The sequence below is a fragment of the Neofelis nebulosa genome, chromosome 11, assembly GCF_028018385.1.
Source record: "Neofelis nebulosa isolate mNeoNeb1 chromosome 11, mNeoNeb1.pri, whole genome shotgun sequence".
In the NCBI taxonomy this organism is placed as follows: domain Eukaryota; kingdom Metazoa; phylum Chordata; class Mammalia; order Carnivora; family Felidae; genus Neofelis; species Neofelis nebulosa.
Genome location: NC_080792.1, coordinates 62,584,423 through 62,688,790, shown reverse-complemented (window position 1 = coordinate 62,688,790; position 104,368 = coordinate 62,584,423). Strand labels below are relative to the sequence as shown.

General features: G+C 38.0%; 1 protein-coding gene across 5 annotated transcripts; it reads left to right on the top strand.

The window, feature by feature from the left end:
- The first annotated feature begins 17,049 nt into the window (after nt 1-17,049).
- Nucleotides 17,050-102,730, top strand: PTPN2 (protein tyrosine phosphatase non-receptor type 2). 5 transcript variants are annotated; one of them, XM_058692788.1, is made up of 11 exons: nt 17,050-17,245; nt 40,431-40,521; nt 63,889-63,989; nt 69,335-69,433; nt 73,508-73,645; nt 81,199-81,408; nt 83,201-83,353; nt 90,154-90,335; nt 94,717-94,818; nt 95,618-95,710; nt 102,361-102,730. In XM_058692788.1, the coding sequence occupies exons 1-10, from the start codon at nt 17,177-17,179 to the stop codon at nt 95,667-95,669; spliced, it is 1,197 nt and encodes a 398-aa protein (XP_058548771.1). In that variant the 5' UTR covers nt 17,050-17,176; the 3' UTR covers nt 95,670-95,710; nt 102,361-102,730. The 5 variants fall into 5 exon arrangements, with proteins under 5 accessions (XP_058548771.1, XP_058548770.1, XP_058548772.1 ...); XM_058692789.1 differs by lacking the exon at nt 95,618-95,710 and having other exon boundaries at nt 17,052-17,245; XM_058692787.1 differs by lacking the exons at nt 95,618-95,710; nt 102,361-102,730 and having other exon boundaries at nt 94,717-95,149.
- Nucleotides 102,731-104,368: the final 1,638 nt, after the last annotated feature.

The following is a 104,368-nucleotide window of genomic DNA, read 5'->3' as shown; positions in this document are numbered from 1 at the left end:
TTATTAAGGTTAGCATACATACAATAAAGTACAAAAATCTTAAATGTAAAGTTCAATAAATTTTTATACACAGATACACAAATATGTGTATATTATGTATAACCCAGATTAATATATAGAATATTTCCAGATCCCAGAAAGTACTCTCACGCTCCTTCACAATCAACATCCCCATCACACCATTGTTGCCCCATTGGTAAACACTATTCTGTTGTCTCTTCTCAAACTTTATATCATCTTAATTTAAATGTCTGCTGCCTATGTTTGAACTTCATATAAATGGAAACATATAGTATATACTTTTTTGGAACCAGCACCATTTGAAGACACCATCATTTCCCCCATTGTACCAGTGTCTGCCTCTATGAGGCGCGCACACACACACACACACAACTGTGTATGCGTGAGCCCGTTTTTGGACTTTGTATTTAGTTCTACTGGTCAGTTTGTCAACCCTTGCATTAATATCACACTGTCTTTATAATAGATATTGATATCTGGGGGGGATGAAGTTCTTCAGATCCATTCTTCTTCTTGTCTACTCTTGGAACCTACAGTTTGTTTCTGGATTCTATTCTGTTTCATTCTATTTGTCTATCTTTGCACTGTTTTAATTATTGTAGTTTTAGAGTATGTATTAATATCTGGCAGAGAAAAACCTCTAGTTTCCTCTTCCTTAAGATTATTTTGGCTATTTTTGGCCCCTGGCATTTTTATATAAATGTTAGATTCAGCTAGTCAATTTATGCTATGGAAGTGTCCAGCCTAGTCCTAAAATGGACTTGCTCCTGCTGAGCTCCACAGAACTCACCCAAGTTTCTCTCCTTGGCTCTCCCAGAATAGGAAGGCCTAGGTCAAGCAGTTAGTACTTGCCCACTCAGCGCAAGTTGTCTGATCCAGAGCCAAGACTTCTCTTTGCTCCATACAAGGAAAATAACTCCACTTTAACCAATCAGCAAATGCCCAGTATAATTTCCTTTTGCACCAGATTTTAAAAAATAATAAGTGTAAAAAAAAAAAGTATTTTGCTCACTTTTGTCTATACAAATCTTTCACCTTGTATGGCTCTTCAGAGCACCTCTCTATGTTCTAGAGTGGGTACTACCCATGTCATGAATTGCTGAAAAAAAGCCTACTAGATCAGTAAATCATCTGTAGAAAGTTTTCTTTTAACACCACCAAATAAGATCTGGCAGGATTTTAACTAAGATTACACTGAATCCATACTCACTTTGGGAAGCATTGGTAACTTTATAACACTAAAGTTTTCAAGCCATGAGCATCATATATCCTTCCATTTATGTAGTTCTTTTGTTTCTCTCAGTAGTAGTTTGTGGTTTTCGGCCTAGAAGTTTTGCTATTCTGTTAAATATTCTCCCAAATGATTTATATTATAAAAATTTTTATTTTCTATTTGTTTGTTATCAGATAAAATTACAATTTGATTTTTGTAAATATTGACTTTGTATTCAGTGACATTGCTAAATTCACTTATTAATCTAATAGTTTGGTTGTAGATTACTTTGGATTTTCTGTTTGTATAATATATTGGCCGTAGTAATATTAACTTCGTTCCATATTTTGCATTCATTGTACCATTTCTTAATTTTTCTCTGTTGTTGTTATGGCTATAAAACATTGAACATAAGTGATAATGGTGGGCACCATTGTCCCATGTCCAATCTGAGGGGAGCAAAACCACTCAGAAATCTGTTCTACAATATATAGTAAACTTGAACACGCACATACACTATGATCCATCACCCTACTCCTAGATATATGCCCAAGAGAAATGAGTGTATATATCCACCAAAAGATAAGTACAAGAATATTCATAACAGTAGTCTTCATGATAACCCCAAACTGAAAACAACCAAATTTAGAATAAATAAATACATTGTGGAATAATCAAACAATTAAATACTTTTTAGCAATGGGAATGAATGAACTATTTCTACATGCAACAATATGGAAGAATCTCACAAACAAATCTCACAAATGTTGAGCCAAAGAAATTAGACACCAAAAAGTATTCTCTGTATAATAAAGTACAAAAAGAGTTAAACTAACCAGCGTTGTTAAACGGCAGTGTGCTGGTTACCCAGGGTGAATGCGGTATCTAGGACGGGGTGAGAGGGAGTTTCTGGAGGACAGCTAGAGTTCCTGCTCCTAACCTGAGTGTCGGTATACAGCTGTGTTCACTGTGAAAAAACTCACAAGTTACACACTTATGACTTGTGTCTACTCCCATATATATATTTTGTTAAAAGATGAAATTCAACTGAGTAAATTTGAAGATCCAATTGGCTATATTCAACAACCCATGAATTGGGCAGTATCCCATCTAGCAAGGAGAAAGGAGCTCCGAGGAGCTGTACAGAATGTTAGACTTTTATAGGCAGAAGAAGACATGGCAAGGAAGTTATTCTAACAGAGTAGATTGTTTCAGACAAGCTCACCTTCCTATTGGGGAAGGGGTCTACCAAGTGAGTTACCTCACTAATGCTGACCAGGTGATTCCAGATTGGTTGGTTAGAGGTTACATTCCCGCAAGAAGCTGAAACTGTAAGTAGGTCAGGTGTGAGGTCTTGGTCTACTGACATAGAGCCTAGCACAAGTGACTCCATTTTGGACTTAAAAAATTTTTCTGATAAATGTTTTATTGTAAAAATATGTATGTAGGGGGCATCTGCGTGGCTCAGTTGGTTAAGTGTCTGACTTCAGCTCCGGTCTTCATCTCAAAGTTTGTGAGTTCGAGCCCCACATTGGACTCTCTGCTGTCAGTGCAGAGCCCACTTTGGATCTTCTGTCCCCTGTCTCTCTGCACCTCCCCCACTTGCGCTCTCTTTATCTCTCAAAAATAACTAAACATTTAAAAATATACGAATATATATACACACTAAATTGAAGTTCCATTCTCACTGGAAACTATGCAACACAACAAATGTCTGCCCAGTTCTGTAAATGTATATCTTCTGTACAGACAATAAATTTTTGAGTTATATTTTGATATGTTTGTCCCTACTAAAGGTAGTAGGCACATTTGCCCTGAAGGGGGTATAAATTTCTTATGTTAATTGGAGGAAGAGGAACTTCTTAGAGAGGAAACTGAAATTCAGAAGGTAGGCCTTAGTCCAGTAAAAGAAGGGACTCTAAATTCTTGTTATGCTTCATTTCTTTTGGTCTAGGCCAGTGGTTCCCAATCTGTGGCAGCAGAAGCTGAAGGGGGCAAGACATTACTATGGGTTCAAGTATACAATCCATCAAACATTATCTGTAAAATGAATAAATTGATAGATTTGAAAATACACGTGGCTGCTTTTTTAAATGAAAATTTATTTAAAAATTTTTTAATGTTTATTTATTTTTGAGAGAGAGAGAGCGCGCGAGCAGGGGAGGGGCAGAGAGAGAGGGAGACACAGACTCTGAAGCAGGCTCCAGGCTCTGAGCTGTCAGCCCACAGTCTGACACCGGGCTTGAACTCATGAATTGCAAGATCATGACCTGAGTGAAAGTTGGACGCTCAACCGACTGAACCACCCAGGTATCCCAATTGAAATTTATTTTAAAAAGAATTTTTAAATTAACAGATTTTGTTCACTGTGTATTTTCTTAAATATATAAAACTATGTACATAAAAGTATAGCTACTGTCAAGGAGACTTCAACAATTTAGAAGCTAAGGATACTTAGTTAACTTACTTAAAAATCTTGGAAACTTCTTTTTTTCTTAAAGAATGGCATTTTTAAAACATTTTATTTATTTATTTTGAGAGAGAGTACCTGCACAACAGCTGGGAGGGGCCGAGGGGGAGGGAGAGAAAAAGAATACCAAGCAGGCTCTGTACTCTGAGCTGAGACTTGGGGCTCAATCTCAGGATCCTGAGATCTTGACCTGAGCCAAAATCAAGAGTCAGATGCTCAACTGACTGAGCCATCCAGGTACCCCAAATCTTGAAAACTTCTGATCTCAACTTTAGACTGGGCAAAGATCTAGGTGCAGTCCCTGGAATTGGCAAGGTAAGACCTGGTTGACTTGGGCATTATATGCCAGAGAACAAGCCATACTCTGTACACAGAATATCTAGAAACAAGTTACTCTCTTGTTTTCTTTTCATCTCTGAGCTTTAGGAAAGCCTTGTACACCTATTCTTCTAGAGCAATAGTTTTCAAACTTCAACATGTGTAAGAGTCTCCTGGAGAGCTTGTTAAAACAACTTCCTGGACTCCATCACCAGATATTTTGATTCAGTAGGCTGGGCTGGCGCTTGAAATTTGCACTTCTAACAAGCTCACAGTTGATAATGCTGGTGAGATCTACTGCCTTAGAACGTTAGCTGCTCTCGGCAACATGGGCTGACTATCAGAGGAGCAAGCACTACTTCCCCAACTAGGGAGGTTGACAAGTGAGTTCCAAAAGGGTGGTAAAAATCTGGTGACAGAATTGTTGCTTTTAGATCAAGATGCTCTTCCTTTTGTAGAAATACCCCAATATTGCCAACCTTGAAGAAAATGAGTTGATTTAAGTGGGCAAATGTGTTTCCTTTCCTTATAGAACAGCATATATTTTCAGATTGGAAAGCAACCTGATGAGCTGGTTAATGGTGAAGAGGTTCAGAACAAGCCTCCCCAAAATGTGCCATTTTGGCTATGCACTATTTTCAGCTGAAGGCACTCAATACCCAGCAGACTCAAGAAAAACTTTTACCTCTCCCTTAAACTCCCTAAAATAATTTGGGTAGGGGGCATGGTCCAGAAAGAAAATTATCCCCAAGAGATAACTTTTTTATCTGTCTGGCAGGACAAACATTGAATTACCAAACGTCTGCTCTTTTTATCATCCTCTGAATCACCTCCTCCCCTTTGGAGCCCAGACCCCTATCCCATTCTTTAGCTCAAGATGGCATATAAACCTCAATTGCCAGGCTGGTCTGTGAGTTTCATATTGTGGATCTCCCAAAAGTATGTAATCAAATTTGGTTTTTTCCTGTCAATCTGTTTCATGTTAACTTGATTATTAGACCAGCCAAAGAACCTATAAGGGCGTAATAAAATTTTTTCCCTCCCCGACAGTTGGTACAGCTGGCAGGATATTTTGCTGGCTGGACACTGCCCACTGCCACAGCAGAGAGAGATCCTGGGGCCTCTGACAAGTGCCAGAGAGGATAAAAATTCCTACCACATTAGTCTCCTGGATCTCTACCTTCAGGGTCAGGTGGAAGTGAGAGTGGTGAGAATCTTTTTTATTTTTCTAAATTTAGATTAGCAAGAGAAAATATTTGTGGAACTATTTCCTTGGGTATAGCAACCCTGCTAAAGATTTGCTATGAGTACTCCTGGTTTTACTGATCCTTTCCCACCCAAAGATGGTTGCTGTTTTCCTTTGTCTCTGTCCATTGTGTTGTTTGTCTTAGGGAGGAAAAACCATAGGGCAGACCACAGGCATATGCCCTATAAACCTGCTGTTCAAGTCAGACTCATAGACTGGTGAGTTCACGGTTCTCACTAGACTAGACAAACTTTACTGTGGGTCCCCTAAGTAAAAACCAGATGAGCTTTTTCTTGTTGTCTTATTCTATGTCCTAAGAGCTTGACTTTTTGACCAGTGAGAATATTCTCTCTGGTCTCTGTCAGCTGGAAGGTGCACTTACAAGGGTACCACATCTTGGTGGCCAGTTGAATAGACTGGGTTTCCCAGACATGAAGTCACAAGCTATGCTCTCTTTGACTATGCCAGCTCTTAGGGGACATTGTTATAAAGGGTCCCAGCATGTAAGGTGGTCTTTTTTCTGTCTCAACCTTCATTATCTCATTAGTGCCATTCCAGTAGTACCTGCCTGGTGTCACAAATTGGCAGGGTGACTGGAGGTGTCTTACATTCTTGTGGAAAACTGGAGACACTGTTTTCACTACACTATCCTTACTACCTGTGCAATTAAGTCCTTTGCTTTCTCAGTCTAAGTCTGGGAGTGAATTTTCTAGATCTTGTGAAGGTTATGTCTTTTGTGGTGCCTCTTGCATCCTTGGTCAAGCCAAAAAAAGGCTTATTGGTTTGAGTTGCTATTGAGATTAATGAGATCCTGCTTGTCAGTGGCCAGACAATGGATCCTTTGAATTGGCTATATCTGAAAGACAAAAAAAAAATTAGAGAACTCTCATCCTAAACAACTGCCTTGGAGAGCTTGAGTGGCTCAGTCATTTAAGGGTCTGACACTTGGTTTCAGATCAGGTCATGATCTCACAGTTCATGGGATTGAGTCCCTCATCGGGCTCTGCTCTGACAGCTTGGAGCCCGCTTGGGACTCTCTCTCTCTGCCCTTTCCCCTCACTCACTCTCTCTCTCTCTCTCTCAAAATTAATTAATTAAAAAGAATTAAAAAAACAAAAACTAAACTGACACAACTGTCCTATTGGTACCTATAAAAGGGCCAAATTAAATAGGGGACACACAAAAATATAAAGATTAGCCTTGGGGACTCCCTTAACAAGATGAAAGAACAGAAGTTAGACTTACAACAAAAATTAAAACCAACATAAATGTCTTCTCACAATCCAGCCTCACTGCCTGTTTTAACTTCCTTTTCCCTACAAGATTTACAGAGAGCACTCTGGCCTGATCTCCAGGTCCAGGTATACAGGTTACTTGCGTACAAGCTGAAAGTCAGGAAGTGAATTTAGCAGAAGCACCTGGGACTGGCAGTAATGCTTGCTTTGTGGGGTTCTGTTATTAGCTTCTCCCAGCTTCAGGTCTTCCTATGCAATGATCTTAGCAGATATTTCCTAGACTCTCGCCCCCCAAAGAATTAATGTCCCCTGGACAGCAGCAGATTCTTTAAATTATAAAGCCCCTTTCTCCCCACTTTTAGAGGATCCCACTGAATTTAAAAGGAATTAAAAAGAATTAATGGCTATTTACAAACCCACTCAGAAGGATCTTGTTTGGCTTCTAAGGGGTAGTCTTCCCATCCATGATTATATTGTAGTTATCAGACTAGCCACGTAACCCTCTGGAACATACCCCTCCAGAGGAAATAGATGATCAGAATTTCTTCTAGGCCTTCCTACAAATGATTAGCTGAGGATCAATATTCAAGGACTGATAGACTTTTCCCCTAAGGTGAATCAATTCAAGGTTGAATTGCACACTCAGAAAGGCCTCTGTTAAAACATTTTATGTAGACTTCACAAAGGCACGTTGCATTAAACCCTGAAAATGCTATGTGTCCTGGCTGAAAACTGACAAGATATTTAAAATAAAAAAAAATTTTTAATGTAGCTCTGTAGTCAAAAGTTGGCCAGATTGGAAGCTGCTACTCAGAGCCTGATAGAAAAATTTAAAGACCTTCTCTCCTAAGCTAAAGTAAAACTATGTACCCAGGGGGAAAGTAGCAAATTCAAGATAATGTAGTTGGATGGGTAGATCAGTCTATGATGTCACTGATGTTGCAACCCAATTCCTTGGGGATTGAAAACAGCTGTCCTTATTTTACAAATCCTTGCAAAACTAGAAACATGACCCCAGAAACAATTCAATGTCAATCTTTCCCTTTTACCAATCCCCAAACCTCCCTTCTTTATCTCAAAAGGCTTATAAGTATTGTCCTCAGGAAACCAACATTTTTATTGGAGGATCTTGGGTACTTTCTCTGTACCTTTGTGATGAAGATTTTCTTTTCTTTTTTTCTTTAAAATTTTTTTTTAATGTTTATTTATTTTGGAGAGAGAGAGAGAGAGCACAGGGGAGGGGCAGAGAGAGAGGGAGACACAGAATCCAAAGCAGGCTCCAGGCTCTGAGCTGTGAGCACAGTTGGACACTTAACCAACTGAGCCACCCAGGAGCCCCTGTGGTGAAGATTTTCTACTCCCATTTTCTTTATAACCAAAGAGGCTTTCTTCAAAATGCAAACTTTAGGGAGAAGTTTCTCATCGCAAGGGGGAAAAAAAAGAGGAGAGAGGAAATATAGGAAATTGGGCATAGGAAAAATCTTCTCCACAAATGTTAGTAACTACAAAATCTCTGTGTCTATCCATACGTCTGTGTATTGCTATGTGTGTATATTTAGATGTGTGATATTTTTCTGCCTCTGAATGTATTGTTAAAATTAATTTATAAAAGAGCTCTATTTAATTGGCTTAAAATTAATCCTTTCTAAATTAAGCGTTTCTAAATCTCAGAAATATAATAGAAATTAACCCAAATGTTTTTTAGTTTTTGTGATCTAGGATAATTTTAAGTAAAATAGAAGCTAGTTTAAGTTTGTTGGTTTAAGTAATACAGACAGGTCTTTAGTATTAAATATAGTACTTTTATTCCACCTAAGTTTACTAAAGGTCAAATAAGCTCAAATTATCTCTGTTACAGAATTTTTCAGCAAGAAAAGATAACTTAAGATGATGGCTAGCTGTTTAACATTGCATGAAATTTTATGACTAATCTAAACATAGTTGTTAAGAAAAAGTGAATTAAATAAGATGAAGTAAGATAAAAATTTATGAATGAACTTGTCACAATATTTATGTTCTAAGGTATGTTTACTTAAATACTTACCTCAAATCATTTTGGTAACTTAAAACCTTAGAGTTTTGCTAAGCTGAATTAGATGATGGATAATCATTAAATATCTAGATAATTTACAAATAAGAAAAAATATTGAACATTTATTACTAGCTCTTCTGCCTATGAAAGCCTTCCATTTTGTTCAGCTCCACAGAACTCCTTTCCATTTGCTAGATGGGATTCTGCTTGATTCATGAATTTTGCCAATTACATATTCAAATTTACTCAGTTGAATTTTGTGGGTTTTAGAATTTTTTTATGTTTATTTATTCTGAGATAGAGCGATTGAGAGCAAGTGGGGGAGAGGCAGAGAGAGAGAAAGAGAGAGAGAGAATCCCAAGAAGGCTCCCTGATGTCACAGAGCCCAACACAGGGCTCGAACACACAAACTGTGAGATTATGACCCGAGCCGAAACCAAGAGTTGGATGCTCAACCCACTGAGCCACCAAGGCACCCCATGTGGGTTTTTTTTAAGTGTATTTATTTTTGAGAGAGACAGAGAGACAGAGAGAGAACAAGGGGGGAGGGGCAGAGAGAGAGGGGGCAGAAGATCTGAAGCTGGATCAGCGATGACAGCAGAGAGCCCTAAGATCATAACCTGAGCTGAAATTGAATGCTTAATGGACTGAGCCACCCAGGCGCCCCTGTGGGGTTAAAAAAAAAAATGTTTATTTATTTTTGAGAGAGAGAGAGAGACAGAGAGAGAGAGAGAGAGAGAATGAATGGGGGAGGGGCAGGGAGAGAGAGAGAGAGAGAGAAAATCCCAAGCAGGTTCTGCACTGCCAGTGCAGAGCCCAACTCACGACTCAATCCCACAGACCCTGAGTTCGCAACCTGAGCCAAAATCAAGAGTTAGATGCCTGATACACCCAGGTGCCCTGAATTTTGTGGGTTTTTAAAAACACCATTAAAGAAAATAAAGATATTTGGATCTGTTGGTAAATATGTGTCACATTGAACGATCATACTGTGAAGAAGCCTATGCTTCTAGAAATTATGAAATGGATTAATAAATTTGCCAATGTAAAGAGTGGTGGTATGACACATTTCACAATTGCTTACTTTTTAGTTTTTACTAGGAATTGAGGTTTCTAAAGGCTAGGAATTCTAATTAATATATGGGACTAATGATGTGGAAAATGTTGGGGTTTGGAGCCAACAGCCAAGAAAGAATTCTTGAGATGTCATTAGTGCAAAAAGGTGGTTTGTTGTTTTTTTTTTAATTTTTTTTTCAACGTTTTTTATTTATTTTTGGGACAGAGAGAGACATAGCATGAACGGGGGAGGGGCAGAGAGAGAGGGAGACACAGAATCGGAAACAGGCTCCAGGCTCTGAGCCATCAGCCCAGAGCCCGACGCGGGGCTCGAACTCACGGACCGTGAGATCGTGACCTGGCTGAAGTCGGACACTTAACCGACTGCGCCACCCAGGCGCCCCAAAAAGGTGGTTTTATTAAAGCACAGGGACAGAACCCATGGGCAGAAAGAGCTGCACTGGGCTTGTGAAGGGTGACTGATTATATACTTTCAAATTGGGAGGGGGTTAGGGACAGCATAAGTCTCTAAGGAATTTTGGCAGCAAAATTTTGCAGGATCCTGAGGGGGCTAGCTGTTGTTAGGAAAAGGTCACTTATAACTGTCTAGTAAAACCTCAGGCATGAGACCCTTCAGTTGCCTATCAGTGGGCCATATGCTTGGAGGATGATTGCTAACATATATTTGGGGGGTAGAGATAAAGGAAGTTTTCAAAGGAATTTTTATATGTTAAAGTAGACTTACAGGATCTTGGGGTAAGGGGTTGGGCTAAGATTGCCTTTTGCCCTTAGCAAAGTGTCGTCATGGAGGCAGCTGAGATCCTAGAGGAATGTCATTCTTCTTGTTTCAAGGACTTGTCAATGGGTTGTAAGTTGTAAGGAAATTTAATTTTTTCTTTTGCCTCTGTTTCCCATATTAATTAATGATGCTGGAAATAATAAGGGAAACATCTTAGTGTGCAAGGAATATTAAGTGTGTGTTGTAAAAGATTTGTAGAAAAGGAATCTTTGGAAAGGATTTTTTGTTTTGTTTTGTATAGTCAGGACTGTCTAGGATTGAATAAATTTAATTAAGTGGACAAGTTTTAATATCAAAAGTAAGCTGGTGCACAATTAAAATTTGGTTTTCTCTCTGTTAAAAGGACAAACATTTCTTGTACTATTGGTTTGCTTTTTTTTTTTTTAAGTTTATTTATTTGAGGAGAGAGAGGGAGCAGAAAATGGGCAGAGGGAGAAGGAGAGATAATCCCAAGCAGGCTCTGCACTGTCCGCGCAGAGCCCAGCTTGGGGCTTTTATCTCATGAACTGTGAGATCAAGACCTGAGCTAAAATCAAGAGTCAGATGCCTGACTGACTGAGCCACTTAGGTGCCCCTGCTCTTGATAATAAAAGATTGTGAAAGGATTTTCTTTGCTCTTAAAAAAAAACAAAAAAAACCACTTTTATTTTGAGAAAGAGTGTGTGAGCAGGAGAGGGACAGACAGAGAGAGGGAGAGAGAGAATCCCAAGCAGGATCCATGCTGTCAGCACAGAGCTAACACAGGGCTTGATCTGTCCAACCACGAGATCATGACCTGAACTGAAATCAAGAGTTGGCTGCCTAACCGACTGAGCCACCCGGGTGCAACAGGATTTTCTTTGCTCTTAAAGTAATCTACCTAGAGAACAAAATTTCTGTGTTTTATCAAAATGTCCTTTGTTTTGTCTTAATTAGCTCTCTGATTACTTAAGAAAACTCAATCTTCGCCATATTATAAGAGCTAGGTTTTGCTAACAACTATGTAATCTTCTGTATTTGCCTTTAAAATGTTTATTGTCACTTTGGTTAAATAGATAAGTATTATTTCATATTGGCCTATGATCCTATTTAATCAAATGTTCAAACCTTTTGATATTTTTGACAAATTTCTCATAATACAAATTCTAAACAAAGGCTTTTTCAGTCACCTGGTCGGCTCAGTCGGTTAAGTGTCCCACTTCTGCTCAGGTCATGATCTCACAGTCCATGAGTTCTAGCCCTGCATCAGGCTGTGTGCTGACAGCTCAGAGCTTGGAGCCTGCTTTGGATTCTGTGTCTCCCTCTCTCCCTGCCCCTTCCCCACTCACACTCTGTCTCTGTCTCTCAAAAATACATAAACATAAAAAACATTTTTTAAAAAATGGCTTTTTGACTTAGAACTAACTTTGAGATATAAGATATTCCAGAGGATCCCTGGAACATCTCAAAGGATTTACCTCTTTTCATAAAAGAGAGATATTAAACTAATTAAACTTATGTGGTATGTTAAATTACATGGGAAGCATTGTCAAATAAATGATGATAAACTTTCTTAAGTTATATTGTATGGGCAAATATTATGAATACAAGAGTTCTAGATATTGTATAAAATTCTTAAAATTCTATTATGTCCTAGTATAGTCATAGTTCTAGTTACTCTCTTAAGATGTATGTCATAAAAACAACCCAATTCCCTTGTCAATTACATTATAATGAACTCTCATCATATCTTTAACCGTGGCATTTTTAAGTTTTTTGGTATTTATAGACAGTTATTGTTTTACTCTGATGCTTTTGCAAATGTGTTTCATCTTCAAAGAGATTCGCGGAAAGGATTTTGACTAACACAGGTTTCTGGTAATTTTAAGGTCATAAAACTGAACTGGGTAAGAATTTCCAGAACTAATGGCAAAGAAAAAAACCTGCATTCAAATAAAATAATTATTAATTACATGGGACTACATGATCTAAGGAGGATAATTATAATTATTTATGAGTTTTTGTTTAAAATATTGCTAATTCTTGGGGTGCCTGTCTGGCTCAGTCAGAAGAGCATGAGATTCTTGATCTCAGGGTCAAGAGTTTGAACCCCATGTTGAATGTAGAGATTTCTTAAAAATAAACAGACAAACTTTAAGTGAAAAAAAAGGAAATCTTGCTGTTTTTTAAAATTTTTATTGTTCAGATATAAGAAATCTTTCCTGTCAAGCTAACTATGACTTACAGAAATTTGGTAAGTTGGATGGCTCAGTAGATTAAGCATCAGACTCTTGACTTTTGCTCAGGTCATGATCTCACAATTTGTGAGTTCGAGTCCCGCATCCAGACTCTGCACTGGAAGTGTGAAGCCTTCTGGGATTCTTTCTTTCCCCCTCTCTCTCTGCCCTCCCCTGCTCACTTTCTCTAAGTAAATAAATAAACAAACAAAAAAAGAAATTTGGTAAATTATCTCCTTGTAAGTAGAGCTGAAAATTTTCTATTTTTTCTCCCTACTGGATCCCTCCAGAATTCAGAAACTCTTAATGAGTATTCTTATTTTCATGGCAATATAGTTATTGACATAAGTTCAATAAGAATCTATTCTCCTTGTAACAGGACACAATTGCAAACATTGGTTAAAATACCAAGGGCTTAACTAAATATTGTATTTGAGAGAGCTATAAATAGACTTAGATGCAACCAGAAGCTTTTAAGGAGCTAACGTTGACCTTATGGAGCCAATAAAGCCTATTGTAAAAATTGGCCTGGTACCAGCTTACAGGGTTCCCAGAAGCCTTACTAGGTAAGGAAAGTCACTTCAGGGCAAGCACAGGAACTTCAGGATATTTTGGGGACCTTGACAAGAGGAGAATTTATCTAAATCTCTAGGTATTGCAGGCAAAGTCTTATGGCAAGTCCTTGGTGCGGCTTCTTAGCCTCAAGAGGCTTTTAAAAATTCAATCGTAGATTCTTTATGAAAAGGTCCAGCCAAGTAGATTTAAAAGAGCCTAGTGGTCAATTACTATCCTTGATGTACTTATGTAAATAATCAGGCCAACTTTATTGAAACTAGATTTGGTTTGCAGATGAATTAGTCTTGCTGTGATTATCTTTGATCAAAATGAGAGCAATTGTACAGGGAAAAACTGTTTCAGTAATATACTTTTGTGGATATAAATTCTAGTGCTGTTAATTGTCTTCGAGATTTTGTTTTCTACCTATAAACTGGACTAGACTGAATTCTTGTAATTTACTCCAAAATTCACCTAGAACTCTTCAAACTGACATTTCCAATTTTCTCTCACTCTTCTGACTTGGAATCATTGAGAATTAAAACTGTCCTATTCCTGAACCCATGCAAGCCAAAGCTAGACAACTTGATATAAACTTCAGATAAATCACCACAGCCAGTAATGTACAGATAATCTTCATGCCCACCGCTGTGCACGCCATTCAGAAAGACCACCAGAGACATTCAAACTGCAAATCAGAAAAATCTATCAGATTGTTACTGCCTGCCCTCACTCCATCCAAAGATGCTTCAAGCTGGACATCGAGAAGTCTTGTCTGGCTGCCTTCAGAATTCAGAAACTGGGATTATAATCTGCTCCAGTTATGAACATTTGTCCCCCCCCCCGGCCCCCCCCAAATGGCTCTTATTAAATACGTGATTGCTTGTACCATAGACCTAATATTTGGAGCCCACCTCAATCACTGTTTTTTGAAATGATACCCAACTGGGGTTTTGTTGTTGTTGTTTATTTATTTATTTTTTTGAGAGAGAGAGAGAGAGAGAGAGAGAGCGAGCATGAGCAGGGGAGGGGCAGAGAGAGACAGAGACACAGAATCCAAAGCAGACTCCAGGCTCTGAGCTGTGAGCACAGAGCCCGATACAAGGCTTGAACTCATGAACTGTGAGATCATAACCTGAGGCGAAGTTGAGGCTTAACTGACTAAGCCACCCAGGCACCCCTGAAATGAGACACAACTGTTTAACTGAACTGGCCTATTCTCAAGACTAAGAGCCTGGTTCACTGAGCTGGAGTAATCAACCAGCTTAACTTCTGGACTGTGAAACTTCTTGGGGAAGTTTCAAAGGTATGAGTGAAGGGGTTCAGAACAAGTCTCCCCAAGGGCACCTGGGTGGCTCAGTCAGTTACGTGTCCAACTCTTGATTTTGGCTTAGGTCATGATCTCATGGCTCATGAATTCAAGCCCTGAGTCAGGCTCTGTGCTGACAGTACAGAGCCTGCTTAGGATTTTCTCTCTCTGCCCCTCCCCTGCTTGTGCTTTCTCTCTCAAAATAAATAAATAAACTTAAAAACAAAAAAGGACAAGTTTCCCCAAAATGTGCCACTTTGGCACGTGGACTGTTTTCAGCTGAAGGCACTTAAAACCCAGCAGACTCAAGAAAAATTTTTACCTCTCCTTAAACTACCTAAAAGAATTTAGATAGGGGGCTTGGCTCAGAAAGAGAAGTTTACCAAGCGATAACTTTTTTCCCCGTACGGCAGGATAAACATCTAATTACCAAATATCTTCTCTGCTTTTCTAATTGTTCTGTGAATCACCCTCCTCCTCTCTGAAGCCCTTGACCTCTATCCCATTCCTTAGCTTAAGATGGCATATAAGCCTCAATTGCCAGGTTTGTCCTTGAGTTTCATGGCTTTATGGGGCTCCCATATGCAGGTAGCCAACTTGTTATTCTCTTGTTAATCTGTTTTATATTGATTATTAGAACCAGCCAAAGAAACTGGAAGGGTAGAAGGAAAACTTTTTCCCTCTTAACAATCTTGGGAGATACCATGTCTTTAACATAAATAATCGGTTTCAGTGACAGAACCTTAGAAACCAGGACCATTAGATTGTGGGATATTTCTGGAGGGAGGTTTCATGTATTTATTTGTAAATTACACTATGTAAGGAGAAAGGCTGGGTGTCTGCTTAATTTTCTGTTACTATGATTTCTTCTACTTCCCACAGCGTAGTCTTTACGGATAAAAATTTTCACTATGTATATAAGGACTCTTTTTTTTTTGCCCCATGTATTTTAATCCTTTCAGGCAGCTCTGTCTCATAGAACTTTGATGATATTCGTGCTCTGTGATACATTAGCTACTAGGTACCTATGGCTATTGAGCATTTGAAATGTGGCTAGTGCAACTGAGGAACTGAATTCTTAACTTCTGTGAAAGAAAAAAAAATATTCATGAGATTTGTTGAAAATGGTGAGGTAGAAAGACTTTATTCAAAGTGAGGGGGACTATTGCAATAGGTATAGGGACTACTGCAATGGGTTATGCAGTGGTGGAGAGATTGAAATCAACTTTGAATGGGACAGCATCCAATCCAGTAGATAAACTGAGGAGCTGTACAAATCGAAAAACTTTTAGAGGCAGAGGGGGCAGGAACAAATTACTAAGCAGAAAAGGAGATTGCTTACTGCAAAGTTACTTTCCTTCAGAGGATGGCAGCGGTCTATTAGGCAGATTACCTAACTAGTGCTGATCAGGTGACTCCTAATTGACTCATTTAAGATCCCATTTGTGAGAGAGCTAAAACAGTAATTAAGGGTAGGTTTGGTGACAGGGGGCTTAAGAAGCAACTCCATTGTAGGACTGTTGTCTTGTTTTTAACACAGAAAACAATCTACATTCTGACTAACTTAATAGGATTCTTGCTGAAGGCAGGCCAGGGTGATCAGACATCACCTGGGGGATAGTGGAAGATGAGGAACCTGATTAAATGTCCAGGGTGAACAGATATTCAGAATGGGGGATTCTGGATAAATCGGCTTAGTAAGATTCTTGCTAAAATTAGACAATGCAGAGAAACACAAAGTCCAAAAGTCAAGGCCTAGTTGAAAAAGTACTCAGAGGAACCTGTATAGAATTTGGTCAAGGTGTGAGTCTTTGTCATTTCATTTAATTTTAATTAAAATTTAAACTTCAATATTAGCATAGCTAAAATTTTTCTAACCCTTCACATTTTTTATGATGATATAACAAGATACTATAAGCATTTAGAATTTACCAACAATGAATTACCTTAACCTGAAAAGAGATGATTTCCATAACCAGCATGTTTGGGCTGTAATAGATGACTTGTCCTTTTTATAGGTAACATTAATTTTTAATCGTGTCACGTTTACTTAACCACCTGTATTCTTCCTAACCCCGGGAGAGGCTGCCTCTCCTTTTGCTATAGTGGCTTATTTGGCACAAACCCCTCAGGTATACAAGAGCTGGCATCAGGGCTGGTTTATACTCTCTTTGAGAGCTGAGAAATTTGTTTCAAAATTGGACACAGGCTGCTAAACTGACCTAGATGACGTTTAAAATAAAATGACAATATCGCATTAAAAAAAAATTAGGAGAAAGAGAAAAAGAGAAATGGGACAGCAATAAGTAAGGAGGTCTTCCCAAGGGATTTTGTTGGCCCGCTCCATTCCTGGGAAATTCGCGGTACTGCTTCTCCTCCCCTGGGCCGGTGAGCACAAGTCCTGAGAGCGGGTCACCTTCCGCCCAACTTCCCGACAACAGCCTCAGGGTGGTCCCCTTGGCCCCGCCCCCTCCACCTGGGCGCCCTATGGGCCACGCCTCCCCAGGGCGCCCCGCCCCGCCGCCGTCCGATTCCGGGAGGCGCGAGTCGGCGCGCTGACGTCCGACGCTCCAGGTACTTTCCCCGCGGCCGGCCGGGCCCGGCGTGGGGGCGGGGCGGGGTGCCGAGCGCGCATGCGCCGCAGCGCCAGCGTTCTCCCCGGATCGTGCGGGGCCTGAGCCTCTCCGCCGGCGCAGGCTCCGCTCGCGCCAGCTTGCTCCCGCCGCCATGTCTGCCACCGTCGAGCGGGAGTTTGAGGAGTTGGATGCTGAGAATCGCTGGCAGCAGCTGTACTTGGTGAGTCACGGGCTCGCGCAGCAGCCGCAGTCCTCCGCCGAGGACCCAGGCTCGCGCCCGCCGGCTCCCTCCCGCCTCCCCCGCCTTCTGCTCCGGGCGGAAGTGGCGGAGCGCGGGCCGCGTCAGGGGCGCGCGTGCGCCGACTGAGTCTCTGATCCCTTTGGCAAAAAATGACTTTAGATGGGGGGGGGGGGTGGTGTTCTTCGTGAGCGCAAGCGCAAAGTCGGTTCTCGAAGGCGGCTCCACAGCGGCACCTGGTGGCGGGCTAGGATGGGCTCCGCGGCCGGGGGAGGGGGGACCCCGGGAGGCTGGGGAGTACCGGTGAGACCCGTGGGCGATCCGAGAAGCTGCTGGGGGCCGTGAGGAGCCTGGCGAGGCTTGGGCGGGGGGCGCGGGCGGGCGGCGGGGAGCCGGCGGCTGCCGCGCGGTCGCTCGCACGCTCCGGTGCCAGGCTCTGCCCATGGACACCTTTTTCGCTGGCCAGGTGTTCTGTAGCCGCGCGGGCGGAGGCGGGCCGCGGCACCCATTTCCAAAGGCGCGGCCGGCTCTTGCCCCCGTTATTGTGGGTGACTCCGGGGCCTCTCGAAATGGCAGTGCCTAACCGTAGTGGTGGCGGAAGCTCCCGGCGAATCAGCAGTCATCGTGTTTTCAGAGAGCGCGGTGTCTTCAGCGCGTGGGTCTTCCTCCACAAACAGCTTCCAGACACGAGAATAGGGTTTGGTTGTGTTAGTTAAAAGAAAGAATAAGGATGTTCTCTTTTAAATTTTCTTTACTGAGGAATAGTTAACGTACAGTAAAATACACAGATTTTATACATGGAATTAAGCGAGTTTTCTAAATGTATATACCTGTGCAAGCCCCAAGTCAAAATAAAGAGCTTTTCCATTACCTCGAAGGTGCTGTCATGCCCTTCTTCCATCCCAAAGACTACTGTTCTGATTTCTTACCACCATACAGTAATCTTGCTTGTTGTTAAACTCATCTGAATGGAATCATGTAGTTGAATTCTTTTGTGACTAGCTAGATCAACTAGAGAACCCTTTAATTCAAATAGGATTTTATGCCTTTTAAAATGATTTAGATGCTTGTTCTGTACTGTTTAATTATTAGCATATTATTCCCAAGATTGAATTGAGTGGTTGGTGAGTTAAATGCTGCTGCTCCTGCTGCTCGGTTCACTCTTTTTACATTAAAAAAAAAAAAAAAAAAGTTTTCCTGTAAGTTTGGATGATCCTGGGTTTTTCCCCATTTCATTTAGTTAAATGACAGTAAAAAGTGTTTCCTTGGTCATTATGATTAGAATGTAACATTTTCTTCTTGAACACACTATCAGGAAGTGTAATAAATACCCTGATTCACAGGAGTACAGAGTATGTTAGAATAGAGTACTAACTTTTAAGAATGTTGGTAAGGGCTTTACCATTTATAGAACATTTTAAATGCAAATTCTAGTAGGAATCTTTATGTGAGAGCCTGCCAGCTGTCTCTTCTCCAGTTACATTTGTTTAAATAGAAGCTCCTGTTTCCAAGTTGCTAGCAGTATATCAGAATTCAGCTTTGAGAAGAGAAAGGTGAATGCTGCAGCTTAATTCAGCTTAACATTTTGGTTAGACAGTTTGATTTGGGGGGGGGATGGGGGGTATCATTAATATCTTTGAAAATTTAATGAAAACTGTAATCCCTCTCACCAGAAAAATGTACTTTCTTACATCCACTGAAAATTTCACATTTAGTTTCAAGGAGTTCAGGAAACCCTTCCATGGACTCATGCCAAGGAATCCTTTAGTGGGTTGTTCATTGCTTTTATTATTTTTTCCTAATGGAAGAAGAAGAGCACTCATTTGGTCAGTAGAAATCATGCAATATACCCTCTCTCCCCTGTTCATGCTCTGTCTGTGTCTCAAAAATAAATAAACATTAAAAAAAATTAAAAAAAAAGGGGGGGGGGCGCCTGGGTGGCTCAGTCGGTTAAGCGTCTGACTCTGACTCAGGTCGTGATCTCGTAGTCGGTGGGTTCGAGCCCCGCGTCAGGCTCCTGGGCTGACAGCTCGGAGCCTGGAGCCTGCTTCGGATTCTGTGTCTCCCTCTCTCTCTGACCCTCCCCCTGTTCATGCTCTGTCTGTCTCTGTCTCAAAAATAAATAAACATTTTTAAAAATTAAAAAAAAAAGAAATCATGCAATATACATGCTATTACAGTAAACGTAGGTCATGAACCAAGAAAGTTAGTAATGGAAAGCAAGTATAGGAAGAGATTTTCCTTTGACTCTAGAATATCCATTCAGCCACACTACAAATGTATTGAGCATCAGTGGTGTGCCAGTCCCTAGCTTTGGGCCTTGGAGATTCAACAGAGAATGCAGCAGAGTTTCTTCTCTTGAGGAGCTCACATTCTAGGACTTGTTCTTTTGAGGGCCTCATTGCAATTCCCCATTTTCACTCATTAGACTGAGTCCCAGCCTCAAGGATCCACCCTGCCATAGAGTAGTAAATAGGTAAGAAGATGAAAACATAAAAAAGTAAGAAATGCAAAAGCTAGTGTTAAGCACAGGCTGCTGCCTAGTCACCCAGAGGGGTGCACCTGGGAATTCTGGTGATGCTTCCTGGAGAAGGGATGACCTTACCAAAGTCTTGAAGGACAAGTTGGCCAGGTGTAGAGAATAAAGGAGGGGAAAAGAATTAGTGCTCCAGAGAAGGAAGGAATGTGTACAAAGGCACAGATCATAAAATCCCATGAGGACTACCAACAAATTAGTAAGATCATTCTACTAGTGTGATGGATGGGGCTAACTGTAGGCAAGTAGCACAGAGAGTTAGTCTCTTGAAATAAACCTGAAGAGAAATGTTGACCTCCTGAACTAAGGCAGTGGCAGGAGGAATGAAGGAAGGGGGGATACACATTTGAAGTGGGAAGGGGATAGATATATTTGGTCTTGAAATTGTTCAATTCAGTTTGAGATACCTGTGAGACATCAAAATGGAAGGAAATAGTTTAATATATCAATTTGGAGTTCAGGAGAGGCCTGAGCTGTAAATAGCATTTTGGAAATCATGAGCACATAGGTGGTCTTTGAGGTCCTAGATGTGGATGAGATCCTCCAGGGAAAATAGGGAGAGTTTGGAAATGCTGAAGGCCAACAACAGAAATCTTGACCACCAACAACAATTAACGGCATAGGTAAAGAAAGAGGAGCTTGCTAAAAAGAGTGGAGAGGAATAGCCATGGAAGTTGGGAGACAACCAATGGTGGGTGTGAAGGAAGTTGATGGTCAGGAGGGCCACATGCAGCAGATGGCACAAAGTCAAAACTTAAAGGGCCTTTTGACTTAAGGACTGGATGATCAATAGATACCTTTTCTTTTTTAATTAAAAAAGTTTTTTTTTTTAATGTTTATTCATATTTTAGAGACAGAGTGTGAGCAGGGGATGGACAGAGAGAGGGAGACACAGAATCTGAAGCAGGCTCCAGTCTCTGAGCTGTCAACACAGAGCCCGGCTCGAGGCTTGAATCCATGAACCGTGAGATCATGATCTGAGCCAAAGTGGGACGCTTAACTGACTGAGCCACCCAGGAGCCCCAACAGATACCTTTAAAGAGAGCAATTTCAGTGGAATACAGAAGTCAGATGCTGAGCATTGAGAAGAGAAGGTGGGAAGAAGTACAACCAAGCAAGTGTAGACTGTTTTTTAATTTTAAAAAAAAAATTTTTTTTATTATTTAAAAAAAAAATTTTTTTTTATGTTTATTTTTGAGACAGAGAGAGACAAAGCATGAACGGGGGAGGGTCAGAGAGAGGGAGACAGAGCTGTCAGCACAGAGCCCAACGCGGGGCTCAAACTCACGGACCGCGAGATCATGACCTGAGCCGAAGTCGGCCGCTTAACCAACTGAGCCACCCAGGCGCCCCTAGACTGTTTTTTTAAATAAGCTCAGCTTGACCAATGGAGTGGGGAAGGTAGCTAAAATGAAGCACATTTATGTCCCTTCTCTACTGAAAACCTTCAGTGGTTTCCCATTGCTCATAATGTAAAATTCAGATCCTTCTGTGGCTTGCAAGACCACGTGGCCTGCCTGCCCATATGACTCTCTTCCCTCTTTTCCCCTGGGTTCTGTTCCTTGAAAAGTGCATGACCATTCTCCCGAGGGCCTTCATAATTGTAGCTGTCTTTGCCTTAGCACAACTTCTCCCCTTTTTCCCCCGCACTTTTGCTTAACTGCCTCCTACTCATCCCTGAAGTCTCACTTCCTTAGGGGGTGCCTTCCTGACCCTCCCATGCAGGATATAATCCCCTGTTACATACTCCATAGCATCACATGACTTCCCCTTTCATAGCAATGTGTTGGATGCAATGCAGCAGCAGATTATTTAGGGAACACAGATTTGCATTAAGCAAACCACTGTTAACTTGAGTAGGGAAAAGTGTTTAAGTGGGCTCTCTGCTTTGATTGTCACAAGACTGGGTGATATTTGTGTTAGGTTTTTTGTTGTTTTTGTGTGTGTGGTGTTTTTTGTTTTTTGTTTTGGCAGTGCTAACTGGATTAGGAAAAGAAAAGCTTTGCTGTTTTTTTTTTGTTTGTTTGTTTTTGACTTTTTAAATGTTTATTTGTTTTGAGAGAGATGGAGAGCATAAGCAGGGGAGAGGCAGAGAGAAGGAGAGAAAGAATCCCAAGCAGGCTCTGCACCATCAGCACAGAGCCTGGTGTGGAGCTTGAACTCATGAACTGCAAGATCATGAACTGAGCCGAGATCAAGTCAGCTGCTTAACCAACCAAGCCATGCAGGTGCCCCAAGAAAAGCTTTGCTCTTGAGCAAAAAGTAGATGTAACTAGAAATTGGACTTGCTTAGTGGTATGAGAATTTTTACTTTACACCTTCTTGAAAGTCTTGCAGGAACAGTGAATTTATTATTTGAGTCTGAAACTCTTCAGCCCCTTACTTTTTTTCACCCAGTTTGAAAAGTTGGTTTTATAACACAGCTTTTGATAATAGGAGATTTTGTGTCAGAGCCAAACAGACTATGAATTTATCTTTTTCACTACCTCATCAGAGCTTCATGCAGGCAGTGCCAGTGTCAGGCACCTAGTAGGTACATGGTAAATATTGTTGAATAATGACTTCTTACCAGAGAAGGGTGACTTGATGTTTACATGTTGGGACGGGGGTGGGGGGAAGGATAAGCCTAAAGAGAGAGGTTGGAGGTTGAAAAATAGAAGGAATTACTGTTGGAGCCAGAAACCTTGGAAAGCAGGTGCTGATGGGAGTAAGAGCACACAGGTTGAAGAACTGGCCTTGAAAGGGCACAACTAGCAGTAGTGAGATTGCTAGAAAAATCTAATTTGGTCTGACTGACAAACTAATGACATTAATGTAGTCTGAGGTTAACTCTCGCTTTTTGAGAAATGTTCATGATTGCTTTTTTGCTTTTAGTCACTGCTGATTGCTGTCTGAATGAGGCTGGGGCATGAGAGGGGCAGAGAAAGAATGGAGTTTTGTGAGCTTTCAGGGAAGGGAGTGCAACTGTAGGGAAATAGCAAAAAAACAAAAAATGTAAGCCATGGAATAATGTTTCTAGTAAATGGTAGCTCAGAAAGAATTTGGTTGACTAATCAGAGTTTTAGGAACCATGGAACTCTTAACTGGTCATTTTTCTTTATTAGGAATTTATAGTTCAGGATGCCTGGGTGGCTCAGTTAAGCGTCCAACTTCAGTTCAGGTCATGATCTCAACGGTTGGTGAGTTCGAGGCCTGCATCTGGCTTTCAGCTGTTTAGCGCACAACCTGCTTTGGATCCTCTGTCTCCCTCTTTCTGCCTCTTCCCCGCTTGCGCTTGCATGTGTGCACATACACTCTCTCCCCACCCCCACCCCTGCCCTAATAAATAAACATTAAAAAAAAGAAATTTGTATTTCAAATATTGTCAGTAAGAGCAGGTTGTGGGGTTTTTTTTTGTTTTTGTTTTTAATGTATTTATTGTTTGAGAGAGAGAGAGAGCGTGCGCGCTAGCAAGTGGGGAAGGGGCGGAGAGAGGGTCAACAGAAGATCCAAAGCAGGCTCTGCACTGACAGCGGCTAGCTCTATGCGGAGCTCAAACCCCATGACCTGAGCCTAATGCTCAGTCTGCTGAACCACCCAGGCGCCCCAAGAGCAGTTTTTTACTACTTGGGCGTCAACTACGTTTTGGAAGTAAGGTATCAAGGGAAGTCTTCTAGTATTTATAGTAGGTAGTCATAGGGTAAAAAACAAAGCCTGCTTACTCTAAAACACTTCCCTTTGCATTGTGTACTACACATTGCCCTGCAGTTGTTTAATCTTAGGGTTTGGGGTTTCACATCATTGCATGTGCTCTTGCTGTATCAGATTCCTTGAATTTCCTTGAAAATAGCCTGTTTTCTCACACCTTGGAGTCTGCACATGTTGGATATGTTCTGTGCCTACCTTATCTATCTAGGAAACCTCTTTAAGACTAGACTGTGGTCTCTTTAGGCAAAGCTATATGTTCCTTCTCTGATTCCTGAACCCTCTATGTTCTTTTATGGGAGTATAAATCACATTGTTTTAGAATTGTCTGTTAGCTCCTTAAGGAATGCTTTGTTTTTGTTTCCCCACCATTAGCCTGTAGTTCTGAGATGTTAGATGCCCAGTAGTCACTAAACAAAATAATACTGTTTCCTTTTAAAATGTCAGCACCTTGGGGCACTAGGCTGGCTTAGTCAGTGGAGCATATGACTCTTGATCTCAGGGCTGTGAGTTGGAGCCCCACATTGTGTGTAGAGATTACTTAAAAATAAAATCTTAAAAAAAAAAAGTCAGCACCTTGGTTTATTCCAGCTCCCTCATTCACAGCTGAGGAGACACCCGTCCAACATGAGGTTATGATTTATGTAAGGTTACCATATCCAGTGGTGATACAGATGGGATCCAAATCCTGTCCTTATTTTTTTTTTGTTTTGTTTATTTAAAAAAATTTCTTTTTTTACATTTATTTATTTTTGATAGAGACAGAGCATAAGTGGGTGAAGGGCACAGAGAGAAGGAGACAGAATCCAAAGCAGGCTTCAGGCTCCGAGCTGTCAGCACAGAGACTGACGTGGGGCTTGAACCCACAAACCGTGAGATCATGACCTGAGCCGAAGTCAGATGCTCAACTGACTGAGCCACCCAGGCAACCCTGAATCCTGTCCTTATGATTCTCATTTCTGTGTTACCCCAATTTGTCAGTGTGACTGCTTACATTGCTTTCTCCTTAAGATCTACTTGAGATTAATGGAACAGAGGGAGTCATTTAAATTTTTCATAGCAAGGAGGGAGTGGAATGTGTTATAATAGGTGGGGTCATTTTGGGGATTGGAGGCCTTTAACACAGTATCTAGGATCCATGGATTAGACTGGAAAGTGATCTCCAAGTCCCCTGAAACTGTATGTGTGAGTGTACCTGAGTATTTCATTTCTAGGTGATTCCATAGCTTTTGTCACATTCTCACATGGATCTCTATGACAATAGGTAAGGACCACTGCTTTAAGGGAGAGCACTCTTGGGAATGGTGCCCCAATAGAGAATATATAACTGGAAGTTATAACTAGGTTTGCCTCTGATATATGTTCTGTAGTACTGATGCCTGTCTGCAATTGTGGAAATTCAGACAGTCACAGTTGTCCACTAGCCTTTCTAGCTTGCCTCTTTTTCAGTTTTTTGATTTAAAATTTTTTTTTTCAACGTTTTTAATTTATTTTTGGGACAGAGAGAGACATAGCATGAACGGGGGAGGGGCAGAGAGAGAGGGAGACACAGAATCGGAAACAGGCTCCAGGCTCTGAGCCATCAGCCCAGAGCCTGACGCGGGGCTCGAACTCACGGACTGCGAGATCGTGACCTGGCTGAAGTCGGATGCTTAACCGACTGCGCCACCCAGGCGCCCCTCAGTTTTTTGATTTTAATGTTTATTCATTTTTGAGAGACAGAGACAGAGCACAGGTAGGGGAGGGGCAGAGAGAGAGGGAGACAGAATCCACAAAGCAGGCTCCGGGCTGTCAACACAGAACCCAATGTGGGGCTTGAAATCATGAACCATGAGATCATGATCTGAGCCAAAGTTAGACGCTTAACCAACCAACTGAGACACCCAGGCGCCCCTAAAAAATTTTTTTTTAATGTTTATTTATTTTTGAGAGAGTGTGAGCAGAGGGGCAGAAAGAGAAGGAGACACAGAATCTGAAGCAGGCTCCAGGCTCTGAGCTGTCAGCACAGGGCCCAATGCAGGGCTTGAACTCACAAGCTGTGAGACAGATCATGAGTTGAGCTGAATGAAGTTGGATGCTTAACTGACTGAGCCACCCAGGTGCCCCACTTTTCTTTCTTTCTTTCTTTCTCTCTTTCTTTCTTTCTTTCTTTCTTTCTTTCTTTCTTTCTTTCTTTCTTTCTTTCTTTTTAAGCCACTTGTATTTCCTTTCTTTTTTTGATATGTTGGAGATCTTTACACATTGAGGAAGTTAAGCTTTTGTCATATATTGCAAATATTTTTCAACCTATCAGTTACCTTTGACTTTGTTTATGGTATTTTTCCATGTAGAAAACTTACATGTTTGCCAAATCAGATTTATGAGCCTTTCTAGGTTTTTGTGCCATGACTTAGAAAGACCTTGTCTATCTAAGGTAGCCATCCAATTAAATTTTTTTTTGTGTGGGAAAATATATAATAAAATGTGCCATTTTAGCCATTTTTAAGTGTACAATTCAGTGTCATCGATTCCATTTATATTGTTGTGCAACCATCACCGCTGTTTCCAAAACCCTTTCAGCACCCCAAATAGAAACTCTGTACCCATTAAGCAATAACTCCCTATTTCCCCCTCCTCCTGTTAACTTCTGCTCTACTTTCTATCTGTGAATTTGCCTATTCTAGAGACCTCATGCAAGTGAAATCACACAATGTTTTTCCTTTGTGTCTGGCATTTCACTTAGCATAATATTGTCAAGGTGAACTATGCTGTATCCTGTTACCAACTTCATTCCTTTTTATGGCTGACTAATATTTTTTTGTATGTATATACCACATTTTGTTTCTCCGTTCATCTGTTAATGGACATTTAGGGTGTTTCCACCTTTTGACTGTGAATAATGCTGCTGTGAACATGGCTGTGCAGATATCCATTGGAGTCCTTATTTTTAATTGTTTTGGATTTGGACCTAGAAGTGGAGTTGCTGGATAATATGGTAAATCTGTGCTTAGCTTTTTGAGTAACTGTGAACTGTTTTCCTTAGTGGCTGCAACATTTTACATTCCCTCTAGCAGTGTTTGAGGATTCTGATTTCTTCATATCCTCACAAACACTTGTTATTTTCCATTTTTAAAATTATAGTCATGCTAGTAGGTATGAAATGGTTTAGATTGCATTTCCGTAATGACTAAGCATGTTGACTATCTTTTAAATGTGTTTATTGACTGATTGTAAAACTTTGGAAAAATGTCTATTCAAGTCCTTCACTTTTTTTTCCCCCTAAGACTTCATTTTTTAAGAGCAGTTCTAGGTTCACAGGAAAATTGAGGGGAAGATACAGAAATGTCTCACATACTTCCTGCCCCCACACATGTATATCCTTCCCTTTATCAAAATCCCTCGCCAGAGTGGTATGTTTATTATAATTGATGAGCCTACATTGATGTATCATAATCATCCAAAGTCCATAATTTACCTTGGGGTTCATTTTTGATGGTGTACATTCTGTGGGTTTAAACAAATGTATTTGAATCCAGCATTATGGCATCATACATAAAAAGCCTGTGCTCTCCCTATTAATTCCTACCTCCCTTTCCCAACCCCAGCAACCACATTGATTTCTTTTACTGTCTGCATAGTTTTGCCTTTTCCAAAATGTCATATGGTTGGAATCCTGTAGTAAGTAGCTTTTTCAGATTGGCTTCTTTCACTTAGTAATATGCGTTTAAGGTTCCTATGTGTCTTCATGGCTTGATAGTTCATTTCTTTTTTTTTTTTAATTTTTAAAAAATGTTTGTTTATTTTTGAGAGAGAAAGCATAAGCAGGGGAGGCACAGAGAGAGAGGGAGACACAGAATCCAAAACAGGCTCCAGGCTCTGAGCTGTCAGCACAGAGCCTGACGCAGGGCTCGAACTCACAAACTGTGAGATCATGACCTGAGCCGAAGTTGGACGCTTAACCAGTTGAGCCACCCAGGCGCCCCGATAGTTCATTTCTTTTGAACACTGAATAATATTCATTTGTCTGGATGTACCATAGTTTGTTTATTCCTCACCTGCTGAGGGGCATCTTGGTTGCTTCCAAGTTTTGGCAGTTATGAATAAAGCTGCTATAAACATCAGGTTTTTGTGTATATGTAAATTTTTTACTTCTTTGGGTAAATACCAAGGAGTGCAGTTGCTGGATCATATGGTAAGAGTCTGTTTAGTTTTGTAGTCCAAAACAGCCAAACTTTTTTAGGACTGTACCCTATTGGTGGGAATGCAAACTGGTGTAGCCACTCTGGAAAACAGTGTGGAGGTTCCTCAAAAAGTTAAAAACAGAACTACCCTATGGCCCAGCAATTGCACTAATAGGTATTAATTCAAAGTATAAAAAAATACTGATTTTAAGGGGCACATGTACCCCAGTGTTTATAGCAGCACTATCAACAATAGCCAAATTATGGAAAGAGCCCAAATGTCCATTGACTCATGAATGGATAAAGAAGGTGTGTGTGTGTGTGTGTGTGTGTACACACACATACGCAATGGAATATTACTCAGCCATCAAAAGAATGAAATTTTGCCATTTGTAATGACGTGGTTGGAACTAGAGTGTATTATGCTAAGTGAAATAAGTCTGAGAAAAATACCATATGATTTCACTCATAATGTGGTATTTAAGAAACAAAACATGAACATAAGGGAAAGGAAGGAAAAGTAAGATAAAAACAGAGGGAAATAAGTCATAAGAGACTCTTAACTATAGAGAACAAACTGAGGGTCACTGGAGGGGAGGTAGATGGGGGTGGAAGGATGAGCTAGATGGGTGATGGGTGTTAAAGAGGGTGCTTGTTGTGATGAGCACTGGGTGTTATATGTAAGTGATGTATTAATGAATTCTGTCCCTGAAGCCAATACTGCACTATATGTTAACTAACTTGAATTTAAATGAAATCTTGGAAGAAGAAAAAAAAAAAAAATGGCTGTATCATTTTGTATTATCACCAACAGTGAATGAGTTACTGTGTTTTATGTCCTTGTCAGCATTTGGTGGTGTCAGTGTTCCAGATTTTGGCGATTCTAATAAGTGTCTGCCTATTTTTATGTTGTTTGTCCTCTTGTTCAATGGTAGGAGTTCTTTGTATATTGTGGTTATTAATCCCTTATCAGATATATGATATGCAAATATTTTCTCCCAATATGTGTTTCCTTTTAAGTGTATATTGTTACTTGATGTTCAAAAGCCTTTAATTTTGATGAAGTCCTATGTATTTTTTTGTCACCGTGTGCTTTTGGTATCACGATTTAAGAAACTATTACCATATCCATGATTATGAAGATTTTCAATCCCTGTGTTTTCTTCTAAGAGTTTTGTAGAGTTAGCTCTTACATTAGGTCTTTGATCTGTTTTAGTTAACTTTTGCATATGGTAATGGTCCAGTTTCATTGTTTTGCTTGTGGATATCCATTTTTCCCAGAACCATTTGTTGAGAGATTTTCCTTTCCACACTGAATGATTTTGGCTTGCTTGTTGAAAATCAAGATCTGAGGGTTTATTTCTGAATTCTGTATCCTGTTCCATTGATCTCTGTGACTGACTTTATGTTATACCACATTGATTTGATTACTATAGCTTTGCAGTAAGTTTTGTAATTGGGAAATGTGTGTCCTCCAACTTTGTTACTCTTTTTCAAGATTGTTTCGACTCTTCAGGGTCCTGTGAAATTCCATATGAATATTGGGATGACGTTTTTCTTTTTTTTTTTTTAATTTTTTTTTTTTCAACGTTTTTTATTTATTTTTGGGACAGAGAGAGACAGAGCATGAACGGGGGAGGGGCAGAGAGAGAGGGAGACACAGAATCGGAAACAGGCTCCAGGCTCCGAGCCATCGGCCCAGAGCCTGACGCGGGGCTCGAACTCACGGACCGCGAGATCGTGACCTGGCTGAAGTCGGACGCTTAACCGACTGCGCCACCCAGGCGCCCCAGGATGACGTTTTTCATTTGTGCAAAAATTGTTGCTGGTATTTTGATAGCGATTACATTAAATTAGTGTATCACTTTGGGTCATTTTGTCATCTTAGTATTTAAATCTTCCAATCCATGAATATAGGATGTTTTTGTATTTATTTAGGTTGCCTTTAATTTCAGCTGTGTTTTGTATTTTTTAGTATACAAGTCTTTCATCTTTCTGGTTACATTTATTGCTAAGTATTTTATTTTGATTCTATTGTAAATGGGATTATTTTCTTAATTTCCTCTTTGAATTCATTGCTACTGTATAGAAATACAACTGATTTTTGTGTGTTGATTTTGTGTTTTGCAGCTTTGCTGAATTTGTTTATTAGCTCTAACAGGCTTTTTTGTGTGGGCTCTTTAGGATTTTCTACATAAAACATCATGTCATTTGTGAATAAAGATAGTTTAACAGTTTTCTTTCCAATTTGGATGCCTATTTATTTTATTTTATTATTGCCCAGTTGCTCTGGCTAGAACTTCAGTACTGTGTTGAATAGAAGTGGTGAAAATGGGGGCGTGGGGTGGGAGGGCACCTGGCTGGCTCAGTTGATAGAGTATGCAACTCTTGATCTGGGGGTTTATTAGTTTGAGCCCCGTGTTGGGTGTCAAAGATTACTTAAAAATAAAATATTTGAAAAATAAATTAAATTAAAAAAAAAAAGTAATGAAAGCGGGAATCCGTGTCTTGTTTCTGACCATTTTTCCTCCTAAATAACTGCCTGCTTTTATGATACTGTTTGTTGAGTATCCTATACCTCTCTCCTTCCTCTTCCCCCCATTTGCCATCTTTATAATTTGCGAAATTCCTATATGTGTGTATTGGGTGAATGAAGCATGAGCAAATGCCTGTATAATCTGATCTCTCTGCACTTGTTCATCCCCATTTCTTGTATTTTCCTCTCTTAAGCACCACAGGTTTTGTGTTGCTTATACTTCTTGTAAGATACCAGTTATTCATGCTTTCATTTATGTTTTATGTACCTTCACATCTTTGTGACTTTGCACAAGCTGTTTTTTCTACTTAGACATGTCATTCCCTACTTGTTTACGTGGCATACTCCTGGTCATTGTTCAGGTTTACTCATGCACTGTGATCTTCACTCCCCCAGGTGAAAATAAATCCGCTTTCTGTGTTTATTTATTTGTGTATTCTTTTTTTAGTTTATTTTTGAGAGAGACAGAATGCAAGCGGGGGAGGGGCAGAGAGAGAGGGAGATACAGAATCTGACACGGGGCTTGAACTCATGAACCAGGAGATCATGACCTGAGCCGAAGTTGGATGCTTAATCGACTGAGCCACCCAGACAACCCTCTGTTTATTTTAAATGTGAGCATACTTTTCTTATGGTACTTATTAGACTGGCTCCTTGATAGTCTCATGAAAATTCTCAAGTTTGATTATAAAAAAAGAGAAAGTCATTAGATACAGTTGTACAAATAGCAGTAAACATTGACGGTAAGAATAGTGATAGATAATGATAAGTGGGCATAATTTTCCAGGTTCTTAATCTCATTCAGTAGAGGCTTTTTGTTGTTGTTCTTATTTATCATTGAAATGACCAAAATACAGTGATAAGAAAAAAATCTACATTATTATTTGACATGAGAGAAGGGTCCTACCCATATATTTGAGACGTAGACCATTTTTTTTTCATTTTTATTGAGAAATCACTATACATTTAAGGTGTACAGCATGATGGTTTGATTTACATGTATTGCAAAATGATTACAGTAGGTTCAACTAACATCCATCTTCTTGTATAAATCCAATCAAAAGAAAAGAAAGGAAGGAGAAAATTTTCTTGTGATGAGAACTTTTAGGATTTACTGTCAACATTTCTCTGTATCACACAGCCGTGTTAGCAATAGTTACCATGTTGTATTACCTCCCTGGTACTTATTTATCTTGTTAACTGGAAGTTTGTATCTTTTGACCACCTTCCTCCAATTCCGAAACTGAGGGGTTTTGATAGTAAACAATGTAAGCATCCACAAAAACTTGGGTAAGAGCTGATGCCTACGTTTTCTTTGAAGATGAACAAATGTTAGGCATATGAAAAATTCAGCTCCTCAGAGACTCAACGGGGTGCCTGTGTGGCCCTGACTGGTTCGTGGACTCTTAGTCAGAGGTCATGATCTCAGTTTGTGAGACTGAGCCCTGTGTCAGGCTCTGCACTGAGAAGCCTGCTTGGGATTCTCTCTCCATCTCTCTCTCTCTCTCTCTCTGCCCCTCCCCTGCTTATGTGCACGAGCTCTCTTTCTCAAAATAAATTAATAGACTTAAAAAATTTAAGACTCACTAGCAAAATAGTGCAAAATACCAAGTTAGCTTGACAAAAATCTCTGCATTTGGGAAAAAGATTTTTAAACTGAATATTCTGAGAAAGCATTTAAAACACATAACAGTCTCAAATCTTTGTGATAGGCAGTTCTGAAAGAAAGACCCTGAGGTGATACAATGACCAAAGAAATAATGGAAGAATACCTCTGAGCTGAAGAAAGCCTTGAATTTCAAGATCAAAGGGGACCAGAAAGTCTTCACCAGGAATATATTTAAAAAGCAGGAAAACCTGCATGAATTTCTGCATGCATCCTGATGACTTTTCTAAGTATTCAGGATAAAGAAAAAGCCTTGCAAGGTAGAAAAACAATCTTTAGAGAAGAACCAATGACATTTGCATCAGACAAATGCACTCTGACATTGGATGCCAGAAGATAATGAAGAAATGTCACCCAAGAGCTGAGAGAAATGGAATAGGTGTAGAAAGTAGGTTTGGGCAGTGAAGCCAAATACAATCTAGAGTTAACGCTAAATAGTTATAATTATAGTTGTAAACCTTACTTAAATGATAAATATTTGTGAAATAACTGCACATGTTTAAAAAATATGGATCCAAAGTTCTAGCTTATTTCAAGAAGATTTGGGGGATTGAGCTGTAGGAAGAGAGAAGTGAAACCTATAGTAATTGTACTATGTACTTACCAGTAAGGATTTATTAATAGATATTTTCACATTAGTAGAAATATATAAGTCCAAACATGCTTTTGCAAAATTTTAAGACTAATTCCTGGTAAAATAGGAATGGTGCTTTTACTTCTAAATTACTGGAAGTAAAGAGGAACAAAGAAAACGTGATTAATACAGAAAAAAACGGGGAAAAGGAAATAAGGAAGCATAACATAGAAAACAGCTAATCGTTTCTGGGTGAAAGAATAAATCAAGACTGCCATTAAAGACTCTAGAAAATAATGAGATGACACTATTCTAAACTTAGAGGATTTGAAGTTTAGAAGTTTGGACAGTCTTTAAAGTAAGAAAAACAAAAAAGTATTAATGAGCTAAGTATTTTATTCAAGCTAGAAGAATGATAAAATGAAACAAAGCTTTAGAAGAGCAGATTGAATACACAGGAAAGGTAGAAATGAATGAGTAAGCATTTCCTCTCCCCTTCCAAATAGTTCAATTTTACCTATGATTATAGCCCTAAAACTAATGTGTCATCGACAGATATTATGTAGAGATAAAGCATAAAACACCATTCCCAAATTTATTCTGGGGATATAAAGAATTAGTAACACTATATATAGTGTTATATAGTGTTACATAGTTATATAGTGTTACTATAGTAACACTATATAGTAACACTATAGAATTCATCCTCATTGATTAAAGGACAAAAAAAAAGTGTAGTCATATTGAGATCAGTTAAAATTAAGCAACAAAAATTTTTTGAATACTTAAGAATATACTTAGGAAATGTGTTGGGTTTTACAGTTGCACCAAAAACCTTAAAATACCTAGGAATAAACCTAACCAAAGAGGTGAAGATCTATACACTGAAAACTATAGAAAGCTTATAAAAGAAATTGAAGAAGACACACACACAAAAAAGAAAAGTATTCCATGCTCTTGGATTGGAGGAACATACACTGGTAAAATGTCAATACTACCTGAAGCAATCTACGTATTCAGTGCAATCCCTATCAAAATAACACCAGCATTCTTCACAGAGCTAGAACAAACAATCCTAAAATTTGTATGGAACCAGAAAAGACCCCTAATAGCCAAAGCAATCCTGAAAAAGAAAACCAAAGCTGGAGGCATCATAATCCCGGACTTCAAGTTGTATTACAAAACTGTAATCATCAAGATAATATGGTACTGGCACAAAAACAGACACTCAGATCAATGGAACAGAATAGAGAACCCAGAAATGGGCCTGCAAACGTATGGCCAACTAATCTTTGACAAAGCAGGAAAGAATACCCAATGGAATAAAGACAGTCACTTCAGCAAGTGGTGCTCAGAAAACTGGACAGCGACATGCAGAAGAATGAACCTGTACCACTTTCTTACACCATACACAAAAATAAACTCAAAATGGATGAAAGACCTAAACATAAGACAGGATGCATCAAAATCCTTGAGGAGAAAGCAGACAAAAACCTCTTTGTCCTCAGCTGCAGCAACTTCTTACTCAACACATCTCTGGAGGCAAGGGAAACAAAAGCAAAAATGAACTATGAAAAGCTGCACAGTGAAGGAAACAGTCAGCGAAACTAAAAGGCACCCGACATAATGGGAGAAGATATTTGCAAATGACATATCAGATAAAGGGTTAGTACCCAAAATCTGTAAAGAACTTATCAAACTCAACACCCAAAAAACAAATAATCCAGTGAAGAAATGGGCAAAAGACATGAATAGATACTTCTCCAAAGAAGACATCCAGATGGCCAACGGACACATGAAAAAATGCTCAACATCATTCATCACCAGGGAAATACAAATCAAAACCACAATGACACCACCTTACACCTGTCAGAATGGCTTACATTAACAACTCAGGCAACAACAAATGTTGGCAAGGATGTGGAGAAAGAGGATCTCTTTTGCACTGCTGGTGGGAATGCAAACTGGTGCAGCCACTCTGGAAAACATTATGGAGGTTCTCCAAAAGATTAAAAATAGAACTACCCTATGACCCAGCAATTGTACTACTAGGTATTTATCCAAGGGATACAGGTGTGCTGTTTCGAAGGGACATATGCACCCTGTTTATAGTAGCACTGTCAACAATAGCCAAAGTATGGAAAGAGCCTAAATGTCCATCGATGGATGAATGGATAAAGAAGATGTGGGATATATATATATATATACAATGAAGTATTACTCAGAATCAGAAAGAATGAAATCTTGCCATTTGCAACTGCGTGGATGGAACCGGAGGGTATTATGCTAAGCGAAATAAGTCGGTCAGAGAAAGACAAATATCATATGAGTTCACACATATGAGGATTTTAAGACAGAGAACAGATCAACATAAGGGAAGGGAAACAAAAACAGGGAGGGGGACAAAACATAAGAGACTCTTAAATATGGAGAACAGAGGGTTACTAGAGGGGTTGTGGGTGGGGGGATGGGCTAAATGGGTAAGGGGCATTAAGGAATCTACTCCTGAAATCATTGTTGTACTATATGCTAACTAATTTGGATGTAAATTAAAAAAAAAAAAAAAAGTAAAATTTAAAAAATTGTATTAAAGAAAAAAAAATGGATTCTACCAGAGCAGTAGGTAGTGTTCGCATTTAAGCTGCTGAACAGTTATTTAGTGCTATAAATAGTCCCAAATACTATGCTAAAGATTTTTCTCTTAAAAGAATAAAGTTATTATAAGAATTGAAAAAAAAAAAAAAAAGAATGTGCTTTTTACCTTGTTGGCGCAGGATATCTCCTGCCCATTTCCACCCCTGACCCCTAGTGGCAAAACCAGTACCCAGGGCAGGCAGACGTGAGAAGGACACAGGTCAGCAGAGCCCTTTTTATCTGCAACCCAGCCCAGCGATTTCTGCTTGTTCTCTGGCTGGAACTGTGTCGCATGACTATTCTTACCTGTATTGGAGACTGGGAAATACAGGTTTTTAGTTGGGCTAACTGTAAGTTGGAAAGTAAAATTAGGAACTTTGAGTAAAAAAGAATGGGTATTGGGATAGGCGACTAGTATGTACCTCTGGAGCTGCTTTTTTAAGTATTGGATAGGTTCTGTGTTGAGTCGACTCTAGTCTGGCATGGTGAAAAAAAAGAAGTATTAGGGGTTCTAGTCTTCCTAAATGCACTGAAATTAAAGAAAGGTAAAGAAGAACAAATAATAACATTGGAAATGAGAGAATGGACCCTGTAAGAGTTATGTGGTTTTTTATTTTAATTAACTGAGAAAATAGAATGTATTTGTTATGAATATATTTCTTAGCCCAAGAACTTGGCTGTTTTATGGTGTTTTGTAAATTAAAATTTCTTCCCTACCTCTATACTTGGGGCTCCATCTATTTAGTTGTTTTTTTTTTTTTTTTTTTTTTTGTAACATCAGTAATGATTTGTCACAATGTACACAAATAAGTGTGTTTCTTTAGGCTAAAAATTGGAATCAGAAACTGACAGATAAACTTAATTGAATTGTGGAAAATAGGTTTAAAAATTTTTTAATGTTTTATTTTTGAGAGAGAGCGCGAGTGGGAGCAAGTAGGGGAGGGGCAGAGAGAGAGCGAGACACAGAATCTGAAGCAGGCTCCAGGCTCTGAGCTGTCATCACAGAGCCCAACATGGGACTTGAGCCCACGAAGCTAAAGATCATGACCTGAGCAAGATCATAACCGACTGAGCCACCCAGGTGCCCCCGGAAAATAGGTTTATATGTATAACACAAGCATTGAAGAAGGGCTCATGTAATGGAGGGACCTCTGTGCCCAATAAAAAATTTTTTTTTCTTAATTGAAGAAGTTCTTGATATAATCCGGATAGCAATCCCTTATCAGATACATGATTTGCAATGATTTTTCTCCCATTCTGTGGATTGCAACAACTTTTCAATCTGATTTTAAAACTATATAGCATTAGAACTGATATTATACTAGTATTTATTAGAATTTTAGTTTATTTTAAAGTAATATATGAACTCAAGAATATATAAATATATGGTTTAAAACCCAAATGGCACAAAAAGTGCCCAATAAAAAGGAGTTAAAAGGACAGGTTACTTTGGAAAGAAAGAGGGTCAGGGTAGGGGTAAAGCCTTTAGCTATATCTGATTTATGGGGTTTTCTTTAATTATGTAAGTTTCAGGTGTACAACTTTACTGTTTGACATCTGCGTACATGACAAAGTGATTACCACCACAAGACTAGTTACCATCCATCACCATGCAGTTGGCCTCCTTCATCCATTTCACCCACCCTTAAACCCCCTTCCACATAGGTAACCTCTAGTTTGCTCTCTGTATCTGTGAGGTTTTTATTTTGTTTTGTTTTGTTTTTAGATTTTACATGTGAGTGACTCATACAGTATTTGTCTTTCTCCTGTGACTTATTTCATTTAGCATACCTCAAGGTCTATCTATGCTGTAACAAATGGCAAGGTTTCATTCTTGTTTATGGCTGAGTAGTAGTCCATTGTTTTATTTACATATATTTCGCATCTTCTTTATCCTTTCATCTATCAATGGACGTTTAAGTTCTTTCCACATCTTGGCTATTGTAAATAATGCTGCAATGATGTGTTTTATTCCTTTTCTAAAAAGATTTGAATGAGATACTCAAAAGTGGCAATAAATGTTTAATTTCACTGATGGTAACATGAATGTGATATATATTTTTGTTTGATAGCTTTCATTATTAAAACAACTCTTTAGTTACATAAATCTGTACCCTTCCCTAGATGTTCACTTTTCCTCCCTGGAAGTTACTAATTTCTCATCTTCTTCTAGAAGTATTCAGTGTATTCTCAGGCATATATATGTTTGAGTGGAGTGCTGCCTCCCCCCATGAGAGCCTATTCTTTTGTACTTTCTTTCACTACACAGTGTATCTTTGAAATCCTGTCATATCACTGTAGCACTTGGTGTCCTTTTTCCTGATTCCCATGTATTCTGCTGCATTGGTGCATTGTGATTTATCTCCCCAGTTCACTCCTGAAGGACACTTAACATTCTTGCTAATTTTTCACTGTTATGTACAGTGCACATCCTTGAGTGTACATCTTCACACATACCTGTGTGGCTGTGTGATATAAAACCCTCCTAGAGGGTAAGGAGGGTGAATCAAATTTATGATCTTATTAAATCATTCTCAAACATTGTATCTGTGTACGTTCTGTCAGTCATGTATGAGAATGCTTCTTCACTCTTATCTGCATAGTGTTTCGGAATTTTTTATTCTCACCAATTTGTGTCTCTACAGTTGATACAGAAGAGCTATTAACAGAAAACCATATGTTTTAGTATTATTTCATATTAATATTTTTTATCTTACTAACTTGCAATATGAAATTATTTGTACTTTGTAGTGTTTCAACTCTATAAAGTGTTTCAGATTATGCAAATAAATATAAGCTGAGACCTGACTGTTTAATTTTACATATAAAATTTATTACTTAATGTTTAAGAATGTTTATAATTAATGTGTGGAAATAGTTGACACTTTTTCATCTTTTCAGCTAATTACAATTATTTGTTAATGCGTTCATGGAAAAGTATTTGAAACTGAAAGGTAGTATTTCTTTTTATTTTTTTTTGAAAGGTAGTATTTCTAGCCAACTTTTTTTTTTTTTTTAATGTTTATTTTTTAGAGAGAGAGTGCAAGTGGGGAGGGGTAGATAGAGAGGGAGACACAGAATCCTAAGCAGGCTCCAGGCTCCAAGCTGTCAGCACAGAGCCTGATGCAGGGCCTGGACCCACAGACTGCAAGATCATGACTGAAGTCAGATGCTCAACCAGCTGAGCCACCCAGGCACACCTCTATCCAACTTCTTATATGAGATTGTGTAATTTTGGTACTAAAACTGAATAAATAACATGCAAATAGAAAATTAGAGGTCAGTTTAACTTAAAAACATAGGTGCTTACATTTTAAATTAAATAATGATGGTACATCCAGACAGTGGAATATTATTCTGCACTAAAGAGAAGTGAGCTATCAAGCCATGAAAAGACATAGAGGAAACTTGAGGTCATATTACTAAGTGAAAATCTGTTAATTGTAATTTAGCACATTACCAGAGTAAAGGAGAAAAGCTATATGATCACTTCCATAAATGTAGGGAACACATTGAATACAATTCAACACCCATTCATGATAAAAAAATGTTTAGTTGACTAGAAGTTGAAGAGAACCATCTTAATTTGAAAAGGGTATATCGATCAGAAACCCAAAGCAAATGTTATGTTTAGTGGTTAAACCTTAGAGGCAGTTGTTTACAAATCAGGGGAAAAAGTATGTCTATTTGATATTGATTAGGCAGTCCTAGCCAATGAAATTAGATAAGTAAGGGAAATAAGAGGTGTGAATAAATAAGAAATATGAAATATAGGGAAGAGACAGAATGATCACTATTTGGTTATATTGAGAAATTCAGAGTCACTACAAAATAATAGAGAGCTCAGCAAGATTGCTGGATGAGAGAGAAGCATTAAAAGCCCGTAGAAACAATTGTGTGGGGTGTGTGTGTGTGTGTGTGTGTGTGTGTGGCAGATTGCATTTTCCAAAGTAGCCAAACCAACATACATTCTCTGCACACACAGTGTGACTGAGATTTCCTCCCACTGAAAGGTGGCCTGTGTTTCACTACTCTTTGCATCTTAGAAGGCTCAGTGGGTGAAAATGCGAACTATAAAGTTACCTGTTCTGAGGCTGGTGGCATATAAGAGGGTGTGGAACCCACAGTAAGGTCATTTGCTAAGTGACTTCAATAATTTATTTATGTTTAATTTATAAAATTATCTGGTGCCTAACTTAAAATGCTTTTTCTCACATGTAATAGTGTGACCAAAGACCCAATTAATTTTTGCTGTTAATGCACACTTTAAAACAATTTTTTAATGTTTATTTTTGAGAGAGAGAGAGAGACAGAGTGTGAGTGGGAGAGGGACAGAGAGGGAGGCACAGAATCTGAGGCAGGATCCAGGCTCTGAGCTGTCAGCATACTTAACCGACTGAACCACCCAGCTGCCCCTCACTTTTTACCAGAATTCTCAGAAAAACGTATTCTATTTGGGTGAAAAAACAAATTGGGTGATACACCAAATAGCTGAGTGCCTAGTGCAGCTGTGTCCTCACAGAATTTCTTCCATTGTAGAACACAGAAAACTGTAAGGGTCCTAAAATGAGCTTCTGGCCTAGTGGTGGTTGCTAAGCACTTATGGCTCTAGAAATAAAATTTGAGGATATTTCTGGACTCAAAGTAACAGTAAAGTGGCATAAAGATGAAGAAATAGATTAAAGGTTTTTTGTTTTTTTTTTAATTTTTAATGTTTATTTATTTTTGAGAGATAGAGTGTGAGCAGGGGAGGGGCAAGACCGAGGGAGACACAAAATCTGAAGCAGGGTCCAGGCTCTGAACTGTCAGCAGAGCCTGACACGGGGCTCAAACCCACAAACCATAAGATCATGACCTGAGCCAAAGTCAGCTGCTTAACTGAGCCACCCAGGTGCCCAAGATGAAGAAACAGATTAAAGTTTTAAGGTAGAAACTCCAAAATAGAGATGGGTATTATTGAGAGTTTAGTCAGAAATCTTGAGTGTGATGTGTTTAGCCTAGATACCTCCATTGCATTAGTTCTGTATTACATAACGTGTTTAAGGTTACTTGTAGGGGTTGAATATTGCATGGCAATATATAAATTCATCAAGAGCAGAGACTTTGGTGCCTGAACGACATTTGTTGTCCAGCCACTTACTGGTTTTGTGACCTTTGACAGATTGTTTTATCTCTCAGAGTCTGTCATCCCTCACAGGGATAACTGTTCCTACCAGTGTTGTCAGAATTGAAATAGATAACGTAGGCAACGTGCTTTGTGTTGTACTTGGCATATCATAAGTGTTCAATAAATGTTACTTTATACTGGCTGGGAAGGTATCTGTTTTGCTATATACAATTTAAGAGGAATATTAAAATATATTTTTGTTATTTTAAGGAAATTCGCAGTGAGTCCCATGACTATCCTCATAGAGTGGCCAAGTTTCCAGAAAACAGAAATCGAAACAGATACAGAGATGTAAGCCCATGTAAGTATTTGTGGTTTTGTGTGCACGTGTATGTTGGTTTGTTTTAGGCAGGTTGCGGTGAAAAAGTTTGGGATAGGGTTGATAAATACAGTGGTTTTTTTTGCATATTAACATAATAAACGTTCTTTAAGGAAAAATTTCAAGGTCTAGAATAGAAGGAAGGAAAACTGCTCATAACTCATCCTTCAAACACAGCCACCGTTACTTTGGTGTACTTTCTATTAATCTGTTTTTCTTATGCATAATTTCCATTCTTTAAAATAATTGTCATATATGTGTGTATGTGTATTCATAAACATACTTCCTTTTCCTATTATTCCATAGGCTTTATAAGTTTTACTTAAAATATTTATCCGTATAGTTTGCTTTTTTCCCCAAATTATAAAAGTTGTATGTACTCATTGCAGAAAACTTTTAAAACAGAAATATGTAAAGGAAAAAACCCCTAATTTAAAAACAAATAAAAACTTTTGGGTTTATATTCTTTTTGTATTTTTTCTGAACAAACATATATACACATTCTTTTAAATTTAAAATTAGAATCCTTCACATATTGATTGTAGCTCTTTTCCCACATAGCAATACATTATAAACATTTTCCTATATTAAGTCTTTTAGTGGCTTTAATAGTGGCTTTGGATGTGCCATTCTTTTGTGTAACGGTTCCCTTGTGGTTGACCATTTGGATTCTGATGTACCCACTCATGTACATGCAAATGATGGTTCGGTGTTAGTGTGCTGAGTCCTCCTGTATAGACTGAATAATCTCACTCTATTCAAGGTCGCAGATTATATACCCTTATGTATGTTGTATTCCTTGTTAGAAGGGTATGGACATTCCATTGAAAATCTAATTACTGGGGGGAAAGTCCATACTTTATTTCTTCCATGAACAATGTTTTTCCTTCTGTCAACCAAGTACATTTCCATGAAAAGTATGTTAGCTAATTTTGGACAAATCAGATGGACTAATCTGTTAAAATATTTCATGTCTGTTATCAATTACTTATTAAATACTAGGTTTCTCTTTCCATATGGTGTGGGTGTGTGTGCAGGGAATGGGGTTGTGGGCAGTGGTTGTAACATTTAGGTGCTCCTTCACCCTCTTCAAATTTCTGGTTGAATATCCTTGAGCTAGAGACACTAATCTCCAGTGTTTACCATGACTTTGAAGACCCTGTGTTCCAGGTGTACACTTTGCTTTGTTGCCTTTAATTTAAAAAAAGAAAAAAACAAAAAACCAAACTTCTTGTTTTGATAATTGTAGATTTGCATGCAGTTGTGAGAAATAGCACAAGGGTATCTTCGCCTGGTTTTCCCCAGTGGTAACCTCTTACATAACTACAACCAGGAAATCCACGTGGATGCAACCCATTCAGATCTCCCCAGTTTTACCTGCACTTATTTGTGGCTGTGTTCAGTTCTCTGTGGCTCTGTTACACGATAGAGTGTGGGATCACAGTCTGGGCACAGACCAGTGGACCAGCCCCACCACAAGATCCCTCCCTTTTGTGGCCCCAGCCACCTTGCTCCCTTCCTCCTATTCCAAGTCCCTAGTTGCCCTTGTTTTTTTACATAAATCTGTTGTAATTGCAGTCACTGGATATGATAATTGATGTTTGAATTCCCTGATTAGTTTGATCAAATTGATCTAAATAGAGGAATTGGTAAAAATTGGGACTGAGATGCTTAAAAGTAAGACATTTGTAACTTAAATTCCTCTCAAGTATACAAGTCAATGAAATGGTTGTGATTTGTCTCTTAAATGTTAGACTTATTTACCCAACTACCTGTTGGACAGGTCAAGTTGAAGGCTGCAAGGAGAGCTTGGTTTTTACCAAGTGTACTTAGTAACCCTGCCTCCATCCTCACTGGCTTGGGCTCTTTTTTCTGTATGTCTTCTCAGGAAGAGAGCCATTCGCCTTGTATGGGTACCTAGTATTAGGGACAGGTGTTTCTTCCTCAGAGGAGGTGTGGCCCCATGCCCCCTGCTGTCTTTCTGGCCACTCTATATATATAGTGGTCTCCAAAGCTGCGCTCTGCTATGGGCATGCCAGTCAGTGAACCCTGTCCCTGCATCTTCTCCTTGTAGAAGCCTGGCTTTCCCTTGAGTAAACTACCTTTCTGTCTTTCTTAGGTAGAGGCTATTTGTTCTTGCTTCCCCTGTAACCACAGAACTTCCTAGTCCAAGCCATTACTCTCCAACTTGCATATTAAAATGATCTGCTCTGAGACTCATGCCATCCAGACACATCACACTGCTGCCCTTGGATCTGTCCCGACTTCACAGTCCCCATGTCGCAGCCTCCTCTCACATGTTTGCCAAAGCCTTGAATGCTGAGGACGCCGTTCACTGTCTTCCTCTTTGCCCTCTCCTCTCAGTACCTCTTTCTTTGTGCCTGGATGGCATCGTGTCTCTGGGAAGGAACCATGTAATGCCGTAGACTTACAGTTCTGGACCTCTCAGCTCACAACCTGAAATCTTAAACGCCGCTATCTTGACGGCTACTTTCTGTCTTCTTAGCCCTTGACTTCACCAGGATCTTTAGTTCCTTGATTTTTTCACCTATTGTAGTACATTACTTCCTTCCCCACCTTACTTATTACTTAATGACTTTCTTATTGTTCTCATATGTTGGAAAAATAATCTCTGTGGGTCTATAATTCTCTCTAACCCCGTGAAACTTTGCCTCAAGTAGTTTGTCATTCAGCTTCTGTAAGCTATCGTTGGGTTCATGTGTGCACTTGGGTAAGCTTGGGCACTGATTGGACCTGGGGTGCCTCACTGTCCTCCTACACACCGTTGTCATTCCCACTGCTCCTCCGCTCTGGCTTGTCCCAGAGGAAGCCGGCTCTCAACCCACCTTCATGCCCACTACTCTCAGAATGTGATCTGCCTTCAGTCCTGCAGAGAAACATTTTAAAAATCAGGAAATAACTCTTCAGCTTCCACCACCTGGAAAGTTAACATCTCTCTGCACTCATCTTAAGTCCCAGGAGAAGAACCTCCCTGCTCTGATCCTAGGTTTGTATCCCAATGCCTCATTCCTCCTCGGGGACCTCATTCTCTGTCATTACCACTCTTAATTGTGTCTTCAACCTTTTTCTCACAGCTCCTCTTCCTTATTCTATAAATGTGCTTCAGCCTCTTCTCATTTCAACCCTCTTCTCTCATCTCGATCCCATTTGTCCTATTACCTGTGTGGACATAAGCACGTGCACGCCTGTGTGCACAGAGTCTCAAAAGAAGACACCATACTATTTGCCTCTCCATCCTCATCACCTATGCATTCTTCAGCCCATGGTTCTGCCCCAACCTCCCCACTGAAACCTTTATTCTGAAGTACCATTTTCAAGCTTTCTAGTTTTGAAATGCAGTGAGGGACTTTCCAATGGTTTCTTTTCTTATCCCTCTGTGACTTTTGATAATGTTGACTCTGCCTTCCTTCCCTAAAACCATATTTTTTCTAATTTTGCTGTTACTTCTCTGGCTAGTCACCCATTTCAGAGCTTACCTTCCTCGGTTGACTTTGTCTTCTTCAGAGTTCTGTCTCTGTCTCTCCCTCCTTCTCACTCTTAACACTTATATGTATGAGTGGTCTCATTCTGTGGGTTTGTTACCATCTTTCTGCTTATCACCCTAAATCTCATCTTCAGCCTAGGTCTCTCCTCTCAGCCCTAAACCCATTTATGCAAGGCACTCATCTCTGTGTGGATGTCCTGTAGCTGCCTCAGACTCAATATGTCCAGATACTGAGCTAGCATTCCTCCCACACAGTCCATTGGTCCCAGCCCTGAGACCTGCTTTTTTCCCCATCCATAAATGGTGCCACTGTTGGCACATTTACTGCAGCTAGAAACTCAGACTCCTTTCCCATTCAGGTCCCATATCTACTTGATAACTAAATAATTATAATTCCATTTTCACAATGTGTGGGTTTTTTGGTTTTTGGTTTTTTTTTTTTAGATTTTTTTTTAATTTATTTTTTTTTAATGTTTATTTATTTTTGAGACAGAGAGAGACAGAGCATGAATAGGGGAGGGTCAGAGAGAGAGGGAGACACAGAATCTGAAGCAGGCTCCAGGCTCTGAGCCGTCAGCACAGAGCCCGATGCGGGGCTCGAACTCACGGACCGTGAGGTCATGACCTGAGCCGAAGTCGGACGCTTAACCGACTGAGCCACCCAGGCGCCCCTTTAGATTTTATTTTTAAGTAATCTGTATACCCATTGTGGAGCTTGAACTCACAACCCCTGGATCAGGCATCACATTCTCCACCAACTGAGCCAGCCAGGCATCCCCCAGTGTGACCAGTTTCTGGTATCATTACTTTTTTGGAACATCCTCCTCTTTCTAACCCACAACAGTCAAAATCTTCTTCTAATTATCTACAACCACTTCCCCCTGGATGTTATTCTCACACAGTGGAGGAGGTCATGAAGGTGGTGACTCTCACTAAATCTAGACAGGCCCAGGAATGTGTATTTTTTAAACACTCTCAAGATGATGTGGATGTACCTTACCTGATTGATAGTCACTGTATCATTTAAAAATATATTTCCATACATAATACTTGACAGTTGTTGATTTGGTTCAGAAAACATGTATTGAAAACCAGCTACTGACAATATGCTTGCGCTGAGAATACCATGAATATGTGTACCATGCCCTCTGATAATTCATAGTCTAGTGGGAGATAAAGACCTGTTGTGTTTTATGTATCATGAGCTAGTACTGTGTATTGGTGGAGCTGTGCCTGAGGAGTTAGGGATGGCTTTTAAGAGAATACATGGTGGAGTGCCTGGGTGGTTTAGTTGGCTAAGCGTCCGACTTCAGCTCAGGTCAGTGATCTCATGGTTTGTGAGTTTGAGCCCCTCATCGGGCTCTGTGCTAACAGCTCACAGCCTGGAGCCTGCTTCAGATTTTGTGTTTCCCTCTCTCTCTGCCCTTCCCCCACTTGCACTGTCTTTCTCTTTCTCTCTCTCTCAAAAATAAACATTAAAAACATTTTTTAAAAAATACATAGTAACCAGCTAAATAAAGGGGAACTGAACATAAATTATTTTTTTATGAGTCCCAGATTTTTCTAGGTTTTGATTCAGTAGGTCTGGAAATCTGTGTTTTTAAACAGTCTCCTCCTTATGTGATTCTTATATACCCAGCTTGGCGCCAGTCCTCAGACTGACATATAGAAACTACATTTGGAGGTGTGAATATGAGAACTGTATTCAAACAGGGATATTTTGAAATAGAATTTGAAGAAGTCCACAATCTTCCTATAATTGCCACAACCAAAAGATGCCTCTATTGTCTCCATTAACTGTGAGACAGTTGTGAAAGAGGCAAGAACTTGGTTGGTTTAGAAGAGAGTAAAAGATTGTAATAATCACTTGAAGAATTATATTTATACTTTTAGAGACTACTGCTAAATTTTAAAAGTTTCTTACTCTCTGCTTTACAGGTAGAAATTCTGTAAATCCTGTATTTGGTCTAACTGTCACCTGTTTTCACTGGCTCTGAAGCAGTTTTTTTTTTTTTTTTTTTTTTTTTAATTGTGGTAAAAAAGAACATATAACATAAATTGACCCTCTTAACAATTTTTAGGTGTATGCTGCAGTACTGTTAACCATATGCACATTGTACAACCCATCTTTTCATCTTGCATGACTGAAACTCTGTACCCGTTGAACAACATCAATTTTCTCTCCCTTCAGCCCCTGGCAACCATCATTCTACTTTTTGTTTATAACAGTTTGATTACTTTAAATTCCTCATATAAATAGAATCATGTAATATTTGTCTTTTTGTGACCAGCTTATTTCACTTAGCATAATATCCTCAAGGTTCATCCATGTGAAACTGTCAGTTTTTAAAGGAAAGTAACACAAAGACTTATGATTCTGATAGTGTGGCAGGTGAGATAGTCCATAGTCCCTTACTGCTACAAAACAAGAAGATTCTCAATAAATTTACTTTTTAAAAAGTTACTAGGTGGGGAGGAAGTAAGGAAAACTTGCAGAATTCCTGTGCCCCCCACCTCCAAAACAAAACAAAACAAAACAAAACAACTCACCAAATGGCATAGCTACTCTGAATGCAAATGCCAGTATTAGCTATGAGATTTGTATTCACTTAATAAAATAACCTCAAGATCGGTTAAGCAAAAAAGAATAGAATTATAGGAAGAAACTGACAAGTCCATATTCATGGGCTTCTTAATAAGATGAAATATAAGTAAAGAAATAGAAGATTTAACCACGCAATTAAGCTTAATTTAATAAGAAAAATATGTAAAACCTTATGTCCATTTTCTTCTAGGACTTTGGAATATTTATAAAAAATGGACCATTGACTAGGCTGTAAAGTAAATCTTAACAATTTAAAAATTGCTGTCTTACAGGCCATGTTCTTTGACCAGAATGCAATTAAATTATAAATTATTAATAAAAGGATAAAAAATCATATAAATTTGGAGATTTAAAGATTTCCAAGTAATTCATGTGTCAAGGAGAAATCATAATGGAAACTTTAAAATGCTTAAAAGTGAATAATGTGTAAAATATGTAAATAAAAAGTGAACAATATATACAATGTTTATATAAAACTATATAAAATATAAAACTTTAATAAAGCAGCAAAATAGTAATACAAAGAAAATATGTTGTCTTAAATGTATTACAACAGAAGGATAAAAATTAATGTGCAAAGAATGTGCCCCAGTTCTTTCTGTGAGCTCATTATAGAACTTTGATATCCAAATCAGAAAAGTTAGTAAGAAGACTAAAAGTTACAGGCATATCTCCCTCATGAATATAGATGTAAAGATTAGCAAACTGAATACAGCAGAGTCTGTAAGTTTATTTTAGGAAGATACGGGTGGCTTAACATTAGAAAATCTTTAAAATATTGGTTCACCACAGTAACTAGGTAAGGGAGAAAAAGTCATATGAACATTTCAGTAGGTGCAGAAAGATTTTTTAAAGTCAGTTCTTGCTCATGATTAAAAACAAAACACATAGCAAATTAGACCGGGAGGGGGAACTTCTGTAACTTAATATAACCTAAGTCTAAATGATAACACATTAGAAACATTTTTTAAAAAATGAAGAACAAGACAAGGATGCCCACTATTACCGCTTCTGCTTAACATTGTGCTTTAGTCCTAGTCACTACAGAAAGAAGAATAAGAAAGGAAAGGCATGCAGATTGGAGGAAAAAAAAATTAAGACAGAAACAAAGCTGTCATTTTATCTGGTGCCATAACAAACCACCCCAAAACAGTGGCTTAAAACAATAGCAATCAGTTATCATATATACAAATATATGGACTCAGGAGATTCTTGCTCAGCGTCTTTCATGCTGATGGTAGCTGGGGCTGGAGTCCCCTTGAGGCCTTCCTCGCTCAGTTGTGGGCTGTTAGCCGGCACACCTACAGGTGGCATGTCCATATGACCTGGACTTCCTCGCAAACAGTAGCCAAGTTTCAGGAGTGAGTGTTCAGAGGGAGCCAGCTAGAAACTGCATTGCCTTGTGCCACCTAGACTTAGAAGTCACTCCACTTCCATCACATTGTGTTCATTAGTGGCCATTCAGATTCAAGGGGAGAGGACTGAAACTCCGCCATTAGGTGGAAGAATTAACCAAAGAATTGTGGACATGTTTCAAAACCATCAAAATTATAGATGATACTGTTTTCTTGGTAATCCAAAAGCACAGATATATCAAAGAATTACAAGGAACCATTTTGATAGTCTCAGAATTATAAGACAGCAGATATTTGAGTTATTAAAATAGGTCTTTATATCTGACAGGGATATGCTTATCATCTTCCTTAGCAGATTTAAATAAAAGCTGTTGTATAATAGTAATCAGAGCAAGTATAGATATACTTAAGTTTTATAGTAACTCTTATGTAAATATTTGTCAGTATTCTTCCTTATCCCATCTGAAGTTCAAAAATAAAGATGTAATGCGCTTCGTGTTCTCAAAATCCATTCTGTTGTCAGCTTTTCTTCATTCTTTTCTCATTCTTTGTTAGGACTTTGGCCTTTGGTTCTGTCTTTAATTTTGTTCGGTTGTTGTTGTTTTTAATCTTTGATCTTACGGCAAAATCAAAGCTATTTTGGACTTTTAATAATTTATTTCTACAGGTCACTGCACTGGAGGGGACCCAAGGTATAAGAATTAGAACTCTTGGTGAAGAAGCTAGAATTGATTAGGTGGGGAAAGAAAACTTTAATGAACAACATGATAGCTGACTTCAGATACTTGAACTTCAAATGACAAAAGGAATTCATTATCCTGTATTAAGCTCAAACAAGAGAACTGAGGTTCACAAGTGAATAGCACAGTTAGTGAATTTCAGGTCAGAATATGCAGGATCTTTTTGCCCTGTAAAGCTACTATTTAAACATAAAAATGAACCATATGAACTAGTGCACTCTCATTATTGTAGGTATTTATTCAGAGTGTGGACTTCTCATTAGAGACATTCTAAAGAGCATTTGTGAATAAATTGTAGAGGGTTGGTTAGATAATTTTGAAACATCTCTTGTATGCTTCACTTTTTGCCCCATTCCTCATCCCTTCCTCACTTTCTTCCCCCATTTGCCATTCTCTCCTCTTACACTGTTGATTCCTTAACAGGTGCAGCCTTTTTTTTTTTTTTTTTTTAAATTGGACTACCTATCCCCCAGTAAAGTTTTGTTCAGTCTTCAAGACATAGGTATCACTCCTCTGAGAGGTACCTACTGAAAGTTACTAGTTTGCTTCTATAGCACTTTATTTCTGTATTCTGGCTCTAATCTTACTGCCTTATAATTTTATTTATTGCGTTTACTCTGTAGAGCAGTGACATTTAACAAGGATGCTTGCCATCTCCTAGGAGACATTATGGAAATTTGTGGGGGCTTTTTTCTTCTGGTGTATTTCTATTCAACTATCTACATATATTAACATATAAATTACTTTGCATTTATTTTTATTTCAATTAGGGCATTATTGATATTTAAAAAATTATAGTTTCTGTTATCTTTAGGGAAGATACAAAAGGTATTAAAGACATCATTAAGCCTCCCCTCTCTCCTGTGAATAATTCAGTCTAAAAGCCCTTGGGGTTGGGGACCCACATGTGGAAGGCATGTAGGTAAGGGAGGGCATCTTTGGAGGGGCATATTTGAAGAGTTGAGGGAAGGTGAAGTGAGCCCTATGATGTTAGATTAGAATTAGTGTTTCAGTGGCGTGGCTCAGTCAGTTAAGCTCCCGATTCTTGATGTTGGCTCAGGTCATTATCTCGTGGTTTGGGAGATCAAGCCTTGTGATGAGGCTGTGCTTTTGGCACAGAGCCGGCTTGGGATTCTCTCTCTCTCCCTCTCTTTCTGCCTCTCCCCCACTTATGCTCGTACACTCTCTTGTTCTCTCAAAATAAATAAATAAACATTAAAAAAAAAAGTAGCCTGGAATGTCTTATAGTCGCAGAAGGTTAAGGATGCTCAAGAAATGATGAGGCTGTGTCAAACGGATATTGAAGCCAGCTTGAAGCCCATGGGCCAAACTTGGGAGTGATTTGAGCATTGAAATAAATAATGATTATAACCTACTGAATAAAATAGGAATTCATGAGTTTGTACTTCTATCAGTAATATGAATAAATGGGGAGAAAGGAAAGATCTACCTTAGTGTAGGATGTCAAGTAATGTTGAAATAAATGCTAAACTTGGTGGGTAAAACTTTGATGAGGAACAAAATATTTACATAGTCTTAAAGTGCCCTTATACAAAATACTTATTAATACAGGAGGAGGATAGTAAGTGTGCGGTGGAGAAATCTGGCAGACACCAACCTTAAACAGGTGATCATGACCAATTATGGTACACATCACATTGAAATCCTGAACTTCCCCTATGGAATGCAGTGAGTACAGAACATCACTCTGCTGAACTTGCCAAATGTGTATTATCTAAACTCATCCATGGGAAAACACCAGACTACTCCAATGGATTGACACTCTGTAGTCTTCAAAGGGTTATAAAATAAAACCCTTCCCAGGGAAGACTGAGGAATGGTTCCAGTTTAGAGACTAAAGAAATATGACATCTAAATGTAACATGTGATCATGTATTGGATCCTTTTGTTTAACAGGTATTATGGGAGAGTGGGAAACGGTGCCTGGGTGGCTCAGTCAGTTAAGTGTCCAACTCTTGATTTTGGCTTAGGTCATGATCTCAAGATTGTGGGATTGAGCCCTGCCTTGGGCTCTGTGCTGGGCGAAGAGCCTGCTTACGATTCTCGCCCCTCCCTACCCTTCAGCCCCTTCCCTGCTTGCATGTGTGCGTGCACACACGTGCTCTCTCTCTCAAAATGTATATTCCCTTAAGTACCACATGATTATTGAAAGATTCCAATAAAGAAGTTTAAAAAAAGAAAAGATATTAGGACATTTGGTGAAACTTGAATGGGGTCTGAGTTAGTAAAGTATCATTGTTAATTTTATGATTTTGATGGTTGTACTGTGGTTAAGTAGAATTGAGTCCTTTGCAGAAAATACACACAGAAATGTTCAGGGATAATCAGGTATCATGCTTGCACTTGCTGTCATGATTTAGGGAAAAAAATTCTTTGTATTTTTCTTGGCATTTTTCTGTAAGTTTTGAAATTATTTCAACTGAAAAATTTTTTAAAGATTATTTAAAGGGGAGGATACTGAATCCAAGTCAACATGTGAAGGCAAGAAAAGGAAATAAAAGGCATACACATTTGAAAGAAAGAAATAAAACTGCCTCTATTTGCAGATAGTCTAGACATGATAGTCTACATAGAAAATCCCAAGAACCTCCTAGAACTAATAAGTGAGTTAAACTAGGTTGCTATGTATAAGAGCAGCATATAAAAATTATCTTTCTGGGGCACCCGGGTGGCTCAGTCAGTTAAGCGTCTGACTCGCGTGATCTCGTGTCATGATCTCGTGGTTGTGTTGTGTCCACACGACTCCTGAAACAGAATGCTACGGGCACCAGTGACAGTCACAGCAAAGTTTATTGCAATGAGAGGCAAGGCCGACCGATCGCACCGACACTCTTCATCAGAGTGCAGCCTCGAACAGCCAGGGTACAGAGTTTTTATAGCCGACCACTTTGTCTTATCATCACCTGGGAACAGAACAAAGAAATAGTTCCCAGATGGGGGTGGAAACAGTTCAGACCTTCTGCCGTTAAGCCACAACCAGTTGACATCCTTGACCCTGTCTCTGGCACCACTTTTTCAAAGTTCTCAATATGCCCTTGCCCCAATCCAATCAATCACCAATCCAGTTGATTTTCCTTGAACTTTTTTGTTCCCTTGATTGATAGGACAAGGCTGTTATCTCTTAACCTACAGTGTCAAAACAAAGCTGTTACTTCTCAAGGCTACAGGTTAGCCCTACACTAACCCTTACAGTTGGTGGGTTCGAGCCCTGCATTGGGCTCTGTGCTGACAGCTCAGAGCCTGGAGCCTGCTTCAGATTCTGTGTCTCCCTGTCTCTCTGCCCCTCCCCCACTTGTGCTCTGTCTCTCTCTAAAAAATAAGTAAACATTAAATTTTTTTTAAAATTATCTTTCTACATACTAACAGTGGACACAAGGAAAACAGGATTAAAAATATAAGGTCATTTGCATTTGCTCTTAAAAAATGAAATATTTTGGAATAAATCTAACAAAACATGTATAGGGCCTGTCTATTGAAAACAACAAAACACTGATAAAAGAAATCAAAGATGATCTAAATAGAGAAACCTACCATGTTCACGGATTGGAACTCTCAATGTAGTAAAGATGTCAGTTCTCCCCAGATTTTTTTGTAGGTTTGACACAATTCCTATCAAAGTCTCAGAAAGATTTCTTGTAGATACAAACAAGCTTACTCTTAATGTATGTGAAAAGGCAAAGGAACTAAAATAACTAAAACAATTTCAGAAAGGGAGAAGAAGGTGAGGAAGAATCATTCTGCCTGATTTTAAGACTTACTGTATTAACTGTGGTATCAAGATGATGTAATATTGGCAGAGGAATAGAAACATAGACTGGAAAACAGAACAGGGAACCTAGAAATGGACTCGTGCAAGTATAGTGAATTGATTTTTGACAGAGGTGCAAAGAAATTTAATGGAAGAAGGATGATCTTTTCTACAGTCAGTACTAGAGCAATTGTGGGCATCCACAGCAGCCCCCCGCCATCTCAACCTAATATTCCTTATACAAAAATTAAAGTGGATCATAGACTTCAATGTAAAGTATAAAACTTTTAGAAGAAACAGGAGAGAATTCAGTACCTAAGGCTAGAGGAAGAGTTCTTAATGTGACACCAAAAGCACTGTCCATGAAAGAAAAAAATCAGGAAATTGGACTAAACCAGAATTAAAAGCTTTTGCTCTGCTAAAGACCCTGTTAGGGAATTGAGGTTGAAAAGACAAGGACAGACTGGGAGAAAATACTTATAAGCCACAAAGAACTCAGACCTAGAAAATAAAAAGATCTCTCAAAATTCAACAGTAAAAGACTAACGAGTAAAACAAAAAAAGTCCAATTAGGAAATGGCCAAAAGATTATGAACACAGATGTCAGGTAAGCGTATAAGCATATTAAAAACATCATTAACCATTAGGGAAATGAAAATTAAAACAATGGTGGTGAGAGTGAGAGATCACTACACACCCACTGAACAGATAAAATAATGAAGCCACAATACTCTAAGAAAATTAAAACAATGGTGGTGAGAGTGAGAGATCACTACACACCCACTGAACAGATAAAATAATGAAGCCACAATACTCTAAGAATGTAGAGAAACTGGATCTCATATAAAGCTAGTGAGAATGTAAAATGTGTAGCCACTTTGGAAAATAGCTTGGCAGTTTCTTAAACTAAACATACCTTATACAACCCAGCCATTGCACTCCTGGGCATTTATCCTAGAGAATTGCAACATTATGTCCATACAGAAATGTGTGTGTGAAGGTGCATAGCAGTTTTATTTGTAATAGCTCCAAATTGGAAACAGCCAAAATGTCCTTCAACAGGTGAGTGGTTAACAAACTAGTATATTCATACCATGGCATACTACTCAGCAATAAAAAGAAATGACCTATTGATAACATGCAACAAGTTGGATAGATCTCAGAAGACTCATGCTGAGTCAAAAAATCCAATCTCAAAGGTTACATATTATATGATTCCATTTTTGCAGCATTCTTGAAATGATAAAATTATAAAGAACAGACTAATGCGTTAGGGATGGGGTTGGTGGGGAGTTATGACTGTGAAGGGATTGCACAGAGGATCTTTGTGGTAATGGAACAGGACTGTCTGTATCTTGATTGTGGTAGTGGTTACAGTCTCCACGTGTGATAAAATAGCATAGAACTGTACACACCCACACAAATCTGTGCCCATAAAACGAGAAATTGGATTACAGTCTGGATTATACCAGCATCTTTCCAGGTTTCTGAATTTGATGGCTTCTTGATTTGGGTACTGGGTAAGGGTACTGTGCTAGGCAGTGGGAATACATAATGAACATGACAGGGTCTCTGGCTACACAGAGGTTAACCCTAACAGAAGGCCACAGATGGCTGGAGGTCTGGGCACTGCTGCTGCCCCAATTTCTGAGTGGATCAAAATCTTATCATAATGGTAGCCTTCTAGGAGAGAACCCCCACTGTAGTCATGGCTCATCACTTGGACAGTTCACCTATAGAGTACTTACACTGGGGACTGGAAGAAGGAGCAAAAATGTACAGGGAGGGAACTTAATGTCCTGGGGAAATGTGGCACATCTTCTAGGACCATCGGTTATACTTGGAACGTGGGGAGGGAAGGTGTGATTGCTTATATATTAAAATACAGATGCATAATGAAGTAGAAATTTTAAGTTCCTATAAATTTTTAAAATAGGACTTTCCAAGGAGTTTTGTAATGGATACTTGGAATATATTAGGGTCAGTCGGTAAAAATAATCAAGAAGGATTTGTCTAGTCAGCCATTTCATCTTACAAGAAAACTGAGACTAGTGATGTGGTTGTTATCACAGGGTGTAGTAACTAAGTTGGATGCTGATAATGTTTCTGAAGTAGCAGGTTATTCTTTTCACAACTGTGAAATCACAGCTGTGTCTGTGGTCATGTAGGTTGGTAGACCCCGGACACACATCAGAATCTACATCTTTAGGCCCCGTAGATGGTCTTTCATCTGCGCCACAGAGTTCCAGATGCCTATGCTGGAAAGTTCTGGAGGTGTCTGAGCTCTAACCTTTTTACTGAATTAGGTTACTCTCCAAGTCAATTAACATAACCTCATCTCCCGCATAGCTTTCACAATGGTTTAATAGTGATTTGTCATTCTAACAAAATTCTACCGTAGTTTAACAATTTAAATATGAAAAATTTCTGGAATTCAGTGTATAAACAATGCTTGAACACTTGCCAACCTAAATTGTTATGGCGCTGTACTGGGTAGACACTAAGAAGATGGAAGTAGAAACTTTTTCTCTGAGTTGAATTTAGGAGGTGTGACTAATAAATCAGTACAGATTTTCTTAACTTTCTGAACCTAACTTGCAGGCTGTTTCTCTACCCTTTGTTCATTGGGCTCAAGCTCCATTATTTGTGTCCCTCAGACATGTTGGGCACATACCCACCTTAAGGCATTAACTCTGCTCTGTGCTTGGAACACTCTTAACCAAAATATCCATATGATTGACCTCCTCCAAGTCTTTGCTAAAATGTCACTGTCTTAATGAGGCCAACCTTCCCCCCTATTTAGAATTGTAACCTATCCTGCTCCTACTCCCCAGCATGATGTTCCCCTTCACTTTGTATTTTCCCCCCATAGCATTTGTGCTGTATAACATATCATTTACTTAGTTGTTTTGGCTGCTATTTCCTTTTCTGAGAAGGTGAGCTCCACAAGAGTATGGATGGGTCCTGAGTGCCGAGAGCTGTGCCTGGAATGCGGAAGGATTTACTAAATATTTGGTCTGTATTGTTTCTGTGGTGTCCCATGGACTTTTGGATGTAAGGAAAGTACTTTCTGCCAACTCCCTCTACTCTCCATGCTCTCTCTTCTTGAAGAGGCAATTACGAGTTTCAAGGAGACGGTTGAGGTGTTGACTGATAATATTAAACTAAAGTTTCGTATGTCTTATTTTATACACACTATTAAAGAGGAAGGATATCCGTGTTCCAGAGTATATTAATGTATTTTACACATTTTTAAAGGATACTTCTCAGGCATTCTTTCCATTGCAGAGACGTTTAGGGGTAGATTAAAGACCTGTTTTTAGATTTGGAGATGTGTGGAAGTCAAATTTAATCAATGACCTTGCCCTATCGAGCGTAGAAACTTGAAATCTTGATAGTTTGAATGACTTGGAAGTCTCAGACAGTTACCCTGTTGTTTCAAAAAGATGGGACCTACTGGAACAACATGTATTTATTTACTTGGTTGGCAAGTTGGTGGTGGTGTGCACTGGGATGTGTTTCATTGTAACTCTCTTTGCTCCTGCTGCTGTTTGGCTCTGTACTCATCATCTCTTGATTAAATTGTTAGTGCATCAGTGTGTTAACTTGTCTTCTTGTTCCAGTCTATCCTCTAGAGTGCTCGTCGTTATTTTCTTGAAATCAAATGTGCTTGTGTCAGTCCTTTAAAGAGCTTTATTAAGGTAACCTGTGCCTGGAGTGCAGCACACAAGACCCTTCAGAGTCTGGCCTTAACATGTTTTGGGATCTCTTTTGGCTACCCAGTTCTTCAGCCTTTTTGAATTTGCCAGTCCATGATACACCATACCTTTTTATTCCTTTTGTGTGTGTGTGCTCCTTCTTCCTCTATGTAGCAAAGCCTGCTCATCTCACTTGGCTTCCTTAGGCATCAGTTGGTCAGCTTTCTTCACACAACACAGTGCAATTAAGATAGTGGTAGGAATTACTACTTAATAGAATTTTTTTCTTTTAAAAAGCTTTAAACAAATTATTGTTATCTTTATGTCGCTGTTGCCTGGCTCCTAAAATATATTTGTTGAATGAAAATTGCATAAAAGTTGTTGAGGGTATTAAATGTGAAGAACAGAACTTCATGGTGAGGGTTCCCTTAAACGGGCTATTTAGAGAAGGTCATTCATAGGCTGGATCTTCACGGAAGTGAGATTTGTGTGACAGAGATGAGACAGAAATCGTACCTGATGTGAAGAACAGTGAAAGGCGATGGAGGAAGAACTTAGGGTGTGTGAAAAGGGTGGTAAAGGAGCCAACTTGGACGTATCAGAGATAATGTAGTGTGGGAATTATGTAGTCCCTCAAGTTACAGACCTAGTTTGAGTCTCCTCTTGTGCTCCTCTAGTGTGTGTAGTTATGACTTGACTCCCTGAGTGTCAGTAAAATGAGCATGATAATGTCAACTTCATAGGGTTGTGAGGACTGAGAGAAGTAATGCGGTAAGATGTGTCATACAATAACTGACTCATATAGGCACTAAATCCTATATAGCGGTCCTAGTTGGTTATGTTGTCAGTAAAGGAACTATTCATCAAATTGAGTTTTATTTTCAGAGGAAACAATTGAAATGTTAAACTCTTGTATGTGTTTCTTCATTAGCGCTTATGATGACTTGGATTTTAGTTCTAGCTTTTTTTTGGCTCATTGCTTGATTCATGAGAGAAAATTATATTTTTGTCTCAGGTATTTAACTTATAGAGTCGAAGATGGTTGACATGTCTATAAAATGTTTATTAATTTTTGAGAGAGAGAGAGAGAGAGTGCAAGCAGGGGAGGGACAGAGAGAGAGGGAGACAGAATCCAAAGAAGCTCAAGGCTCTGAGCTGTCAGCGCAGAGCCCAATTCAGCACTCGAACATACAGATGGCGAGATCATGACCTGAGCCAAAGTCAGACACTTAACGGCTCAGCCACCCAGGTGCCCTGAAGTGCTTTGCATTCTTGCAGGGAGGTAACATATGAATATAGACATCAGTATTTGAAAACTTAACAGTTTCCTCCTGGTTGAGAACAGGAGAATCAATGGGGAACATCTTTCAATGCTGTACCTACTAATGGAGACATGGTCTTCTTGCCCAGTTGATGATAGTGATTGTTTATCTCTACCTTGGTGTAACCTAGGGAGGATAGTTATGATGGATGTAAATCCATTTTCCTGTTTGACCTGGAAGACTTTCCAACTTTCCAACTTTCCAAAAGAAGATCTTTTTACAATTATGATAAAAGGTGAACCAGTGAAGCGGTGTTAAAAAAAAAAAAAAAAAAAAAAAGGCTTATTATGACATTAGCGAAAGAGGAAGCTAATCTGTATTGTCAGCTCAGGCCACAGCTAGAGCGTCATTTCTTGACAGATGAAACCATTTCTCGGAAAACATACTGTTTGAGGGTGGGAGGTGAAGGGAATCTTCATCAGATGTTTGCTTAATTTTTATCCAGTTTACAAGCTGCAATTCTATTGGATATTGCATTTCTTTATTCTCTTGGTGACAAGAATTAAGAGCAGATGATGCCCCCATTAAAAAAAAAAAAAAAGGATATGTTCTTGATAGTTCGGCTTTTGGTGTTATTAGATGTTGAGAAATAAGATTTCCTATGAAGCATGGTTTGATTGCTTGTTGGTATCTCTTGCAATGTACTTTGAACTGTCTTCATTTTTCTCCCTTTGCTGAATTTTTTAAAAAATAAGAAAGAGGGAGATAACCATATACTTACCTAGAATGATGATAATAATACTGTGGGCTTTAGGGCCTATTACTTAGTGCCCAGGTGTTAGAGGACTCCGTCTATTTGATAATCGCATTTCAGAGGTTTCTGGGCAGAATAAACTCTAGGAGAGGAGAAAGCACTTAACTTTCTGGTGTTTTTGTTTTTGCATTTTTGTACTAATTCAGAAGTCCGAAGTTTGGTTTGGAATGAACACTTGACAGATTTGGGGCTGACTGATAATAACAGGGCAGAGAAAGGGGACATTTGACTCCCAGGTTGTGAGGGGACCTGTGTCCACTCTCACAGATATTTTAAACCATACATGAAGTGATTCTGAGTTGGGGAAGAGGCATTGCCTGTTATAATTGTTACAGAAATCATAAAGTCACAATTTCTCATAAAAAGGCTGTGATAGTTTCACTTCCTGAAATGTTCTGTATAGTTACTATCTTTGTAGATAGTTTTAACATGATGTTTTATTTAACACTAGAAACTGTCTTGCTTTTGTTTCCTTTGAAATCAAAAAGTTAAATACACTTTAAAGTTTTATTAATCTCCTTAATAGAAAAGAAGAATTAAAATAAATTTCTATGGCACAAAAACAGACACATAGACCAATGGAATAGAATAGAAACCCCAGAACTAGACCCACAAACGTATGGCCAACTAACCTTTGACAAAGCAGGAAAGAACATCCAATGGAAAAAAGACAGTCTCTTTAACAAATGGTGCTGGGAGAACTGGACAGCAACATGCAGAAGATTGAAACTAGACCACTTTCTCACACCATTCACAAAAATAAACTCAAAATGGATAAAGGACCTGAATGTGAGACAGGAAACCATCAAAACCCTAGAGGAGAAAGCAGGAAAAGACCTCTCTGACCTCAGCCGTAGCAATTTCTTACTTGACACATCCCCAAAGGCAAGGGAAATTGGAAGCAAAAATGAACTACTGGGACCTTATGAAGATAAAAAGCTTCTGCACAGCAAAGAAAACAACCAACAAAACTAAAAGGCAACCAACGGAATGGGAAAAGATATTTGCAAATGACATATCAGACAAAGGGCTAGTATCCAAAATCTATAAAGAGCTCACCAAACTCCACACCCGAAAAACAAATAATCCAGAGAAGAAATGGGCAGAAAACATGAATAGACACTTCTCTAAAGAAGACATCCGGATGGCCAACAGGCACATGAAAAGATGCTCAACGTCGCTCCTCATCAGGGAAATACAAATCAAAAAACCACACTCAGATATCACCTCACGCCAGTCAGAGTGGCCAAAATGAAGAAATCAGGAGACTATAGATGCTGGAGAGGATGTGGAGAAACGGGAACCCTCCTGCACTATTGGTGGGAATGCAAATTGGTGCAACCACTCTGGAAAACAGTGTGGAGGTTCCTCAAAAAATTAAAAATAGACCTACCCTATGACCCAGCAGTAGCACTGCTAGGAATTTACCCAAGGGATACAGGAGTACTGATGCATAGGGGCACTTGTACCCCAATGTTTATAGCAGCACTCTCAACAATAGCCAAATTATGGAAAGAGCCTAAATGTCCATCAACTGATGAATGGATAAAGAAATTGTGGTTTATATACACAATGGAGTACTACGTGGCAATGAGAAAGAATGAAATATGGCCCTTTGTAGCAACGTGGATGGAACTGGAGAGTGTGATGCTAAGTGAAATAAGCCATACAGAGAAAGACAGATACCATATGGTTTCACTCTTAGGTGGATCCTGAGAAACTTAACAGAAACCCATGGGGGAGGGGAAGGAAAAGAAAAAAAAAAAAAAAAAAAAAGAGGTTAGAGTGGAAGAGAGCCGAAGCATAAGAGACTGTTAAAAACTGAGAACAAACTGAGGGTTGATGGGGGGTGGGAGGGAGGGGAGGGTGGGTGATGGGTATTGAGGAGGGCACCTTTTGGGATGAGCACTGGGTGTTGTATGGAAACCAATTTGACAATAAACTTCATATACATACATACATACATACATACATAAATAAATTTCTAATAATGTAGGTGAATTTGAGAGTTTTGTTTGTAATTAGTCCTGAGGAGAAAATATAGGTTCAGGGAACATTTGTAGCCACTTCTAAATAGCTATAGAGTTTTCCTTAAGGATTACCTTTCTTTTTTAGTCTTAATCTAGAAAAATTAAAAACTTTTTTTCCTGAGAAAATTCAGTGTTCTTTTGCTTTTGTTGATTATATAAATAAATGTTAGAGGGAAGTAGGGCCACTGTTTGGGGCCAGATTGTGCAGGACACTGGGTGTCCTTCAGGTAACACCTATTAGTTAGACCCCAGGGCTCCCGGGAATGTATCTGTGCTTTTACCCTTGTGTGATTCAGTGTTTTCCATGTATTGGAATGACAGCTGGTATAGATTTTGAAGCTGAAGGGAAAATAACTGAATTCTAGTTCAAGGTTCTGAGGGGAGGATGGCAGAACTCTTAAAAACAATCTGCCAGAGGTCTTTCTCTGGGCTTATTTCCTCCATAACTGTGGAAGGGTCCCAGAAGGCAACCTGCAAGATAACTGAATTCCTGGAGGTTCCTGGGAAGGAATCTTCCCAGTTTTTATGGATTCTTGCTTCTGTTGGCCAAATTGCTTTTTTCACTTGTGCAATAGATATGATTAACCTTTGGGATTTGTGTTTTCTGTGATTACAACATGAGGAAATACATTCCTTTGGTATTATATTTTAGTGGAATGTGAATTTTAGGGATTGTGTAGCATTCTAAAAGCATACATCTCCTGATACATGTTATACAGGAGATGTATGGTCTTTATTTTGCTAGTTAGGTAGCTGACCTTTTTACCATCTCACATAATTTAACAGTTAAAGGGTGATTAAGCTGTTAAAAAAAAGTGTTTTTAAAAAAAAAAGTGCTTGCTGACATCATCTTTCCGAGAACACTAGTATAAGTGATTTACTATAACAAGATCTTAGTTTTTCCTGTTGGCAAATGACATGTAATATTTACAGAGGTCTTGGGTTCAGTCCAGGAGAAACAGTTCAGATAAATTGATGTGTGAAACTGTAGCTATTTAACATTTTCTTTCGTATGGAGATCATGTGAACAGTTTTTTTAGTTTAAAAGTGGGGAGAAAAAGGACATTTAGTATAGATTTCCTTCAGGGGAGCAGCTTAAATTGAATGTATTCTCCAGAGTTAAACATCAAACATCTGTTCAGTTTATAATTCAGTTATATTCTTCTAACAGTTGTATGTTTAGTATACTAAGCCAGTGTTAATTCTGTTGTATGTACATGCCTTCTGTCCCTGAGAAACCTTCTCCGTTTCCATCAAAATGCTACAAGGTTGGGGTGCCTGGGTGGCTCTGTCCATGAAGCGTCCAACGTTTAATGTTAAGCGTCCGACTTCATTGGCTCAGGTCATGATCTCACTGTTGGTGATTTCAAGCCCCGCTTTGGGCTCTCTGCTGTCAGCACAGAGCCCTCTTAGGATCTTTGTCTCCCTCTCTCTCTGCCCCATTCTGCCTCCTCTCAAAAATAAATAAACATTAAAGAAATGATACAAGGTAAAGTTTTGTAGTCCACATTTTAAAATCAGCATAATTTCTAAATCTGTGAGATTTTTACTCCCCCCCCCACCAAAGCATGATTTTTAAGGGCTCCATTAAAGTAGTGCATCTTTCACATATACTGTAATTTACCTGTTATTAGGCATTTTGGAAATTTGTTATTTCCCCTTTTGTGTGTGTGTGTGTTACTGTTAGACTGTGTTTATCTCTGGGTATATCCATTGGTTTCATTCACAGAAACGGAAACCTTGGATTTGTAAGAGTTTATGCCTATAAACCAGACATCTGAAAGTTCTTGTATAGTCTCATCTAGTGCTTACTAAGGGGCTAGCCATGGCCTGGACAGCACTTCAAAAAGGTTTTGGAAAAATAAACTTTACAAAAATTTTTAATTAAAAAAGAAATTATCTCTTCAATTTAATTTTTATATTTTGATTAATAGTGAGATTAATTTTTTTTTCAGATTTATTAGTCTCTTGTGTATTGTCCTTGTTCATCTTTTAAAATGGGGTCTCTGTCATTTTCTTATTGATTTGTAAGTACTCTTCATATCTTAATCCTTCTTTGGTTGTATATGTTGTAAATACATTTCCTTAATTTTGAGGCCTGCTTTTTCTTTTTTTAATTGAAGTATATTGGACGTACGATATACTAGCTTCAGGTGTACAATATAGTGATTCAGCATTTATATGTTTGTATATAAATTTTATATGCATTATAAAATGCTCACCACAATCAGTGTAATTACCATTTGTCACCAGAGAAAGTTTTTACAATATTATTGGCTGTATTCCCTATGCTGTACCTTTGACTTACTTACTTTATAACTGGAAGTTTGTAACTCTTAATCCCCGTCATCTGTTTCACTCATCTTCCCACCCTCCTTTCTCTGACAACCACCAGTTTGTTCTCAATATTTATTCATTTTATTTATTTTATTATTTTGAATTTTTGAATTTTGAATTTTTTGAATTTTTTTTTTCTTCTTTTTAGAGAGGGAGGAGAAAAGGGGGAGAGGGAAGGAGAAAATCTTAAGCAGGCTCCATACGCAGGGTGGAGCCCGACACAGGGCTTGATCCCATGACTTGAGCTGAAATCAAGAGTCAGATGATCAACCAACTGAGCCACCTGTGTGCCCCTGTTCTCTGTATTTATGAGTCTGTTTCTATTTTTTTAAATTTGTTAATTTTTTAGATTCCATGTATAAGTGATGTCATACAGTCTTCCTTTTTTTTTTTTTTTTTTTTTGCCTGACTTATTTCAATTAGTGTAATACCCTCTAGGTCGTCCATATTGTTGTAGATGGTGAAATTTTTACTTTTAAAAGCTAGAAATATGTCTAAACTAGATATGTTTATTGAGCTATAACACAGTCTAAGTAATGAGGCATCTTTAGTTGTCTTGTAAAGAATTAGAATATTCTGGAGCGCCTGACTGGCTCAGTCAGTACAGCATGTGTCTCAATCTCAGGGTCATGAGTTTGAGCCCCATGTTGGGCATGGGGCCTACTGAAAAAAAATTAGAATATTCTCTCTGTATTTAAATATTTTTAGCACTTAATTTAAATATAGTTAAATACTAAAAATTATTTAAATATAGTTGAATGCAGATCTATTGAGGAATGAAGCAAATGTAGTTACCATGGAAATCAAGTCTCCTCTATTTGAGGCCAGTTGCGGTTTTTTTGGCATTTTTGTTTTTTTTGTTTTTGTTTTTTTTGTAGGTAGACCTATCAGTTCTTAGACCCCAAGACTCTAAATGATTCTTTTACTTTTAGGAAGGTAGGTGCTTTATTCCTTTCACCGTATTTTACTCTTTGGTCAGTTTTTCTAGTTACAATAGCTAATCAAGTACAAACAAAAGCATTTCCAATACCACAGTAACAAACAAAAAGATTTCATTATTATACTTCCTTCCAAAAAAAGGAATAATTTAGGACTTGATTCAACTCTTTTGTGGTGCTGTTATTTTTCTTTGCTTTGTTTCTTCTATCGTTTTATTAATAATACCTAGAACATTAATATCAATAAAAATGAGAAGTTTGAAATGACAATTATGGTTTGTCATTCTCTATTTCAGATGATCACAGTCGTGTTAAACTGCAAAATGCTGAAAATGATTATATTAATGCCAGTTTAGTTGACATAGAAGAGGCGAAAAGGAGTTACATCTTAACACAGGCAAGTGATGTGGTGTCGAGCAGATGCCTGGCAATGCAGTTATTGTGGTTGGTATGCTTTGAAACATAGCTAAAAGTATGTCTTTACTTCTTTTGGAAATGAGATGCTGTTTGTTTTTTCTGTTGTTACATAGTAGAGTGTAGACATTTTAATGTTTTGCAGGTTTGTATGTGAACATGAAAGTAATTTTTAATGTTGCACATTCCAAGAAGGAAAATGTTTTAATGAAATGGTTTAGGCCAATTCTTTTCAGGCAAATTATCTTCCTTGCTTTATATTGATACAAAGCGTTTGTTAATGCTTTGTTAAGTTCTCTTCACATAACTTGTATCATAACCAGAGGCCCTTTGAAAGCCCTTCTTGACCCACTTCTCTGACATACAGTTTCAGAGAGTTTGAACATGCCTTTGATGGGTATCTGCCCTTTGTTTGGAGTGAGGGTGGTAAGACCAGGTGCCCAGAACACTGGCTAGGAAGCCAGAGAACGTAACGGTTCCCTTTGGCATTCTGCCTGATTGCTTCTTGGCACATTGGCCACACCCATATTCTAGCACTACTACTCTTCCATTCTTAGATAATAAAAATTATTTTGGTTTATCTACACCAGCTTCCCTTTATCAAAGGACAGAGACTTAATGAACAATACTGCTATATCCCCCAGTTACTGATTTTTAAATTTTAAGTATAAGCTGTATGTTCATAATATTTGAGGTTTTTAAAAATGTAGATCAGAATAACCTATTATTGAAAGAGAAAATGGGTGGCTTGGTGGCTCATTCAGTTAAGTGTCTGACTTTTGATTTCGGCTCAGGTCATGATCTCATGGTTTATGAGAGCAAGCCCTGCATTGGGCTCTGTCCTGACAGTGCAGAGCCTGCTTGGGATTCTCTCGTCTTTTCTCTCTGTCACTCCTCTGCTTACCCCTCCTAAAAGTAAATAAACATTAAAAACAAAACAGAGAAAACAGTTTCATATAGTAAAAAGATTAGACTATTTCTAGTTGGCAGGAAATGAAAATAATTTTACTTAAAGTAAAATGCTCCTGTATGTCAAAAAAGAAAAAGAGAAACAATCTAAGTTAAAAAAAAAAAAAAAACTGGCAAAGAACATAAATTCATAGTTCAAAGAAAAATATAAAGGTAGACAATATACATATGAAAAGATACTCAATTTTTCTAGTAATGAGGGAATATACATTTAATAACCACTTTTCACCAGTCAGAACAGCAGAGATTTAAAAGTTTATAATACTCAGTGGTTACATATGTATAGACATAAAGATACATGTGAGGGTGTTTATTGAAACTTAATTTTAATAGTACCGGACCAGAAAGAACAGGACAGAAATAATTTGTGAGGGACTGGCTAAATAAATTATACATATACCATTAATATTGGTTATTTCTAAGAATTAGGAATACATAGAGTTTAATTTGTCATTTCCTGCCTTTTTGTAATATTTGGCATTTTTTATGAGCATTCGTGACATTTTTAATTAATTTTTTTTAACATTTATTATTGACAGACAGAGAGACACAGAGCGTGAGCAGGGGAGGGGCAGAAAGAGGGGGAGACACAGAATCTGAAGCAGGCTCCAGGCTCTGAGCTGTCAGCACAGAACCTGAAATGGGGCTTGAACTCACAAACCACAAGATCATGACCGGAGCCGAAGTTGGATGCCCAACCGACTGAGCCACCCAGGCACACCCCGCATTCATGACATTTTTGATAAACTCATTTTTAGAATTTGTTTATTTTCTATTTGAAAAAGCTATAATGTTCAGAAATAGAAAAGAATAATTACTCTAGATCCCTTATCACAACCCTCCCTTTCTCTTTCTCCCTTTCTCCCTTTCTCCCATTTTCCCAGTGTCATTTATTGGTTCTTCTTATTGTAGTCCAAATTCTGTAGGTGTTTCTCAGGATTCTGATTTAGGAGTTTTTTCCCCTTTTCAGTTTACACTCAAGGCTTCAGACTCTCTGGAACCATATGTTCAACCTTCGTATCTTAAGAGAATGTAGACTCTGGATTCATAGTATCTATGCCCAAATCCTGGTCCCACTGCTTCACTGGGTATTCATCCATCTAACAAAGATTTATTGAGTACCTACTGTGTGGTAGGCATTAAATAAAATAGACATTAAGTAAAAATGCCATTATGAACTTTACATTGTAGTGGGAGATAAGATTAATAAGAGCTAGGAATTTTGTAACATTGTTCTGTACTTTATGTTTTGTATGATTTAAGGCTCAGGCTAACTCTCTCTGGTAAATACTGTCATCACCCTGATTTTATGCATGAGGAATCATCTAAAGAGACCAGGAACATTAAACAACTTTACCAAGGTCATACAGGAAGTGAGCTGAAGCCAGAATTTGAAGCCCCATTGACACTATGGGTCATGCTCTTAATCATTCAGCTCTACTAGCATAATAAAATTGCTGTGTGACCTTGGACAAGCTACCTAACTCTCCAAGCTTGTATATGTATCTATATTATTGATATATAAATATATCTATATTATCTATGGAACGATGTTGAGCAAAATTCTTAGTGCCTGGTACTATGGTAAGCCCTCCAGTGATTATTTGTTGTGGCATTTGTTATTACTTTTTTATTTGTAGCAGTAATAATGATAATAATTATAAAATATTAGACTATAAGTATATTTATTAAAATATTAGAATATAAACATTTATATAAATATAAAATAATATAAAGTCCATAACAATAAAGAAAATACCTGATTGTGTTTAAGCATCCTGTCCCTGTTGGACTGCTCTGCATGTCCTGACAGAATCAGAAGGCTGTTTTCAGTTTTTTATTCTTTTCTGAATTTCCACCCTATATTTTCTAGGTCTTTACTGGATATTTTTTTAAGTTTATTTATTTTTGAGAGAGAGAGAGACAGAGCATGAGTTGGGGAGGGGCAGAGAGAGAGGAAGACATAGAATCTGAAGCAGACTCCAGGCTCTGAGCTGTCAGCACAGAGCCTGATGTGGGGCTCAAACTCAAACACAGCAAGATCATGATCTGAGTCGAAGTCGGATGCTCAGCTGACTGAGCCACCCAGGTGCCCCTCTCTTTTTTAATTAAGCCATCTCCCTTCCTGTTTTTCTCACCTGGGCTAAAGCTGTCCTCATCATGTACTGAATCCTAATGCTTTTTAACTTGTTTCCTTGCCACCAGTCCCTCCCATCCTAATCCATCTTTAACAATGCCACCAGAATTATTTTTGTAACATACTAATCTGATCATACCACTTCTTAAAAACTTTGGTGACTGTTTCCTGTATTCACTCTGGTTTCGTACACACTTCCATACTTCCACTTCATCCTCATTGATTGCTTTGTCTGTCCCACATTTGCCCTGAACTTGCATGTGCCTTGCCTTCTGCTTGGAATGCACCCTTACTCCCCATCCTTCCATGATGCCTCCCTGTATCAGTGCCCTCGTCATTTTTAAGGCCCTGCTGTAGCATCCTTCCTACTCCTGAAGATCTGATGGTTTACCCCTTACTCTTATGGCACTTGATATTTTTCAGTTAGTAGGACAAGGACTTCTTGCCTTTTTACTTAGTAAGCTCTTTGAAGGCTGGGAATATTTTAAAGGACAGAGAAAACTAGAGATGCTATATGTTTAATAAAACCTCAGCTGTTCTGATTGTCCTTTGTAGCTTATTATTTTTATCATCTTTTTCCTCTGAGTTTTTGCAATTAAAATATATATATATATATCAGTCCTTGGTTTAAATCTCCATTTTGCAGGAAAAAATTGATAGTATTGGGGCACCTGGGTGGCTCAGTTTCTTAAGTCTCTGACTCTTGGTTTTGGCTCAGGTCATGATCTCATGGTTTTGTGAGTTCAGGCCCTGCAGACGCTGTCTCTGTCTCTCAAATAAATAAACTTTAAAAAAAAAAAAAAAGACTTTAAAAAAATTGATAGTATTGCTTGTAGGTGGGAAAACTGAGCGATAAACCCACCCCCCTCCCTTTTGAGCCACCAGTGGAGTGTGTTTTGTTTTTTTGTGTGTGTATACACTAAGGAGTGACTTCTCTGGTGAACTGATAGGTCCATTTCTTTAGATGAAAGAAAGGGCATTAATTTTAGTGGGGATTTTCTCATTGCTCTTGTTTATTTTTACACTTTGTTTTAGAAGTAGATCAAGTAATAGATAATGTACATTGAGGACAACAGTATCTTCAAACATTTGGTTGCAGTTTCTCAGTATTCTGAGATTTCCAACCTTTTTATAATTTAGAAGCTTAGAGTTTATTAATTCAAATAATATTTCAGAGCATCTGCTATATACTAGGGAATACAACTGCCTAAAAGATGCTTTCAGCCTTGAACCACTTGAATCGTCTTGTTTGACATGGGAAGCTGATGTTCCAGAACACCTGGCCTCCAGCCCCTGATGCTGCCTGTCACTCTGCCCTGTGAAAGGGACGCATGCTGACTTATTAGCTGCAGTAGAACCTCATTCACTTTCACCTTTAAAATTAGTTCCAATTTGGCCATGGCCTTTTCATCTCTTATTTGCCCTTTCTTCTGCCCTATGCTACCATTAAGCAAAATGTGAAGATAATTGGAAGTGATTTGATTTTTTTCCCCCATGACAATATTGTAATATGAACCATTGCCCCTTTTAAGTCTGCTATTGAGGTTGTACATGCTGTGGTTTTTGTAGATTAGCAGCTTTGTAGTGGTTCAGGTACTTTGAGATTTCTGCTTTTTCTGGAAATCTTTTGCCAGTTAACTTGGGGTGGTTGGTTGGCTAGTGATGGCATAGATTTCTTCTTTTGTAAGACTGCCATGATCCATGACAGTCAGGGCCTCTTTTCCTAATATGAAAGCTGAAGGGGACAGAAATTTCCTTTGCAGCTAGAACTGGACTAGTCAGATACTCCTGCCTGTGATTTTGACTTTGGTTTATTTATAGGTTATGCGTAAATGCTACAGCCACCTTAGTATGGCGATGCCAGCAAAGCAAGGTGATAAGGGGAGTGCCAGTGTCAGGAGCACTGTACCAAGCTGACTGCTTTGAGCAGAATCTTGCCTGGACGTTGGTTCCCACCAAAGCCTGGCTCTCCAGCCCTCAACACCGAAAGTCATCTGATAGCCTAAAAAATTCCTTTTCTGCCTAAGTAAATAAAAGTCAGTTTTGATCACTTACAAACAACTAGTACAGACCTGTTTTTTAAATCAAGTGGATTTAAAGTTATGATTTACTTATTATGATCCAATAAACTGTTTCAAACCAGAAACATACTTGAAGGAATTTTCTTTGAGCCTTGTTCCATCTCCTTTCTCTTACCTACTTTTTCTTGCCTGTTCTTACAGGGTCCACTTCCTAATACAGGTTGCCATTTCTGGCTCATGGTTTGGCAGCAAAAGACCAAGGCAGTTGTCATGCTAAACCGAGTTGTGGAGAAGGAATCGGTAAGTAATACTTAATATTTACAACTTGGCTTACTCCCTGTATCATTAGCTTATAAATGTTTTCATATTTGTTTTGGGATATTGATTCATTCATTAGTTTGGCTTTGAATTGCTGAAGCCTAGAGGTCAGTCTGTTTCTGACCAGAAGAACTCTAGTATAACCTTTTCCTTTCTTGCTGTAAGCATTTAGGTAGCAATTGCACACCACTACCCTCCAAGATGTAAATGTCATGAAACAAATATTGACCAGTAGTGATACATAGATCTTTGGAATCCCTAGGCTTTATTAGAATTTTTATAATTTATTGGGGCTCCTGGGTAGCTCATTCAGTTAAGTGTCTGACTCTTAATTTCAGCTCAGGTCATGATCTTAGTTTGTGGGTTCAGGCTCCACAGCCTGCTTGGAATATTCTCTCTCTGTCTCTGTCTCTGTCTCTGTCTCTCTCTCTCTCTCTCTCCCTCTCTCTCCCTCTCCCTCCCTCTTCCTCCCTCTCCCTCCCTCTCCCTCCTTCTCTCTCTGCCCCTCACTCCCCTGCTCACACACTTTCTCAAAATAAATAAATTTTTAAAAGTTTATAATTTAGTATTATCAAAATCGTGAAAATTTTATAAAAGATTAAAGTCACAGGGTTGGTTTTTTTTTAATCTTGATAAATTTTAATTGGCTCTTAGGCCACGAGACATGTAAATTTACATGTATCAGTATGGAAGTGTATAAATTTATTAAAACTTTAGGTGCAGTCTAAACAAGTATTAATAATTAGTTAAGTCTTTAACTTTTGTAGCTTTAGGTTCCTTTTCTGTCAAAGAAGCAAATTGGAAAGTATTGTCTATAAGATCTCTTCCAGCCTTAAGATCTTGGACTGTTCTACTTCTTCAGATGCCTGATTCTTACTTTTCTTCTAAATTCATAGTTGGTGGCTTTTAATGGTGATACAAATTATTCTACTCTCTTTCTAATCTGAAATGGCACTGACATACCAGAATGTCCAGCAATGTCAGCATAGTTTTTTATGGTGGCTTTTTCATGGTTTTCAGTGTGACTTAAAAATTAAGTGATGATGACATTGTTTGAACAGTTTGAGCAGCATTGCAAACTAGATGATTTATAAGTCTCATCTCTCTTTTTGGAGTATAATTACTAAATAATAAAAGAAAAATGCCCATGGAAATTAGAAATCATATCTATAGTGCTTGGATCTAGATAATAAGATTCAGATTTAATTATTTTGGGGAAGATTATTTCATGGGTGGTATTACTTTGTGAAGAGTCCCATAATGTCTTTTTATGGTGTTAGCGGTCATTGCTGGTCAGGGCTTACTTAGTTCCTTAATTAATTAGGGGTTATGAAATAGTGGTATTTCAATTTTGTCATTCCTTCTTGAATTTTTGTTGGAATACTTCTATAAAGAGAAACTTCCATTTCCTAGTGTCCTCAACAGGTAACCAGGTAGGTTTTTTTTGGTGTGGGGCAGGCACTGGAGGGGATCAATTATTATGAACTCGTAGATTCAAACATACTTGATTCATTTCACTCCATTGCAGTTATTATCCTTATTAGTATTCTAATTATCCCTCCACTGATTGGCAGAAATCTCTTCAAGTTGGGCTCTGAGTCAGAAACCTAAGAGTCAAAACCAAAGAATCTTTAATAATTTTCTTAATATCTGGAATGACTACTTGTTGAAGCTTATGTTAACCTCTTCTTCATAGAGTCAACCATGTCTCTAAGGAGCCTTGGTTTCCTTTTAATGGGCAATGGTATTTCAAGGTGGCAGTAAAAATAGGGATGTTTGATGTTGGACTGGTCATTGTTTTTAGAGCTTTTCAGTGAAGAGAGCTAGAAAAAAATATGTTTGTGTGTTAGATAACATACTTCAAGGGTTCATACTGATACTTCTGATTCAAATTTAGAACTCTAGGGGTTGGCTTAACCCTTTCTACCTTGTATCTGTTATCTCCTTTTTCCATACTATGAACCCTGTTCCTCAAAGACACTACGGATAAAGAATATCTTATAATGACTCTTTACCTTTGTTCCATATTACACACCAAAAATACTCATAATTAGGGTATCAACTCCAATACCAGAGTAATTACTAAAAAAGTTTAAAATTTTTTCCATCTTCTTCTGTTTTTTAAGTTGTATTTTACCTACGTTTTCAGAGTATATAACATACTATAGTCTCTTTCATATCCCTTTTAAGCTCTTAGTTCTACGTGTAAATATATATTTGATATTCATTGCCAGTGTTGTTGATGTCTCTCCAGTTGTCCTGTCGATAGCTCATTCTCTAGTGGATCCTAAGGAAGGACTCATGGGCATTAGAGTTCCTGATTTCTTACCTGTCAATGACAGTTTATCTGCTGTCTCAATGCTTAAAAGTCACTTTGGCAGGATATAAAATCTTGGCTCACATTTGCTTTTCTTTGAGCAACTTAAATACATTATTACTCCATTTCCTCCTGGCATAGCAAATTACTGCCAAAGTAAATTGAACATCGTATTTTATTTCCTTTATAAGTCACATGGTTTTTTTTGTTTTTGTTTTTTTTATCTAGGTTACTCAAAGTAATTTTTTTTCTTCAAACTCCATTAATTTTACCAAAATATGTCTTTGTGTTGGTCATTCTGGTTCAGATTTTTCCAAGTGTGTAGTGTGGTCTTTCAGTATATGATTTTTAAAGAAAAATGTATTGATTATACCTGTAAGTATTTTCTGTTTGCTTGTTTTGATGTTCTTCTTTGGGTCCTCCAATTACGCATGTTAGGTTTTCTTTGCTTATTTTCATATTTGTCACTTTCTCTCAAATCCTATGTCTCTTTCTTCATTTCTTTTTTATTTCAGAAATGTCCTCCTTTCCTCATCCTTTTTTTTTTTTTTTTTTTAACATTTATTTATTTTTGAGACAGAGAGAGACAGAGCATGAACAGGGGAGGGGCAGAGAGAGAGGGAGACACAGAATCGGAGGCAGGCTCCAGGCTCTGAGCCATCAGCCCAGAGCCCGATGCGGGGCTCGAACTCACGGACTCACGGACCGCGAGATCTTGACCTGAGCTGAAGTCGGACGCTTAACCGACTGAGCCACCCAGGTGCCCCCTTTCCTCATCTTTTTCTCCAAAGACAATATCTGCAGCATTTATTCACACCTCTTTGCCTTTCAATTTAGTCTTCATTTCAGAATTGATATGTTCTTTGATTCCTAATTTTTTTTTTATGTCTCCTGTCACATCATTTCTGAGTTGTTCTCATTCTCATTTACTCTATTTTCACTTCTTGTATCATATTTAAAATGTCTTTTAGCACCTTTGGAAGTATCAGCTCATAGTATTCATTTGTTTGGAGGTATTGTTACTGTTTGTGATTTGTAGTCGTTTGTGATCTGGACAGGGAGAAGTGGCCCTACTTTATAAGGTTGTTTTTCTGGTGCATTCTTCCTGATGAAGTGGCTCTTTATCTCACCTTGCCTCAGTCTGGTGCCCTCATAATTTGGCTTTGGGGGAGATGCTTTTATTGTCACAAATAGGAATTCCATATCAGTAGTTCTGCCACAATGTAACAACTCTAGGTAGAGGGAGCTTATCTTCTGATTTGCTTCTCTGACTTAATTTTAGTAAGTAAATATACAATGTTATTTCCAGAATAAGTAGTATTTAGTAGCAGATTCATGGGTATTTTTAGAAAATACTTGTAAAATAAAGCCTTTTCAATACTGTTTGAAAAAAGATTCTTACAAGAGGTTGATACTTTTAGAAATGTGAAGTGAATACCAATATGATGTTAAACTGTAGATTACCATGCTTTAGAAGTGATGGATTCATTTTTATTTTATGAACATACCTACCCGTTTATGGCTTTTTTAGTATAAGTTACAGGAACATTGTGCAAACCTGCTTTTATAAAAATGTCAGTCTTCTTAAAATACATTAAGCATCAAACATAGTGTAATTGTTCATAGATTTGGGTTCTTGAAAAAAATATAGCATGAATGTGTGTGGTTTGTCTTCCTTTCCCAGCTTTTTATGATTTCATCATGTCTATGAACTAATATATACATATTCTTAAATTTAGGTTAAATGTGCACAGTACTGGCCAACAAAAGATGACCGAGAGATGCTATTTAAAGAAACAGGATTCAGTGTGAAGTTCTTGTCAGAAGATGTGAAGTCATATTATACAGTACATCTACTACAGTTAGAAAATATCAATGTAAGACTTTTCATCCCAAAAGATTGGACCTTATGTGTTGATTTTCTGAATTATTCTTTGTCATTAGATTTGAAGCTTGGGGCTGCACATACATTTCGATATTGTCTATAATACTATATAATCATAATCGTTATGTTTCATATTTATGGTAGCTCTCTGAGGACTCTTGAGAAAACCTAGAAGTTAAGAATTTTAAAGTTCAGCTTGATATATGAGGATTGAAGATAATTTATTAAAATTTCTTGGGGATTGAGAGGGAAAGAGCTTTAGAATGAGGCCATCCTGGATTCACATCCCAGCTCTGCTGTTGAGTTTAAATGTCCTTGGGACCTGTTTCTCAACTTCCCTCATCTGTAAAGTGGAGATTGTAATAGCTCCCTTTCAGGGCTGTTTTGGCAATCAAATGAAGCGGTGTATGCAGAATAGGTGCCCAGTAAACACCGTGGCACTTGGTACTTACAAGAGTAGCAGGCTATTCAAGAAAATAACTTACTGGAATGTTGTTCATTCGAATGATTCACCACAGAGAAATTTGAGGGAAATGGTGAAATAAGTTTAGCATATGGTCTCAAGAACATTTATTTGGATCTTTTCCAGAAATATAAGAATTGTTCCTTATTTTTTGGTTGAGATATGTGTACATGGTGGATTGTGAACCTGCTGCTGTTAAGCTGGGGATCAGGACGTTTCTCCCCCCTTTTACCATCTACCTGTCTTGTGTTGTAATTGGGATAACTGGAAAATATGAAATGAGAGTGATTCTGAGATGCTCTTAGGAGCTAGGGAAACTAGAAAATAGGAAAATGCTGCCAAAAAATAATTTCAGGAATACATCTGTTTCAGTTAACCATTAACTGAATTAAGTGATTAATATGTGATCATTGTCCAAAAAAAGCTTTATAGAGAAGGGATATATAAAGTGCACACGTGCATGCACACACGCGCGTGCACACACACACCACAAATACACGCACTTTTAGTTATGTAGAAATACTTTGTATAGTTGATCTCTTGGAACCCCTCTGTTTTTTGCTGCCCACTCTAAGCACAGGTGCACACAGTGTGCTTAGGGCCCACTCCCAACTGCCCATGACATCCATAACTAAGCTTTTCATGTGATCTCTTAGGTTATCTAAGAAGTCTCAGGGTTGGGAATTACAAGGCTTAGATTTATTTATAAATTTCCCTTACTGTAGTTATTTTGCACCAGCTATTCCATTTACGTATGTCTTAAGTTGCCCTGAGATACATCAATAACTGTTTGTGCAGTGCTTATTCCCAGAAACAGAACTGCTTTTCCATAAACTTCTCATAGTTCTCTGAATCATCTTCTCTTGGTATTTATCCCAAGTACCTCATCTGCTTTGGCATTAAAATTAATTTGGATGGAGAGGGTCATAGATATTTTTCCCTGTTTCTGAAACCTATCCTAATTAAGAGTTGAATAACATGATAAAATAGAATGACTTTTGTATTTTATCATTTTGCAAAGCACTTTTACATATATATCACTTGACCCATATTCTTCCTATGATTTGATAGAGTAAATATTCTTAATATCTCTGTATTTCATGTATTTTTTAAAAACGTAAAATCCATTAGGTTATAGGATTTTTTTCCATAAATAGATTACTCAGCTAATAAGTGACAGGCTCTAGAACTCAAATCCAAATCTCCTGACTTGTAATGATATGGGGCTAAGTCTTTTGAAAAAAGTGTGAATTGTCAAAGTAAAGGAAAACCCTTGGTTTTGAAGCATCTTTCTGGATTTGAGGCCCGCATGTGAACTGGCCAACCATTGGCCAAAACTGTGTTTTAGTTGCTAGCAACTGTGAGGTTTCTTTTTTTTTTTTTTTTTTAAACATTTATTTATTTTTGAGACAGAGAGAGATAGAGCATGAATGGGGGAGGGTCAGAGAGAGGGAGACACAGAATCTGAAACAGGCTCCAGGCTCTGAGCTGTCAGCACAGAGCCCGACGCGGGGCTTGAACTCGCGGACCGCGAGATCATGACCTGAGCCGAAGTCGGCCGCTTAACTGACTGAGCCACCCAGGCGCCCCGCAACTGTGAGATTTCTTATTGGCCTGGTTCAGAGTCCACCATAATTAATAGCAATATTATGTTTATATTCTACTTTACAATCTTTAGTAAGAGCTAGGAATGTTAGAAGAATAAAGTAGCATTTCAGTGAGAAGCAGAATTGCATTTAACTGGGTATTTCAGTTCTGGAACCAGATGGTCTGAGTTTAAATTCCAACTCTGCCAATCCTGGCTGTATGATTGGTCCCACTATTTACCCTCTATGCCTCAGTTTCTCATCTACAGAATGAGGATAAGGACGCACGTACCTCAGGGTTACTGTAAGGGTCAAGTGAATTAATGCTGTTAATAGGCCTAAGACTCCATGCAAGAGTCATAATTATTAGCTTTAGTTGTGTGTATCTGTTTCCTTTGTAATATTATTGAGTTGGGAAGGACTGCAGGAGCAAGGGCAGTTGACCAGAACAAGTTGAGGGAGACAAATACCAAAAGAGAGAGAAAGGTGATAGTGCAGTAGGTGAGTGGTCACCCACCTTACCCTGAGCTGCAGAGAACCAGTTTGCTTCTAAAGGAGTCTGACTTGTATGTATTAACAGGTCTGAGGCCAGGGCTATTGTCTGTGCAGACCCTGCTTTTTTAGAGGCCTCTGGTCTAAGAGAGCAGTAAAGCTGCACGCCAGTGACACTTCCCAGTGTCTTCATCAGAGCTGAGTCTGAACTTTTGCCCCTGAATGAAGAGATTCCATCTTTGCTTTTAAAGTGGCCCCGTGGCTTAAGCTACGGAGGAGCTTTTGCAGGGCTTTTAAAATATAAGGTCATCTAGAGTGCTTATTTGTCTTTCAGGATTTTCTTTTCAGTAGCCCTTCACTATTTTCCATAATATTTTTGGCCAGCTTTATGTTTATCAAGTTCCAGGAATACTATTGTAATGCTGGCTGCCTTCTATTTCTCTGTCCCTGTAGAGTTGCCCAAAACAGGATGAGTGCCTAATTATTGTGATGCTCAGCTGGGATTTGATTCAGAATAGTTTAAACAATTTATCCCACCTGGAATGTTATCTTCTCTTCTCTGCCTATTTATATCCTGCACATCCTTCAGTACCACCTTGTGGCCCATTCCTTACTTAGGTCTTTCTCAACTTATCTCTGACACATTCATTCCTGACAGCTATGATCTTCTTACACTTCTCTCCATAATTTAAATTTTACCATCTTATAGTATAGGTATTTACTTTGACTCCATAACAAGGTTCTCAGCTCCCTATGGATAGTCCTTACCTGTTAACTTTGTACTCCCCTCTGCCATTGCACTGAGTATGTGGTATTCTAAAACACAGTCATGATCCTTCCACCTTGCTCTTAAAAAATCCTTCTGTTGCAGGGGCGCGTAGGTGGCTTAATCAGTTATGCGTCTGACTTCGTCTCAGGTCAGGATCTCCTAGTTCGTGGGTTCAAGCCCCGCATTGGGCTCTGTGCTGATAATTCAGAGCCTGGAGCCTGCTTCATATTCTGTGTCTCCCTCCCTCTCTCTGCTCCTCCCCTGTTCACACCCTGTCTCTCAGAAATGAATAAACGTTAAAAAAAAAAAAAAAAATTTAAAAATCCTTCTGTGGACAATGCAGAAGTCCAGGGCCCAGCACAGCCTGGTCCTTCCTACTTGTCCACCTCCATCTCCTTCAGGCACTCAGGGTTTGTTCTCAAACAGGTTGTTGGTTGGGGGCCCGCACCTCTGTGTATTGCTTTTCTCTCTGCTTAGAATGCAAGCCCCATGCCTACCTGTTTCTGTCACTCTCCTCCTGATCTAGTGAGTTCTGTTCATCTTTCAAAATGAATTGCAGTAACTAAATCTTTAATACAGATTGTACAATGATCATGGCAAAAATTGATGAGGGACTGAACTAAGGCACTTACAGTGAGATACAGATTTGATTAAAAAAAAAATCTGAAAAAAAAAATCTGCATTTAGGAGATAAGGTTCCCAAACTTCGCTACTCCTTCATGTAGAGGAAGTATTAAGTAAATATTTCCAAAACATTGGAAATGTGGAGAGGCTTACAATTGATAGGAGCTTTTTAGGAGCTACAATAGAAGCAATTGGTATAATTATTTCAGAAAAGGTATCTGTTAAGCATTTACCATGTGCAGGCATAAGTTGGGTACTTTACATTTAATGTTTCATTTATTCCTCACAATAGCCTTATAAGGTAAGTACTGTTTGTAACCATTTACAGATGACAGTATTGGGCTAATGAAAGTCTTCTGGGAATATTATCTTGGTACTTCTGTAAATACCTGAAGTGTGAAAATAATTGGGCCTAGGACCAAAGAGCTATATAGATTTCTTTATAATAGAAATATAAATGGAAAATTCACAATCTTATTTATCTGTATAAAATAATAGTTAAACTTGAATTTGAATCACTTTAGGTAGCATACACTTAAATTGCCATAGCTGACTGTTCCCCATTGTCTTATACCTACTCCATTCATAGATTATCTTCCTGGCTTCCATATATAATGAATTAGATATCCTTCAAGGATAGACTTCTCCTTCAACAACTGCAAATAAGATTTTGTCTTAAAAAGAGCAATGAACCACTGGCATTTTTGCAGTGTGGTATACATAACACAGCATTTTACAAAGAAGGTTTGGCAGGCACGTGCACATGGGGATGGAGATGGGGGCAGCCACCTAATTGCGGTTGCAACCAGGTATGTGTGGGGTGTGAGGTCAACAGTGGGAGGGAATGGAAGACGCCAACTGGGCAGCACAGGAGGACTGATGTGATTTGGTAACCTGGGAGAAGAAAAGGCTGCTTCCACTAGTTTTGAAATAAGGAGTTTGTCAAAAATTGTTAAGTCTACGTGTAGAGCTTGTTTGGAATAAAGATGAATTTTGTTTTCGCTCTCTAGTCTTTGGCTACCCTTTTTTCCCTCCTCTCATTTTTTTTCCAGCATGAAGAGGAGGGAAAAGAGATCTAATCAAGCATATAAACATTCCTTTTTTTTATCTCAGTACTAAACATATGGATCTTATTGCTTCATGAAGTGGTCCGTTGGGAACTGTATGATTTTTGTGAACTGTGATTTTGAATCTTGTTTCAGTAGGGGCACATTAATAAAACTAAACTTCTCAAGTTCGTTAATTTGGTCCTGTTAGGGGAAAGAAAAAGACTGATTCTCAAAAACCTATTAGTGGGAAGACTGCATCATACAAACAGTCGTGAACATTTCTGGAAACCGACTTTGAGTATCCCAGACAGCATGACCTGAATTTGAAAAAAATCAAGAGACTGCTAGTCTTGAGCCAAAATCATACAAGCAGAGAAAAAGGAAGCAGTTGCTCAGGATTGTGGGTTAACTATAGGTTTTGAGCCAGGAGGTGATGCAATAAGTGAGCATACAACCACTTGGGAACACTGAGTCACACCCTGCAGAGCACGGCTCGCAGGAGAGCAGGGTTCTGGTGCCACCCCTCCGAGACCTGGGCGCTGCATTGGAGCTCATATGGATCAAGTCTGGCCCTGCTGTGTTATTGTCAGCACTGCATAGTGGCAGATGACCACAGCAGGGCAGTTGTCAGGGGAGAAAAGGGGTTAAACACTCCCACTGAAATCTTAGACCCCATTTAAAGTAAAATGTGACTGAGTTCTCTATGGCTCTGGGCCAGCCAGAGACCAGCCACTTTAGCCCATTCCTCTGTTGGTGTTGTGTTGTTCCATGTCCATTTATGGCTTTGTAAGAGGAAACTGAAGTTTAGCCTTCTTAATTTGGAATGTTTTAAATATCATTTTTAATAAAGTAAATTTAATTCCCTTTTTTTAAATATATAGTAAGATACAGTGTTTTCAGTGTACAGTTCTGAGTTTTGACAACGCATTCAATTGTATAACACCCCTCCCCCATCAAAGTACAGAGCAGCTCCATCACCTTCCCCCTGTGAGTCTTACAAATTTTCCCAGGTTGCCTGTGTAGTCAGCCTCACCCCACTCCCAGCTGCTGGCAACCACTGAGCTGGTTTCTATCCCTATAATTTTGCTTTTTCCATACTGTCATATCAATAGGATTATATAGTATATAGCCTTTAGAGTTTGGCTTCTTTCACTTACCATGCTTACTTTGGAATTTAAAAGGAAATGATTTGAAATCTAGTAATCCCAATGATCACTTTAATTAATAATAGAGAAATCATCTAGTACCTTCAGTATATTGAGAACCTATGGATCAGAGTATCTTTGGAATTGTGAAAGCCGAATGTTAAGAAAAATCAATCGCTAAAAGTATATAATTTGAAATTAAAAAGTTTCTGCATGTATTTTATCAGTGTTATACCTCATATAACCAAATCTGGGATTTGGGAGTCTTAATCTCTACTTAAAAAAAAAAAAAAAGGAAAATTTATTTTCTAAAAAATGAAAGTTAACCTTAATTTTGAAAACTGGTACCAAAAGCACAATGCTGTAATAATAATCTTTAGCTCTTAACCATTAAAAATAACTTTTTTAAATGTTGCTTATATGGCTTCTCCCTCCAAAAACGTCCTATAATGAAACTGAGAAATTGTGCAGAGACATGCTTGAGGGTTACTGCTTCGTTTACAGAAATGAAGACAAGAAGGCACCGAAGTGCTCCTTGGGGCAAAAGCAGCTGGCAGAAGCTTAGGAACATTTTCATAATGAGTTAGTCAGAAATAAAGCTCATCAGGAATATCCAGGAAGTGATAGTGAATGCCAGGCAGGCTTTAAGAGACAGGAAGCATTTAGCATATTGGTAAACCATTTTAGCACATCACAAAGTCATATAAACAGTTTTAGGATTGGAAATTATTGCCATGGGGAAAAGCAGCAATTAGAAGAGCAATTTCAATAAAAAACGTGAAGATTGTTTCTTTAAATTAATTCTTGAGTTGCTTCTCTGAGCCTGGGTAGCACAATCTACAAGATGACTTGTATAATGAGAAAAATTATATCTGAAAAATCTTGGGAGTGCTTAAAAAGGAAACCACTAAAGAATGTAAAATTATACTGGTAGAATTTTTTTTTAATAGAAGAAAAAAACCCATGATATATGAATTAAAATACTGGCAACATGTATGGTTCAGGTTAGTGGCTAAGAACCCAGACTACTGCTTCCGATTCTGGTCTGCTGTTTTCTAAATCTGTAACCTTGGGTAAATTGTTTAACCTTTGGCCTCGGTTTTCTCATCTAGAAAATGAGTTTTAATAGGATTGTTGTATGAGTTGAATACGTAAAAAGCTTAGAACATGCCTGCGAAATAATGTTTTAGAAATGTTAGCTATTATTAATAAATTCCAGATTCTCCTAAAGAACTCCAAACTGGTGTGAGTGATTATCAGAAACCAAATGAAAAATCATGGTACAAAAGTCCATAAGGATTAAAAGCATTACACAAAATACATAATCTCTCTGAAATAGTTTTTTTGTTTTTTGTTTTTTGTTTTTTGTTTTAAGAAATTAGAACTAACTTTTCCCCCCTTGATTTTCACTTTGTAGAGTGGTGAAACCAGAACAATATCTCACTTTCATTATACTACCTGGCCAGATTTTGGAGTCCCTGAATCACCAGCTTCATTTCTCAATTTCTTATTTAAAGTGAGAGAATCTGGTTCCCTGAATCCTGAACATGGGCCTGCAGTGATCCACTGTAGTGCAGGCATTGGGCGGTCAGGCACCTTTTCTCTAGTAGATACCTGTCTTGTTCTGGTAAGTGCTTCTTATGATCTAATTTTAGTCTTGTTTAATTTTTACGGTTTCCACTGGCAGAAGTAAGCTCTAATACCACTATCCCAGAACTGTGATTTTCAAACTTCTGCCTTCTTTCAGAAAAACCTAAACAAACCTCATTTATACCCTTTGAACTGCCTCTTATTTGTGAGAGTGCTGGTCCTGTGTCCAAGGTGATTCTGGAGATCTCCCAGAAGACTGTTTTTTTTTGTTTTTTTCCTGGTAGCTTTATATTACAAAAACAATAAGCCTCCTCCCTCTTTGTTTCTCAAATATAAATTGATACGTAATATTGAATTCCTGCCTCCGCAGACAAGCACTTCATTTCTCTTGCCTGAGTTTCCTTATTTACAAACTAAGGATAATGACACTTTTCCTCACGGGGGTGTTGTGAGAATTAAATGAATTAATACATTTAGAGTACTCTGAAGAGTCTCTGGTATTTTGTGAGATACAAATAGATGTTAGTATTGTTATTCCCCTGAGACTCCGATATGTGCCCCCAAGGGCTGTATACCACCCCATTCCCAGCCCCAGCCTGGATACAGGACATTTTTTAAATGTCCATTTTTCCTTACTTGGGTACAGAGCACCTCTAGAGTATAAGAATAGTTGAGTCTTAATACACCTACCGTATTACTTTACCACTCTGCCTATATGTAATATACTTCAATCAAAAACTGAATTGTTAGGGGCGCCTGGGTGGCGCAGTCGGTTAAGCGTCTGACTTCAGCCAGGTCACGATCTCGCGGTCCGTGAGTTCGAGCCCCGCGTCAGGCTCTGGGCTGATGGCTCGGAGCCTGGAGCCTGTTTCCGATTCTGTGTCTCCCTCTCTCTCTGCCCTTCCCCCGTTCATGCTCTGTCTCTCTCTGTCCCAAAAATAAATTAAAAAAAAACGTTGAAAAACTGAATTGTTATATGGCAATTCATGTAACAATTGTTACATGTAACCAATTGTTACTGGCTAGCTCAGTCAATAGAGCATGCAACTCTTAATCTTGAGGGTCATGAGTTCAAGCCCCATGTTGGGCATAGAGCATACTTGATTTAAAAATAAAATAAATTTTTTTTAAAAAGATGTTTAAAAAAAAGCCAGAGTGTTACATTAAAGTGAACTTTGACATGTTTAAAAACTCTGGTGTCTATTCAGTTAATGGTGAATATTAAAAACTGGATTGTGTGTTTGTGCCTATTCCCTGCCAAACATAACTTCCACTTTTTGTTTTTCATTTGTGGTGAGGAGTACGGTGGTTATAACACCAGATCTATAGTCCAGGGCTGGTGGGGCGGCTCAACAGTGTCATAGTGCATCTAGGCTCTTTCTGTCTTCTCCACCATCTCTAGGTGGCTACTGGACACAGACATGAAGGCAGAAGGGCACTGGGCAAAAAAAATTACTTCTGCCAAGACCTTTAAGAAAAAAAGAAGAGCGCTAATCTCGTGGGTTTATCTTTACATTAAGCCAGAACTGGCCATAAATCCTTCCTTAGGCAAACACTGGCCAGACTGAATGAGATTACTGTGATTGGTTTGGAATCAGTTGTATATCAGCTAAAGGCTTCCACCTAGTGCTTGAACAGTTGAGGTGTGGGGGTGATGGTGGATTGGGGTGCCTGTTTTGTACAGAAAGAGTTAACAGCTGCAGTGGTAACTTCTTGTTCTTGGGGGACACACATTGCTCATTGTAAAGCGCTTAGCAGCTATCCTGTATTGCTTCTTTTCCCTAGACCCTAACAACAGAAGGCTTGAATAATTTTTACCTTTCTTGCAGATGGAAAAAGGAGATGATATTAACATTAAACAACTGTTACTGAATATGAGAAAATATCGAATGGGACTTATTCAGACACCAGACCAACTCAGATTCTCATATATGACTATAATAGAAGGAGCAAAATTTATAAAGGGAGATTCAAATATACAGGTAAATTTTTTTAGGGGAAAAAATACCTGTGTATTATATATGATTAGCATCAAATAACTGCACTCCATTTAAGCACATATTTTCTCCCTTCCTTCCAAAAAGCATATTTACATTCACGTGGTAAATCCAGCTGGCTGTCTTAAAACTAAAGTTTAAGCTTATTGCCTCATACATACCTCAGCCTCATGTTAAATCCTTCCTGTTACTCAAAAGCCCCAGTGGGAATAAGATTTCATTAAAGAAAGCAAAATGTTTATGTAAGGAGGGTATAAGCATTTAAGTATTAAAATAAACCAGAAATTGTTTGTACTTTCAGCTCATTAAAAACCTGACCTGTGATTATAGAATAATTCATGTAATAAATACTTAATTTTATAACAGTGAGCAACTTGAGTACTTATGGCAGACATAATGAAATTCTAGTACAAAGTTATGTTTCTCTGGGTTGCTGGCTGTACTCTCATGAAGATATTTTTATTCCACATTTGCAAAGACTATGTTCAAAGACTGATACCAGAAATCTGTGTAATGTACTAACATAAAATGTAAAATAGAAACAGAAATAACAACAGACCCCCATTTCTTGTCTGATCTGATCACATAGTATTGAACATAAGTCGATAAAATCTCTTTATGTTTCTCTTATGAACACATATACTGGGTCTTTCATATCTGTGATTACTAGCCAAGACAGGAATATTCTGAATAAACCGCCTTTTATAACTCAGATCAGGCCATCTGTCGTAATGGAATTAAATATAAGTTAGGTGTCGTGTAGATTTCAGAGACATTAAAATATTCTTAAGCAGTTCTGTTCCTCAGCTAACTCTTCTCATCATTAGTATAATTGTAACTATTCAAGACAAACTATTATCGGTGAGATTTTAAAGTTTTATTAAAATCATTGGGGCGCCTGGGTGGCGCAGTCGGTTAAGCGTCCGACTTCAGCCAGGTCACGATCTCGCGGTCCGTGAGTTCGAGCCCTGCGTCAGGCTCTGGGCTGATGGCTCGGAGCCTGGAGCCTGTTTCCGATTCTGTGTCTCCCTCTCTCTCTGCCCCTCCCCCGTTCATGCTCTGTCTCTCTCTGTCCCAAAAATAAATTAAAAAAAATAATAATAAAATAAAATAAAATCATGGGGCGCCTGGGTGGCTCAGTCGGTTAAGCGTCTGACTTCGGCTCAGGTCATGATTTCACGGTTCATGAGTTCAAGCCCCACGTCAGGCTCTGTGCTGACAGCTCAGAGCCTGGAGCCTGTTTCAGATTCTGTGCCTCCCTCTCTCTCTCTGACCCTCCCCCATTCATGCTGTGTCTCTCTCTGTCTCAAAAATAAATAAACGTTAAAAAAAAATTTAGAGTTTTATTAAAATCTTGCCATTTGCAACATCATGAATGGAGCTAGAGAGTATAATACTAAGCGAAATCAGAGACAAAGATAATTACCATATGATTTCGTTCATATGTGGAATTTAAGAAACAAAACAAGCAAAGGGAAATAAAGTAAGAGGCAAACCAAGAGACTTAACTGTAGAGAACAAACTGATGGTTACCAGAAGGGAAGTGGGTGGGGAGGTGGGTTAAATAGGTGATGGGGATTAGGAAGTGCACTTGTGTTGATGAGCGCAGAGTGATGTATGAAATTGTTGAATTACTAAATGGTGTACGTGAAACTAATATAACAATGTATGTTAACTGGAATTAAAATAAAAACTTTAAAATGAAGAAAGAAAAAAATAAAGTTCATTTAAAAGGTTTTTTTTCAAATATTTATATAGCATTAAAGAATACTCTTTAATAAAGAGAAATATTGCATCAGTCCACAAGGTAGTATGTAGCTTAGCTTAGCCCACAAAGCATGAGACCCTTCTTCCATTAGGAAAATGTCTTTTATATCCCAGTGAACTCTCCAGTTTAAATCTGGAGTTTAAAAAAGTTAAGTAGTTATACCAGACTTTTTTCACAGACTTGTATGTTCCCTAGTTGTTTCACTGCTCATCTCCTGGATGTTCTTAACACACTAATTGTAGGGAAAGTGTGCCATCCTTTGGATAGTATCTCTCCCTCCACTTTAAAATTTTTTCAAGTTTCTTTAGTTTCAGAAAATATACACACTTACTTTGAGAATCTTTTTCACTACAGAGATGAATTTTATGAACATACTTTTTGTGGTCTTTATTATTATGACAGTGTAGTTTGTGACGTGGGAGAGTTTTTTCTGTCTCAATTTATATGGTACGGTGTAGCCATCAGAATCTCCTTTTGGCTTCATTAGCACTTCATACAAACCCAAGGCATTCTCTGCCCCTTCTTCAGGAAGACATTGGAAATGTCTCTGTATTTTTCAGGTACTAAGGATCAAAAAAGCCTATTATCCATTTGGAGGGGTCAGTTTCCACAGAAATGATCTTAAGGCTCCTATAATTTATATGTGCTGTAATTTTTTAAATTATAATGACTATCTGTATTTTAATGAGTAAATATGTATGGGTTTATCTTACATAGATATTTTTCTCCTCCTGGAACTTTGCTATAATACTGTAGCCATTAACCACATATGTTACTGAGTACTTGAATTATGGCTAGTTGGAATCAAGATCTGCTTAAAGTGTAAAATACATACCAGATTTTGAAGATTAAATACAGGGAGAAAAAGTATAAAATATCTCAATAATTTAAAAAATATTGATTATATATCTAGGGCACCTGGGTGACTCAGTTTGTTGTCTGACTCTAGATTTTGGCTATGGTCATGAACTCACGGTTCATGAGTTTGAGCCCTGTATTGGGCTCCGCACTGACAGTGTGGAGCCTGCTTGGGATTCTCTCTGTCTTCCTCTCTCTGTCCCTCCCTTGCTCTCTGTCTCTCAAAGTAAATTAAAAAAAAAAAAAAAAAACACTTTAAAATATTGATTGTATGTTCAAATGACAGTGTTTTTTATATTGGGTTAAATAAAACATAGCTAAAATTCATCTTTTTTTAACACAGCTGCTAGACATTTGAAAATTGTAAATGTCACTATATTATATTTCACTGGACAGTGCTGTTCTAGAACCTTAGCTTAGAATAAAAATCTAAGAAAAGGAAAGTTCCCCGAAATCCTAAATTATAAGATCTAAAGTTAATGTAGAAATCCCAAACTGCATGAATATAACTGTAGCCCATGAAATTGTCTCTTTTGACATACAAGGATATGATAGCCAATTTATAAAATGACTCTTCTTTCTCTCCATATGCCTACCTCCTCCTCTTTACCTCTGAATTTTAGGGAAAGTTAATATTTATAAGAAGAAGGAAGCTTCTTTCTATGTGAGCATGGTGGCCAGGGGTGTGGGAGGGTGATACTTCCTGAACCTGTGTCCCCCCAGAGAACTGTCTGTTCAGCAGCACCCAAACCATATTTCTTAGTCTCTGTTATTTGTTCCTAAAGGGGATATCTGTCTTCACCTTCAGTCTTAATTTAGATTTGTATTGTGTGAGTGGTATTTTCATTATTGGATACAGTTTTATGTTAGTGTTCCTATGAAGGTTTTTGACATATGTGGATATAAAGTGATTTAGAACCTGTCAGGAGAAAGGAGAGCTGTTAATATACACATCAAAGGTGATTGTTTCTGAAATCAATAAATACATGCTACATAATTTTAATCATTGGGAATTTCCAATGACCTTGACCTACGTAGATAAATACAGGTAAGTTCTAGTTGTCTCTAAAAACATCATTTACCGTACATCTTTCTTGGAACATGGCTGGGCATAAAAACACATTGTAGTTACTGGTATTACCACATATTAGCACACTCCCGGTATCCATGGTGACAGCAAACTTCACAGAGTAAAATATCCAGATTGGCAATTCAGAATTAATCTTGTAAGATTAAGATCTTGTAAGATCAAGTTTAACTGCTCCTTCGAGTGACTTTCTTCAGTGAAAGTTGGGTAGGGTGGGGTTGCAGGCACTGTGCAGGGTGATGTGCAGGCAGCACGTGATGTGTGGGGTTTCGTTCAGTGTGAGTGTAGAATTAGAAAGGGAGATGAGAAACTCTCAGTCCAGATAAGCTGTCCTCCAGGCCTTCAGATGAGAGGTTGAATGAAGTAGCTGAGGGCAGTATTGATTCCTTGGTTCACCAGTCAGCAGTGACAAGCCTAGGCAGATGATTCTGGAGTGCCTGCTTGCTTGTGGGTCACAGGGAAGGCAAAGTTGAGTGAGTTTGCTGCCCAGAGACATGGCAAAATGACATTTTCTTTAAAAATTCACTAGCATTAAATACCTCCTTTCCTCCACTCCCATCCCTTTTGCTGAATCCTTTTCATGTTGACAGATTCTGAAATTTGTTGCATATTCTGGGAAATGGTCCAGTAAGACTTGATTTTTGTCATTGTTTTGTTTATTGACATTGTTGAGTTTTGTCCAAGTATAAGGCCAAGTTGTTATAACTAGGACCCAGTGAAGAATTGAAATTAAAAAAAAAATTTTTTTTTGAACAGCCTAAATTCTGGAGACAATTTCACATTTTTATTGGGTACTTTCTTAAACTATGTGGTATCTGAAATTGATGAGCTTTTCACAGGTACAGTTAATCAGGGATTATAGCATTAAAATCTGGGCCTGCTGTTCATTAGCTGCATAACCTGGGCAAATTACTTCTGTTCTTTCAGCCCATCTCATCTGCAAAAGGGGATAATCATAGCAGAGGTAGCACCTCCCTCCTGAGGTTCTTCTGAGGATTAAGAGCTGGTGCAGTTGAAGTTTTAGGTCAGTGTGGGTATAGTAAGTACTTGAGAAGTTTCCCCACATGCATCTTCAATATACAAAATGCTGTCTGGACTGAGTAACAAAAATGTAAAACAGGGGAAGAAAGAAACCTGGCATAGTCATCTGAAGTGAAAACATCTTACTCTTGGAGCACCTGGGTGGCTCAGCCACTCTTGGTTTTGGCTCAGACCATGATCTCATGGCTTTGTGGGTTCGAGCCTCGCATTGGGCTCTACACTGGCAGTGCAGACGGAGCCTGCTTGGGATTCTCTCTCTCTCTCTCTCTCTCTCTCTCTCTCTCTGTCTCCCTCCCTCCCTCCCCTACTCATGCTGTTTCTGTCTCAAAATAAATAAATAAATAAACTTTAAAAAACACATCTTACTCTTACGTTTCATTACAACTGTTTCTCAAATATTGGCACAATGTTCTTTCTGGATGTGGTTTACATCACATCCTATGAGGTCCTTGCTTAGGAGAGGTTGGTTCCATTCCATTATTTCTCACATAAGTTCAGAGACTTCTTTCATTGATGTCTGTCTTTCTGGCCTCATCTCTCAGGGCCAAGCTCCACATGTTCTTCATCTGCTTAGTCAGATTGTACCATACTGTATTACACCCTGTCCTCCAAATGTAGCAAATTACAAAATTTTACATTCTCTAAGTGTTTTGTAAATTACTTTTAAAAAGAGACACATTAATTATGCATCGCAATAAAATAGCTATATATGGGAAAGGTGGAATGTGGTAAAATGCCTTTTTCCTTTTTAAGTCCTCTGTTGTAGGGTAGTGAAACAAGTTCGAAACTAATTTATCAGTGTATCAGTGAATTTTCCAGGGATTTTTTTTTTTTAATCTGAATATATAAGCATTGTTTTTAACCATGCAGTTTTTTAACCAAAGCAACTCCAGGGAAAGATTGTTTCACTACGTTCCAGACTAGTATAAATTACAGTGTTACATCTCTGTTCAAGAACATTAAAATCCTCAGGCAGTAAGTTACAGAATCTCTTATTCATTAGATTCCAGACTCCATGCTTCTGTGATAGGATCTTCTAAGAGGGCCACCCCTGTCCATACCAGGTCATTTTGCACCAGTTTCAGAGTCACAGATCATCCAAACCATTGGCTCTTGCTGCCACCTTTTCTAGTCTTGTCATTGTCAGAGAGATGGATTGTTGTGTTCCCAGCCCTTGAAGGACTTGAGGTGTTCCCATGCCGAGGTTATGCTTGTCTTCTCCCTCTCTGGCTAGCACTTTGTCACTGCCTTCATCTTCCAGGTGCTCAGGTACACTTTGTACCTCTTCCTCTCTTACAAGGGATGGTGACATTGAGGGCAAAGGAATCTAACATTTGCCAGACATGGTGCTAGGCATGTTATGTCTCATTAATCACAACAGGTGATGATAGCCTGTTTGACAGATGAAGGAAATGGAATTTCTCTTCATCTTGGTCTAAATCCCGCCTCCTCTATAAAGTCCAAGCATGCTAGCAGAGTTTTCTCTAGCCTGGTGATGGGCTTGCTACCTGAATCTGCTAGCATATGTGGTAGGAAAAAACCAAATTAAAGTCCTCTGGCATCAGAGAGACCTGCCTGGAGATCTCACTGTTGTTTCTCCACCAGACCAGACTGTGGCAAGGAACTAGGACATGCTAGATCACATTCAAATGCCATCTTGGTCACTGTTTCCAGTGATAACATACCTGTGGGTTAGGAGTCCAGCAGAATCCGGCTTTGGCTAAAATCTTCCTATGACTCATAGTTTGGTGAGGTCCTGGTATGGTTTATCTTAAATAGGTTAAAGTCCACTAAATTTCATTAAGATTTAACTATATAGTGATGTATATAAATATTAAATGCTATATTATTTTTTAATTTTGAACTTACCCATCTACAAGAGGTTTTGGTAAAATGGCTTTTTTTTTGTTTGTCAGCATCACAGGGTTTTCTTAAGTTGAATCTAGAATTTCAATTCATATATCCTTCTTATTTAAAGAAAACCACAATTTTAGTATTTGCATTTGTTTTTCATTTCTCTTCCCTACCTAGAAACGGTGGAAAGAACTCTCTAAGGAAGACTTATGTCCTGCTTTTGATCATTCACCAACCAAAATAATGACTGAAAAATACAATGGAAATAGGATAGGCCTAGAAGAAGAAAAACTGACAGGTGACAGATACACAGGACTATCCTCTAAAATGCAGGATACCATGGAGGAGAACAGCGAGAGGTAAGCTGATGGCAATAGTATGCTTAAAAAGATGAGACTTTTTTATTTTAATAAATTCAGTGGATATGAACTAATATAGGACTTTTGTTTATTGAATTAATGTAGCTATTCACTTATTACCTAAGGGTATTTGAGTAGTATATGATGACATTGTTGATCTCAAAAGCGCTTTGGCCCTATTATGAGGCCAGTACTGATAGAAACCAGTTGGAAAATGGCTTAACTCAATACTAACTTGAGTGCTATAAAGTTAATATAATTAGATGCTAAAACGTACAGTATATAGAAAATAAGTTGTACGAATACCTAACATTTGTACAAGTATTCGTGTTCATATTTATGGTTGTAATGGAATTGATAATATGCCTTTAATGAAATGATAAAATAGTTAAATGAATATTTAAGCATCATTCCATTATTGGAAGGGGAAGAGTCTTTTAAAAAAAAAAAATTACACAAAATGCCCTTTTATACTTTCTGAAGTATAGGAATATATACTTTCTTGAAGCCATAGGAATCTGTAAACGATTTCAGTTTTTAAATTAAACATTTCCATTTCTAAGGCTCTGATTATCTCTCACCAGTTAGGAAGCTGGTATCCTCAGGTATGAGTGAAAGAGCTCATTCATTTCCTCTCTTCATCTGTCAGTGATGTTCTCTCTCTTCTTTTTGTCAAATAGCTTTTTGTGGAAAATTGCATGTTGTAGTCCTGTTTGTTAACACTGGGATTTTGGGGCACCATGAAAATTTCTCCTATACATTACAGTAGCTTCACTTCTGTTCTCCTATACATTACAGTAGCTTCACTTCTGTATTTCACCAGTATAAAAATTACCTGAAATCCTATGACAGGTAACATGACAATAAATACATATGTGTTATTATGTATTGTACTGAAGAGTTTAGTGACTTAGCAGTGTTACTCCTTATTTATGGCTCTAGTGGTTTTAAACTAAAGTTAAAGCATGAAGTTGCTTATTTATTCCTTCTTTCACTTTAATTAGAATACTTTTAAACCAAGAGATCAAAATTGTTTTAAATTGTCTTTATCGGTAATAAGATTCTCAGGTTCCTAATGTTGTTGTTTTGGCTAGTACCATGTGCAGAATTAAATGGAACACAGGCTTGATGATTGAATCGGTATCCTTAGTATTTCAAAAGTGTTGATTTTTAATCTTTCCTAAAGAGGAAAACCACTCAGGAGTTACAGAGTGATTGTGGAGGTGGTTTTATTGGGGGCAGGGGAAGTGGTATGTGCATACATAGGTTGTTTGCTCCCCCCACCCCCAGGATAGAGCAGACCAGGTCGGGCTTGAAAGCAGAGGCAGGGCCCCAGTAGGAAAGTAAGGATTGTGAACAGAGAAGACTGAGAGCAAGGTTGTAGAAAAGTGAAAGGGCATAAAAGAAAGATTGCCATGAAAAATTGTATTGTTCAATCCTAATAAATTTTAATACTGATCTTATAGCTTTGCATTAGGGAGGCTAATAAAATAAATCAAGATCTTATTGAAGGAATTTCAGTTTCAAGGGAATAGAACACAGTACTTTTTCTTTCATTTTCATTATTAAATATCCTTCAAGTCAGTTTTTTCATAATGAAGGTCACATTCCTATAGTCATGAAATAATTTAGTGAGTTATACAAAAAGCATTTTTTAAATAATAGAATACAATAAAATAGAAATTAGAGTTTAAATTAGAGGATAAAATAGATCAGAGTATCACAGATAATAGCTAAGTATTTTAACATCTTTACATAATATAGTAATTCTATACATTGGCATATATATTGTGCATGTATAAGTGTATTTATGTGTGAGGCTACTTTGATGTGATGACCGTAAGATATTTCTTGCTGTTAAAGTTTAAAAGCCAGTGTTCTCAATTATAGTGTAACCCATAAACCCAGGTCACTGAGTGGAGAACAGTTTGGATAAATGAAAAGTCAGGTTACTTGGATCCTTCTCCTTTGTGTTTGCATAGCATGAAGTATGCCTGTCAGGACATGTATTGGTAGTAGCCTGCTGTGGGTGCCACTGTAAGGAATTCCATGTGGCCTTCCGAAGGCAAGGGCCCACGGGAACCATTCCCTACCGATTTGTGGCTTTTGAATCATAGAATTGTTTAGACCTGGGAAGGTTATTACATGGGCATAATTTCCTTAGGCCCAACTAAGTAAATAAAGATTCACAAATAGAGAATAGTTCTTATTTCTCTCAAATTGCATTCTTAAATTAAGTAATGTCATCTCTTGGTACTTGTTTTCATTCCATTCCTGAAAACATATAGTACATTTTTGGAAAGCAAGAGCCTCTATTCCATTATTCTACATGGGAAAGAATTCTGTTTTCAACCCAACCAAAACCACAACCAGTTTCTCTAAATATCATAAAAATCCTCTTTAAAAAATCCTCATGGGGTGCCTGGGTGGCTCAGTTGGTTAAGCATCCAACTTCCAGCCCAGGTCATGATCTCATGGTTCGTGGGTTCGAGCCCTGTGTTGGGCTCTGACCCTATTGGGGTTCTCTCCCCCTCACTCTGCCCCTCCCTGACTTGCTGTCTCCCTCCCTCTCTCTCTCTCTCAAAAAAAAAAAAAAAAAGAAAAACCTCTTAAACTCTTACATAATATTTAAAGCACTAATTACATAATCATATAACAGTGAACTCATATTGGAGTTATATGGTAAATATCAACACTAGATAAAAATTATAATTATCTTCTATATTGCAATGAAATTTTTAAATGAAATAATCTATTAAAGATTCTATCTGAATTGCACCCTGGTTGTTTGGCCTCACGCTTCTGGCAGGAGAAAGTACATGTAATCTTTTACATATTTTATATATGTTTCACCTGCACTTGAATGCAACTTAATTTCTTTTCACTGGAAGGTACACACATATTTGTTAATAATGAATTTTAAATTCAGGTAATAATTTTTGCAAGTCATTACAGCAGAGTTCAGAGTGCCAAAGATACCCAGGTGTATGATAGGTAAAGTGAGGAAGACATTAAAATTCAAAGGGCACACAGAGATAAGCAAAATAGAGCCTCAAGTTGCCAACATATTTAGGGAGTAAAACAAGATCCCAAATTAGCAACATGACTTATTTACTGTAAATTAAATGCTGTAAGGTAAGAATAGAGGGATTCTAGGGGTCGAGTGGAGGGAGAAATGGAAGAACAGAATTGAAAAGAACATTGTTAAAATAATCTAATATATAGTGTATATTCAAATTTCTCTAGTAGTCTAAAAGATCCACCTTATTACAGAGTTGTGAAGCCATCATTATAATCTAATTTTGGAATATTTTCATGATCCCAGTCTCTGTAGCTATTTAAAGAAATAATTCAAGATTTAATCAAGGATCATGGATTGTATTTGATTAATGTTAGTCTTTAGTCTCCATTAATCTGGAACTTTTCACCACCACTTTTTTTTCCCTTGCCTGACCTTGACATCTTTGCAGCTGGTATACCAATTGCCTTCTAGAACACCCCACAATCTTGATTCCTCTGATTGTTTCTCATTATTAGATTCAGGTTAAACATTTCAGCTGGGGGGAGGGAGGAAGTTGGCTCTTAATGTAGTAGACTGACAAGGCATTCAAAATTTGTAATCAAGCTACACAACTAGAGAGCTGGACTTAAGAACACTTACTGTGGCAATAATGTTTAATTCAGAGGCAAGGAAACTGGTTAGGTTTTTGCTGTATTATAGGAAATAAGTGAAAAGAGGAGATGGAGTTTGTGAAATTTTTTTAAAGGCAAGATATAGTAATGTACATGTTGCCATTAGCCATTCTTCTTTACAGTGCCCTAGGACTGTGTGTCTTGGGAGTCAGAGAGCTTCCATTGGAACAGACATTCTGTATCGAATAGGAAGATGGATGCTAGAAATAAGTGTGAAATAAGTGAAATAAGCAATGTATTCTCACAAACAGATAGGTAGGCATCCCATGGTAGCATCTTCATGGAAGTATGAAGCAGATAGCTTTTATGAGTGGCTTTGTGGAAAATCACGTAAAGACAAAAGTGGCTTAGATGCCAGGGACTCTTATCCCTCACCTCTTCCAGCTGCTTAGGAAGAAAACAAGCTGACAGCCTCCAGCTCACATTTCAACAAAAGAGAGCACCGTACTTATTTTCAGGTCCTGCCAAAAGTATTTATTGATAGAAAATTGTACCAGAAATTGTTGAATTATTAGAGTACATCTCTGGACCACTTAGAATATTGAAAATCCTCCCCTTTTTCATTCTAGTGTTTTAACGAGTTTAAAAATGTGGGGCTTGGGAGGTGGGTATTTGGGCTTAGGTCCTCTGCATTAGAGTAATTAAGTCTTACCATGCACTTCCTTTCATTTGTTTTTATGTATTCTAGCGTTCTACGGAAACGTATTCGAGAGGACAGAAAAGCTAACACGGCTCAGAAGGTGCAGCAGATGAAACAGAGGCTAAATGAGACTGAACGAAAAAGGAAAAGGTGGTTATATTGGCAACCTATTCTCACTAAGATGGGGTTTGTGTCAGTCATTTTGGTGGGCGCTTTTGTTGGCTGGACACTGTTGTTTCAGCAGAATGTCCTATAAATAACAGTTCTGCCCCGCAAGCTCCCGCACTAATAGCTGACAGTGTTGCGTTAGTCACAAGGGTTTGTCTGTTAGCAAACTCCTCACACCCCAGAAATGGTGCGGTAGAATAGATACCAACCAGACAAGTGATATATTCAGTCCCCAGCCCAACATCTCAGGATACTGTCCCCAAACTGTAAACAGCTATCTGAAATAAAGACTTGAATGCTTGTTGAAAACTGGTACATTTTGCAACTGTATTCGTACATGTTCAGTGTAATATTTCACCTGACCAGATTGAGAAATCCTCAAAACAAAGATTTGTTTTTGGAGGCTATCTGGATTTTTTTTAACCTGCACTTGATAACAAGCAATAAATATTGTGGTTTTATCTACATTATTACTGGAAAGAAAATGACCTTTAAATAATGCGTGTAATGTATAATGTACTGTTGACATGGGCATCAACATTTTATATTCTTAATCATTTCAGGGTAAATATATTTTATAAGTATTTAATCTTACTTTTGTAGTTAAATGTACTTTTTAAAAGCTCAATATGCAAAATCTGTTACCATAAAAAAATAAATTGTATGTTGATTCAATTGTACTGGATACATTTTCCTAAAGAGAAGTTTGATATGAGCAGTTAGAACTAACTTTAAATAAGCACTTTTTACTATATATTTGCATTTCTTTTATGTTTTACAGTTTTCCCAAATTTAAAAAGAAAAACAAACAAAGAAACAAAAATTTTCCCTAAAAATATCTTTGAAGGAAAATTCTCCTTACTGGCATAGTCAGGTAACATTTGGTCTCAAGACTTTGTAAAGAAATTGGTTTCTGTAAAGCCCATGATGGATACTGTTTATTTTTCATGAACATTTCAATGTAATTACCCTAATTTATAGTTGGGGTAAACGATGCTTTAGGAAATAAAAATAAGGAGCAGCATTTTATTATCCACAGTTTCAGTTTACTATACTGAAGTTTTGAAGTAAAATTTTTTCAAGTTCTTTCTACTTCAATAAATAGTATGATGATGTACAAATCTGACCTTGTCCCTTTAACTTCTTAATGGGTATCTTTAAAGCATATTGTCTGGTGAATTTAACTGCTCATTTGAGTGCTAGCCTTCTTCATATCCCAACATTCCATTCAGTGTTTAACTTGTTTAGCTTAAACTTTAAATAGTTGTTATAAATTTAATTACTGATATAATAAAGTCACATTACTTCACTGGTTTTCGAACTACGCTTATTGGATTTTTGAAGGGTCGCCCCGAGGTGGTTGGAAGGACTCCAACCTACCAGCCTTTACTTTCAACCAGAGCATCTCTGCTTTATCTATTTTATATACTACATAAGATCGCTGCATGAGGTTTAATTATTTTAAGGGGACAGTTAAAATCTTAAAAACAGTTTGAAAACCATTGGTATAGATAGGTATTTTGAATTGATTTGAGTAGTTTTTTGAATGTGTTAAATTATGCTGAAAGTCTGAAAGGATGTAGGTGGTACTACATATTAAATAAGATTTACGTAACTTGTGCCTGTGTCCTAATTCAGTATTACTGTGCCCTGTAACCTTTAAATGGAGAGGAGGTAAGAGGGACTTTTTTTTTTTTTATGTCTGTCTGCATTAAACCTGTGTTCAGGTACCGGGACCCGTCATTACTGGTTTAAAACCTTTCTAATTCGCCTTGGTTTATATTTGCTAAAATGCAGTATATTACTCTGCAAGTAAAATATGGGTAGATCATACTGAGTCTCAATTGAAAGTAGCCTTGCCTTAAACAAAAAGGTAAAAACTTCTTACAAAAAACAAATGCTGATAATGATGCCCCTTTGCAGGGTAAATGTGCTTCCCTGGATTCTGGATTTTAGCTTTGCTTTTTGTCTGCTTTCTTTCCTTCTGAGTGGTGTTTTTTGTCATATATCTTAACAGTCATGTTCAGTGTAGTAAACATTTGTTGATAAACTTCTGCAGGGGTTAGTCATCTTTCCTCTCAAGCAGATCCTGAAGGATAGTGTGTTGAGTTTTTACCAGTAATGATATTTTTGGTGGGTTCCATGTACTAATTATTAAAAATACATGTGCTGTGGTGCCCAGGGTCATCATCCTGGCCCCTTTATTGAAAGCGGTGTGCTAGTCAGAGGGAAGGACACAGACCGGGCTCCTGCCTTCTCGGGTAACAGCCAGACGACAAAGTTAGCAATCCGCGGTAGGTTTTACATTTTACAAAATTTGTGTGTCCTAATATTTTCTAATTATAACAGATTTTAAAAGTTGTATAGTTTGACTTTAATGAGGTAGTATTATTTTTGGAATAGGTTAAGGACGAAAAAAAGGTTTTTTAAAAAGCCAGAGGCTTTATCATTTTTAAGAAAGGATATCTACATTAATATATAGTGCATTTGTGTTCATATCTGTCCCTGCCGATAAACTGACAGCTGTCTTTGATTTAATGCTGTCTTCTCTGGCTATACCAACTGGTCACGTATTTGTTTCCAAGTGTAGCTAAGTATTTTATGCTGGCCTATTAGCAATTTTTATCTATGCTTGCTTATATATAACATGTAAAAACAGTTCTCCATTTTTAGTTTATCTGTATATAAAATAAAAATAATACCTTTTACTGAATCCTTAGAGGATTAAAAAAAAAGTAACATGTGAAAGTGTATAGAGAACATTAGATCAATATAAAGACCATTCTTCATGTTTAGGATATATTTTATATATGTGCTCTGTCCTTTTCCTCTTCTGTCTTCAAATTAATGCTGACTGCATTGATATATTTCTACCAAAAGGAATGAACAAAAAAGAGGAAGTAAAAAAGCATTGATTTTTTTTTTGTTTATTTTTTTAATATCTCTGCTTAACAGGTATGTTACGAGAAGTAATTATAACTCTTAAGTTAATTTTATGTATATTTGTGCTTTTGTCCCTTTCATTTTAAATACACTAGAATTGATGGCATGAATCAAAAAATACATATTGGTTTAAAAAGTAGTTTATGGAATGGAGCAGCCTCCACTTTTTATATCAAGTCCTTTGTTTTCAGTGTCAGTTCAAAGTATTGGTACCATTTATTGATTGGTACCAATAAACTGCTATCATTTATTGATCATTTACTATGTACCAGGCACTGTGCTAATATGCACTTCTATAGATTATCCTATTAAATCCTTACAATACGCTTTTGAAGTAAGTGTTGTTATTAAGCCATAATCAACCTGAGACTTAACATTGCTAGGTTCTTTTATGCTGCAGTCATTGAATCAGGCTCTGTAGATTAGAATCGATCATTCTCAAAGAAAGACTTACCTCCTACAAGTCATTTCCCTCTTAGAAAAATATCTGACTAGATTCTATGTAAATAGACACAGGCCAGAACCTGATTATATTAGAAATACTGTCATTAACCTTTGTATATTCTATTTCAGCAAGTACCTACATCCCCAGGGTGCCTGCCTGGTTATTGTGCAGATTTTAAAATTTGGTCTGCCTTGGTTTTTACTTTCAGACACAAAACCTAACAGAGGTTTTTCTTAATATAGTCTCTTATAAGCCTAATGCCATTATGTATGTCATCCACTTCTTCCTATGTTCAGGCAGGAGTTGAGGAATCACACCTTCTGTAAACATCTATTTGTTTTTTTGTGGGTTTTTTTTGTCCAGCAGTCCACGTGGGTTTGGCAGGGGAGTGGGGAATAAGGATTAAGGGCTTGGATGTCCGAAATCTGTTGCACTCCAATGGTGGGGGGGAGCTGAGGTCAGACCTTGGTGCAGTGATCTGGTCTGAAACTAAGTGCAGAAGTGTCTGTTCTGTGTTCTCCTTTCTACATCAATAGCTAATAATAAAGTCTCTCTTATTTTAAGAAACCTTTCATTTGGCCTTGACTAATTATTTAGAGGATAGCGGCACAAAATCTTACGAATAATATTTTGAAGGTAATATTCTTCCATATAACCAAACTAAGTTCTACTGACTTAATATGTGGGTCTTGATCATTCCTTGAATGATTTATTCTGGAGTTGACCTGTTTCTTTCATCTCTTTCCCTAGTTCATTTGTGTAGATTTGATTCCATTTTTTAATACTTATCTTCAAAGCGCTATTTCAGGATGACGTCATCCATAGCTCCTACAAGAGTGAATATGTTAGAACTTCAGCTCTCTCTTGTTCCATCAGGTCTGTGATGCATAAGTGCTGACTTGCTTCAGTGGGAAGAGACTCGGGTTGTGTGAGCTGCACAGTGCCTGCTCTGCCTGGGCCTCCCCAGTCCAGATACTGCATGCTTTCAGCTACTTCCATGTCCTCGCCATGAGATGGCCATTTCATTGTCCCTCTAGACCTGAGAATTTAAGCTTTTAATTTGGGAGTTTTAAGCCACTCACTTCCATGGGTAGTGTTCTAAAGAACAAACTTCTAGGAAAATGGTTATGAGTTTAGCCATCTCATTTTTCCCTCATCAGCAAGCATTTTCTCAATATTTACCACATTCAGATTGCTCCAGCAACAGCAATTCTGCACAAGTGCTTTTCCTCAACATTCTTCAGAGAAATAGCCATTAAATTTTGGAAACTTCTTTGGGGAAAATGTTTTCCTCACTGTCATTTATTCCATCACAGGGCATTGCCAAGTGGAAGCAGTGACTCAGATGAGAAGCTTTTACTTGGTATGAAAGGCTTCGTCTTTATCAGTAACAACCTGACAGTGAAAAATTTTAAAGAGCTCTGACCGTCTCTGGGTAGTCCACTGGGAGACTGCAAAGTTCAATCTTTTGAACTCCTTCTATTTTGGTTTCATAATGTAGAGCGGAATATAGGAATTACAGGATATAGTGGCGATATTACAGAGTCTACTTTAGTACTGTGGTTTTTCATTAGGTAGTATTAATATATGTGTATGTGTATATGTATATACATATATATATATATAGTACCTATTATATACATAGTGTATTATATATAGTATATATTATATACATAGTATTTATAGTATATAAGAATTGCATGGAAGGTTTTTTTCTTTATAGAGACCATTTTTTAAAGAAAAGCATCAATTCTTTATTGTTGCTCTAATTTGACATAGATTTTTGTAGACGTGATGGTGTCGGTATTTCAAATTACCACTATAAAAAAAACCGAAGTTATTTTGAGTTTGGTGAATTCAGGAAAGGGAGACTAGATATGTTTGTTTTCTCTATAAGGCAATGCTTTCTTTGCTCACCTTTACAAAAGGTTTTGTGATTCTTTTCAGTAAAAAATAGTGTGAATATCTGGTGGCAAAAAATACTTCGGATGCAGCTTGACTTTCTGTTACTTCAGGTATGGAGCCAGCTTGGGAAGATCATGCTCAGTCTGTAAATCTGGCCCTGTTCCAGAATGACACTGGACAGTGTGCACAGGCGCTTTCTCCACAGAAAGCTTGCAGCACGCACGGCTAATTCCACTTGATTTGTTTGAACCCATTTTACCTTTGACTTGTTAAATCAGCAAGAAGTGATTCAAGTGAACATATTTTTTCCTAAAATAAAGCCCGTCTTCTCAGTCCTGTAAACAAATACATTCTTTTAAAATAGTTAACACTGCCAATGATTCCATCTGACTTTTCCTATCCCCCAGAATAATATTTACAAAGAAAAAAATGAATTTTTAAAAATGCTGTCAAATTCTTTTAGTTGTTACAAGTAATAGTTTGCCATTGGTAGGTGAATCTTTAACACTGCTGGGGAAGACGGCAATGTGTTATTGGACACCTGCAGTTCTGCCAGTCAGCTTAACTGCATAATCTAAATTTAACCTGCCTAACACCTCTTCTACATACATTACCCTATTTTAAGATAACAAAAGTAAGTCAGAGGCGAATAAGTAACTTGCCCACAGTTGCACAACTAGTACATGACAGCTGAAACTCAGACTCCTGTCTGTGAAATTCCAGTAGCTCCATACCTCACTCTGCTTCTATTATGACTTTGTTTTTTATGGAATATTCAAATACTTAAGTGGAAAGAATTAGACAACCACTTGTTAAAAAACAAAGTAACCCTCTTCTTGTTTTTTGAGTGAAACAAACCGAAGTTTTTCCCTCCAAAAATTTTTGTGAAAACAGGTTGAACTGCCACTGAACCAGAGAAATACTGGAACACCAGAATATTCTCTAAAGCAAACCATTATTTCATTCACTTTGATTGAGTGGATTAAATTGCTTTGTTTTGATGGGCAGATTTTCTCAATGCATGGGAAATAAATATGTTTTTTACAGCAATCAGAGTCAGTAAGAAGCACTTTTCCTTACTATGTCTGCTTTGGTTGAGGGCTCAGCAGAACCCAGCAGTAAGCATCCGTAGTAGGTTTTGTGACTCACAGACACCTAATGAGAATGTTTCTTGGTGACTTGACATTTCTCTGTGCTGGACAATCAAGAGAAATGGGGTATTCAGAAGACCAGGTGCTTGGTATTGTTATTCTTCAGTAGGAAGAGTCGGTCGTTAGGAAAAAGCCCAGTTTGTAGTATTTGGAAGTTTTTGACTAAACGTTATGGGAGAATGTGTGGGTATGGTTTATATTCCTATTTATACATATGGAGACAATAATAAGTATTTATTTAGATTTGGGGGTTTTTTGTGTGTGTCATAGCGAAGGAAGTCAGGGGAAGAATGGAAATAACATTTACCTCCAGAGTTCAGTTACTTGCAAATATTGTGAAATACCATCAAAAACTGCCCTTAAAATAGTTATTTCATCTGTCTGTTGCTTGTTTAAACTCTCATTAATCTTTACTTTTTGACATTAAAATACAATATGTCAATTATTTTATGTCTGTGTTTTCTTTTATATTGGTAGTAACCTAAATGATGTCACTTCGGTTCTGTATTGCTATAATCATTAGTGTTATCCTTCAGGACAAAAAAGCATGCTGCTAACAGTCCGTGACTTAAAGATATAAGCCAACTTTATGTTCAGACCTTACGTTCATAATATTTTTAGCAGTATGATACAGTGGAGGTCCAAATTGGATTAGACTTTTGCATTGAATTCCAAAGTATTGGTAAGTTTAGCACATACCATATAATCTTGCTAAATTGTTGTGGGTACATTTTTTTTAAACCCGTCTGTCTGTCAGTATTTCACATGGAGGTCATTTCTTGAGTAATGCAGGATGACCTGAGAAATTCATAGTTAGTAATTCTTGATAAAGCCGTATGAGTTACGGTGCTTTAACATGAGTCTCCCTCACACCACCAATTCTGTTTGAAAATCGAGCACATAAGCAGATTTACCAAGATAACAGTGAAGCACTTAGTGTGGTTGAATGTGATACGTTAGAATGTTTTTTAGTTGCTTTTTTAGTTCATTGTTAGTCCTTTTATGTTTGTGTGTGTCTATGTATGTCTGTGTGTTTGGTAAATCTGAATTGAATAGATGACTTCTTATTTTATGTTTTAGGCCAAGATTGACAGACACCTAAATATTCATGACTTGAGAATATTCTGCAGCTATAAATTTTGAACCATTGATGTGCAAAGCAAGACCTGAAGCCCACTCCGGAAACTAAAGTGAGGCTTGATAAACCTGTAGATTGCCTCACATTTGTCTGTTTACAGAGTAAACTTTACATCCAGGGAAAGAAGAGCACCACCAGCAGAAGACTTTGCAGAACCCTCTAATTTGATGTATTGTTAAGTTTTTTTAATGTGTGTATGAAATGTAGAAAGATGTAAAAGAAATAAATTAGGAGAGACTACTTTGTATTGTACTGCCATTCCTACTGTATTTTTATACTTTTTGGCAGCATTAAATATTTTTATTAAATAGACTATGTTGGTTTGTGTGCCTTATCTTAGGACAGCACTGCTTTAGATAATGAATGTTTCCTTAAGAGTTTACTCTCACTTTTTTATAACTCATAATCGACGTTTAAATTGAAATCGGTTCAAAATGTTGGTCACTTGCTTTTAAAAATTTTCTTTAGTTACCTCTCAAGTAGTCTTCCTGTCAGAATAGGTTAGATGAAAGCACAGAAGAAAAGTTATAATACTCCTTTTGTTACTTGGAAAAAATATTAATATGGATTATGATATTAAATTATTTTTAAGTGTAGCAACTCAATGCAGTTTTTAAAATCATTGTGTTACTCTTGTGTTGGATGTTGTGTGTTCCTCAAACACTTCCTGTTATAAAAAGACCAAGGGTTCCCTCTTGAGTGAGAAGCTTTTGGCTTCTTTACCATCGAATTTCCCAACCAGGCGATGTGTTTGGGCTGTGTGTGCAGTCAGTTGTCAGGTTACTGGTGATATTCTTCTTGTCTAGACACACACAAGCCTGTGTGTCATGTGAGTATCACCTTAACAGTATAACAAACTCATAATTGGTTTTGTTTTGCCAACTGTGAAATTTTTATAATACTGTTTATTGAATACATCTGTTTCATCTTTTAAAAATGTAATGACTCTCCTTATGTTCATTTTGCCTTGCTTTCCAGTGTTTCTGGTTTATTTTGGGAGTAAGCAAATTCTTGATCCCTAGTAAATCTTTCATAAAGAATGCATGAAAAATTCATTATACCATAAAGTAGTGCAGGAGGATAATCCTCCTTTTTAAAAAAATACTTATTTTGAGAGAGAGCACGCACGCCTGTGTGCGAGCTGGGGAGGGGATGAGAGGGAGAGAGAGAATCCCAAGCAGGCTCTGCACTGACATCGAGGAGTCGGATGCTTAGCCGGCTGAGCCACCCAGGATAATCCATCTTTTGTGTCAACGAAGTTCTTGAAGGTCATCCACACTCAACTAACTACTTCTATTTCCTCATTACCCGTATACTCTTTACCCCAAGAGTGTCTGACTTTGTCTTGTATCACTACAGAAATGCCTCGGAAAAGTCATCTTAGCTCGTATTATAGCCAAATATAGTTAACTCTTCAATTCTTACCTTATATGACTTCTTGACAGCAACATTAAGAACTCCTTCTTTGAAACTTTCTCCTTAGGCTCAACGAGACCTCTCTGATTTCTTTACCTGTCTTTCTGCCTGACTCTTGTTTTATTGTGGTAAGAACACTTAACATGAGATCTATCCTCTTAACAAATTTCTAAGTGTAAATTATGTTGACTGTAGTTACAATGTTTGATAGATCTCTAGAGCTTTTTCATTTTGCTTAACTGAAGTTTTATGCTTGTTGAATATAATTCCCAGTTCCTCCTGGCCCCCAACCCCCACCACTGGCAATCACCATTCCACTCTTTGATACTATGAATTAGACTATTTTAGGTACTTTATGTAGTGGAGTCATGCAGTATTTGGTTTTCTGTGACTAGCTTGTTTTACTTAGCATAATGCTCTCAAGGTTTATCCATGTTTTTGCATACTGCAGAATTTCCCTTTATAAGGCTGAATAGTATTCCATTGTATATATACAGTTCACCTTGAACAACATGGATTAGGAGTGCTAACCCC

Excerpts from the sequence above, each read along its gene's own strand:
- PTPN2 (XM_058692787.1), top strand. The coding sequence starts at position 17,177 with ATGTCTGCCACCGTCGAGCGGGAGTTTGAGGAGTTGGATGCTGAGAAT. Across the intron at positions 81,409-83,200 it reads TAGATACCTGTCTTGTTCTG|ATGGAAAAAGGAGATGATAT; the intron begins GTAAGTGCTTCT and ends CCTTTCTTGCAG. Across the intron at positions 83,354-90,153 it reads AGGGAGATTCAAATATACAG|AAACGGTGGAAAGAACTCTC; the intron begins GTAAATTTTTTT and ends TTCCCTACCTAG.